General features: G+C 45.5%; 1 protein-coding gene, 3 non-coding genes and 1 pseudogene across 4 annotated transcripts; 3 read left to right on the top strand and 2 right to left on the bottom strand.

Moving 5' to 3' along the window:
* The first annotated feature begins 18356 nt into the window (after window positions 1-18356).
* Trnav-aac lies at window positions 18357-18429 on the top strand. The gene has a single exon. It is a non-coding gene; the product is annotated as a tRNA-Val (tRNA).
* A 6490-nt stretch (window positions 18430-24919) lies between these two features.
* Window positions 24920-25799, bottom strand: LOC121837216 (annotated as a pseudogene).
* Window positions 25800-36790: 10991 nt separating this feature from the next.
* Trnav-aac lies at window positions 36791-36863 on the top strand. The gene has a single exon. It is a non-coding gene; the product is annotated as a tRNA-Val (tRNA).
* Window positions 36864-37503: 640 nt separating this feature from the next.
* Trnav-aac lies at window positions 37504-37576 on the top strand. Its single transcript has one exon. It is a non-coding gene; the product is annotated as a tRNA-Val (tRNA).
* Window positions 37577-61956: 24380 nt separating this feature from the next.
* LOC120850533 (long-chain-fatty-acid--CoA ligase 3) lies at window positions 61957-134644 on the bottom strand. Its single transcript, XM_042292787.1, has 15 exons — window positions 134477-134644; window positions 133554-133731; window positions 130538-130644; window positions 125069-125207; window positions 123700-123777; window positions 122318-122387; window positions 120795-120853; window positions 118503-118567; window positions 113209-113280; window positions 107571-107710; window positions 106209-106381; window positions 98962-99036; window positions 90446-90631; window positions 79391-79687; window positions 61957-62269 (listed from the first exon to the last, which is right to left on the bottom strand). Exons 1-15 carry the CDS (start codon window positions 134642-134644, stop codon window positions 62112-62114), a joined length of 1965 nt encoding a protein of 654 aa, XP_042148721.1. The 3' UTR covers window positions 61957-62111.
* Between the last annotated feature and the right edge of the window lie 9535 nt (window positions 134645-144179).

Genomic DNA, 144179 nt, shown 5'->3' with positions numbered 1-144179 from the left:
CGTGCGTTTAGGTGTGTTTTGGCGGTTCTCGTTGGCCTTTTTTCTACAAAACAAAGTAATAATAATAAAGAAAAAGAAAAACAATTTTAGCATTAAAAAATATTGTGGAAGTTCTTTCCATTATTAGTATTTCGCGCGGGAAACTATGTACTGTATTCGAGGAAATGGCGTGTTTAGTAACCTCGTGAGCTCGTTACGCGCGTCACACCAACCGAAGGAATAATGTTCGTTTCGTCCTCATCCAGTGACCTGCTTTGAATTGCTTGCAGATTCACTGGCACACAGACGTATAGTAACATTAGGACAAAGTAAACCCATTAACAACTATATTTAAAAAGAATCTAGATATTTAATAGCCATCAGAAAGAACTCGTTATGCTCTCTTCGGAAAGCTCGAAGTGTACTGATTAAGTGCTAAATTGGGAAGCGTACTAACTCTCCCGCCAACCAATTTACCCCGATGTCCAGATCCTCACAAAGACGTGCATCACCGGTCCACGAGCCAATAATATGTTCCCCATTTCGGCATTGTCATTGACCCTTTTGTCAAAGAAGGCGGTTACGCAAGGTCGAACGATTGCCACACGCTCGCCGCTCCCGGTTCCTAAAGCGCTTACAAGCGTCTCTGAAACCCATTCTCTCTAATCACCATAGCCCCGTCTTCGTATTGTTCCGAAGCAAAGTTAACCAACCCGAGCATAGCTCACTGTACGTAACAATTAGAGGCATTCTAGGGGCGCTTCCTAAAGATCCTACGGCAATGAAATCTCACGGACACACCGGTTCCGGTTAAGCCGAACTCTGTGTCGCGGCATTAGGAGTCTATTCGTGGTCGTGCAAACACTCCCAATGCCAAATTAGTTCACATGGTTGATTCGTACTCCCACACATGTACACAAAGACGCAGTGGATAAGAATGGTGATGTGGCGTGTTCTGGAGGCTCGACTGTCTCGTCTGACCAAAGACATTGGTCGTACTTGTAAATGAACTGGGGTTTTATAGAAGTCAGCACGCCTAATCGCAGAATTTTGTAACAATTACACTCTTAACTCGAGGAAAGTCCCACTAGCAAGGGGTTCAGTTTGTATTTATTACGCATGTGTACCTCCCAGACGGGGGTATCGTGTTTCGTACGTGCGTGGATAGCTGACTATGAATGGACGTTTCCGTGCTCCATGCGACGCAACTGCTATGTGTCTGTCGGTGTTTACATATGTATAACGATCGTGAAGCATACACATCTAAATTACGCCCTTCATTGTTGTCATACTTCCTGAGTTCAAGTAGTTGCCTCCTCAGATAAAACAAGAGCTGCTAGATGTCAATCATTGTGAAGCACCCAACTGCACACAGAATGAGATGTACTATTGATGGTCTCGTAACATCCGATAGAAAAGCTTGTTTCTTTGTGCGTTTCCCACGGTCTGATTGAAGTTGAAGCTCAAACTTTATCAAGTCGCTTGTGAGTGATCCAGTGGCTAGACTTTAAAAAAAAAAGTCCGCATGATGTAGCCGAAAACTTATTGTATGCAACACATAACAAAAAGAACCATTCCACACGTCCTTGATGCAGTCTAAGTACACACCCTGTGTTTCAAACAACAATTTTTTTTTTTTGTTTCAGTCATCTGACAACAAAGCTAGCTATAGGTAGCATTCCCCGGAAGTCGTACCGCAGTATGGCGGCCGAACTACATTAAGCAGCACGAGCTCTCACCTATTGCATGCTAAGAAGGGCAGCCAACTAAGGGCATGTAATTCTCATTGGAGACGCGTTGCAAAAGCTATGGCGGCCAGTAAATTCCACGTACACGCCGTTCCGCTAGAGTGTTCCTGATAGCTGCAACCGTAGATCACTCTAAAAAAAGCCCGTGCGTCTGCTTTCCAGCACAACACTCGGAGAGCTAATCACCGCAACTCACGGAGGCAGATCAGCAAATGACGATGCCGAAACATATGTTTAGACTAAAAAACGCATTCTGAGTTTTGACATTAAGCAATGCAAGCGTGGCGTTTTGCATTGCTTCATGTCACAACTCAGACTGTGTTTTGTGGTCTAAACATATGTTTCGGCATCGTCATTCGCTGAGCTGCCTACGTAAGCTGCGATGATTGGCTCTCCGTGTGTTGTGCGGGAAAGCAGACGCACGGACAATTTTTAGAGTGTGCATTCTGCGCGCGTACACTCTAAAAAAATGTCTGTGCGTCTACTTCCACGCACAATACTCGGAGAGCCAATCAGCGCAACCCTACGAAGGCAGCTCAGCGAATGACGATGCGGAAACATATGTTTAGACCAAAAAACGCAGTCTGAGTTGTGACATTAAGCAGTGGAAAACGTCACGCTTGCATTGCTTAATGTCACAACTCAGACTGCGCTTTTGGTCTAAACATATGCTTCGGCATCGTCATTCGCTGAGCTGCCTCCGTAAGTTGCGGTGATTGGCTCTCCGAGTGTTGTGCGGGAAAGTGGACGCACAGACGTTTTTTAGAGTGTATCATTCGCTTGTCGCAGTGGCAAGCTGGAATAACTGGACTCCTATCATCGCATGCTGGACTTACATTTTGTAAACAACGGAATGGTCTATATCGGCAAGCACACTGTTCACTAATGGTATAGTCACACAAGCGTGAACTGTATCGTTTTTTTATCGCTGAAAAACAGAATCAGTTTTGTTTGCTACCCGAGCCGTTAAAGAAAAAAAGAGAACAAAAAAGAACGCTTTTTTTTTTTTTTTGTGACAACCTGGTGAATGTGAAGCAGAAAAGTTTAATAATGCGATGTATTTGACGACATGTCCACATTAAGGCTGGTTCACAGATCGGCGTTTGAGTGGGATCGTCTACGTTGCGAGCGCTCACGACAAGATAACACAGTGGCACGCTGGCGCCACCTATCAGATAGCCCTGGAACGTTTCTGATCTGCATGTTACAATACTGAAAGTTTTGCAGTGTTTTCGAGATCGAATCTACGCACCATTCCTAAGAAATGGTGTCTTACAATACTGCCAGAATTATTTCAAGCGCATATATAGTGAAATGAAAGAATTAGACGTAATATATACGCAGATCGGATGTTCCAGGGCTATCTGAAGACATAGCTGGCGCCAGTGTATTCTCTCATCCAGAGCCGTATATTGGGAGAGTCTGGCCAGTAGGTGTGGCGACGAAGGCGCTGGAAAGGAGAAAAGTGAAGGGAAGGGAGGAGAGCGCCGAAGGAGCGAAAGAGGAAGAAGGGAGCAAAGAGGAAACGACCGCCATTTTAACGCAACACGCTGTCGGCGCAGAGCACTGTTGAGGCTACGCGTCGTCTGGTACAGTCTTATTTCTTTTTCGCCTGTATAAAGGTTTTGCGTTCACACATGGAGAAATATCATTTGTTAGCTTTTTAAGCCACCGAGAATAACATTTCATCATTTTCTTGCAAGAGCCTGCCAAATAAAAGGAAAGAACCGAAATTTGGATGTCGATGCCATGCATTCCACCGGGCGAATGAATGAAAATGACGGCCCTCCCCGCTCAGCTGGGAGCAGCCGGGAGTTCACGCGCATGCGCTCACGCCTCTCGCTCTGCTCTGCAACGCGGGCTGATTGGCTCACTCGGGAGAGAGGCGTTACGGCGGCACGATCATAGACTGACCAAACTCTCCCAATATACAACTCTGCTCTTATCGTAACCGGTCAGAAGCGATGCCGACGAAGCCGATCACACTCAAATGTGGGATCCAGACTTTAATACACTGGAACAAGGCCCTGACATGCCTCACGAGAACGGCCACTGGGATTCGCGTAGTAACTAATGTTTGGCCCGTTCAAGTACATATACTGCACGTGTTCAGTGGCTACACTGACGCCATTTGTTATCGATCAGTCTGCTCGTCTTCGAACTATTGCAAGCGGGGCGCTCTGGCAACGTTATTGAACCTACTCAGTTACGAAACTGCCCATAAACGCAGCTTCCAATAGCAGTGCCCCACCACACTTCCCCCATGGTTCGCCTTCCGTTGTTCGACGCGCCATTGTTTTGGGGACGGCTGCTATGGTAACTGCAATGCGTTCTATGGAATACATATGTTCTTGAAGCTCAACGCCTAGAAGGCGCTTGGCCGTACTCTATAGAATGCACAGTTTTGAAACGAAAATCTAGATGGCAGTTCAAACGACGGGAGACTAAGGGGCTACACGGGAGGTGGACTAGAAGTGGCGAGGGGGCGGGGGTAGACCTGTTTCCGCAAGTTCCATAACAGTTTTTTTTTTTTTTTTCTAGTGACGTTGCGCTTTGGCCACCGCCATAATTCTGCTCGTAGAAAATTCTCGTGCAATTACAGCCCCGCCAAAGCTATTTCCGCATGCGTACCGTACGTGCTTGTGTAACTTAACCCAACGCTACTAGACCAATGTCAATCAGAAGCTTCTTAGAACACCTGGCGCCTTTCCGTGCAGCGTTTGATCGGAAACGCTGGCGACGATATCAACCTGCTCTATGGTCAGAAGCGGCGGAACCGGTGGAACGTTGGATGTACATTTTCGCAAGCGTTTTTCGTAATGAAGAAGTGTTTTCGAATGCCGCTGTTCCGATCAGCTTAATAACTGATTGATCTATGAATGTTGAGTTGACCACGGTGGACTTGACTAGCGTCGTTGACACACAGACCGTAGTTTGAATGGCGCGCGTTGTCAAGAAGAAAACTTACATATCTGTTCCAGTATTTAGGTAGATTGTGATACATTCTGGCATTTGCTGACATGGGTAGCCTGAAAAAGTATATGTAGGCCCGAAACACTTACTGGTCTTCCCCTTCCTCTGAGCGCACGTTCTTGTTTTTTTTTTTTTTTCCTTCCACAGATTTTGTAGTTTTCTTTCACCCCGGCATGAGTGAAACGGAAGGCGATCGTAAAGTGTTATTGTTTCTTGTTTTTTTTCATGAACGATTACGGGCAAGGCCTAGCTTAGACTGCTGTCAATTTATTTGCGAATGGCTTATCACCTGGTATTGACGCTTATCGAACATCGGAAGTGAGTGATGAGTCGTAATCGTAGAGTATGCTCCTCCATCTACCTGGTGTTCGAGCATGAGCCTAAAAGTTGGTCGAGCTGCCTTCTAAATCGACTGAGCCCTACAAAATCTAGAAATATTATTTGAAAACTATTTGTCCAAATCCTCAAGGGGAAAAAAAAACTTATACCACTCTTCACACGAAATCTCTTCGGCCGAAGCTTGCGCCACGTAAAATAAAGTATCTCACTTGTGGAATATTTGTGTCGGCATGCAGGGGCAGACATTACGACGTCGTCAGTGTTTTCACATTCACATCGTTTGTTGGAAAGCTGCTAAGAGGTTTTACGTTATTGCGATCTAAACCTTTGCCAAATATTTGATGGCGCCAATGTTGAGCGTGCCCGTAATACCTCCCGCATAATACTCCCCCGTGCTGTTCACTCTACGGCTAAGCTGCAGTGCTGAGCTAAACAGAACTGACCTTTTATGCCATGTAATGCTAATTTCTGTGAATATGATAATTCAAGATATATTTATATTTTTTGCTCTCATTTAAATAATTTAAACATAAATCTGCGTAAAGTGAATATTGTAATTATTACCTCATTTCTATGTTACGAGAGTGCATAAATATGCTTGCGTATTATCAATCGGATATTGAGGAATGGCCACATCAGCCAACCACCCACAACATGTCATGTTTCGACATATCGATGTGCTTCAGAGGGGTTGTGTGTGTACCAAAAAGGTATCGCAGAAAAACTGCTCACCACGCGGAGTTGTTACGTGTCCATCGTATTAAGTTAGCAAGACAAATTACTTCCGGCCCAACTGTTCGAATAAAAATTAAAACAAAGCAAAAAAATACTACAATTCTTGCCAGCTTCTGCTAATCTGTACTTTTGTAGGAACAGGTTGTCCATTGCGAAAGTACGCGCACCAGACACCCTGTCAACTTATACGGATGTCCCGAGACATTTGTTGACGTGCATTTGAGACTTGACCTCCGTACTCAGGGGTGGCTTAAAGACCAGGCGCCCGACATATCCCACTGTCTCTTATCGGCCAATATAAACACTCGAAAATTGACGCCACAGCTCAGAAAATGTTGCGAAAACTCACACCGCAGACCATCAGATTGAGTTCGATTCCGACTTGATCATATTTCACTGTGCACAAGCGTTATGCCGGCTACATCTTCCAAACTCTTGCTTGTATACTGACCCATAGTTCACTTGCATTTATTTGTTTGCCTTTAATGCGTTTACCCAATAAGAAGAGTCCTCCTCGTTGAAACTTGGATGCGCAGTCTCAGTGAAAAAAGGGTGTACACAGCCGTACTTCCACTGAGGGCGCACGACTGCTGGACCATGACATCAGTCTCCCTTTTCATTGGCTGAACTGATTATATGGGAGACTGACGTCCGGTCTCCCGAGTGCATTGTGGTGAAGTAAACACTCGAGAAGTTCTGAGGGTGTATAACACATTACACATATATAGACCCCTGGCCAGAGTCACCCTGCGTGGTGTGGCGTGTGTCCCGAACATCTTATATGATCGCTCCAGTGCGGAGTGCAAGTTCATCTGCTTCTTGCACAGGGGTTGCGATGATGCCAGAACGCCAAACTCTTTTTGGCTGACTGAAAAAAAAAAAAAAAAAATAGTGGGTAGACCGCAAGGCACCTAGCATTGGAGTATATCCACTATCCTTTCAATCAGAGCCGATCAGAGCTCGGCGTTGTATGATGTCACCGCAACTCCTGCGCAAGAAGCAGACGACTTGCTCTCAGCATTGGATCGGGGAAGAAGGAATCAAGAAGAAAGCAGCGCGAAGGTAATAAGGCACACCCTGCAATTCTTAAACTCTCAGTTACCAGAAAGGTCATCCGACGCGATACCTTGTGGCCGAATGACCTGCTTATCTATGCACATGTGTATAACATCCGTTCAATGAGCGAGAGTAAAGAAACCAACCAGGAACCAAGGAACATTAGCGTACGAGCCCCGCCCTGCATTTCTGAAGCTGCGACGATACTGACGCGTGGTGTAACCGAACCGAAGCACCAAACAGCTAAACCAAAAGCAAAGAGACGAACTGAGTAAAAGTGGGTCACGATGATTGTTGCTTGTGATGCCATAGCTGTAATCACTAACACATTAAAAAAAACAATATGGCCAATCACGTAATCAATATTCCCTTCGCGATTGGTTCCTCCTGTACTTACCGAACGATTGTCAAATTTCGGTGTCTCTCCAGCGAAAATTGCTTGGGCGACTTCTGAAATGGCGCTACGGTTGAGAGACATGTCGGGAGACGGTGTTGCAACGTACTGGCCTGCCCTCAACACCCAAGCAAACAACACAAAGAGATTGATAATAAGTTTGTTCGTGTAGAAGCCGTACGTCTGAAGATCGCTAAGGTATTGCAACAAAACTTTTTTTGCCGTGCCAAGAATTGTCGTTGGTTGTTCCTCTGTCTAGTGTGACTGATTATGAGGACGTTTGAGCGGTGTAGTGGCTCTTGGCCGCAAGAAACATAATACGAGGTCTTACCTTGAATTCATCTGCCTCATGGCCGTCGCGCTGTTTCGCACTTTTCCCGTTAATCGCTGTGCAAGAAGGGAAAAACGAAACAAAAACGATCTTGTACCGGTTGGCCAGGTTGAGCATTTGTTTCATCGTTTCTATCATTCTTACTAAAGTCCCTTGATAAAATTTACGCTTACAAGTACCGCCAACCATTGTCGTGGAAACGTGCAAGACACGTGCAGCGAGCCGGTGCTCCGCCGCCATTCGCAGGCCGCTAATTTTAGTGCTGCGCCGCCAGTTGCTTCCAAGGGCAGCTATAATCACTGGCCTATGCACTGGCGCATTTGACACTGCTTGAAACGCAAACAGATCGAGGGGCTTTAGTTCTTACCTACTCAAGACGGTTACCCCGGTAGGTTCGCAATCATACAATATGACTGTTCGTATTACTCGGGACAAACTATGTATGTACACCACTTCTAGTTTATTCTTTTTTGACAAAGCAAAAATTCTATTGAAAGGCTGTGATTTGAAATGTTCGTTTTATTTTTGACAGCCAACTTTGGTACTAAATGAAAAATTAAATTTTTAGTTTTGTTTTTAATAGTGTGTTAAAAAGAAAACGTGTGCCGCAGAGTCCTTGCCTAAGAGGTGACGTTGCTGATGTTCAGACTGTGGGCTGTATTGCTGATCCAACTTGGATACATGTATCATTTCTATGTATATACAACACTCTTGGTCGGTCCATTTCTATTGTGACCCGCTTTTAATGTGCCCCAACAGACCCTACAATGAAATCTCGGAAAGCCATGTGAGCTAGAGCAAACAAAGAAGTGTTTGAAGTGTCGCGAAACCAAAGCCGCGTGTGTTAATTAACGTTGTGAACTAAGACAATAAAGATATAAGTGTGCATAACGGCCTTTCTTGCTTTGCATGCCGAAAGCGGGGCTGATAATCAGTGTCTCATACGCTTGATTTATAAATAAACATGTTTGGCATTTATCTCGCGGCGTCATCGTCACTTATTTTCGCCTGCTTTTTCGTCATTTTCCATGTATCGTTTCTGAAATAAGCGAAGTAACTAAGTAGTGAATAGGTTCCGCCTATGGAGACACTTATTTTCATTTCAATTTATTTACTGACCTCAAAAGCATCTATTGATACATTACATGAGGGGCGAATGACAAGAATGGGGAGATGCCGTGACTTATACATATATAAGAAACATTGAAAAAAAAAAACTTATTGACCATGGCAGCAACAAAAACCCCAAAGTGTAGAAAAGAGGAAAACGTGCAATGAATTGCACACGCATTATGGAACTCGAACAGTACAAGCACTGAAGTTAACAATAATACAAAAACCGTCATGGAATTGCAGGTGAACAAAACAACCCTTCGCAACTCTGGTTAAACAATATTGGGTCAGATAAAACCAGAACATCACTGGGGAGGCTAATCCATTCCTTTATGGCTAAAGGGAAGGGTGAAAACATGAAGAGGGTAGTACGTGATTTAATGGGTTCAGGTTTAAAAGCGTGATCAAATCTAGCAGATATGAACAGTGCCGGTGAGCAGAGAAATGTTTTGAATAATGAACCGTCGAAACATATTTGATGAAAAAGACATAAATGAACAATTTCTCGCGGAATCTCTAAGGGTCCAAGTCTAAGCTTCTCTTTAAGTCCGTGACACTTGTGAAGGTAAAGTGCTCGTCACAAATGAATCGCGCAGCTTTATTCTGCAGAGCTTCTAGTTTTAAAGCTAAGCACCTTTGGCGAGGATTACATATACTACTGGCATATTCAAGTTTAAAAAGGATGATTGATTTATAAGCTAGTAGCTTCGTTATTGGTGGAGCGGAATAAATGTTGCGTTTTAAGAAACCGAGCTTCTTAGATGCATTTGCGATTGTGCTCTTTATGTGCGTTTTCAAGGGCAAGTTGCTGGTAAAATGAACCTCTAATTACTCATACGATAATGCATGATGGTAAAATGGTACTATGAAGTCACGCTTTGTAGTACCGAAGCTTAAGCCATGGATGGATGGATGAATGCTGATGGCTGCATCCTTTATAACGGGTGGTAACTTGCGCCACCTAGCCTATAGGAACCCTCTTTGTGCTTAACATAATTGTTTTCAGTTATCTAAAGCATTATTTGAAATCACAACAAAGGGCTTTCCATTTTCCAGAAATGGCAAAACAGTCCACAAAACGATGTTGCCAAGGCTTCATGACATATTATCTACAGCTAAAGAAGTCGCACTTCCCAATTGTAACTGTCGCCAATTGTGCCCGCTCTCCACGCACCAAAAATGTCGGCCACACAAGAAACTCAGGGGATTGAGTTCCAATATTCTTTGCATTCATCATTTTGTGTCTATAGTGCCATCATTTTGAGTTTCAACCATTCTGGAAGTTTGGACATGCAGGTAAGTAGATGATGCTGAAGAGAGGTCTGGCTGGCGAGAAAAGGTATGCACTGGCCAAAGAAAGTTATGAAATAGATTATAGATGTGCAAACAATAGAGGTAAAAATGTGATTGAAAGTGCCTTTGTCGAATATTATTAGCCTCTTCTCTGGGAAAGGTCAATGCCTAAAGGTTTCTTTAAACTAAACGACTTTTAAGGCGAAAGCCTTACTTGTCCCATTACGCAAAAAGCCGTCGGCGTTCTCCCGAAAGATGGTCATTAAGCTACATCACCAAGAACGCGCCTCAGAAATAAAACACACAGAAAAGCACAGAAACGCGAATGTTTTGTCACGGAAACTGTCGTGAGGCCGACGGGGTTCGCCGCGCCTGCGCAGTGGGGGAGCTTGATGTCACCGCCGTAGTGCTGTGTGCGAAAGGAAGACGTGGCGCGCTGCTTGTAAACATGCGCTGCATGTAGGAATGCTTTCAGATTCCTACACGTATGCAGTCTTAAGTGTCTTCGGCAGGTTTCTAACGTAAATGCCTCAACTAGATGATGATGTAAGGACGTGGCTCGAAAGCAATATTACCGCGTGCGAATAGCTGAGTCAGCAGCGTGCTCGACTCGTACGACGCTAGCTGGGGTTTCATCTTCGCCAGCGCTTGTCCTTCTAGAGCGCAGCTCTTAGGCTCCTTTCCGTGTTTCGCGGCGGCGGCGCCGCCGTCACCGTCGCCGTGAGCGTAACCGCGCGCGTTGAATTATGGGACGTCAAGACCTATACACCAATTCAGTTTTCCCGCTAAATTGATTAAAGAAACTGAATTGGTGTGCAGGTCTGTGTCGTCCCATAATGCAACACTGCGCATTCAGTTTCCCCGCTAAATTTAGCGGGGAAACTGAATTGATGTCGAGGTCACGTGACGTCAATTTTACCGCTAAATCTAGCGGGGAAACTAAGTTTGTTCATAGGTGACGTGACACGAAGTCACGTGACATTATTTTCCCTGCTAAATTCAGCGGGGAAACTGAATTCGTGTTGACGTCACGTGGCGTCAATTGTTCAGCTAAATTTTAGCTGAGAAACTGTGGGAGGAAGGGAGGATACGGAGGAGGAGGATGGGAGGGTGCGCAGAAGGAGAAGAGTAGGATACGGAGGAGGAGGAGTGTAGAAGGTAGGGGAGAGGAAAAGAGGAGGCGGAGGAAAGGAGCACAGGAGGAGGGGCATGCGTTCCCCTCCGTACCCTCCCCTCCTCCTCAGCTGCGCTCTAATTTCGCGTTACAGAGTTTTGTAAACTTCTTTCATTTCTGGAGCGTAGGTCTCGGGTGCCCGTTTCCTGGTTGAGCGGCGTCGGCGTCGGCGTAACCGCGCTAAATTTAGCGGGAAAATTGGCGTCACGTGACCTCAAGAGCAATTCAGTTCCCCGCTCAAAATGACGTCCCATGACTTCGTATCACGTCACCTATGAACAAATTCAGTAGCTCTGCTAGATTAAGCGGGAAAATTGACGTCACGTGACGTCAACACCAATTCAGTTTTCCCGCTAAATTTAGCGGGGAAACTGAAGGCGCTGTGTTGCATTATGGGAAGACACAGACTTGCACACCAATTCAGCTTCTTCCCTAAATTTAACGGGGGATTGAATTGGTGTATAGGTCTTTACGTTCCATAATGCATGGACAAGATAAGCGTAACCAAAACTGCAACACTAACAATGGCGAGGTGAGGCGATCGGCGCTGCGGTAAACTGGGAAAGAAGCTGCAGTTTCTGGCATGGCAGTTGGGCTTCGAGACCTTCTTTATTTGCCGTTTTCAGATCAAGTAGCACACCATGTAAGTACCTATCTGGGAATACCCTTGGAGTATTACAGGGTTAGCACAACATCCTGGGGTGAGGTGACAAGAGATTTAAAAGCAAAGGTAGACTGTTTTGCCAATCGAGATATTTCAATACTTGCACGAGCCAATGTTTGCAATGTCTTTCTGGCAGCGAAACAATATGGTGTCTGTTGCAAGTACTTGCCTGCAGGAGAACCACGATCCAGAAATTTCACAAGGTGTTTGCAACTTTCATCGGAAAACCGGACTGGGAAAGAATGAGAAGAGACATCTCCCGACGTGTGAAAGTCGGGGGCTCGGGCTCACGAGTCTCTTTGTGAAGCAGCTTGTTGCGGGAGTCATGTTTCTACGCGACCAGAATCAACCATGTCTCCGTACCACAGTCCATATGAAATTAGCAAACTCCCTGATCAGTGTTTTGGTCACAAGTAAATGCTCAAAGCCCCGAAGTCTCTTTGTGTTTCTGAAGGAGGTCAAGGACGCCACTTTGTTTTTAAAAGCGCGGTTCTCTATGGAGTGTCCGAGCACTGCCGCCAAAAAGAAGCTAGCCCGCGACCTGGTTCAGCTGCTTTTTCAGGCGCCCATGTATCGTTCACTTTACAATTAGTGTCCTGGACAAGATGTGCTTTGCCGTGTTAAGAAAATGTGTATACCGCCTGTCGCTAAGTCCTTTTTTTTTCAACTACATAGTGGAACATTGACTGTTATGCCTTGGCCCAAAGGAAAAGGCATTTTAGTGGCGTGTTGTATCGACCGCCTGTTGAGGAAAAAAGCGAAAGACGTTGACGATTCTCTGCAATGCCGAATTTGAGCGCAACTCTTGATGTGGAGACGGTACGCAGGGGAGGGTCAGGTGTGATGTCACGAGGGTAAGTTTTTCCGCTAAGTGTAGCAGAAAAATGTTCCGCCAAATTTAGCGGGAAAGTTTTTTGCTAAATTTAGTGAGGAAATTTTCCCGCTAAGTGTAGCGGAAAATTTCCCCGTAAAAGTTTTCGGGAAACATTTCCAGCTAAATTTTGCGGAAAATTCTTCCGCTAGGTTTCCCGCCAAATTTAGCGGGCAAACTTTGCCCTCGTGACGTTACAGGTGACGTCACGAGTAACGTCATTATGGGAAACGTCCCATAACGCAACGCGCGGTTACGCCGACGGCGACGCCACTCAAGCCAGAAACGGGCGCCTAAGGACCCGAAACTCTAAAGACCCGAAACTAATGAGCATGTCTTCAGTGACTGTATGGACGCGCTGTTTTTTTTTTTTTTTTAGGACATTCTCCAAAGGACATTGAAAAAGATTTAGGTACTACAAGGGAAACTATTCGATTACTTCGAGTCGATGCGTGCGAAACTGTCCCTTATGATATTCTCATGGTGTTCGGTTTATTTAGCACCTGAAAAACCCGCATGAAATTCCGGCATGCGGACCCCGATATCAAACCTGTGTATAAGCATTTTATTGATGTTGTCACCCAGGTACAGTCTGTTTACTGTCGTACTGTAGATGCTAAACCTGAATGGGCATATTTGTTTGATGCAATCAAAAATATTAAGGAATTTTAGTGGACCTACTAGTGCCTGGGCGTTACGCGTTTATTTTGACACGGCGGTCTATACTGCACTTGTGCCCAATAAGAAAACAAATTGTTGTCAATGCAATAAATAAATAAAAAGTGATTGTTGTGCAGTACATTCTGTTTCCGGCAGCCGATTGGAGCGGACGCAGAATCGCTGGCTCCCACGGAGCTACGATTACGGCCGATGCCGGCCGCGGTGACTCGGTTTCTTTTGCACCGAAGAAATATCGTATTTCTTTGCCGCCCTTGCCATCCGGTGATGCGATGAAGAAGGCAGGTATTCTGCACTGCGACATTGCCGGAAGACCGTACCGCATAGAGGATTTTCGGCAGCCGCCCGCTAGAAGAACTGGGTGTCATCAGGGAAGTGGCTGGCATTGGGGCATACCAGTGTCCCACGTCTGGCTGCTCAAACTTTATTCCGACGTGGCCAAGCTCAAGTTGGTCGAAGCGGGGCGGCTCGTGGTCAAGGTGGTCAAGGGCTGCACATGCCTCGTCGTAGACCCAACTAGGCAGCAAGTTCGAGTGAAACTTCACTTGGTGTCATTCGACGTTTCAAACGAGAACATTCGAATGGCCTTCTCGGACTACGGCGAGGTAAAGGATGTTTCCCACGACCGGTGGAAGGTGTCAGGCTTCGAGGGGGCCGAGTCCACCACCCGGATTGTACGCATCGTACTCCGGGAGGGAGTCACCCTCGAGCGCATTCCGCACCACTTGCGTTTCGGAAGCGGCACGGTCCTAGTCGTGGTGCCTGGACGAGCTCCGATCTGCCTCCGGTGTCGCGAGACGGTACATATCCGGCGCGACTGTCGGGCCCCTAAGCGTGCCGAATGCCGCGCCTACGGGCACGAACAGCAGGACTGTGTGCGCTCGTACGGACAATCTGAAGTACGTGGGGCGGGCTATGATCAGAATGACCTCCTCATGAACGAGGATGCGGCGAAGAGAGCGGCGGCTCCCACTGCGACTTCGACCGAGCAGCCTCTCCCCGGTTGACAAGGACGCACGGCTGGCCAGACACTGGCCCGAGGGAGGCGAGCATCGTGGAAGCGAGCGTCGTGGAAGCGAAGCAGCTGGAGACTGCAGCCTCTGCTCCCGCTGTTGAAGACTCGTCGACGTCATCTGCGCCAGAAAGTGATGCAAGGGACATTGCCGCGACGGACAGGGAGCCCCCCGTCTCTGGGATGGACCTTGACAAGACTGCCGTGAAGCGTCGCCATGAAGGCAGTGCTGAATTATCTCAGGAACGGCGGCTACGACAGTTCAAACGGAAGTGGAAGGTGGTGGCGGGGTGGAAGGGCGTCGACAGTTCGCCGCGGTCTTCGTTACCGCATTCTTGCGAGAAGCTGTCACAATAGGCCACCATTCGCAATCTGACTCAAATGTAAATAAAAGAATTATGAAAGACACGGCGCGATATCTGCGGCACATCGCTTGAATTGCAGAAGGGTGTTTACCTTATACACAAATGGCGGTGTGAAAGTAATGCAACAGTGGTTTTCTTGCAAAGTGAAGCGCGTTTATCAATGACATTAGCTGGGAAGATGGCCACTTCCTAACAAACAGTTAGCCTTTGTTTCTAAAGAAGCTAGCATTATGGTTTAGGTTTCCTTGCCATCGCCGAGTAAGATACTTTATTTTTGTTTCTTTATTTATTCGGCTTTGACTTCGCAGATTGCCACGCAGAATTTCATCTCGTCGTCCTCAAAAAATAATTAACATAAGATATATATATATATATATATATATATATATATATATATATATATATATATATATATATATATATATATATATATATTATACGTTGTCAAAATATAACGTTAAGGAACAATTTCGGAAGTCAATGCAAACATTATTCTGAGATAAGACCTCGTTGAGATCAAAAGCACACCGAAGATAGTTTTGAAGTTTATATTAAGAACGGACTAAATGTTTATGAAGAACGTATCAATATACATGAGCTAACTTTGTGAGATAATATTTGAGGCAGTACTTTCCTACTGTACTGCCTTCCGCATCACCACCTTTATTAGGCACAAATCAGCTTGCTTATTTTATTTATTTGCCTAAAATACAACAAACTGTGCACAATTAAAAACAATATATTCGAGTATAATGCCGAAAAAATTATTGTTATTTTTTCTGTTCTTATTAATATTGACATTCAATTTTTATTCTATTTGTATATACCAAACTGTATACACTCCATAGATTAAAATGGCGAGTGTAATCAATTAAAGCGTCCCAAGTGCATTTCCTTTCCTCTTGCCCTTCCCTCTATATGACGGTGGAAAATAAATTAATTGATCATTTGAATTTACAATGACGATTTGTCCAATCAATCACTTCCGGCTACTATTTTGGAATCAAGAAATACGTGTGGTAATACGAAAACATAAAAAACCGCCCCCCACACACACGCACAGACACACACAAATGATGTCCCCCCCCCCCCCCCCCCCCAAAAAAAAAAAAAAAAGAAACTTCTCGAACATTATTTTTTAGTTTTGGTTCGAAAAGCAGGATCGTTTTTGGTCTTTTATGTGTGCTGTTATGAACGGCCCCCGGACCATTTTCACAATGTCTACATCTGGCCGTTTGTTTTCGTCGAGCGCCTCCCGCGGGTTCAAGGTCATCTGACTCAGCGAGCCTGGTGCAAGCATCGCTTCGGAAGCACGCCTGCCCCGCGGACGCACCAGACGGGCGCCGTGATATAGCCAGACTTTGCCGTGTACACACGTCTGGATATAGCATCCGAAGAGGGAAAACAACATCTCAGGTTTCACACCAGGGCACGATCCGGGGCGATGAAATCATCAGGACGCCTTCATTCAACGCGTAGACACGAAGAGTCGAATGTCGGCACGTCACGTCTCGGCCCCGGACGGTGTTTTGACCAGCTGCGTGAATTCCAACGAGCCGGTGTTTTGGTGAGACTCTCGGCGCCGTCTAGACCGACGGTGAAGTGTTTACGGCGGCTCAGTGTGCGTAATAGTGGAATGTGGGGCGGTGTTTGAACTAGACACCTTTCTGTGATTGGCCGACTATCCGCGATGCAGGGGTCCCTACCTAGGGACCTAGGGAGAACCAAGTGTTTAAAATGAACGAACTTTGACAAGCAAATATCTTCTCTGGTCTTGAACCAACTGTACATCATGTAAATAAACAGTGTACATTTCGAGAGAGATCGCGGCTCATCGTTGTCCCTGCTGAGCTCAAGCCCGGTGCCTGGCTCGAGTCGCCCCTCCACCACCACGGACCCCGCTCGGTCAAAACAGTGCGTGTTGTGTAGTGTTGTTCTTGTCAAAACAGGCAATAAAGAGAGAAAAAAAAAGTGCTTGTTTTGTAGTGGTTATCATATCCGCCTTAACACGCGGAAGGTGTCAGGTTCGACTCCTGGCAAGCACATATTGCCTATTCTTTTTTTTTTCTTCTGAACCACAGCACGTAACCTGTATTGGTGTTGCTTGAATATATATTACGAATATTGTACGCAATGTGATTTAACTATAAATATATCAATTTCAATATTTAAGGAGACACGTGGTGGAATTTGGTGGTACCACTACCTAGTTTCAATTCTAAAAGGGTGGCATAAAAATAATGCAAATAATTATTATTATTTTTTTTTGCCAAAGTGACAATCACGTTTTGACAATCTCTTCCGGCTTCTTTTCTGAAATCATGGAAACCGTTGGGTATACTTCGTTTCAGCTTAACTTAAGACGCAGCCGACGCTACGAGCTAAGGGATCAATCAAGAAGCGTCAAAAGCACCAGCCACTGGCCCTTTTCTGTTAAAAACTCGTAAAAAATATTGACAAGTTATAAATCTCCAAGAGACGTGCATAATTAGCCTGACGAACGTAGCGGGCGAAACAGTCACTGATACTGAGTGCGCAAATGCTTTCAACTCAGACTTTTTTTCCGAGTTTACCGAAGAAACCGATGCCCTTCCCTCTTTAATACCTACTAACGAAATATCAACTGTGCTAAATCTATCATTTTCTGGAGATGGTACCTCATCATTAATTGAAATATCAAACTCTCATCGTCAGCCGGAGTTAACGGAATCAACTCAAAACTTTAAAAAAATCACATAACGTATATCTGCAGTGTACATGACTTTATTGTTTTCGCAATCACATTCTACAGGCATCTTACCAGACGACTGGAAGGTGAGAAGGGTCGTTCCAGTCTACAGATTGGGTAACAAGGATTTCTTACTAAATTACCGTCCCATCTCCTTAACAAGTGTCCCTTGCAAAGCCATATTCCACATCTACACTCACTACACTATATTCCACATCTACACTCACTACACTATACTCCACATCTACACTCAAATAATTAATTTCCTAGATTCGATCAACTTTTTCCACCCTTCCCTGTTCAGGTTCCGTAAGGGCGTCTCTTGCAAAACTCAACTGGCGCTCTTCGTTCATGACCTACATTCTAATCTTGACCATAACCTTCAAGCTGACACGGTTTTTTTAGATGTTGCCAAAGCTTTGGAAAACGTGCCGCTCCAGCGCCTGCTACTAAAACTTTCCCAATTAAATATAAACACTGATAGTGTTAAATAAGTCAAGGAATTTCTGTCTAATCACTTTCAGTTTGTCTTTGTTACACACAATTCATCTAACCCTCTCCCAGTCATAACAGGCATCCCACAAGGATCTGTCCTCGGCCCCCTCCTGTTCTTATTATATATAAACGACTTACCATCGCATGTGCAATGACACATTCATGTGTTTGCTGATGACTGCGTTATGTATCGTACAATCACTAACACCACTGACCAGATATGACTGTAGAATTACCTTAGCCATGTGCAAGAATGGTGCGACTGTTGGAAAAGGACCCTTAATCCCAGCAGCAAACTTGTATCATTCCCATCGTCACCGTAACCTCTATCTTTTTCCTTATAAGGAAAAAAAAGAAGCTTCCCTTAGAATATGTTAGAAAGCAGAGCCGGTTTCGCACTCCTTGTCCGTGCTTGTTGTGTAGTGGTTATCACATCCGCCTAACACGCGGAAGGTCCCAGGTTCGATCCCTGGCAGGCACATATTTCCTTTCCTTTTTTTTTTTTCTGAACCACAGCACGCAACTTGTATGGATGTTGCCTTGAATGCATATTATGAATATTATACGCAATGTGACTGACCTGTAAATGTGATTTTATATGGTTAGGAGGACATGTGGTAAACATTGGTGGTAATAAAACCTCGTTTGCATTTTGAAACGGTGGCATAAAAGTAATGCATCCAATTGTTTTCTTTTTTCAAAGTGACAATTACTTTTTATGGAAATCGGTACAATCATTTAAATACCTAGGTGTAAGCCTGTAAAACGATCGATCTTGGCGCGCGCATATACTACAGACGCCATATCAGCAGCAAACAAAGTCTTTGGACTTCTTCAACGTAATCTGCGCCATGCCCCGAAGCACGTACGTTTACTACCATACAAGTCACATGTTAGATCGAAACTACAATACACATCTGCCATCTGGAACCCTCACCAAGCGTATATTAGTAATGAACTTGAATCTGTTCAAAATCGATCCACAAGGTTCATTCATTCTACCTACTCACACGATATCAGAATTTCATCCTAAAGGTACAACCCTACCGATCAAGGCAATATGCTTATTTTTGAAAGCCTTAAACTTTTTATGTATGCTTTGCAGAATAAGATCCCTTATACCAAATTAAAGAGCTGCCGTCCATTAACAATTCAATGTCTAGAAAATAGGGTTACCTTTAGCGGACTTTTTTCCATTTATACTTTAGTGGATCTCACGTTCAAAATGTAACATTTATTTTCTTGAGCTACAGTTATCCAATTCATACGAAACGTTGTACGTCTAGCCTATGGAACATTATAATGCCACAAATTATATATTTAACTAAATAAAAAATTCAGGTCTCAAAAAAAAATTAAAAATAGCATTACTTTTTTGCTTTATAAAAACGTCTGTATGTGGACGAAAGCAAATTTTGAGACAAAGTGCGAAGCGTTTCCTGTTATTGCATTGTATGAAAATTACATATCGATAGGCTGCACGCTTACTTCATTATAGGACATCAAACGTTTCTCATTCAGTTACGACAAGCCGCAGTTTCGTGATAACAAACACAGATGGCGCCAGCTGATCAAGAATGGTTTTCAATCATGTTGGTCGACGTGCACCGTTTGGAGCGCTACATGTAAGATCAAATAACCAAGGTCTAGGTAGACCTGTGCGCCGGTCAGAAAGCGCCGGCGGCGGCGCGCCGGTGTTTGTACCTCCGGCGGCGGCGTGTTGACGGCGCGGGGATCAACGGATCGGCGGCGCGGAAGAGGGAGGGGAGGGGGGGGGGTGTAAATTAGAGTGTGAGGGGGAAAGATGAAGGAGTCGTTTGAGTTTAGAAAACAAGATACAAATACCATAAAAACAACCAAGTTTTTTTTTTTGTTTTTTTTTTTTCTTGAGAGTTACGTTGCTTTCGCTGTGAAGAGTGCGTCCGTTAGAAGAATCAGGTACTCCGGCGTCTTGTTTATTCTCTTTTGTAAGAGGATATGCCGCCGGCCGCAGCCGAGGCGCAAGATCCTCCGCAAGACTACACTGTAGCAAGACGAGGAGTGACGACAACAGGTACTTTATCACCGCGTTCGACCTCACCACTCGCTTGTCGCGCGCCCCGTGCCTGACAAGTCGACCGAGCACGTCTTCCGATTTTTAGAACATTCGATCGGTACGCGGCAAGCCGTCATCACCGAAAATGACAGGGTCCTAACCTCACGTTTGGCTTCGCGGTACTTCACTGACAGGCACATTCAGAACATCCTAACAGTACCTTACGCTCCCGAAGTTAACGTCTTTGTCGAACGCGCCAACGGAGAAATCCTTTCATGTCTGCGAAAGAACGTCTACGGCGACATCGACCATTGGAGCGCCTATAACCAGCTTTCAAGTGAACGAGCAGCCGCACGCCGGACTCCAGACGTACCGTTCGACTTTGTCCCACGTCGACCAATGGAATTTTCCCGGCTTCACGACCAGGTCGGCGACGTCCACGCGAACCACGACGCTGCAAACGCGAACCTCGCTTACTGCCTTCACGGCATGAAGCGTCCTACGATGCTAAACATCGACCAGCTCCATACAACGTCAAGGATAGGGTATGGTACACGAACGGCCTTCGCACCTTGAAACTTAGCCCGCCTTTCCCCGGACCGTACGTTATCACCACCAACGTGGACAAGCAAACCTACACCAATTTCCAGGTTTAACCCGCATGGCACACCGGACTGCCGCCAAACTGCCGCGCGACAACTTTTTTTTTTTTTTTTTCTCTCTCATGAGCAACCAGCGATTGACGTCGATTTCAGCGCAACTCGCTTTGCGCCGCGCAGATCCTCCGGTTACACGCGCTTCACGCCGACGGCGCCCTCCACGATGGCTAGACGCATAGCAGAGAATCACAACAACATTAACAAAAATATGCGAGGACGCAAAGATTATGAGCTCGGGAGTGTAAGCTAATTCGCTGGCGGCAAAGACCCGTAAGGAGAGCCTCCCCGCCTCGACCGGATGGGAGCCCGACTGCAGCTCGACTTCGACCCCCGATGCTGCATCCCGGCGTGGGAAAGAGCAAGGAGAACCCTTAGGTGCACAAGATACGGAACGATAAAAATAACGGACAAGACAAGATGTCTCAAACACAGCTTCTATACCCGTTTTCACGTCAAGAACCCTAATAAAAAAAATTAAAAAAAGTCCGACTTCACGCGAACCATTACTATTTTTCACCTTTATGTGAAGAATTAAGATATATGTAGGTGAATTCTACTATATATATTATCCAGACGTACACGTTTCAGCGCCAAAATCATCGCTTTTTTCCTCCGACAACCAAATCTCGTAAGACTTCGCGTCGTGTATACGAACAATGCTCAAAACTTTCTTTTTTTCTTGAAAAAACGGGTATAGTTTATTTGAACAACGAACGCTCTTATATATACGTCAAGATTCTCGCCACAAAAAAAAAAAAAACGAAAAAAAACAGCAAAAAACTTTACTACAACTTTAAAAAAAAAGTGTATCACCTTACACCCTTTTGTCCCATATAATGCACCCCAAAACTTTAGTTCGACGTACAGCGCATTATAGTCGAACAGACGGCCTCAAATTTTACGAGGGGCTTGATAACGGTGTCATATAACTTATGGAATAACTAAAGTACGTATCAAAGACCACACAATAAAAACACTGAGGTTTTGCAGTAAATAAAAAAAAACCGAGGTTTCTTTTTTTTTTGTAGTCAGTAACACGTACATTAGCTATTTTAATAAGTTGTACGCCACGGCTATCGAGCCTCTCGTGAAAGTTAGTACCCAAATCGACGTCAGTGCGCTGTACGTCGAACCGAAGTTTTGGGGTGCATTCTCTGGGACACCTTTTTTTTTTTTTCGAGTGTAGGTCACTGAAAGTCAGACACTCAGACACATACAAATGATTCATGGTCACATCAACCAGCCACCCTGACGACCTCGCTTGATGAGTGACCAGACACATGCGATAACAGGCAACTCCATCACAACCCTTGCTATAATATGAATATGATACACGCGTGACGAGATGTCCCTACAGCGTGTAATTCGCTTAACGAGTGTCGATGAAACGATCGTGTCGACAAAACGTGTTTCCGGGAAACGTCTGCCCATGAAAAGTTGTCCACGATACGTAATTCCACGAAACGAGTTTCGACGAAATGAGAGGGTCCCGTACACCACTCCTGCCTGAAAAGTTACATCTGGGTTCTTATGTTTATTTCTGGCAGCCCTGAGGACCACCAGAAAGGGGGTTAACCTTTCTAATTTGTGATAAGCTTTGAAAAATAAATTTACACCGAACCTCTTTGCCGCTGTTATAAAGTTATGAGAGATTCCATGGTTGTAAGGCACACACACAGCCTTCTTCACAACCGTTTTTTCCACAGGAGACGGATTAAACTTTCAGCACCTTGAGCACGACTCTAACAATTACATCGTGGTGGTGGCCCGCTTCCAAACGACGCATCTTTTGCAACTCAACTGGCTCTCCAACCTAAAGCATACGAGATTTTTTACAGGCGTTATCTTTCGCAGACGCAATTACACCACTCTTAACTATTTTTAAGTGACAGCTGTCAACTTCTAACATAGACGCTGCCAACAGAGGCTTTGCTGATTCCTTGCCCCACCTCCAGCACAGGTCCTTTTCCGTGTGAAACAGAAGGCCTATAAGCACTCAATTTGACTGTTGCAACCGCAGGGTTGTGCGGTCCAGTCTACAAGGACCGCACAACCGTGTCAACGTGAACATCAATCTCGTTTTAAAAAGTCTCGGACAACATTGGAGCAATTCACGACCCGATGCACACTCCCTCTTTGTAAATAAAAAGAGAACCACCAAAGTCTACGGCAGTGGACTCTAAATAAAACTCTATAATGCTCATAAAACTATCTATATCAATCCCAGAGGCAGACTGCAACTTCACTAGATTATCATCACACCACCTCCTGACCCTTATTAACAGCTCCGACTTATCCATAGAGTAATGGCATTGATGTCTACCGGTGTCCCATCACACCTTCTCCCATGATGCGGATTCAATATTTCAATCAATTGCTCAGAGTTTTGAGTGACAATGGACTGTTGGTCCGCTCCTATCAGGCATTTCTGGATAAAAATCGACGACACCTTCTGCCAAGCTCCATTTTGGTTCACAACTATTCTAACAATTACACGAGGATATGTGATTGTTAGAGTTGTGCTCAAGGTGCTAGGAACGTTTAATCCGGCTGTGGAAAAACCGGTTGTAAAGAATGGTGTGTGTGTGCCTTACTATACCTTTGAATCTAGCTCTCTTAACTTTATATCAGTGGCAGGGAGGTTCGGTGTAAATTTAGTTTCCAAAGCTCAGCACAAATTAGAAAGGTTAACCTCCTTTTCGGGTGGTCCTCAGGGGTGCCACAAAAAACACGTTACAACACGCGCCGGAACTATTGATGGCGTCCGCCTAGGTGCCTAGCGAGAACAGTGGAAGAAGCAAATAATGGTTTGCACACGCAGTCATGCGTGGCTTCAATTGACTTGGCATAAAAAGAGACAGTGTATTTACGGCCTACGGCGGGGCCACGGATTGGTTGAGATGTGGTGCGGTGACGCAGTGTGTATCTACACTGAGGCTCTTGGGTTAAATCAGTTAAATCAATCAACAATCAGCAATGGTAGGAGAGTTCTAAGGGAGACCATGCGTATTTCGACCTCTGGTAATTGTATAAGCACGTTGTCCTTGGCATTGGACGGTGATATGAAGCGTATTTTGTGTCTCTAAGGTCTTGACTGTGGGTTTTCCGAAAATTGTAAGGGCTCTGCTGGAGCTGGAGTTGCCTGTTATCGCATGTGGCTGGTCAGCCCGCAAGCGAGGTCATCAGGGTAGCTGGTTGGTGTGAATCATTTGGATCTGTCTGAATCATGAACCATATGGGTTCTGTGAGTGTCCGGTTCTCGGTGACCTAGTTAAGAGGAGGTGTTTCTTTATTGGTGGTGAGGGTCTTGAGGTATATATAAGAGCGTTCGTTGTTTAAATAAACTAGCAACTGTGTTCGAGACTTGTTGTTTTGTCCATTTCTTTTATCGTTCCGTGTAAAGGAGTAAAAATGAACGGGAAAAAACATACAGACACCGGTGTATTTATTCATTTTTTTATGCATAATATAGTAGGTGAGACTGATACAGAAGCAGAAAAAAAGAAACACCAATGCTACGCACCCCTCCACACCCCCCCCCCCCCCCCCCCCCCCACCCCCCGCCCCTAAAAAAAAAAAAAAAAAAAAAAAAATTGGCGGCGGCGGCGGCGTGCTGGCTCTGGGGATTCCGGCGGCGGCGCAGGGCGGCGAGAGCAAAACAGGCGGCGGCGGCGGCGCGGCGCGGCGGCGCGCAGGTCTATGTCTAGGTGTGAGTCGCCTGAAGGCTTGCGATAAGGCGGGCAAAGGCAGATATGCTCTGCCCAACATGGCCCCGTTGCCGGTTAACAATGCTCAGCTCATCACGAAAAACACACAGACACACAAAATTACTAACAATAAACAGTGAATAGTAAAGAAAAAGTACAAAATTTTTATGCAGTAGTTACAACATCGTTGAGGTAGTTGAATATATGGCAAAGAGTAGGGGGCATTTATAAACAATAGGCTTATAACAGGTTTAAAAAAAGTGGTTTAAATTATTATGCATATATGTTTAAATATGCATTTTGTTGCGCATAATAGAAGGAACTTTTTGAATAAATATATAGTTATACCTGTAATCAGACCCAAAGTTTGGATGTCTGGATGTCTGATTAGTATATCAGATATCAAATATTCCGATTGTTGTGTACCGTAATTTGTCCTCGGCAAACGTATTCTATATTCTATGTGTCATGCATATACGCCCGTACGTTCCGCAGTGCATCAGTAGCTTTTCCGTTAGAAAGGGAAGCCGCAACAGGCGTAAAAGCATGTGTTAATTCCAGAATTTCTCATCACGCTGGAGAGAGAGAAAAATTGGTTTATTGGAAAGGAGAAGAGGTTATCCCGCGAAGATTGGCAGGATGGCTACTTCACACTTAGGGGAGGGAAAGAGGGGAGGTATAGATTATAGAGAGAGAGAGAAAAGAAAAAAAAAGAAAAAAAGGTATGTACACCTATATACATACTTATATACATTCATCTATGCACATATATACATGTATATAATATATACATGCATACACACACACACACCCATGTGCATATATATACATATATACACATACACACATATATATACATACCTATGCTTAAGGAAAAGAAAATTCTGTCCGTTATTGTTTGTTCATGTAAAAGTATGTTCTGGATTTAGAGTATTCGGTCCAGTTTTGTTTTCTTAAGAAAGCGGATGAAGGAGGTCGTTGATTTGACTCTTTCCGATGCGGAGTCCCATGGTCCGAGCAGGTGAGTCAGGGAAAGTGGTTCTCCGTTGGGAAGATCATTTCGTTGACTTGTGTATAGGCTACACTGGCACAGGACATGTTCGAGTGTGTCTGTGACGGCGCAATGCTCACAGAGAGGAGAGTCTAGCTGGCCGATGAGGTTGAGATAGAATCCCGTTGAAGCTACGTTGAGTCGTATTCGGTGGAGAGTAGTTTCAGTGCGGCGTTTAAGGCCGCGGGGTGAACGAAAGAGAAGGAAAGGGTCAATGCTGTGCAGGTGTCTGTAATAATAAAGCGGATTTGCCCAGAGGGAACTTATCATAGCTTTAGCAACGCAGTTGATTCTGGCCCTAGCATCTGTTCATGAAAATGGGATTTTTAAACCAGAATTACGTCGGTGAGCATCCTTGGCAGCTAAATCAGCACTTTCATTGCCTTGAATACCACAGTGGCTTGGAATCCATTGTAGTATCAGACTATGCCCATTTTCGATAGCCTCCTGGTGAAGTTTCAAAATCTGATGAACGAGCTGTGCATTGGCGTTCTTGTTTTTAGTGGATTTGAGGCTCTGAAGAGCTGCTCTAGAATCGGTAAAAATTGACCAATCTCGTGAGTCACATGCAGAAATGAAGCGAAGTGCTTCTCGAATTGCTACTAATTCTGCTGCTGTTGATGATGTAGTGTGACCCAATTTTCCATGAAGTCTCTCATTGATTGATGGTATTACGAAGCTGTAACTGGAGCTTTCGTCAGTGCAGGACCCGTCGGTATAGACATGTATTCGCGAACAGTGATGAACACTAATTATTTCCAAAGAATGTTGCCTCAATGCGGTTAACGGAATGTGTTTTTTGGAATATAGCCCTGGAATCTTTGTCTTTATATTAATTATTGGATAGGTCCATGGGGGCGATGAAGAGAACTCTGCTGGTTCAAAATTTTGTGGAGTGTCTAAGCTACCAGAATTAATAACTTGAGCAAATCCAGACGCACTTCTGCTATCTGCTATATATGCAAGATAGTGATCTTTATGTCTGGTGAGATGACGAAGGTGTGTTCGAAGGGTCTCTTGCAGTCTAAGGACACCTATCGGAATAACGCCTGCTTCAGCTACAGTTCCAACATTGGAAATACATTTTGGGAGCCCTAGACAGGCACGTAGGGCTTGAGCCTGTATACTCTCAAGCGCGCTTATATTTATGCGGCACATCCCATGAAGTACGGGCAGACTGTATCGCATAATGCCGACAAAAAGAGCGTTATATAGTTGGATGAGTGAAGCTACAGATGCACCCCATGTAGTTCCACTTATGAATCGTAAGAGCTGGGTAATGCTAATAAGCTTTCTTTTCAGTTGCCTAACGTGTGGTGTCCATGTTAAACCTTTGTCTAGGATAAGACCAAGAAATCTGTGAGTTTGGACATATGATATAGGGTGAGCATCAATAGTGAGCTGATGCCTAAGCGTACTTTTTCGTGTAAAAGCTATAGCTGCAGATTTTGATGGGCATAGCGATAGTCCACGGCATTTTAAGTAATTTGAAGTTATCTCAAGTGCTTTCTGTAAGCGAATCACATTAAATCGCTGCGTGATTGATGAGGTCCATATGCAGATATCATCCGCGTAGAAAGTTATTCTGACGTTTCGAGGAAGTTTGTTCACAAGTCCTATGAGAGTGATATTGAAAAGTGTGGGACTGAGAACACCACCCTGTGGCACGCCACGAGCAACAATATACTCAGCTGTTTTCCCTTCTGTCGTCACCATATGAACTGCTCTGTTTTCAAGATAGTCTAAAATCCACGCATACAGACGTCCTCCTATCCCGGCATAGCAGAGTGCGTTGCAGATAGCTTTGTGGCTTACAGAGTCAAAAGCGCCCTTAATATCGAGGAACACTGCAGTGGTGATTCTTCGAGATTTCTTTTGTTTTTCAATGCTCGTTGTGAGGTCAATGATATTATCAAGAGAGTTGCGTCCGCGTCGGAAACCTGACATAACTTCGGGGTATATGTCATACTGCTCTAGGTACCATTCAAGTCGGGTATGTATCATCCTTTCCATGATTTTTCCGACACAAGAGGACAAAGCAACTGGACGGAACGATGAAAGGTCTAGGGGGGATTTACCTTGCTTAAGGATGGGTATAATGCGCGATGTTTTCCAATCCCGGGGACCTGGCCTGTTTCCCACGATGTGTTATATAGTTTCAAGAGCCTCACTTTGCCTATTGTACCCAGGTGAAATAAGGCCGCGTAAGTTATACCGTCGGGACCGGGAGAGGTTGAGAAACGTAGTCCAGAAAGGGCCTCGTCTAGTTCTCGTATATCGAACGGTGCGTCCATGTATGGACACGCTCGGAAGGGATTGTTGGATTTAACAAGTGGAATGGTCGAATTTCCGACGTTTTCCGTGAGCTTTTTACAGTACACTTCAGCCACAGCTAGTTCCGAAAGATCTATAGTCGGAGGGCTAGTGCACGAAAAGGTTGACGCTGTTGTGGAGTCGTCCTTAGACCACGAGCAAGACTGTATATTCTAGAAAGAGGCTTACGAGCATCTAGTGTTGCGCGATGATCCCTCCAATGACGTTGGGCTAGTTTATCTAGATGGCGTTTTAAGCGTTTTTGTTGGCGTCTTACTTTACGAACATCTTCAGGATCATGTGTTTTTCTTGCCTTTCTTTCGTATCTCCTGCGAAGCGCACGAAGACGTTCGTATTCCGCGTCAACCATAACGAACCTTCGGGGTAGCTTGTATGTCTTTGTGTGTTGTTTCACAAGTTCTCCGATACCATGGCAGAAATCACCGTCGCTGCTAAATGAATCACATGCTTTTTCAAGATTAACTTTGAAAAGGCACCAATCTGTCCGTCTGATTGTTGACGATATGGTATTGGATGTAAACCTCTTAAGAAGAGTGTACGTAGGCATATGGTCACTGCTAAGGCATTCAATATCTGTAAACCATGTAAGAGAATTCGAAAGGCTCGAGCATGCAAATGTCAAATCTAAGCAGCTGCTTGTAGTGGCGCCCCGGAAAAAGGTTGGACTTCCGTCATTCAAAGTAAAAAGACCATGCTGATGCGTGAGTGTCACAAGTGAGGTACCTCGGGCGGTTGTTTTTGTACTTCCCCATAAGGGGTGATGGGCATTAAAGTCCCCCGTTAAGATGTGTGGAGAGGGGGTGTTTTTAATAACAGAGCTAATACGCAGGGAGTCAAACTGCGTATTTGGCGGAATGTATCCTACGATTAGGGTGAACATGTTGCGACCTTGTTTCACAGTTAAAGCGACATACTCGTTGGTGGCATCAGGAGTAAGGCTGTGGGAGATATAGGTAAGGTCTTTACGAATGGCCACTAAAACTCTGCTTGGAGATCTACCTCGTAGCGAGTGAAAAACCTCATAACCAGATAAACGAAAATTGTCGGCAATGTTTGATTCTGATAATGCTATAACCGGAAATTGGTACTTATACACAAATCGGCGAAAGTCGGAAAGACGGCTGCGAAGGCCCCTTGCATTCCACTGGAAAATGGTTGCTTGGTATCGAATCTTATCTATTGATAGCATGTCCAGGTTAGCAACTGGGGCCTAGGCAGAGAGTAGGCTCAATCATAGTTAAAAGTGTGAGCATGATACCTTTGAAAGCTGTGTCTTGCTTGCTGATAAAAAAAAAAGTTTTTTGCAGCTTGAAAGATTACAGGCAAAAGGACGTCAGTCGTTAGGTTGGTTTTTTCATTAAGCTGGATCGGCGATGACTCCGATCGTGGCTCCTTGAAAAGGGCTCTGGTGGTGATCGTAGGCTCGCTTTTCTTCACGGGGATAGTGAATAATCTTGATATGTTGAATAATTTCCAATTGCAGACGCGTTTATGCGGCTTCTTGGTGCTTCCCGCGTTTAAAATTCTCCCATAAGCGGAAGAATCATGTTAAGGAATGATGTGATGTTTCGTGCCCATTGGGCGTCGATAGAAGATAATAGGCTATAGGCCATGAGAGCTGCTTTTTTGAGAAGCGGTATCCAGCTTTCCCATGCATTCCCTTTGATTGGCGGAGCACCAGAGGTGGAAGTAGTCTTCCGCATTGGACCAGGAGTGACAGCCGCTGACGCCGACGGCCTTTCCTTTTCTCCCTTGAGTTCTGAAACTTGACTTTTGCGGTCAGTTGAGGGAGGGGCCCCCTTCATGAGCTTCTGTTGATTCTTCTTTACAGCTGAAGCATAGTCATGGGAGCTTGGGTTCTGCTTGTTAGATGTCTCATTTATTGTGTTCTGTGAGTGTAGAGGTCGTTGTTCAATTTCAGCCGTTTGTTTTGTTTCTGTCTTTTGTGAGACGGCGGATCTTGCAGCGCGAAAGTCAACTGCGTGTTTGCGTGCGTAGCTGCGGGTCTCACTTTCTCTCTGCCATTTTGGGCAGGAAGAGGACGTGGCAGCGTGAGCTTGACTGCAGTTCGCGCATTTTTCTTGTCCAGAACACGTGTCGTTGCTCTCGTGGGCTTCTCCACAGCGACTGCAGATGGGTGCGCGCTTGCAGTTGGCTTCGCGATGTCCATATCCACAACATTTGCGGCACTGAATTGGGCGTTCCTTGAACGGGGTCACCGGATGGCGAACGTGACCGAGATAAACAAAACTCGGCAACGTTGTTTCGCTGAATGCTATCTTTACTATGGAACTTTGTCCAAGCCGTCGACTTCTCGCCACTCGGCCTTCTGGTGATCTCACATTCTGTTCAATTTCGGCATCAGAAAGTGAGCTGTCGACGTCTTTAATTACTCCTACTGCGAAATGCCGCGGAACGGGCTCGTACGCCCGAACTTTCAAGCCGCAGATCTGAGTGCAGGCAAGGAGCGCACGGGTCGTCTGGCCATTTCGAGTGTCCACTGCGATCAGATTTAATCTGCTGTTGGGCCTAATCTCGTGGATGCATTCGGGACACATCTGTTCCAATGCAACAGACAGTTTTAGACTGCTGATCGCTGTGATTCTCTGGTTTTCAACCGCTGGTACAAAAATTACAGTCAGGCCAACTGTCGTGGTAGGCGAGTTCGTTACTGTGTCTCCGCTTTTGCTTGAACTGGAGTTCTTTTTGCGCTTCTTGGATGTCTTGGCATCGTACCATTCACCTTGGTCGGTGTCGGCGATTTCCATGTCGCTAGTTAACATTTCAGCCTTGGGTAGAGATATCTGGGGTCCGTGGTCAGGAGCTCTAACTTCAGCCAGGTTAGTGACGGAGGCTTCATTCTCTACTCCGGCGATAGAGGATCCGCAAGTTGAAGGAGGCATGCTGTAGCGCTCAGTTGGAGTCTTCTGACTTGCCGTTAGCGAAGGGGTTGCGGTAGTCATGGCCAAGTGAAATCAGGGCTTATACCCCGAGCCGATCGAAAGCCACCCCTCCGACAGGCGGAGGAAGCCTTATTAATTGTTCGCTGAAGTTAGAGTTGTCTAAACTGGCGATATTATAAATAGAAATAAGCACAAACAGATGAGCCGAGAAAAACACAGACCTGTTCGAAGCGCTTCGTCTTCCTCTCATCACGCTGGACAACTTCTTTATGGGTGTCGGCTGACGTCGAAACTACGAGAACGCAGCACCTACTCTTCCGCCAGAAACTTTTGAGACTACAGACGTGTAGTTTTCCACCGAATTACTTGTAGAGTTCTTAGTAAGCGAAGAAGCTTTGTCGGTGAGATTATTTGCAAACCTCATCAGGTCTCTTTGTAGCGTGTACGGTAAATCTTCAAATGTGGTTGATGCTTGCTGCTGATGCTGTTGACAGTAGTAAGGGGAACCCAGTTGTCATCTGTTCCAAATAGATATCTTGGTTCATTGCTCAAATTGCTCGTGAGCTCTTGAGTTGTCCGCTTGAGCGCATGGGTAGCAGATATAGCTTTCTTTGCCGCGGCTGTCAATCTTTATGTTTTAACATTTGTCAAATCCTTTGCGTCACTTCCTCCTATGCTCCTAATGCCAAAGTGTAACTCGCTGTAGTTCTTAATGACATGGTTAATGCAATCCACCTTTGTTATCATCCTTCCATATTCGGCGCTGGTTTTGAGGGCCTTTTCGACATTGGAATCGTCATCCCCACAGCTCTTCTGTATTTAGGCCATGCATCTCGCGGCTTTCTCAAAATCTTTCGTCGATGATATCAGACTCCATTGCAGTTGAAGATCCGTCCCACGTTTGAGGCAGGCATGATTGCGTGGAGTCTCGTTCTTGCTCATGTAGAAATTGCAAATACTGCAACACTTGTTACAAACAAAGAGGTATAGGATTTTATTTGTTTGTGAGCCAATGATAACAGAAACACCTGAGCTTGACGTGTATCGGTGGCCCTAACTGCGGGCACTCTCTCACTGCTTACAATTCTGTGCTCTTCTTTTTCAGCCGTGACCATTTCAGAAAGCACAATGTATTCTCACTTCAGCCTTACGCTCTCTTCACCTTTGCTGAATGCTGTCGGCGAAATGCAAGCAATGTTCACTAGGGAGAAAATTTCTTCTATTGAGCTGAACCCATTTCCGGTGCATAACGTGCCCATTGCAGCTGCTTCGTTGATGTTGGTTTACTTCGAGTGCTTAGTTGAAATGACCCGTTCTTCATTGCAGTGCGTGCACACAAACGTAAAGCAAGAGCATAAGGCCTGCCTTAGCTCATGTACAAATCGAAATGTGCCACGCGTATCCTTCGCGCAATCATGACGTTCAAGTTTACGGACTTCGGTGATGAAATACCCAACCGAAACTATTCTTCTACCTTCGACTTGAGTGGAAGAGTGCAAACCTCAACTGTGTATGGTAGCTTATTATTTGAGATACAGGCGAAGTTTTCATAGCTTGGATTTTTGGCGATGATGCTGGGCTGATTGAGTAGACTCGAGGTTGATAAGCATGATGATGGCGTTGGCCCTGGTTCAGAACAGGTTGTTCGATTTGACACGGGGCTGTGAAAGGGAAACGAAACATTAGCAAAATACGTTAATATAAATTTAAGCATCGTCACATCGAGCTAATAAAAAAACGTGTATTCTCTCATTATTTGGACTTGCACGCGATCTCACGTCGTGTTTATCTGTAAAAAAAATCGTGCTATATTGAAAAAATAAAAAGTGAAACCCGTTTAAAATTCCCTGTAACGCCGGATTAGAGCGCAGCTCTTGAGGAGGAGGATGGAAGGCTACTGAGGGATAGGTGACTCCTTGAGGTCACGTGAACTCAGGGGGGGGGGGGGTCGTGTGACGTCAGGGGGGTCACGTGACCTCGAGGGGCTCACATGACATGGGGGGGTCACGTGACCTCGGGGGGGGGGGGGGGGGGGGAGTCACGTGACCTACGTCACCTCGCGGTTACGCCGACGGCGACGCCGACGCCGCTCAAGCCGGAAACGGGCCCCTAAGAGCTGCGCTCTAATACTGCTGATAAAGTTTTTTTGTCTCATCGAAAGCTACATTGTCTTTCCTTTTTTAGATAGACGAGCTTAGAAAACAAACCAAAAGCAAATTAGGCACTACACCACAGCCGTGAGGTCGGGCTCCCCATTTATTGCGACATGGTTAGCGCTGTAGGTGAAATATTTAGCCGGTACACTGTGAAACCTAGCCTGTGGTATCTTACAAGCATCACACAGTAGTGTTACAAGACCATAGGCCGGTACGATGCTTATCGAGATTGAAAGGGGCACGTGCAGAGATCGAGCCGGAGATTCCTGATTTCCACAGTGCGAATATTCTCCTTACCGTCTTTGAGGTATGGTGTGCCAAAAAATACACGGACAGCGCCATTTTTTGCCAATACAGTTTTAAAAATTTGAACACGCTCAATTTCAACAATCTAAAATTATAACCATTCAAAATATAGTGACGAATGTGGGAACTAAAACTCATTCTGATCATCATTTGGATGTCAGTGAACAAAAATACCTTTGTCTGTGTGTTGAAAACCTCTCAATGGTCGGAAACCGTTGCATTCCCAGGTGGCCGTTCTGGTAAACAACTGCTGGAATTAGCAGATTGCGACAAATTCTAAACTAGAGCACTGCACGGGTCGGAATCCCCAGGTCCGGTTGACCCGGCCGGGTGGGTACACGGACCGTGCCCGGCCTGGGCTACAAATGTTCGTAAAAGGTGAGCCCGAGCCCGGCCCGGGCCCGACAGGTTTTTAAAATCTGAATAGGAGCCCGGCCCGTACCACCAGTTTTGCAGACGTGGTCCCGATTAAGTTTTCCTCCCCAACCTGACAGGGGCAATATAAAAGAGGGCCGAGTCGTGTCTTGAATATTTTAAAACGTTTCCGCGTCGACATGGATTGGCTGGCTTGGCTGGCACCGGCTTTGCGGGTCGGCTTGGCCCTAAAAATTTTTGTAACAATCCCGAGCCCGGCCCGGGCTTGAGAGACACAGACGCTTCGCTACCCGGCCCCGGCCCGCAGGTCGATCGGGGTTAGAGCTTTCGGGCAGGCCGGGCCAGTGCAGTGGTCTCCTCTACATTCTCCCACCATAGGTTGTTTCAAATGATTACGTTTCCTTCGTGCGAGGAAGACGCACATACTTTCCAACATTGCAGCACATCTTGCCTTCCCGGATCAATACAGATTGATTTCGCCGCTGAAGCGGCAAGTTTGTGGCAGTGTCTTCTTTTGTGTTGATGGGATTATATAACTATCAGCGTTTTACGCTAGTTGCCGCGGTTCAATAGACATCTGGGGCTAACACCTCCATCGGCCAGCTGATGAGCGAAATCATCGCGCGATTGGTTAAGTGCCGCGCGTGACGTATAACAAACGCTATAAAGACTGTGACGTTCGCCATGGAAAGACGAGGCCGACTGAACGTCGCCATCTGCGGCCCTCGCAAATTGTTTGATGACCTCATCCTCATCGTGGAGTCAAATATTACATTTATAGTTTGTCTACCCCAGCGATGTACAACACGGCTACCAGGCTACGGCCCGTCGGGTCCAACCACGAGCCCGTTAGAAACCATGCTGCGTATTCACGAAACAATATAACACGTGTATATTTAAATTGACTCATGATGGCACCCAACAGGCTGAAGCTTGGGGTTTAGCCCACCGTAGGATACGATCGAGTTTACGTATTCGATAGTTATTCAAAATAATACAGAAGGTATGCCCATGCCCGACACTTATGAGTTCTCTCCTGCTTCATTTGGGCCGTCTGTGTCGCCAAAGCAAGGGGGTGGTGGCGCCTCCCTTTAGGTGTTGTCTGCGGATTTTTAACCTCTTCGCCCTGATTCCTGAGAAGTGAAAATCGAGGGTACATACCACATATTCTGTCAGTACTTTCCACAGCTTTGACTTTGTTCCGTCCATAGCTTTGACTTCGTGTCCTTGAGCTTAGCTGCGCTCAAAGCTAGCGTAAAACGAAGAACTGATGCCGCGCACCTCTACAGCGGCTGCGCGAAATGTGTAAACTAATTTTTCTAACGTCGCCATTCATCTTTATGTGCTGTTTGTTATGTGTGAACCCCTTGTAAGTCCACAAAAATACAAAAAAACAACAACAGCTACACTGCCAAATACACGCTCAATAGTTAACCGCAAAGCACAAATTTCTAATCCAACGTTATTTTTTTATCTTTGACGACCCGCGTACAGGTAATCAAATTACGCCAAATAAAATAGTGCCCTGAGTTATTTTCTTATTGTTTCTTTTTATTTGCTATGTGTATAGTATGTGACAGCTCCTCGAGCCCTTTAATGCATTTACCAAACTGAACATTGCAGAAACAGAAAAAAATAGCACTGAACGTACTTTTTTTCTTGCTAAAAAAAGAGTACTGAGAGCTATTCTGGAGTAGGTTTGGACCACAAAATGGTACTATAAAACCTCCATGTCGATACGTGTTCCTCATCCTCCATGTTTTGTAAAAATAAACAGCTAAGAAGCCTGGGACCAGGCGCCCGACAAAACAATAAAAATAAATGCTTTTGTGCGACTTATTGGCGTATTATAGATCAAAAAGAAAATTGGGAGGCTGTCATTTGAAAGTTTAAACAACTGGTGGTATAATAATAAAACGTAATAGTAGGCATAAACCAGAACCGCAATAACAAAAAAAAAAAAAAAAAGATGTTCTGTAAAATGATTTTCTCTTTACTACCACACCACCAAAGATAGGGCAGTGGAGCGTTTCGCACTTTTTGAAGACTTCCTGACGCTTTTGTTGTAGTTTTCTTTCTATCTCAATCGAGCGGATGCTTCCTCTGCATGAGGGCCGGCGTAGTCTATCGACGTTCGACAAAGCAACGCTCCTCGCTGGGGCACGTAATTTATTTCCAGGCTGATTCGCCGAGGAAAAGAAATGTACTGTAAAATAGTTTGTTGTTGGGCGAGTTGATGACCGTTCGGATACATGGTTTTCCGCAAAAAAGACGGACACAAGAGAGAGAAACAAACATATGCGCTCGTGTTTGTTTCTCTCTCTTGTGTCCCCGTCTTTTATGAGGAAAAGAAAGCGCGACGGCGTCAATGCCAAAAAGAAAACTTTTTTTGTTCTTTTCATAGACGCCCCTAAGATTATGATCGAAGCATTTAAAAGGGCAGTAAATACAGAAAACAAAAAAAGTATGAAAAACAAAAAGCGACGCTCTTGGACGCACGGTGCCGTCGGTTATCAAATCCTCCATCTACATGACACCGCAAACAAACCGGATCGCATTTCGTAAAAACATCAAGTTTGGAGAAACTAAACAGTGACGAGGGATGACAAAATGAAAGAGAAGGCAAAATGCACACTCTATCGAGGCGCCATCACACACGACTTTATCTGCTCATGGCTAGGTCTGGATGTCGATGCGAGCGCCATCTCTTGTTCTTGAATCACACTAATAATCCGGTTTCCCTTCGCCGTTGCACTTCCAGCTTCTCCCTCTTTCACAAGTTTTACTACAGCTTGCTTAATCACGCACTTTACATTGTTCCCGTCACGTATATCTCCACGCATTGGTCATCCACTTCAAGTAACGCTTCCACGTGCCCGCACTACGCCTTTTTTTTAGCCTCCTTTCCTCAAGCAGCAGCAAACTGGAACGGCCTACCCCAACACGTCACCGTCCATGCGTATTCATGGAGGCTGTCGTTAATCACCTTCCGGTACGAATGTTTGGTTTGTTAAAATGTTTTCTTACATGTAACCCCTCCTCTTATGTAATACTTTTAACGAGGTCTTTTAAGGCAACAAAATGAAATGATTGGTTCAGCAAAGATGGATGCGTACATAAACAGGACGAACACCATGATGGTGCACTTTTGACGAGGTCTGAATGGTCCCATCAGCTGGTAGTGTCGCTGAACGAACTATAGTAACGAATCATCAAACTCCTCCCCCCCCCACCCCCCCAAACGAAAAAAAAGCCAATAAAAAAGTTTCCCTTAGATAATGTTCAGAAAGCGGAATCGGCCTCGCCTTCCTTGTCTGTGCTTGTTGTGTAGTGGTTATCACATCCGCCTAACACGCGGAAGGTCCCAGGTTCGATCCCTGGCAGGCACATACCTTTCCTTTTTTTAACCCCAGTACGTAACTTGTATTGATGTTACTGGAATGTATATTACGAATATTATACGGCAATGTGACTTAACTGTAAATGTGTGATCTTAAATCTTTAGGAAGACACGGTGGTGGACTTCGGTGGTACCAATACCTTGTTTGAATTTGGAAGGGTGGCATAAAAGTAATGCATCCAATTGTTTGTTTGCCAAAGTGACAAGCGCGTTTTCTGACAATCACTTCCGGCTTCTTTTCTGGAATCAGTGAAACCGTGTGGTATACTTCGCCTCAGCTTAAGTGCAGACGCTGCCGACGCTACGAGCTAAGAGATTATTCAAGAAGCGTCAAAATCGCAAATCACTGGGCCTCTTCTGTTAAGGATTGGTTCAGCGATGATAGCATACGTACGTAAACATGACGAACACCATGACGGTGCGCTTTTGACGTTGCCTGATTGGTCTATCAGCTCGTAGCGGCGGCTGCGTCTGGACTTAAAACGCAGTAAAATATCAAACTATAAAAAAAGCACCCCTCCCCCCCCCCCCCCCCACACACAAAAAAAAAACAAAAAAACCGACGCTTATAGAAAAAGTTTCCCTTAGGTCATGTTCACAAAGCGGAAGCGGTCTCGCCCTCTTCGCCCGTGCTTGTTGTGTAGTGGTTATCACATCCGCCTAACACGCGGAAGGTCCCAGGTTCGATCCCTGGCAGGCACATATTATTTTTTTTCCCTGAACCACAGCGCGAATCTGACTTAACTGTAACTACGCAATTTGAGAAATTTAGGAGACGCGTGGTAGAATTCGGTGGCACCAATACCTGGTTTGAATTTGGGAAGGATGCCTATACCTTATACTCAAATGGCGGTATAAAAGTACTGCATCAACGTTCTTTCACACATACCTACTTCTCTTCACCTGAAGTCCAGATACAGCCGACGGCACAAGCTATTAGGACCAATCACACAGCTTCAAAAGCGAACCATCATGGTGATTGTCATGTTTATGTACGTGTTCTATCATCGCTGAACCAATCATAAAGAGAGAAGGCCCAGTGACTTGCTCATTTGACGCTGCCTGATTGGTCACAATATTTCCTAGCGTCGGCTGCGTGTGGACTTCAGCTGAAGCGAAGTATAGTCATATCTATTTTAAGGAGGCCAGCATTTTTTATCTAGGTTCTTTTTTTTTTTTTCTATCACTGACTAAGGTCACTAGTTTTCGTTTCTTTACCATTTTGGCTTTGACTTCGCAGATTGTGTCCGACGTTTCAACTCTTCGTCCTCAGAAAAAAAAAGTAGTATTTGTCAGAAGTAATGGCAAGCTGTGACATCATGCGATAATCTCAGTCTTGGGTAAGTTACTTTTAAAAAGTAATTCGTTACAGTTACTTTCAGAAAAAAGTAGCGAAGTTACCGTTACAGTTACCGCACCAAAAGAGTAACTCGTTACAGTTACAGTCACTTTTAAAAAGTAACGGCGTTACTTTTCAGTTACTTTTCTATAACACGAACAAAAATTAGGAAAAACTAGAAAACGCCCCTCACTAAGTTTTATAGCATAAAATTAAAAACTACGCGTTTTACTTCATATTGTAACTTAGCAGAAGTTGCTTTTTGAAATTAGTGTTTGAAAATTTCCACGCCAGAGTTGTGGCGCAAATCAAAATACGAAACATGCGCAGTGCGGAGTACTGGCGCTAATCAAAATACGAAACATGAGCAGTGCCCTCCGCATGTATTGTTGTTTCACGGTTGATTCACCCTATTAAAAAGCGTTTTCACACACACAAATAAGAAAAACCACAACATATATAGTGCTTCAAGACACAAAGATGAAAGTGTTCAGTCACAAAGTACAAGCGCGTGCGTAAAGATAACTAATTTTTTTTTTCATGAAATCTACACGTGGCTATATTCGGGTTGTGACTCGTGAGAAAGAACGTATTCAGAAGTTTGTGCAAGGCCAACTTGACACTCGAAATGTCGGAATGGACAATTTGAAAAGTGCAAGGAATATCTAAATTTTACTCGTTCAGTGATATATTACTCATAAAACACTGGAAAGTAACGACAAAAGTAACGTCGTTACTTTCATTGTTACCTTAGAAAAAAGTAATAGAACTACAGTTACAAGTTACATTTTAAAAAAGTAACTCGCTAAAGTTACAAGCTACCAAAAAAGTAACGAAATTACAGTAACGCGTTACTAGTAACGTGTTACTACTTAAGACTGGATAATCTAGGAAATCAAGGTCACTACTCGAGAGCGCGCGCTCGGAAGCCGGCCGCAAACTCGACAATAGCGAAACGCGGCCGTCCACTCTAGAACAGCGCAGACGAACTAAGGGGAGCGGAACAACGACATTTATGCTTTCGCATTCACAACTCAAAAGAAGTGCTTAGGTGTTCTCGGAATTTTTCAAATATTCCTTTGTATTTCTTAATCTTACAGCATCACCCACTTAATTTTTTGTTTTTATCACGTTTCGTGTACAGATTGTTTCTGAAGTGCTCTTCATTACTTTTAATGAGGCGTCACTTGTGATCATTTCAATATATTTACAAAGAGAAAGTCATTAGCTGCTTTATCCAGAACATCAAACCAAACATGATTATTTTGTACACACAAATCTTTTTTTCTTATTTTTGTTTATTGTTTTATAAAGCATTTTGACAATACATGCTTTAGATTCTGATTAACTACTAAAACGTAATTCCTCTATCCTCAAAGAATATTTGTACTTTATTATTATAAAACCCTAGTCCTTGATTCTTTTATATTTTGGGAAGTCTCTTTGGCTTAAATATTTCAATGAACTCTTGAGTTATTTTTCCCCTTTTTTTCGGTAATACCCGTGCCAGGCACGTAGCCAGGATTTTTTTTTTTTTTTTTGGGGGGGGGGGGGGGGGGGGGGGGGGTTTGTTTATGGCAAAATGCTGTATGAGGGGGAGGGGGGGAGAGGAGGTCCCAGAAAAATGGAAGATATCCGGGGAGGGGGGGGGGGGGCGCGGACCCTAAGGGGCCCCCCCCCCCCTGGCTACGTGCCTGACCCATGAATATTTGTAAAATATATTAATGCAGGTTAAAATATATTAATACCCTTTGTTTTGTCTTGAATAATTAATCTCTTCAACAACATCAGCTTGCCACTGATGATCTATTCCAGGGGTGGCCAAGTTGCGGTTCATGAGCCGCATGCGGCTCTTCGCGTGTTAAAGTGCGGCTCGTGGCTCCCTCCCCTCCCCCCCTCTCCAAAAAAGAAAGTAAGGAAATGGAACGGGTTTTAAATCGAAAGACATGCTGCGGTTTGCTAGTCTTGTGCTACTGCTACCTTACATATAATTGGACTGCTTTTGACTCGGATAGATAGTAAGCAGCTCGAGTTTCGTTTATTGCTCTAAACAAAAGTTTCACCCCCCCCCCCCCCCCCCGGTTCTTGGAAATATAACTAAATGCCTATCCAATTTGTTTCAAACTGGTTTGAATTTTGCCTATGCATCATTTTTTTCAGTGAACTCTTTAATCTATTTTATAGTCTTATTGGACTTTCTTCGACGATCCTTTCATAATGAAAACCCTTTTTCAGGCTCCTGAGAAATATTTTCTTAGTCTCGCCTAAAACAGAGCATTTATTAATACCCCATATTTTACATTTACCTTGATCCATTGGTCTACCATTTTTACTAAATGTTCACTATAATATCTTGCGGAAGGCTTTTGCTTACAGGATAAAGAATACAATAATTTCAAGATTAATTTATAGCCATTCGGTTTTTGCTGTATAATATATTTTTCTCTTGCGAGATATTTAGTTGAATTTAGGAAATCATTTTCGCTTCTTCCATGCTCACTTTTTTGTAATTTCATTAGATCTGCATATGTTAAGAAGTGTTTTATAAAACTTGTAAGATATCAAAGAGGTTTTTATGTACATTGAGACTTTTTTTAAAAATCTAATCCACCAGTAAAATACTTAAACTTAAACCAGTTAGCGAAAGGAATACAAATGAAGTTAATCCACTTACTGAACAGACGCATTTAGTAAAGGTTAAAAACCCAACTAAATTTTAATAATGATATTATCTTTTGAATACGTATACTTTCTCTCACGTTCTTCTATGGTTTGCTATTATTTATATAGTAAGATAAAAATACTATTTAGAAGATTTATTAATCAATCGTCTATCATTATGTTTTGAATCATATTAAAACTTTTGTAGACTATCAAATAGTGATTTACCTTCTAGACGATTTAAAATACAGCGAATACAATAATGACCATATAAAAAGGAGTTTTTTACCTTGACTGTGTAAATTATAAAGTATGTCTTTATTACTTCCTTTGAGGGGATAACCGAAATCTATCAAAGGATTCACTATATTTACTATTTGGATTGTTAAGATAACAAATCCAATAAGCACTAGGGGGTGGAAAATCTGCATTTTTTATCACACCAAATTCAAGGTTACTAATTTCTGGCAACATATTCTTTTTGCAAGGACATCACAAAAATCGTGTTTATGATTTAATGTGTTAATACTATCAGTAGCCATTAGCCGTGTGTTTATTAGATTTTTAACTAATCATTCTAGCACCTTTACCAATATAGGCTTGTCCAATTATTCAACATCTTTTACAGTAACTATCTCTACAACTTTTGTAGCCCCAGCTGTTTCTATTTTTATTAATGCCCCTTTGACAAGTAAAGGTGATGCTCTAGCTAATATGGCTCCAAGAATAGTTAAAAACCACCTTAATAAATAATTAGACTTTTTAAAATTGTGTTTTAGTGAGTTTCATTTCTACTGCTTTTTTCACTTATCAATTGGAGTAGATGTAAGAAATAATTTATAATTTCTAAAACTAACTTTTGGATAAATTTTTATCGTATGTTCTCCTTATTTCTTAATTGAAGTTTTAATTTTTTTTCTGTTGACCGTCTGAAATATGTATCAGATATATTGTATACATTTATATAAAATAACAAATATTTATAATTACCCAAACATCATTTTTTCATCAGATAGATACATTCAACTTTCTATCAGACAAATACATCATACACACTCTATACATTGTAGCTGGTGCAGTTCGAAGTTTAACATGCACTTAAATAAGAGATGCCTGTATGTTTTCAAAAAGATTTGTAGGTGCATTTGTCACATCAAAAGGGAATATTAGACAAAGACTTGCAACTGTGCGTTTTGTAACATGTTTCAGTATTCAGTCTAGATTTTATATCCTCTATTTAAACATGCATCATATACATCGTCAATAAAAAAATTGGAGCAAGTGCGTCAACATTATCGTCGAAGACTTCGACCTGCTGGTGGAAGATGGCGTGAGCCGAGACAAGTGCTCAAAATGCACCAGGCGAACGAATCAAGACGGCGGTGAGCTTACGCCTTCAACGACGCCAAATCACGCCGCACCCGGTAGCGACGAAGTTTGGAACGCTACGGCCCAACCGACAACCAAGAAAGCCATTAAAACAGTGCTCGAAGAACTCGTCGACAGTTTCACTCGGTTAAGAGCTGAAAATGCATCGCTTTGTCAAGAGGTGCGTCGCCTCAACGAGCCCATTTCTTTGTTTGTAAAATAACACGCCCCGCAAACGAGTGATGGAGCTGATACTTCGAACTCGGTTTCGTATTCCTCCATTGCCGCAGCGTTTCCGCCTCTGCATTCCGAACATCAGAGTCTACAAATTCCTTGATAAAAACCACGAGGCAACGCTTCGACGAGTACCACCGTTAATCCCGTACCATTTCCTCCTGTCTCCATAGAGCAGCGGGAAACTGTTCGGCGAAACTACGTGGATGCGGACGGCGTCACCCATCTCACGTACGGCAAGCCCGGTAAACCATCTGTCGGTACTTCGAAAACATCCAGAATAGCTGCAATTCTCCCCGCCCCCCCGGAAAAGTGCACTGTTTGTGTCAAGGCTCTCTCCTGAAACAACAATAAAAAAAACGTTGAGGACTTATTCTCACCTGTTCTACAATGTAAACAATTTTTCTGCAGTAAACTGAAAACGAAACTCCCGTATTCTGCATCCCTTCACATTCTTGTTGATAAAGAAGGATTTGAGGTCGTAAACAGTGTGTCTGTCTGGCAAGGGGGCAGTATTTTCAGGGAGTTCATTGGACCTCTTCCTCAATCACGCCGTTTCGGAAGCGCAGGTAAGGACGCTGTTTCGGCGCTGTCGGGGGGACGGAATGGACTCTAGCCTCACGACAGACTATCTAGAAGCCTTGTTGCCCGAGGAAGTAAAGCCATACGCAACAATAGAAGGCATGACTTCTATCTTGCACCCAAATATACGTTTGGTAAAATGTAAAACTGTCAGTTTTTTTTCCACTTTTAACAAGTCCCGTCTCATGCTTCAAATAATAATGCTATCTTACGTAGCTGCAATCATTTTTTCTTAAACCAGAGTGGGAAACGAGGTGGCGGGGTTTGCACTTATGTCAAAGAAGATATTTTGTGCGAAATACTTGACGCATTTAATGAAACTACAGATAACTATGAAATCGTGAGCCTGAAACAGGGGCGTCAGCTTTTATCTGTAATGTATCACCCTTCAGCTGGCAATTTTAACAATTTCATGTCTTTTCTTGAGAGATATTTAGAATTTGTTAGGGTGAATAACTATTTGCTTGTTCGTGGTGGTGACTTAAATGGAAATGTTGAGAGAATTCGTCTGTTTCGTCAATACTTAATGACACTCTTAGTAGTAGTGGGTTTTTCAGTGTCATTTTGTTTCCCACTAGAATTACTCATTCTACATCAACTGCTATTGACGTTTTCATTACAAATATAAACACTGTTCTTGGCAGTGCAGGTACGATGAGTAGTGACATAGGCGACAATTGTCCTATATTTTCATGTTTGAAAACTCGCCGATTATCCAGCGGTGCTTGTAAATATTTCCTTTTTCAACCTGGGACAGACCGCCAACTGCGTTGTTTTCAAGATGCAGTCATGAAAACTGAATGGAGCACTGTATTTTTTAAACAATGCGTGAACGGCGGATATGACGAGTTTATTAGTACGTTTACATCTATTTACGTTGCGTCCTTTCTGTATAAGACGGTCACGGTTAAAACGCGAATACGGAAACTATGGGTTACCCCAAATATTTTAGCAATGATACGGGGAAAAATCGCTTGCATTGGACCTACCTCTCGTCAAGAGATGACCGTGATATTAGTGCTTTCAAGAAATATCGTAATAAACTAACATCAACACTTAAAAAAAAGCAAAGTCAAATTATCACAAACGTCTTTTTTATGACACGCACAAAAAGCGCTCCGCCATTGTATGGCAGTTAATAAACGAAGTTCTTCAACGCAGCAATCCAAAGAAATCAATAGATACGCTTTCAACATCTGGTGAAAAAGTTTAAGGAATACCGCCCTCTGATTATTTTAACCGCCATTTCACCAACTTACCTTCCAGCGCTCAGAATGAGTGTGTTTTCTTGTTTATCTCGAGTCGAGTAGACAAATCTGTTTTTCTGGCCCCTACGAACAAATCAGAAGTGTTTCGTGTATTTGTGATACTCAGTGGTAGCAGAAGTCACGATATGGTGTACGTCACAGAGAATTCTGGAACGTTCCTCATTTCCGTACAAATTATGCACTGCAGTCGCTTGCCCATAACTTACTTACCCTGCTTAACAACATATGCATGAGCCACATTGATATTCATTTGTACAACTAAAAAAGAAAAAAACAGTGCGCTCTTTTTGGTTTTGTTTAAGTAAACAGAATCTTTTGCGGGAATTTGATAGGAATGTTTACAGTTGTTCTGGTAGGAATTGGTATGAAATATGTTGAGCTGTTGGTATAATTTTTAGAAATGTATAAATCGGATTTTTTTTTCAATCATGCATTTTCTGTAGGTGCAAGGGCACCGGAGCCAGTCAAGCTAACTCTTGGTAGCTTTTTGTCCGGTGTCCTCGGTATAATGTTGCTGAAATAAAGTTTAATTAAATTAAATTTAATTTTAGAGAGCTCTCGGTTGTTTAATACAACACTTAGTTTTGAGATCTAAATTATCAAAAGTTAATGTCCTTTCCAGTTGCAGAATTTATTCTGGCAGTTTTTTTAAACGATATAAATATATATTGGTTTATATAGGACGCCTGGAAAATCTATAGTATGTTCAGCAATCAATTGTTCTACTTATTCCTAAGCTCTCTCATTCACATAACACGGTCTCGTTGCTCGCTTATTGCTGGGTTAAGTATGCTATAGTTGGATTATTCTATACTACCTTTGAAATTCCTTCATGTTAGCTTGTCAAACACCACTTTGTAATTTTTTCCCCTGGAGCAATTAACATGTCCGGATTATTATTCTTAGTAAGAGTTATCTTAGATGGAACTTCTTGAAACACTTTATCAATTCAAGAGAAACTTTTCAAATCTCTAATTTTAACAGAGACTTTTAGAATGTTAGAAAGTTATGTAGTTTTTTATCTGTTAATAAACCCTTTAATTTATTTATTTTGAATACAATACAGCGCCTGTAAGGGCATTATAGGGGGGAGGGACAGAAGGTACATGATCCCTCAGTACATAGGAAGGGCAGGCACTGCCTAGCAGCAGCTAGTGCACATAAAGAACGCAGAAAGTGACATTTCAAATGTTGATTATACACTAAAACATTTGTATAAAAGAAAACTAATATACAATTTGCTAAACACTAAACAAAGAATTAAAAATAAAGTTTTTGTTTGTTTGTTTGTTTTTTTACTAAAGCAAGTTCCTCTGGTAGTTCATTCCATTGCTGAATAGTGCATGAAAAAAAAAAAAAGAATACTTGAAGATGTCAGTTTTAGATGATAGAGGTCTAATCTTTCTTGAGATATCACGTCTACGAGATATGACGTGGGGTGGGAGCAAGTATGTCTCTTTGTTAATGCCGGATATTTCAAGGTAAATGGTATGCAGTAGCTTTAGACGAAAGCATTGACGTGAAAATTTGAGAGGCTGCCACTTAAGCTCATTTTTAGATCGGTCACACTCTGACGCCAACTATAAGAACTCAGGAAGAATCTGGCAAAGCGAAGCCACCAGTCTTGAAACAATAAGCCCTATTGTTTGAAGAGCGGTGGCTTCGCTGCATTTTCATAGGAGTTAAGGGTTTTTCTTTTTTTTACCTTCTCCTCAGGTAAGTTCGCTTTTTGCAAATTTTACAAAAACAAATGCACCACCTGTGGGCAACGCTGCACAAAATCGTAGCGTGAAAGGTTAAGAAACCGAGTTTTGCGGTCGATCTAAAGAACCTGGCCGTTATTTAGAACACCTGGTAGACTATAATGGTAGACTTTCGGGGAAATGATTCTCCCGGCTGCCGCGAGAATAGACGCTGCATAATTCTGTAGATGATCTGGAAGAGTACGCGTAGAAGATTGGTCAATCATTGCCAACAAGCTGGTTACAGTGCACTTAACATAATAATAGCGGTCTTAAAAGATATAATCCTAGATACATGTCGACACGGTCAAAGCAGGACAACCACCCAAACACAAAAACGAGAAGGAAGGGCTCCTTGAAGTTTCAACACGATGCGGCGCACAAGCTGTCATTTGCCGAACCCAACCAAACCGCAAGAATTCCTGACTTTTTTGAAGAATCGCTTTTCGCCGTTATAGGCGTAGGCCTTTTCAAACACTGATAGCTTTGGTGCACATCGCATACGTTGTCGAGAGACATCCTAATAGGGCCGTGGGGTAAGGCGGCAGGTCAAAGCAGGTACGACGAACAAAGTTCGAACTGCAACGGACAATAAGCAGACAAAGAAAAAAGCGACGCCAGCTCGCGTGCTTCCGGATTCTCGGAGGCTATAGCCGGTTTCTGCGCAGAGACGTTCCGTTCATTTGGGACCCCGAGGTCAACGAGTGCTTCAAACAGTTCAAAATTCTCTTGTCGTCCAGTCAAGTGCTGCGGATGTATTTTTTTCTTTTGTTTGTTTTACGGATATTTTTCCGCACGACCCCGCCCTGCCGATCATTGTCGCAACTGATGCGTCCGCATATGGGTTAGGGGCTGTCCTCAAGCAGCGAACAGGAAACAAGTCAATACTGTTGTTTTTGCCTCCTGTACGTTCACTCCAGCAGAACGAACGCATTCCGTCGGAGAAAAAGAAGCCCCGGTATGTCTCTGGGCATGTGAGCGATGGCATAACTATCTATGAGGTCTCCCCTTCACAATACGTGCCGACCACCAGGCTGTGATTGCCCCACTGTCAACACGCAATACAGGACATCGTCCGCTGCCCATCACGCGCTGCTCCTCACGTCTGCTGATGTATTACTTCACGGTTGAGTATCAGCGAGGTTCTGACAACCGTGTGGCGAATACTCTGTCACGCTGGCCAGTAGCTGACACGGAAGGTGAGACATCATTTGAAGAGGTGATCGTCTCTTTCGTCACTAGTTGCGTCACAAAAGAATAGCTACAGCAAGCCACGACAAATGACGTCATTTTAAGTCAGGTAATGATTATGTAGTATCACCTTGGCCATCGCAGAAGTTTTTATCCACCGACATTGTTCGTTTCTCTCATGTTCGTGAAGAACTCTCAGTTGTAGATGACATGCTGATGAGAGGAGAAATTATTGTAATTCCTACGACACTGAGAACTACACTGATTGAGATTGCTCACAAAGGCCATCCAGGAATCGTCAGGACCAAGAGCCGGCTCCGAGACCTCTACTGGTGGCCAGCCAAGGATCGTCAAACCGAAAGTGTGATCACAAGCTGCCGGTCTGCCAAGCGACAGACAAGCATGTCAAACCTTCACCAACACCCTTGCAGCCAGTTCCACTTCCGGAGCGGCCATGGGCCGAAGTCGCCATCGACATTGTTGGTACATTTGAACATGCAGAGCCAGCATGCCGGTATGCCATCAGTTTTGTTGAATATTTTCTAAATGGCCAGAGGTTCAGTTCTGCCACGACGTGACAACCTCTCGAGTGACGACATTTCCGTCATCAATGTTCACTCGAGAGGGTTATCCAGGTTGTCTCGTGTCAGATAACAGGCCATAGATCACGTCATTAAAGTTTAACGACTTCCTAAAAGACCGAGGCATAAACCACGGCTACTCCTCGGTATACTATCTGAAAGCTAACGGGCTCGTCGAAAGATTCAATCGAGTACTGAAAAACTGCATTCAGCTCGCTGCCGCTGAGAAGTGTCGTTTACAAGCAGCAGCAACGACTACCTAGGGGTGTACCGCTGTACCCCACATGCCATAACAGATATGTCGCCAGCGTTCTTCCTTCACGGAAGAAAACCGAAGGTGATTGGCTCGTGTTAGGTTTTTCGTGTTTCTATTTTCTCGCTTCAGAAAACATTGTTTAGAATTATTATTGTAGCCTCCGCATGTTTCGGGACTTCGGACGGCATGCTTCAAGTACTGAATCCTGGAATTCTTGATGGCTTCTTACATTACAAAGACAAAAAAGATACTTACGTGGGATGTAGCGTATACGTGACAAGCACCTCTTTGGTGGTGCCTCATAATCATAAGATACGTCGAGCTCCACAAAAGTTATGTTTTATTTGCCAGAAAAAAAATATTTCTTGTTTGTCACAAAAAAAAAAAAAAATTGTCTCAAACGCTTATCAACATCTTAATTCTTAAATAAAAAAACGGCGCACAAATTCCTTTTTTTTTTATAAATCTGGTTTTCTATATTAGCAATTGAAAATTCATAAAGGAGTACGAGCGGAAACGTTCATCCGAAGTCGCCCCCCCCAAATAATCGGAAGCGCATCAACGTCAATGCGCGTCTCATGCGAAAGCAGTACCTTCTGCTTTTGACAGACCAGAAGTGTGGCGTTGTTTTATTTGGTTTTTCTGTCCTTAACACAACGAAATATAACATACCGACCGCATCCCTTTCACGAAGTTCTCAGAGGAAAACTAAATGCAACAAGAACCGCTCGATGCCTCATATTGTCACGAATGACGATGTGACAAACAAGGAATAACTGAAGAAACTGGAATGGTTAATGGGGCCAACTTGTACCTAAAATAAAAAGGAAACAGAAGATAACAGCAGAGCGTCGCGGGCGTCGAAGTCTGCGTAACAGCAGAGGCGAACGCTGGGACGAGACTCACCCGGCATGCCAGGCGGAGCCCCTTTTGTACACGCGTGGGCTTCTGGAACATACGGCGTAGAAGGTTCGGTGCTTAGAACATTCTAACCTCGAACTAGCCAAGACGGTTCTCGAATTTACCAGAACATCACATTCCAGCGTCAACAAAAATGTGAAGATGTGGCCAGGAATCCAAGCCTGGCCTTCTGCGTGGAAGGCAAGCGCGATAACCGTTAGGCCGCGGGCGCGCTGCCTACTTGGTCAGCTGCGCTCGCGGCATTATTTCCCCCTTTAAAAAAATGCATCGTTCCGATGCAGCACAAAACTAATACAAATCCACAACCAAAAGAACAGCAGAATCGCGAGCCACAATTCACAGTTCACTCGTCGACGAGAGTGCAAAGCTCTATCGTTCGTAACACGTCTTCAGCCGGACGACGTGCATCCCCTCGGGTCTCGGCTGACGTCTTGTCGATGGTCGTGTTCCGTCGGGAAGAACTTCGTTGTTCAGATCTCCGAGGCGTCGAATGACCTTGTAAGGCCCAAAGTAACGCTTCAGCAGTTTTTCGCTGAGACCGCGGCGACGAATCAGCGTCCACACCCACACTCAGTCTCCGGGATGGAAGTGAACGGCGCAGCGACGAAGATTGTACCGGCGAGCGTCGACACGCTGTTGATCGTGGATCCGAAGGCGGGCTAGTTGGCGAGCCTCTTCTGCTCTCTGACTGACCGCATGGGCGTCGTCGCATTCGTCATCCACTGGCTCATGGGGCAGCATCGCGTCCAGTATGGTCGTAACTTTTCTGCCATACACCAGCTCGAATGGTGTAAATCCGGTTGTTTCTTGAGCTGCGGTGTTGTAGGCGAACGTGACGTGCGGTAATACCTCGTCCCATGTCTTGTGCTCTACGTCGACGTACGTGAAGATCATGTCGGCAATAGTCTTGTTGAGCCGCTCCGTTAGCCCGTTGGTCTGCGGATGGTACGCGGTGGTCCGACGATGGCTGGTGTGGCTGAGCCGAAGGATCTCTTACGTGAGCTGAGCCAAGAACGATGACCCTCGGTCGGTTATCAAGACTTCGGGGGCGCCATGTCGAAGGAGATTAAATTCGACGAAAAACTTGGCGACTTCCACCGCTGTTCCCGAGGGTAGGGCGTTCGTCTCTGCGTATCGTGTAAGATAATCGGTTGCGACGATAATCCAACGGTTTCCTTGCGTCGATGATGGGAACGGCCCAAGTAAATCCATTCCGACCGGCTGGAATGGTGTAGTCGGGGCAGATATCGGCTGCAGGAGTCCTGATGGCTTCGTCGGAGGCTTCTTACGTCGTTGGCACTCATGGCACGACCGTGTATACAAATGGACGGTTTTCGGGAGTTTTGGCCAATAGTACTTCTCACGAATCCGGGCGAGCGTCCTGTTGTAGCCAAGGTGTCAAGCCGTCGGGTCTTCGTGGCGTGCTTGAAAGATTTCTTCTCGCAGGCTGGCAGAAACAACCAGCAGCCAGGCAGGGTTGCTGGCTCTGAAGTTCTTCTTGAAGAGCACGCCTCGCCGCAGAACGAAGCTTGACAAGTCTCGGGCCAAGAACCGCGGAGCGGAACTTTCTTGACCTTCGAGGTGGTCGATCACGGCGTGAAGATCGAGGTCGTCTCGTTGAAGTGCTCCCATGTCGGTATCTGTAACTGCTCCGAGCAAACGGGCGTCATCGTCGTCGTCGGTGCTGTCGGGAGGAGATTTGACTGGGGCCCTAGACAAACAATCGGCGTCATTCTGCTTGCGGCCAGACTTATACACAATTCTCACGTTGAATTCTTGCAGTCGAAGGCTCCAGTGAGTCAGGCATTCTGACAGGTCCTTTAGGTTGGCGATCCAACAGAGAGCGTAGCGGTCCGTGACAACCCAGAAGGGGATCCCGTACAGGTACGGGCGGAACTTGGTTAACGCCTAGACGACAGCGAGACATTCCTTGTCGGTTGTTTAGTAATTTTATTCTGCCTTGGACAGCGCCCGGCTTGCGTAAGCGATCACCCTCTCTGCTCCGTCTTGTCTTTGGACGAACACCGCTCCTAGTCCGGCGTTGCTGGCGTCTGTGTGAACTTCCGTTTCCGCTGATGGATCGAAATGTCTGAGGATAGGGGGCGACTGAAGTCTTTCCTTAAGTTCGTTGAACGCTTGTTCTTGCTCCTCCTCACACTGGATGTTCACGTCGTCCTTCGTCAGATGCGTGAGCGGTGCAGAAATCTTGGCGAAATTGTGAACGAAACGTCTGTAGTAAGCGCACACCTAAAAAAATCTTCCGACGGCTTGCTTGTGTGAAGGCTTCGGAAATTCGGCAACAGCGGCTGTCTTTGGTGGATCAGGGCTTACACCCTGCGCACTCACGACACGGCCCAGAAATTTGAGCTCGCCGTAAGCTAACCGACATTTTGACGGCTTTGTCAGTCCAGCGTTCTAAATAGACTGTAGCACGGCTCGCAAACGTCTAAGGTGCACGTCGAAGTTGCTTGCGAATGCTCCGACGTCGTGGAGATACACGAGGCAGCTTTGCCATTTCATGCCGGAAAGAACGGTTTCCATTACGTGCTGGAACGTCGCCGGTGTTGTGCACAGTCCGAACGGCATCAATTTAAATTCGTAAAGCCCGTCCGGCGTGACGACGGCAGTCTTTTCACGATCACGTTCGTCGTCCTCGATCTGCCAGTACCCACTCTTCAGGTCCGTCGACGAAAAGTGTCGGACGTGGCGCAGCCGGTGCAGAGTGTTGTCGATGCGTGGCAGCGGGCAGACGTCCTTTTTTGTAACGGCGTTTAGTCGGCGATAGACCACCCAGAACCGAAGAGTCCCGTCTTTCTTTTTCACCAGGACTACCGGTGAAGCCCACGGACTGCTTGAGGGCTGGACAATGTCGTCATCGAGCATTTCTTGGACCTGCTTCTGGATGACTTCTCTCTCTTTCACAAAGACACGGTACGGTGACCGATGAACAGGAAGCGCGTTGTCTTCAGTAACAACTCGATGTTTCGCAACGGTCGTTTGGCGCACCTTTGACGACGTGGAGAAGCACTCATTGAACTCAGCGAGAAGGTCACTGAGTTGCCGTCGTTGTGAGGTAGGCAGGGTTGGGTCGATGTCAAACGGCGAAGGCGGCGTTGTCTTGGGTGCCACAAAGAGAGGTCTGATATTCCGGCGATTGCGGCTGAGTCCGGGAGTTCTTCGGCGTGACCAACGGCGGTGCCTTTCGTAAGGTGCTGGACCTCCTGTCGGAAGTTTGTTGCGAGTGCGACAGTGTGTCCGTCTTGGACCTCCGCGATGCCTCTTGCGACGCCGATCCCTCTTCATAGAAGCAGCTGGACGCTTCCTTCGAGCAGAACGCCACCGCAGAAAGCCTCATCGACCCCGACGAGTACGGAAACACTCGACCGCGGGAGTAAGTTCACGTGGTTTGCGAGGACTCGTTCCGCGGATGACGTCGCTTTCGGGTCCTCCGATGGTGGAGCAGGTTTTCGTAGCGTCAGCCAGTTTGCTCCGAGGTCGATGACGGCGCCTTACTCGCAGAGAAAGTCCATTCCAAGGTTAACGTCCCTCAAACAGTCTTACATGATGACGAACTTGACAGGGCACGTCTCACCGTGAATTTCGACGCGAGCAGTGCAAATCCCGACTGGTGGGATGAGGTGCCCACCGGCGGTCCGTATCTGCGGGCCATCCCGTGGTGTCGTCACTCTCCGACGGTATTGGGAGAGCCCCCCCCCCCCCCCCCCCCCCCCCCCCCCCCCCACTCAGGACGGCGTAGTCTGCTCCGGGATCCACGAGATCCGACGTGTCATGGCTGTTGATAACGACGTTTAAATTATTCCTTACCGTTGCAGGAGAGCCGTTTCGGTCTCTGGTGGCGTTCGAGTGGGCGCCCTCCGAAGTTTGTGGAGGATCTTAGCGTCGGTCGTCTCCGGCAACTCCACCTCCAGGGGTTGCCGCGCCTAGTTTCCCCGGCGAGGAGCGAGGGGCGACAGGTTGTCTTGACGAGACCGAAGAAGGGCGATGACGAGCGTCGCGGAGACGATGAACGGAATCCTCGGCGGGGAGACGACTCAGGAGATGACGAGCGGCGGAGGTAGTCCTCGATGTCCCGAGGTCGCTCTCCAAGACGTGGTCGAGGGTCGTTGGGCGCGAACCCTAGTAGGCCCAGCTGTCAATAGGGGCATCGACGGTAGATGTGGTCCGCTTCACCGCAGTGGTAGCACAGCGGGCGTCGATCGGGCGCGCCACACATCCGTCTTCCTAGGCGCCGGTTGTTCAGTACGGATGGGCTGGGGCTGCCCTTCCTGACGTCGGAAGGTTTGCGGCTCTGGCTCACGTCGCGGCGGCGTGGAATCCTGCCGGGCAGCTGGCGCCGGCCTCCGAGCTATTGCCGCGTAGGTAAGGGAGGGCTCCTCGGGTGCAACTACGCTGGTAGGAGCCTCCGGTTGAATCGCCCGCTGAGCTACTTTGCGTACCACTTCGGCTGTCGACAGCGAAGCCGGCTGGTTGACAGCAGGCAGCAGCTTCCTGAACTATTTCCGGACGACGTTTCGAATTGCTTCGCAAATGCCTGGGATACTGGAGCCGAGGTTGCAGCTAGACAACGCGAGGGCAGCGAGGCCGGGTGGTCGATGGTATGTGACTGCCTCGGGCTTGCAGGGCACGCTCGATGTTCGTCGCCTCGGTGCACAATCTTCGACTGTTGTCATAGGGCTACGAACAAGGCCGCCGAAGATGTCTCTCACGCCCCGCGTGAGGATTTTAACCTTTTTCTCTTCTGTAGCCTGAGGGTCGGCGTGGGGCGCTCAGGCGGAGAACGTCTTCCAAGAAGCGCGGTGATGCTCTCGTTCGGTCCTTAAGTTCTGGTACGAAGTAAGTCTTCGGCTCTCTCTCGGCGATGGTGGTTGACAAATGTCGCCTTCAGCTGGCTCTTGAAGACATCCCACAATGTCAAAGAAGACTCGTGATTTTTGTACCAGTACCTGGCAGTACCCTCGAGCGAGAAATACACGTTTTGCAGCCGTTGCTCGTTGGTCCAGCCATTGTGGCGGGCGACGCGTTCGTGCTGGTCGATCCAATCTTCGACGTCTTCGTGGAGTTCACCGTGGAACAAACCAGCCGTCCGTATTGCGACGGGCAGGTAGATGACGGCAGAAGCGTCCTGTGTCTGCGACTGGTTGGCCATCGTCGTCTTCTTCGGCTTGGACTTGTCCGGCAGCAAACCCAATTCAGGAGACTGACCTCTAATAGGACGGCTTTTCCGGGCTTCGGTGTCTTCGGCGAAAGGTAGCGTTCCGAGACTGAGCACGTCGCTTGGCCAGGATGTCTTTGGAGGGGTACGCTCCACGGGCATAGACTGTGATACCCCGCACCTCAACCAAAATGTCACGAATGACGATGCGACAAACAAGGAATAACTGAAGAAACTGAAACGTTTAATGGGGCGAACTTGCGACCAAAATAAAAAAGAAACAGATAACAGCAGAGCGTCGCGGACGTCGAAGCCGGCGTAACAGTAGAGTCGAACGCTGGGGCGAGACTGACCCAGCTTGCCAGGCGGAGCCCTTTTTGTACACGCGTGGGCTTCTGTAACATTCGGCGCAGAAGGTTTGGTGAGTAGAACATTCTAGCCTCGAATTAGCAAGACGCCGAGACGGTTCTCGAATTTACCACAACATCACACTACAGCGTCAACAAAAATGTGTAGACGCGACCAGGAATCAAACCCTGGCCTTCTGTCTGGAAGTTAAGCGCGATAACCGTTAGGCCGCAGGCGCGCTGCCTACTTGGTCAGCTCTGCTCGCGGCAATATTTCGCTGCCTCCACTAAGCCCAAAAATGTCCACTGACTTTGACTACGAGGACGCGGACGAGGGAATGGACGGCGAGATTGCAGGGTTGGCCGTTTCGGCAAGGCACGTCTGTGGCGGATCCAGTGTTCGAGGCTCCCTTGTACAGTACATGTCATTGATGTCTTGTATGTAAAACGCCTGGATCTGAACACGACGAATCTTGAGCGCCGCCGTCACTAATTCACTCTCGGGGGTTCATGCCTCTTTGCAGATCTTGTACTTTCGCGGGATCTCGAACTTGTTCAGGTCAGCTAAATACGAGACAAAACAATAAATGCAAAAAGGCGATGTTTAGCAATTGTTCGCAAAGTTACGTGCCCATGAATGCAACTTTGTCGCATCGAATCCAGTTGTCGCATTCAATGCCGTCATGTGAACGGCATAATGCGCTAGGGAAGCGAATCGCATTGAAGTCGCTTAACGGAGGTGGATGTAGACGACGGATGCGCAATCGTTCAGTCCATGTAAACGGAAGTCTCATCGCATTTCGGAATGGGGAGGATCATATGGGAGGGCGCTAGCTGCGGGGAGCGGATGAACAACTGAAAACATGGCGGCGCCGACCCCGTCGGCGGCGGCTGAGAGCGGTCCCGTGTGGTCTCGCACAGTTTTCTCACGAGAAGAAACGCCATATTTTATTGCCATCATGAGTGAGCGTAATATAGGTGAACTGCTCGGGGAGGACGGCCCCCGTCCAAGCCTTGCAAATCAGGACTTCCGCATGCGAGGGAGTCCCTAGAGGCTTCGCCGCAAGCGCGATCGACGCCGAATGCTCTGAGGACTGCATGGTACCGTACAGACTTGTACGTAGTTCAACTACTCCACTCAAGTTACTGTAGTTTAACTACTTTTCTGGGTAGTTTAGTAACTTTCAGTTAAAATTTTATTTCGGTAATTAGTAGTTTACTTTAATTACTTTTTTGAATAACTTCTACTCAAGTTACAAATTACTTTCGAATTTTAGTGTTTGTTTCGCTTATTAACAAACATTCCTGCACAAAGAAGATAAGATGTTCGCAAATCAGCCGATATTTGCAAAGAGGGGGAAGCATGTGGCGTAGAAAAGGGGGGGGGGAGAGTGCTTGTAGAGTCCGAAACTCCCCCAAAAGTTTCACAAGCCCCCCCCCCCCCCCCACACACACACACAAACACTGCAACAACACTGCTACGAGGCGCGGGGAGCGAACAGACACGACGCAAAAGAGGCCGAGTAACTGCGGGATTTGCGCCGAAGACTGGGGTTTCTTTGTGTCCCGAAGCTCAAGGAGACTCGACCCTTTTGATGAAAGGGCTGATCCCCGCTTCTCCCCAACGTAGAAACCAGGACCAACTTGAATAGGGGGGAGACCTGTCTATCGCGCGCCCCTCCTATGGGAGAGCTACTGGAGCTCTAGTTGGCGTTGCGGCTACGAGGCGGCGCGCAAAGCCCCCCCATCGATTTGAACTGGAAAGGCTGCGCGATTCACGGTGCGATACTGAAACCGGTGATTTTGTGCAGCTTATGTGCGCAAATATTTCATTTATTGAATTCACAGAGTAATAATTTAAAAAAAAATATATATATATAGCGTTTTTCACTAATTACAAAACAAATTTTATGCGTGCTTTTTCATAGAAGTCCTACACCTTCAACACAATTCGGGAAGTCGGTTTTTCCTTTTATGACCTACTTTGCCTGGTGCTCCTCCATCATGCTTGATGCAAGGATCGTCAGAAAAGGCCTCGTGAACTTCCTGACGACGACTGCAGCCAGGGCCGGTTCTGTGATGTTGTCAGTCGTTGACTCCACAGGCAAATAGTAGGTTGCTCGCAATTGCCGGCAGAACCCTTTTAGTAAACGTCAGCAGTGGCTTCCTCGGTGCAAATAACCCCGTCTGGGCAGAATTGGCTGCGTTCTCAAACGTAATCAGAAAGTTGACGAAGCGGGGGCTGGGGTTGCGCGGTACCCCACGGTCCAGGTTGTATGCTATCGTAACGTTTGTGCTGTTGTATAGAGGGGGCTTGAGCTGGTGCAAGCACCTGTCGCTGGCAATGCTGTCTTCAGCCGCTCTCACGAGGAAACCTCCGATGTGTGCCTCCGCGCTGGTTTGCAGTCCTGGAGCTGGAAAACCTACCAAAAATTTTGTTTTGCGTTTTTTACTAGTTTTAATTTGTTATAAACAATAAAATGGTTCCTTATCTGGGAACGTCTGAAGTTCCTTTAAGAAGTGTTGCAAAATATTCTTCATATTTCGTGGCGGAGCAGCAGACTGCAGTCCTGGCTTTTGCAGCAGCGCACCGATATCGAACTGTGCCGCTCCTTTGTGGAATGCCCGTAAGAACCTACAAGGATAATAAATGATGATGATAAGATTTTTGTGCAGAAAGGAGAGGGCGCCTTAGGCATCCGTTCAGCTCCACCGCAGAGAAGGGCGACTCTTCTCGGTGTGAAGAGAACTTGGACGTTAAAACGCACTTGACTCCTTGGTCCAACAGATTGCGTGTGCACAATACAGTAGACAACGTTCTGATTGCTAAGGCTTCGCGCGTCTCGGACGTTAGAAATACGCTGAACGACGGTGCCGTTCTCTTCCAGTTGTCCACGCACTCGAAGAATCTGTTTTCAAGCGAAAATATAGAGGGGTCCATCGACTCCACCTCGGCCCTTTTGAGGAAGTATTCCTTTCGTTCACCGGGCTCGCCGTCCGTAGCAAATAAAAATCTTGTGTCGCCATGTATAACTGTTACAATTATCCTAAAAAATAAATTGCACGCAAAAAAAAAAAAAAAATAGCATACTTTTTTTTGTTTTTGCCATGGTGGTGCGGGCGTCGCCGGGTGTTTTCAAGTCTGCTTTGATTGCACTGTTTGTCGATCGGATAAATCTCGAACACGGAACATCGTTGGCACCGCTCTGGGTTTTTTTTTTTTTTTTTTAATTTACATTTTCCTCATTGTCATCTGCTGTAAAATTCTGAGAGCATAGGACAGTGCCCCCGCTATCACTTGGGCGCCATTGGGAGTTCTTTTCACATTTAAAAGAAAAGAACGAAAAAAAAACAACATTGAAACATGTCCTGAATGCCTTTTTTTCTGCTAATACAATATGACGCTATTATTTTTATTTTTCCAAATGACTGAGATGAAGAAAAAAAGTCGACACTTACCTGCTCTTGAGATTCTTTTAATCCATTCTGCGGATACTTGGTGATGGAAATTTGTGAAATAGAAATAATTCGCCCTTTTTGTTGTGCGAGGTACACAGCGGCACGCAACAGTGCACCATTTACCCGCAGTTCGAGTCGACACTTAAATTTTCGTATCGTAGCACACAGATTTTAGCGGCGTAGCCACCTCGCTTCGGTGTTTGCCAAGGCGTCCCGGACTGGATCCGGGAGGGAAGGTAGGGGGGCTCCGAGCGCCACCACAAGCGTTCGTGAGGAATGCGCGTACTACTGAGCCGGCGCTGAGCCTCCGTTCAGTAGACAGGTCTCCCCCTTATTTAAGTTGGTCCTGGTAGAAACTCTCGCCCACTACAGGAGGTGCACACACTGCATCCTCGCTCAAAGGAGGCAACAAAATGCAGCACCTGCTCTGACACTCATCTTGTGCTCCCATAGTTTGTGCTGTACTCGAGGAATCGCAAAGATTACCTTTTTGCGTGGCCTTTCCTCCCAAAACTCAGAGTTTGGAGATCTTCAAAGATTAATAAATCGTTCGAAAAACCTCTAGTAATTCCCTCACCGTTTTTATATAAAAATAATAAACAAGCAGTGTTAGGAAGTACTCTATGTACATCGTACTTAAAGTACTACTGTTTAGAAAAATTGTACTTTACTTGAAGTCAATTTTCTCAGCCTGTACTTCTATTTTTCGAGGAAAGTAAAACTCCCAACTTCAATAAAAATTCCTCGAATATGAAAAAAAAACAAATGGCGGTATCTTTGTGTGAAAACGCGCTATTTCGAGACGTCATCTGGTCATTTCTCTGGGTGAAGTAGTGGCGGCTATAAGACCTATGGAAATAAGTGCCTTTAAGTTGATTGTGTCAAATAGCTCGTCAGCGCGAGTAAAACAACTACTCTGCGGTGACCTGACCTTATACAATATTTGCTGCCATTTCTGTAAAAAAACTGGTGCGCCTCCGATTAGTACTGGAGCAATGCATTTCAGTTTAAAAAACACAGTATAGGGAAGGAAAGAGCATCATGAAAGATTGTGTTAAAAGTGCTTGTACTTTACCGTGAAATATATTGCATTTATATACGTTACGTCAAGTACATATATGCACCCGGTGTACTTACTAATTTACTTGAAGTACATAACCTCTCTTTTACTTTGTACTTTACGTCAAGTCCTTTTTAGATGTACTTTATGCAACACTGTAGATAAGCAAACACTGTCTAAAATATCAAGCTCAGACGGTTCTAAACCTCAATGTACAAATGACACATTCGCAGTACATCATTGACCAAACAAACAAGAAAGTACAAAACAATTAGACACGCAGAAGCAGAACCAGCTATTAAAGCATTTCTGCGAAAAAAAAAAGAAAAAAAACAAGCCGATTCATATTTGGCTAGCACATGTTCGCTAACGAATCAAAGCCTCTCTACTTACTTTTTACCATAAAAAAAAAAACATTTCAAAGTAACTTCAAAAGAAAATTCGCTACTTTTTTACGGTAATTAGTAATTTTCTCAATTACTTTCTATTTGAATAATCTCTACTCTACTCAAATTACTTTTGACGTCAATACTCAGTAACTTAACTTAATTACTTTTTTTGGGTAACTTGTACATGTCTGCCGTAGAACGAGCCGTTTTTTCTACCTCTGTGCAGTTCTTGGCTACGCCGGAGGCTCTCGGCCTCGGGGTCCGGTCGTGGTTGGCGAGGCGAAGCGCGGCGGCATCCTCAGAGCGGTTGGAAACGATATCGCTCGCCAGGGCATGCGCACCCAAGTCGCCCCTGTTCCAGAGTGGCCCGGCGGCCCGCCCCGGGGCCCAAAGCGCTTGGATTTTTATGTTTCTTGAGTCTCGTAACTTCTTGCGCAGCGATGGCACGATCTTTACGCTCGTCGAAAGCATCGAAAGGTCAAAAGGAGCTCCGGGCACGAAGCACCGGAAAACATGGTGCGGCTGGTGCAGCTTGTGCCGGAAACGCAGCTTTAAGATGTGACATGGAGTAGCACCACCTTCGCGTAAGACTTGAGTTGATGCCCATCCATGTAAACGTTGACATGCGCTGATGTCGTATTTTCATGTAAACGCGGTTTTTAGGTGACTTCGGACGGCCGACTTCAAGTCCTGAATTCCGGACTTGTGTCCGTCTTCTTACATTACTTGGACAAAAATATACTTGCGTGCAATGTAGTCTACGTGAGAAGCACTCCTTCGGAAGTGCCTCATAATCAGTGCAGAAAATATATCATTTAAGAGCTATCGCTGCTCATCCATCGAGCTCTTGATGTGTTTTGTTTTATTTGTCAACCGCGGCAAAAATTAGTATTCCTTGTCTGTCACAAAATAAAAATTTGTCTCGGACACTTATTAAAGGGGAGATGAAACGATATTGGGCTGGAATGTTCAGGACTTTTCAGAGGCGCACTGGCCCTAGTCTGGCCCAAGTATACTCGCAAAGACAGCCAACGATTCAGAAGCTTCTTTGTCGCGGTGAAATTCCGATGTTAAATGGGTACTAATTCTTTCAGTCTTGCTCTCTCAAAGGTTGGTGACTTAATGGTGGGATCGAAACCACCCTCCTGAAGACAGTCGAGCGCGGCTCATGGATTGGACACGAGAATTGCGTGAGCACTCTACTTCGGCTCGTAACAATCAATGCCTAGGCGGACGCTCGAGTAGTGGCTCGTGTCCAACCACTGCGTTCATGAGAATAGCCGAATTCTAACAATGCCTGGTGCTCAGCACGCGTTTTCTACTTTGCCAGCCTGAGAGCGTGGCTATGATTACGGGAGCCATTAAATGATTTTGCTACTTTCGTTAAATACTACTTAAAATCACACGCTAATGTTAATAACCGAATAAGTTTGTCAGACTTTGTTTCTAAAAAATGTCAGTCGCAAAAAAAAAAAAAAAAGAAAGGAAATATAAGCACCGTTTATGCCTTCAACACGGAGCCAGAACAAGCGGCCACGTGGCCTGGTCCTGGTGCCTATCCTAAGCTGGCAACGTGGATCATAGCCACGAGCTGGTTTTGGCGAAGTTGAAAACGCGTGCTGAGCTCCAGACATTGTTAGAGTTCAACTATTCTCATCATCAAAGTGGTTAAACACGAGCCACTACCCGAGTGTCCGCCGAGGCATTGATTGTTACGAGTCGAAGTCGAGTGGTCACGCAGTTCTCGTGTCCAATCTACGAGCGGCGCTCGACTGTCGCCTGGCGGGTGGTTTCGATCCCACAATAACGTCATCAAGCTTTATGAAGGCAAGACTGAAAGAAATAGGCCTCTTTTATCCTCACAATCTGACCGCGACAAAGAAGCTTCTGAATCAGAGGCTGTCTGTGCGAGTATACTTGGGCCAGACTAGGACCAGTACTCCTCTGCAAAGTTATGAACATTCCAACCGGATATCGTTTCATGACCCATTTAACGTTGGCGGCACAGGATAGGCACCTGGTCACGTGGCCACTTGTTCTAACTCCGTGTTGAGAGGATGAACGATGCTCACATTTCTTGAATTTTCTGGCGAATTTCATTGCCTAGTAAAAAAATGAAGGCAAGTTTACTCCGTTATTAACGTTAAGAATTGAATCTAAGTAGTATTTAGCGAAAGCAGAAAAATATTTTCATGGTCCTTTTAGACATCACATATACTAAATAAAAAAAAAGTCGCTTCAAGATAATTTGTATAAGAAGATCTAGTTTGTTCATAGTACCAATCGAACACTTATAAAGAAACGAACGCAGAAACGCTCATCAGAAGTCGTCCTCCAGAATAATTGGAAGCGCACCAACGTCAATGCGCGTCTTATGCGAAAGATATGCGCCTTCTCTTTTTGGGAAACCAAAAGTACGGCGGTGTTTATTTGGCTTTTCTGTTCTTAACATGGAGAAATAGGATATACCGACCGCGTCCTCTTCATAAAGTGCCGCAAGAAAATATAAAAACAACAACAACCGCTCGATGCCTCGTCTTTCAAAGCCTCCTCTAAACCCAAAAATGTCCACCGGCTCTGACTACGAGATCGCTGGCGCGATGGTCGACGGCGAGCTTGCAGGCTAGCCGTTTTGGCAAGGCACGTCTGTGGCCGGAACCAGTGTTCTAGTCTCCCTTGTACATGTCCTTGATGTCCTGTACGTAAAACGCCTGGATCTGAATACGACGGATCTTGAGCGCCGCCGTGACCAGTTCACTCTCGGGAGTCCACGCCTCTTTGCAGAGCTTGTACTTTCGCGGGATCTCGAACTTGATCAGGCCAGCTGAGTATGAAACAAAAGAGTGCAAAAAGTGCAAAAGGCAATGTGTAGCAGTTGTTTGTGAAGTCACGTGATCATACAGTTTCACACTAAGTCCGACTGCAGCACAATCTGATAAAATAATTACAACTTCTACAAAAGAAAGAATTAATATATGGGTGATTTCATCTGAACTGATGCACGGATTTAGGGTCAAATTTTTAATTTTGACAAAAAAAAATATATGTTTTGGGGCATTTCCTATAATAAAAGAAGACGCAAACGGCAATTTTGTCGGATTTTTTGTTCTCAGGTTATAAACCGTCGAACCGGCCTTAAAGGAAACTGACGTTTTTCTAGCTTATCAGAGGTGCCATATTTCACTACATCCCTTTTCCCTACTTTTTACGCTGCATCTATACCACTTTTTGGGAACACTCTAGAGATAGGCTTTTTTGTGCTAATTAAGCGTGTAGATCACATTCTTAATGATTTTTTTTTTGTCAAACCACCTCTCTGCGACGATGTTTGACGAAGTTCAGCAATCTTTGTTGTGTGACCTAATCAACATATTTTTATAATCTTTATATCACCGTAAAGATCCAACTAAGCTCTTTTTTTAGTATAATTTCAATATTTCGCGATAAGAATATAATGCGCTACACGTGCCTAAAAAACGAAAATTTCGAAAAACTGGCAAGTTTAGGGTTGATTTTGTAAAAAAAAAAAAACTTTTTATTTCTTTTATTTTTTGTTCAGAGTAAGTAATATAGTAGTCTATCAGAAACTACCAACAGAAATTGTAATATATTGTTTGTATGGTAGCTATTAAGACCCGAATCTCGTGCTATGAGCGTTTTGAACGGGACTTCGCAGAGGCGCTTTGCTGAGCAGAATTTTGGCCTATGCAAGGTTTTCTATTTATCGTTAGCAGTTACCTCAATATCCAACCATAAACATTAATCAAATTTGGAGTAGTGTACTTAAAAAAATTTACTTCGAAGTCCGTATCCACAAGTGCGGGGCAGAGCGCTTACTTCCTCCCAATACTAGGGAATGCAGATCGTCAGAGAATTCCTCTGGGGCCTTTTGCCTTCGGCTTTGAGTTTGAAATACCCAACTTGACATGTAATTGTCATATTTTTTTATGTGAAACACATATGCAGTGCATATACATATGTACGATTTAGTATCTGACGCTTAGGAAGTATGGTTTATGCGCGTGCGGACTCTTTCGTAAAATAACAGGCATTTCGTAGCTTGTAAGGCTTCCAACGTGTTAGCGATGTGTTTAGGTTTCTTTTCTATTTTCAGTGATTCATGCCGGGTTACTTAGACGTTTTCATCGACTTAAGTTTGTCCGGGAGTCTATTGTTAAGTATCTTTTCTGTCAATACTTAGGGCGAAGCTCACACACCTTGCAAATCACGCCAGTGCCAAGTAAATAAATATTGTTAGGATAATTATTATTGCTTCACTGGCTTTTACGCTCAGATATTGAGGTAAGTACTAACATTAAATAGAAAACCTTACGTAGGTAAAAATTCCGCTCAGCTGAGCGTCTATGCGAAGTCCCATTCAAAACTCACAGCACGAGATTCGAGTCGTAATAGCCGCCATGCAAACAAATATATTACAATTTCTGTTGGTAGGTCCTGGCAGACTACTATATTACCTAACTGTAAATAAAAGATGAAAGAAATAAAAGCTGTTTTCTTTTTAAAAAATCGACTTCAAACTTGCAAGTTTTTCTAAAAAAAAAAGAGTTGCAAGTTTGAAGTCGGTTTTCTATAAAAAAAATCCCACCTTTTATTTATTTCATTTTTTATGAAATAAATAAAAGGTAATGCCGAACTAGAGCGCAGCTCTTGAGGAGGAGTAGGGGAGGGTATGCTCCTCCTCCCCCTCCGTACAGTGCCCCCTCCTCTCCTGATCCCCTGCTATTTAGCTGGAGATGTTCGCTCGGGATATTAACCAACATTTTCTCGAGCGGAAAAATATTTCCACTATGTTTCACGTGACGTCACACGTGACGTTACAAGGGTAAAATGTTTCCGCTATATTTAGCGGAAATATTTCCCCACTAAATATAGCGGCAAAATTTTACCCTCGCGACGTCACGCGTGACCGCACACGTCACGCCTATAATGACGTCACCAGGGTAAAATTTTCCTTCTAAATTTGGCAGGAAGCTTTTCCGCTAAATTTAGGGGAACATCTTCTGACCATATTTAGCGGGAAATGTTCAGTTCAGTTCAGTTCAGTTCAGTTTATTTTACCTCAAAGGCATTTCAAATGAAATGCATTACATGAGGGGGGATCAAATGACATATACAGATGGATCACCCACATGGATGGGTCGTCGCGTGTGACCCTCATGGATCACACGCGACGTCACGTGTGACGTCTTTAGGGGAAACGTCCCACAATGCAACGCGCGGTAAGCAGACGGCGACGTCGCTCAACCAGGAAAAGGGCGATGTTTATTTTTAAACGAGTGGCGTAACAATATTTTGTACTTTCATTAAATGTCGCCTAGAATCAATCCCTGACCTTCATGATCTAGAAAACGCTCATTAGTTTGTCTCCCCCACGCAATGACAGTCCCAGAAAAACAAGCAGAAAAAAAAAAAAAGAAACTAGCAGCGTTCGCTTCCTCAATTCGCAACAAGAGAAAGCGACCATGGGGCCGATAAAATGTTGCCTACGTTCATCGTAGCCATGCATGCCCTGGAGCTGGCAAAGCGCCGGACACATGCCGAGTCCCAAGTATTGTTAGAGTTCGGATGTTTCCCTCACAGCAGCGATTTGACACGAGCCACTACCCGAATATTTGACGAGGCACGTATTGTCACGAGCCCCAATTGCCCTTTCCGGAAATATACGGTGCCCCAGCGTCTGCTTTCCGCATCGTAACATTCAGATGTACGGCACGTCAAATTATCCAGGAAGCGAAGACGAAGTTGATGTTGGTATTACACTTAGTGATTTCAGGACGCAGAGAAGACAGAAGAAAAGCAAAGCAGAGTATGTGAGGACCTTCTTTCCTGTTCGCTTTATTATTATTTTTTTGTGTGTGTTTCGAGCTTCTAATGATAAGAAATAATTAATCATGCCGCAACCACAACGTACAAAGCGTTCGAGCCGGCACGAGTGTACGTCCGAACAGCGTCACAATTCGCTTCGTTGCGAGGCTTCCTCGGATCTTCCGGAAAGGCCGCGTTTGAATATCCTCCACCCGGGTACTCGCTGCAAATGCGTCAACGCTGCGGTATAATAGTTACTATCTGGGTTTCCGAAGGAGACATTGAGAAAGATAAGGTCTACTTTTCATCCTCGAAATTCCACCAAGACAAAGAATCTTCTTGGTCGGTGGCGCTGTGCGCGAGTATACTTGGAGTGTCGTATATGTACAGGGTGTTCCGTGTAAGTGTAGCCAAAATTATTTTGGTGCGTTTTAGAAAGACGAAACCAAAAAAAAAAAAAAAAAAGTTTGTTCATTGCTTGGAGCAAGTCAAGCTATTTTTCTTCCTTTTCCCAATTAACGAGTTCAAAAGGATTAATTAATAAAATATAGAAATATTCAATTAAAAGGAGAAGTTCCAAACAGAAAGTTGTAGAGCGTTCTCAAAAAAAAAAAAAAAAATCTGTGGTTTTTATGAAGAAACCTTAATATGGTTCTTTTTTGTGGGCTACAAAAAAAAAAAAAAAATCCAGCGAATCACAACAAAAAAATTTAAAAGACATGTGATTTTACCTTTGCGCGTCTTTGTATTGGCCGTGGTTTGAATAAACTAGGCCCGCGTGCTGAATAGATAGAGCGCTGTTGCCAAGGCGTCGTTGACGAATTATAGCTGTTTTGTGTTATTTTTTTAGCGAGTTTTCTGTTTAAGCTTGGGAAAACGAATTGTGCTAGAGATTTCTTGACAAAAGCCACTGAACTGGATGTTTCTGAGGACGTTCTACAACTTTGCCACCAAAACGTTTGCTCTAAATTTAATACCTGAAAAGTTAATTAATTACGTAATTAATTTGTTAATTGACAACAAAAATATAGCCTGACTTGGTCCAAGAAGTAAACAAACGAATTCCTCTGGTTTCGTCCTTCTAAAGCGCCCCGAAATATTTTTAAACGTCGGCTAAAGTTACGTGGAACACCCTGTATAGACCAACTCATCTCACTGACGCCACGCCACAGCGGTGGCGCTGCTGTCGGTAGTACTGCGCATGCGCAAAACGCTTCCCTCCTCCCGAATTTGGTTTCTGCGCACACGCAGTGCTCACACCCGGTGCGGGCAAAGCGGGCTTGGTTTGTAAACACTGGGTTCGTGTATACTAGGGTGTATACTGTACTCCGTTTCCCTTTGTGTTCGACCGTAGGCAACGCGTTCCGATGGAGGCAATCCTACAGCGCCAAAGTTGTATTCGTCGTGGCCCTCGTAGTCTTTGTTTGTTTGCCGTCGTCTGCTAAGTGAATCACGCAGAGCGAATCCGCCTTGATCGTGCGCATTTCCCTCCACGTAATTGGTTGGGCCAATGACGGCAAACGCACAAAGGCGACGTGCGCCGGGATGGTGCACATGGGTCGCTGCTGGCCTGGCTGCATCCAATTGTATAGCCTTGGCTCTGGTCGGACTTCAAATCATTTGAAACGGAACATAGTGCCTGTATAAGCTCGAGTTCAGTGAGAAACGTTCCAATTAAATATTGTCGCGATGTTCCTTTAAAAGACGCCGCAGAGCGCGAAAAAACGAAGCGAAACATAGTCCGAAGGCGCGAGGGGAAGCTTTCTATTACGTATAGCTGCCGCTGGGACTCCAAAGCCTATACATTGTCGCCAATGTCAGGAAGCGGAGGTAGAGGCGCTACGGCGGCCATCTTGGACTTGTCACAACATAGGCCGTATGGTGTTTATTTATTTTAATATAAACCGAGGTACTTATGAACTTGTCGCGTGGTGGCTACCCCGGTTTTCTTTTTTTTTTTTCGGCATTTGCAAAAGAAAAAAAAATTCTCCAGGGAGACATTATTAAATGGGACAATTGGAATTTACGAAACTAAAACTGGTTCGTTGGTGTTTATTCTTATTAATTAGGTTACTACTAACAACCGAAAAGTGAGTTGCGCTAGTTGGTTTATAAGTGGATAGAAGCGCCGATGGACTGGGACAAAGTGAAGAAGGTGACGACAAGACGGGGGGGGGGGGGGGGGGGGGGGGGGGGGGCAAAGTGCTGCTTCGATTGATCATCGGTATATAGCCCTGTCCGTAGACAGTTGCAATTGTTTTCTCGTCGTGCTCTGCTCAAGATATATATATATATATATATATATATATATATATATATATATATATATATATATATATATAATTTTTTTTTCGGGCTTTGTAGATATGAGCTTCATTTTTACAACATTGTATCAATAGCGGTCGTAACTTCTAATCCAAATTTCACAATTAGTGATGCTATCAAAAATATCTAGACTACGATTGCAATAACTTTTAATGAAAAGTAGCGAACTAATATTACAAATTTCCACAGAAAGTATATATATGAAGAGTAATTAAATGAATGTAACTGCAGTATGGTGCAATTTGACTGAAGCATTTTTTTTCTCAGAGTCTCTAATGATGACGTCACGCGAGTTTCGCTTCACACGTCACAGTGCTCGGTACTTCGACAGGCTGGGAATTCAGGGGAACTCCTCCCGCCTCTCTCCACTTTAGCAGAGCGAACGCTTCAGAGGAGGCGACCTAGGGTGCCTCAATGTCCTTCTGTTTAGGGTGATGCCACCCTCTGTAGTACCCGATGCCGACAGCACGCGCTCATGGGGAAAATACAAAGAAATCGACGAAAACAAAATGTCGCCATAGCACAGTCAGCGCCACAGACGCGTGCAGGGACACGTTCTTTCCCACGATTCTGAACAAAAAAGAACAATAAAGGTGTGGAACAAAATGGCCAGATGTCTCCACCCTAAGCAAAGTGCACATGAAGGCACCCTAAAGGCCCGTTCACACTCTTTCGACCGACTTTGATCTAGAGAGACTAGACCGGTTTTTAAGCCTTTTGCGACTTCTTAGGACCGAATGCGATGCAGCGGAGCTGGTCCTAAGAGGTCGCAAGAGGCCTAAAAACCGGTCTGGTCTCTCCCGGTCTAACTCGCTCTGCTAGAGTGGAAGGGGGTGGGAGGAATTTGTCCCGATCTCTTAACTAGCTGTCACTGACTATAGCCAAGAATCACGGCTAACAATTACGGAGGGATACCGGAAGATAACCAACCTCAAAACACGACTAGACAAAAAAAAAAAAAAAAAAGAGAGAAAAAAAAAAGGGATGTGCGCAAGGAGAGTGATTACGACGTTTTACTCGCTCATCGTTTTTGAACGCGTCGCATTTTGGAGTTTTTTGCTTCGCCGTTTGCCGGGATCCAGACTTGGGAAGTAATCCGTTACAAGTAACGAATTACTTGTGATCCGTTGCTTTTTCAATTAATTTTGTAATTGCCACGTGACTTTATTTCGGAATAAATTTGTAATGTAATTTTGTTCCAAAATTTTGGTAACGGGGTACTTTAATTACTTCTTACTTTGAAAAAAAATATGAGCATAATACAGTAACTGAAGCAATACGAGCAGAACATTCAGCAACATGAAGACAGCAAGTCCAACAAAATAGAAAACACCAGGAAGGGGAGAACGGCCGAAAAGAACACACGATGTTTTGTATGACCGGTCACTAGAACCACTAGAGAGAGGGCAAGGCATGTACAAATATACGAAAGAAAAAGGTCGAATAAGACAACGCCAAGTAGGCTCTCCGTCGCCTTTTCATCGTGTTTTTCTTCTTCTCCCGGGCACGAAAAAGCCCTTCGTGTTTATATGTCTGTCTTTTACACCGTCCCATTCTTTCCAACTTCTTCGACGTCTCCCGCCACCTACACAGATATCAAATGCGGGTCCGTACCCCTTTGATTCGCGGGTTCACAATTCGCGCAACAGTCGATGTAGCTTCGCGCAAGGGGGTCGAATTCTCTTTGTCTTTGGTGTGCGCTACTGTATTCTAGCACGCTTTTGAGGCACGGCTGAAAAGCGCCCGGCGCGAGGCTCGGAAGAAATGTCCCCGGAAAAAAAGGGTCCGGAAGAAAAGGACCCGGAAGAAAAGTGCCCGAAAAAAAAGTGCCCGAAAAAAAAGTGCCCCAAAAAAATGTGCCCCAAAAAAAAGTCCTCGGAAAATATGTCCCCGGAAAAAAAGGCTTCAGGTAAAAACTAGAAAAAAACGTTCCCAAAGGGACATTTTTCCCACTTTCCTGGGTTTTCCCTTATTCTCATGGCCTTCGGGCGGTCCAGTCATTGTCCAGTCAGAAGTCACCCATGTCCACACTCGTCGAAATGCAACGCCGTCTTCACAACTTCTGCGAAAGGTACGCCGCTGGAGCAATCGGAATCGAACATTTCATATGTGTCGTCGGCCGTACGATCCGCTTTTGACTTGTCGTGGTCGAGATAAGATTCATTGAACTGCGCAGGTTTATTCTAGTATAGCAATACACGTAGGTGCGAGTCGTGCTGTGTCCGGTCGCCATCTGGCAGAGAGAGGGTCTGCGCGCGGAAGCGGCGGGCAGAGTCCAGGGTCACCCGGCGGCGGTGACGATGATGATGACGGCGGTGGCGATGATGATGATCTTCCGACACCTCCCCCCACTATGGAAGAACAACACTCACACTTGCCCAAAGAGGTCAGGTGGACGACTCATACGTCCACTCCTTGTGACGGTAGGTGCCACGGCCGGTTGCAGGTGTCCTCTTGTTCGCCGCGTAGTGCCGGTGGTCGTCTGCACCACGTACGAACGCGGTTGTGGCGCTGGTCCTAGAATGTGGCCGTAAGACGCTGCTCCCATCAATTCTGACCGCAGTGCCGTCAATTCTGACCGCAGTTCTCGGTGGAAGGTTGTCGAGCTCACGTGTTCTGCGGCGCTCGTCATTGTGTTGGCGCATCTTCTCCTTGTATGAGGCATTTCTGGAGTGAAAGTCGGTGGTGTCTCAGCTAGGTTGGAGAGATTCTGGTTTTACTGGCATGTCTGTGCGCAGTCTTCGTCCCATAAATAGCTCCGCTAGCGCGCAACCTTCGATTTCCGGGGTCGAACGTTGGGCCAGCAATGCCCTGCGGATGTCTGTCGATTTCTCAAGGAGTTGCTTAGCCATTTGGACTGTCCTCTCAGCCTCCCCGTTGCTCTGTGGCTAGTACAGGCTTGACGTTGATTGGGTCACTCCCCATTCCTTCAGAAACACAGCGAATTCGCGTGAGCCAAATTGCGGTCCGTTGTCTGTTTGGAGAATTTTCGGCGCTCCATATCATGCAAACATTGGGTCGACGACGGCGATAATGTCCCTGGTCGTCGTACGCCCCAGAGGTTCCCGGTCGAAGAACCTTGAATAGCAATCGACAGCAATCAAGTAGTTACTGCCTTCGTGGACGAAAAGGTCCATGCCGACGACTTCTCACGTGCAGTTTGGCAGTGGAGTCACCAAAAACGGAGTTTGACCTGGTTTCCGGTGTTCTTGACAAACAGGGCACTTTCGGACGAAGCTATCGATGTGGAGCCCAATGCTTGGCCACCAGACTGATTCTCGTGCTCTGGCGCGGAATTTGGACACACCCTGGTGACCTGTGTGAAGCTTCTCCAGGACATCGAAGCGTAGGGATTCCGGTATGAAGAGCCGATTGCCCTTGAACAACAGTCCGTCTAGCATGGCTAGTTCGCCGGTGCCTTCGTAGAATTGGCGGACTCCTTGAGAAGGCGCCATTTTACCCGGGCATGTCCGGAGGGTGTACTGGATTACCCTCTTCGTTACCGGGACTGTCTGTAGCTCATTCTTAATGCGCGGTTGACCATTACTTGGGAGGCTGGAGGCTGTTTCAGCGTGAAGAGCTCGTACTCTCAGGTGTTGCGTTCCCTTGTACGAGAGGCTGTGTCGGGTAACGGCTTGCGTGAGAGCACGTCGGCTGTGTACATAGCTTTTTCCGGAACGTGCTTCTATGGTGTACGACACGTGTTCGGAATCGTTGCAGTCGTGGGCTTAACTCGACGAGCCGCTTTGTTGCCATGAGGGGAAACAGCGGTTTGTGGTCTGTCTCAGTGTGAAACTGCAGTCCTAAGATGTCCATGCGGAAGTGATCACATGCCCATGTGATCGCGAGCGCTTCTTTCTCGATCTCAGCGCAGCGTTCCTCCGTCTCAGTGAGACAGCGCGGTGCATAGGCAATGGGCAGCCGCTTGCCGTCGGTCTCTTGTAGCAAGCCCGCACCAATTCCGTAAGATCATGCGTCCGCTGAGACTATGAAAGGCTTCTTCGGATTGTAGTGCGTCAGAACTGGCACTTTAGCTAGAGCTTCTTTGACTGCTTCAAAGCTTCGCTACTGGTCGGGTTTCCAGAGCCATGCAGCGTCGGCGCAGAGGAGATCCCACATTGGCTTCGTTGTGTGTGCCAGGTGTGGCAAAAACTTGGCAAAGTGGTTTGCCCTCCCCAAGAATAATCTCAGTTCTTTCACATCTGATGGTGGTGTAATCTGTGTGATCGCATCGACCTTTTCAGGATCAGGTTTCACACCTTCGCCGGAAACGATGTGGCCTAAGAACTTGACCGTCTGCTGTAGGAAGGCGCACTTGTCGATGTTGAGTGTTACGCCGGCTTTGCTGAGTCGTTCGAAGACTTTAACCAGGTTAGCGTCGTGCTCAGCCCATGTTCTCCCCCAGACCATGATATCGTCTTGCAGACAAGCTTGGCCTTCCACTCCCTCAAGGACTCTCAGCATTTCGCGCTGAAAAAACTCTGGTGCGGTCGAGATTCCGAAGGGAAGGCGAAGAAACTTGAAGCTTCCGAACGGCGTCAAAAATGTCGTGTATTTCTGCGATTCCACTGCCAGAGGTACTTGCCAGTATCCAGCTTGAGCGTCGAGTTTGCTAAAAACTGCGCCACCGGAGAGCTTCGCCAGACATTCGTCTACGGTGGGCATGATTACGCGCTCTCGGACGAGGTACTTGTTGAGCTCGGTGTAGTTTACGCAAATGCGCAGTTCGCTATTTGCTTATCTGCGACGACCATCGGAGCGCACGTCTGTGGCCTCGGTGACGCGTTCTATAACTTGGAGCTTTAGCATCTTGGAAAGCTCATTCGTCACAGGTGCTAGCATCGCCAGTGGCACCCTCCTTGGGAACGTAAGAGCAAAGGGCTTCGCGCCTGGTCGCAGAACGACCTTGTACTCGGATTTCATATTTCCAAGCTCTGAAGTCAGCTGAGAGTACTTGGCAAGTAGTTCGGAGATGTCTTTTGTGCGGCTTGTCTCACCACTGACGTTGAGGAGCTGTGGGAGAATTTCGAGAGATCGGATGGCGGGCCTTCTGAGGAGAGCTTTCTGGAGGCCTTCAGGTACGAAAACATCCTCTTGAACTTGTTCACCGCCCCATTTCATTGAAGCTTGGAAGTCTCCAGTGGTTGAAAGCTTCTGATGACCAGGACCGAGAAGTGCTCTTTCTGGCTTTCGCAGAGGGCCAATCATTTCGCGATTGTAGTCGCTCGGTGCGATGGCAGTGACGTCGGCGCCAGTATTGACCTTGAATGTGATCAAGATGCCGTTCACTGACGGGGTGATCTCCAAGCGTCATGAGCTGAAGTGTCTTCAAGTTCGCCGAGGTGTACCCCTTCCACTTCCGCTGTGCGGCGAGCTGGGTGAGCGGCTGTGGAAGTACCTGGTCTCTTTTGATGTTTCGAAGACAGGCAAATGGAAGCGTAGTGGCGTTTTCCACACGACCTGCATAATTGACCGGATGCCGGACAGGTTGTCTTGGTGTGAACCGAAGCAGTGCCACCATCTGCATGGCTGGCGGACACCTAGTTCATCATTTCATTCCTGATTTTGTAACATTGCACCTCACCTGTTTTTGTTTGTCTTTCATTGTGAAATAAACTTTTACTAGACTTCTAGCCCAAACCAAACTATTGTGTTTGGGGGAGTTTGAGAGAAACATGTGTACCATTTCCAAATAGGTAAAAAGCGCGATACTGTTAGCACGCACAAGCGATCCTAGTTTTTTTTTTCAAATCTTTTCTTATAGAAACGAAAGGTTAATTTTCATCAAAGTTATTATAGGTAGTGAAAGTGTTTTTGGGCGATATAATGTAGATCGTAAAATTTCGCTCCAACTAATACCCTAAGTAAAATGTGAAAATGCGCCGATGTCGTGTTCGCGCTAACAGTGTCGCGATGTGTACCTCGGGGAATCGTATATACTTCCCTATTTTTTGGGGTCGTTTTTTTCTACTTGTCACACAATGCCTTTTTTCCCAGGGACCTATGACCAGACCAGCTGAATGCCATGAGGATGAGGGAAACACAGAGATAGAGAATCCTTTAGGGACATTTGTTCCTACTTTCCACCTGGGGCCTTTTTTCCGGGGATATTTTGTCCGGGGACTTTTTTCTGGGGACATCTTTTCCTACACCCGCCCTCCGCTCCCCTGGCATCCAAAAATGTTGGTATGAAAGTGAGAACCGATGAACAATCGATAACCCGCAAATGCCACTTTTTCTCTGACTGGTCGAGTTTCCGGTCATGGAGTGTCCGTCGTCTCCATGGCCATCTCTTCATGAGATGTACTATCGGGGAAAAATGAAATGCGAACAGAGGAGCGCGTGGCTCGCGGTACAGGCTGCGCCGCCTGGAAGTGAGCCTAGGGGCGAGGGTGCGTGGCCTACTCCGATGTGTTCACGCTCCTCGATTGGCGCTCCTCCAGCTTCGGCAGTGCGCCTCTTAGTGCGCTGAAAGCTATCACCGCTATCTTTGCTGGCTCAGCGCGTGCTGTGCAAAGAAGCTCGCCGCACTCGCCGAGCAGGCGAAGATAGCGGTGACAGCTTTCAGCGCACTGAGAGGCGCACTGCCGAAGCTGGGAGAGCGCCAATCGAGGGGCGTGAACACATCGAAGTAGGCCGCGCACCCTCGCCCCTAGGTTCACTTCCAGGCGGCGCAGCCTGTACCGCGAGCCACGGGCTCCTCTGTTCGCATTTCATTTTTCCCCGATAGTACAAAATTCAGAGCACTGATGAGAATGGAAATCTAGAGTTTCAGTGCATACCTTGTTTGCCGAGAAAACGCAAATTATCATCAGCAAGAACAAGAAACTCAAATCTGCGGAAGCACACCAAGGTAAGCTGGGACGCCTGTATTTTGCATTTGTTATACAATTTAACGTTAGAACCAAGTTTCTCTTTTCTTGAGAATAACAGGGGAAACACCCGAGTCAAAAGGGAGCTTTCGTAGATCGCTTCTTTACCTTCGGATATCGTAGCGGAGGTAGACGCTGCCACTGAGCATGCGCACCGTTAGCTTTGTCTGCACAATTCCAGGGATCATTTCCGGAAGCCGGAGGCTAGTGAGATAACTGATGTGGTTGCAGCTTTCGGTGCCTTGTCAGCTTACGGGTGAACAGAGCGCACCCACACTCTTTCTCTTAAATACAATATTTCATTTTTACAAGGACTACCATAATACGGGCGTATGAGCAATGAAAAGTGGTGTTGGAGTATATTTTTGAAAAATATCAAAATGTTTTTTATTGTTTTTTGGATAAGAACGCGGAAAAAGTAACATGAAAGTAATTTGTAACGTAACGAGTAAAGTAATCTGTTACTTTTCAGCGAAAGTACCGGTAATCCATTACATTTGAGGCTCGGTAGTTCGTCATTGTCATCCATTACATTTTTCAAGTAACGAGCACAAGTCTGACGGGATCGTTCCATAGTTGGTCGTGATTGGCTATTTCCGTGTTCTGTGTAACTCGCAGACTTTCTTCAAGGCCGACGACCAGACTCGAGAATCTGCGAAACAGAAGATTCTCCTCACCATGGGGGAGGAGGAAACTGGCAACTGTGGACAGGGTAGAAGGAGGGAGAGGAGGAAGCGGGGGAAAAGTGGAAAGGGCGAACTGGTCGTCGGTCTAGACGCCAACGCGCTGCTTAAAAACAAGCCAGCGTTTGCCCGTACCAGGTGTGAGCAACGCGCGTGCGCAGAGACCAGATACCCGTGAGGTGAATTGTGTGCGGAAGCCCGTGCGGACAGCTAATGAAGAAACTAGGAATACCGTAAATGCGATGTACGCAGAAACAACGAAGCGTGACGTTTTACTCGCTCAAGCACTCACTCCCGACGCATTTTGCCGTTCTTATTGTATTCAGAGCTACGACATTCCCTGGGAACCTTCGGTTGTTCACGATGACTGACAACCTTTAGTGTTTTTTTGTTTTGTTTTTTGCTGAAAGTGGACGCATTTGCCTTTTTCACACCCTCAATAATGCTCGGGCGTACGCTTTTCCGCGGAGCAATGGGAAAGCCAATCGCGGATGTAAGTACGGAATGGACTAGGCGATCAACCGGGCCCAAGATATGTCTAGACCTAAGAATGAAATGACGCCCGGCATAACATTGACGGGTGAGATCTCACGCTCGGTGTGACATCGCACACTATCTTTAGGTCTAAACACACTTTCGGCATCGTTCTTCGACGAGCTCCATCCCTCCACAGATTGCAGTGATTGGACCTCCGAGTGCTCCGCGGGAAAGTACTCGCAGAGGTAGTTTTTGAAGCGTATATGCCGTTTTATCGTGGGCAGCGCAATTTTGAGAGCGAGAGATAAGAGGGGAAATCGTCACTTTCCCTTTTGCTAAAGTCACTGGATCTGGGAAAGTAGCGCCAGTGCATAGCCACCTGCTAGCCGGACAGAAACAAATACCAGCATACATACGGAAAAACCTCTCAAGGCGATTGGCTCATCGCTGTTGGCTACCATGGTGACCGCCATTTTGGACCCTTTCCAGGCTTCGAAGCTTCGAAAGGGCCTTTAAAACCAGTCACGCCAAGATCGCCATGGAGCATCACCATACTGAAAGCGTTCCACGTCCGATATGAGCGTCCTTGGCAATGCGCATGCAATAAACTTATCACTCATGCTTATTTCCCCATATCTCTTACAAATATGTTGTTCTTGCTTGTTTCAGGACATTGAAATTATCTTTCAATGCCCCCAAGCACCGACGCCGCGTGTGTTGCCCTACACCTTCGTACCGCCATTCACACGCAACGTCAGTGCTTGGAGGCATTGAAAAATAATTTTACTGTCTTGAAACACACAAGAGAAACATAATTGTAAGAGATCGGGGGAAATAAGCATAAGTGATAAGCATAAGTGATATGCACAGTGCCAAAGGCGCTCATGTTGGCCGAGGAACGCTTTCACGACGATGATACTCCATACCGATCTTGGTGAGACTGGTTGTAACGACCCTTTCAAAGCTTTGAAAGAGTCCGAAATGGCGATCACCACGGCAACCGACAGCGATCAGCCAATTACCTTGCGAGGTTTTGTCGTCCGTACGATGGTATTGATTTGTGTCCGGCTAGCAAGTCGGAAGGCAATGGCGCTACTTTCCCAGATCCAGTGTCTGTGCCTTTTTCTGGTGCGTAAGAAAGAGTGAAAGTCCCGGTTGAGAGGCTTCGCCGGTGTTGGGTGTATGCATTCCCCGAAATTCGTTCGTGCTTTTTTCTCTGCTTTATACTCCCGAACTTAATTCGAGCCATGGGCTTGATGGCGACAGCCCCCGGTTAACGGGACACAATTTCTCGGTGATCGGGTACACGAGTAATGACAGAAAGCGTCGAATACTGTCCGAGGACCTAGGTAGCTTCCACGGATTCCGGCAAGCGCGGCTACAATGTCTTGAAGCTCCATCGCTTTCCACATGACCCCGATCTCCGGCGACAGTGGGTTTCGTCCGTAAACCGAAAAGAATTTCCCTTAACGTCATCCCCTCGACTGTGCTCTGAACGTTTCGTGAATGGAGCGCGCACCGAACGCGTTACCACCGAAGTACATGGGGTACGCTCGCAAGGTGCGTGCAAGTTTTCGAGTGATAATTGCTGTTTCAGCTTGTAACGTATTGTAACTGAATTTATCTTAATATTTATATGTTGAAGTGACGACACTGACTCGAATTTGCTATCTGCAACACTTAGTTGAAGGCTCATTTCCCCCGCCAGGTTTGGCTAGAAATTGCCGAGAGGTTAGTTCTATTGGCTCTTCTGAATCGCAATCTCCTGCGCGATACCGGAGAGCCGTTAACCCATGTCGACCCTCACAACGCAAATATATTCTTCTTATTTTCAAAATTAGTACATAATGTAGCTGGAACGAAACCTTCAACTACTATTGCTGAAAGTTGAAACATGCTCATGCATCGATTACAAATCGTTGAACCATTGATCGACTCGCTCCGGCACTAGGACTTTGCTGTTTTCAGTTCTCGACAAAAACCCCACTCGAAGACACGGGATCCTCAAACAAAATGGTTATGGACACGTTCAGGCCGGAGTAAGCTGCCTTCGATTGTTCCCGGCAATATTCTTATTTCGCGTGTCCTTGCTCACAACATATTTCATTGTTGTAAACGACACAAAACAAAACGCAAAAAAAAACAAAAAAAAAAAAAAACATTCTCCGTGTTCTGCATCTAAAACGACAAAAAACCAGAAGGAAAATTTAATCATTGCCAAACGATACAATAATTAGAGTACAAGCCTTTGATTTCTATCGGTGGCGCGTTCAGTGCCGCACTTCTGGCGTCGCCGCACTGACGGATGCCATAATGCGGGGCAACAAACATTCTCAATGAGTTGAAAAACGCCATCTGCGGTACACAAGAACACGAGACGCGCCCTAAGTCAGATACCCAGCACTTTCGGCACCCAACGCGGGAGCGGTACAAGAGCAGTTTTGCCAACGTTTCTAACCACTGAGCATGACCGCGGAACCTGACGCTCGCTAGATGGCCCTACAGTATTCAAAATGGCGCTACCCACGATATAACAGTACACCCGTTTCATCCTAGAACGATCAAAGGCAGCTCATTCCGACTTGAAGGTGTTTATAAATGTTTTATTTTAGGATCCCGTGTCGACGAGTATGTCTTTTGTAGAGAACTGAAAACAGCAAAGTCGAGATGGGCCTATTCCCAGAGCGAGTCGATCAATGATTCAACAATTTGAAATCGATGCATGAGCATGTTTCAACTTTCGGCAACAGAAATTGAAGGTTTCCTTCCAGCTACTATATGTAACTAATTTTAAAAATAAGAATAATCTTGTAGCGTTGTGAAGGTCAACATAGGTTCATGGCTCTCTGGTATCGCGCAGGAGATCGCGATTTAGGAAAACCGAAAGAACTAACTTTTCAACAATTTCTAGCCACAACCGGTGGTGAAAATGAGTCTTCAACTAAGGGTTGTAGAAAATAAAATTGAGTCAGTGTCATCATTTCAAAATATCAATATTAAGATAAATTGAGTTACAAAAAGTTACAAGCTGAAACAACAATTATCACAAGAAAACTTGCACGCACCTTGAGATGGTACCCCATGCTCATCGACGGTACAGCGTTAAGTTCGGTGCGCGCTCCATTCACAAAATGTTCCGAGCACAGTCGAGACAATGGCGTTGGGGAAGAGTAGTTTCGGTTTATGGACGCAACCCACTGCCGCTGGAAATCGGGGTTAGGTGGAGAGCGATGGAGCATAAAGACATTACAGCCGCACTCTCCTTGCCGGGTTCCGCGCAAGCTACATAGATCCTTGGACAGTATTCGACGCTTTCTGTCATTATTCGTGTACCCTATAATCCAGCATTGCTGCCCCGATAAACGGGCAACTGTCGCCATGTAAGCCCGTGGCTTTAATTAAGTTTGGAAGTTCAAATTAGAGAAGAAAGTGCGAACGAAGTTCGGGCAATGCATACACCCCATCACCGGCAAAGCCTCTCATCCGGAACTTTCACTCCTCCTAACGCACCAGCAAGGAGGAAAGCGCCGGTACCCCTTTCCCATTTTTTCTCTCTCGCCCTTTTTCAATAAAACGGTCTATATAGAGCAGCCACTGACAGAAACTGAGGGTGTGGTTTCTCGTGCTTCTGACTTCGTGGTTCGGCGTTCTTAACTACTCATGGCGCTCTCTCGGTGGCTGAGGACCGATCACAAGATAGTCGGGATTTGCTTTGCCCCGCGTTTCTTAAGTACGAATCGCATCCCAGCAACGGTCACTTACCCTTCATGCAGTGCGCAATGAGGTCGTTGGCGGCCAACTCCGTGACGCGCTTGTCGTCGCAGAGGTTGGCCAGAGGCAGGGCGGCGGGGGTCAGGCCGGCGGTGGTCAGGCCGGCGGTCTCGGCGAGCTTCCTGAGCGCCGGCTCGCTGGGCTGGATCAGCGCCACGATGAAGGTGCTCAGGGAGCTGCCGATCACGCACACGTTGTCCACCAGTGGGTGTGTCTTGAGCACGGTCTCCACCTTGCCCAGGGACACGTACTCGCCGTACTGCAGCTTCACCAGGTCCTTCTTCCTGTCTGCGTTACACGATCGGGGCGGCACACTCGAAAATGATGCTCCAGCATGCTGACAAGGACCGGGGTGCGAAGAACGTGCTGCGCGTGAGCTGGGCACGTGCTATACGTGTTTGTGGCGCCTCATGAAGTCACGTGACTGTGATGTCACCTGACGTCACGGTGCTACATAATATTATGAAGTCACTCTCGACGTCGCAGCTAAAGCCACGCCGCCTCATAACGTTGCGCGACGTCATCGTGTGACGTGACGTCGTTCTATCATGACGTCACGCGACGCCATGACGTCCTATTGTCGTTACTTCATAGTGACGTCACACACTCGTTACGTCACATTGCCGTGACTTTACTCTGTCAGGCGACGTCACGGTCTCACACAATGTCACAGTGTCACGCGACGTCACGGCGTCACGTGACATCACGGTGTCACGTGATGTCACGATGTCACGTGATGTCGCAGTTCTCCGTGACGGTTGATCGTGAGGATTTTCTCGAAGAATTCGGCAGATAAGACATGTTCTGGGCTGAAATATTTGTGAATTCGCTTTCCCACGGAGCACCGAGACAGCCAAGTACGGCGAGGGAGATCGGTGGTGGCCGATTGTGGTAGCGTACCGCAGTACGAAGCACGTGGAGCGAAAGCCCATGTCGCAGAACCCAGGTATCCCGGGTTTAATACCCCAGCCTCTGCTCGCTCCGATCTGGATGAGCATCGTGCCAGCGAGAGGTCGTGTATCAACTGCGTGACGCACGTCAAGACTCCATGGCTATATCAGCTGTACTGCACTGGCTGAATTTCTGATCCACAGCAGAGATACCAGACGCCTGCTGGGGCTGACCAACTTCCCGCTGTCCAACCAAACACAGCCAGCGATAGCTCACGGGATACGCAGGGTCTGGCCAGTCCCGAGCATCGTATATTGCATCACGATGCAAGAAGCCTGATTACGATAACCCTGCCTTTATTGAATTGTCACTGACTATACAGAAATACCTCTTTTTTTTAACGTGAAACGTTCTCTGGATAGGTGTTCGGCCTTTCATGAAGTTCAGATAAAAGCATGGCCGCGAGGTTCGACGGGGGTTGGTTAAAGAGTAGGAGAGGAGGAATGGAGCTTCTCGACGCTGATTGGTTAACGGGGAGATTATACGACCTCAGCAGTAGGCGAGAAAAAGTGTAGTAGGCGAGGAAGAGCTCGACCACCTGTGCGCACTGAGGGAGAGGAGCTCGCGGGAATGGAGGGCTCTGGAAGGTCGCCAGGTTTGTTATCCCGATCAGCGGTAGTATCGCTTCATTCTGCAGGAACAACTATGAAGTGGACACATCGTACCCGTTAAACTATGTGATGAAGAGCGCCGAGAAAGTCGGCGTGTGGCGTCTGGATACTCAGAGTATTGCTAAACGTTCGTGATATGCTAAAGCATCTCACGTACGCAACACCATTGCCTAGCGATTTGCCACAAATGTTTAGCCACGGCGAAAAATACCAAATTCGAAATACGATTACATCTGAACAAATGTGCAGGGACGAGAACGAGTGAAATCGTCAGGCTCATCGCGCCTGCTCAAGCGCATCGAATGTTCCACTCCCATCGTATTCCGAGCTTCGTCGTTCGCTGGTATCCCGGTATTGTGTTTGGCGTCATTACTTGTCTCGTATTTTGCAGGTGAGTGAGCTTACGGACCTTTCTGTAGCGACCTTTTTCTTCACTCTCGTGGTCGCCGACAGCTGAAGAAATACAGACCTGCCCAGTCCCTATAGCATCTTACCATCGCTTCGTTGCCAAAAACAAGATGGCTGCATCTCTCGGTGAAAAACACACACACACACAAAAAAGAATCATGAACAAAAAACGCGAGCACTATAAGTGGGCACGCCCCGAGTTTCTGAATTGAGCAGTTAATCCTGAGAGGCAACTTCGGCTACAAAGCGAGCGAGACACGAAACAAACGAGAAGGGCATCGGCGAAGAGACGGCGATATGAGCCATGGAATGCGGAAACGGCGACCTTGCATTTTTCAAAATAAATAGCGCGAAGTACAAACAGACGGACGGCAGAGACCATGAGGTCTATAGGCAGTGAGTGGAAGGAAAGAATGCTAGTGGAAGTGTTCGACACGGGAAAACATTGTATTTATTATTTACGATAACTAAATATAAATTACACAGTTTATAGTGCTTAACCTCCTCTTTGTGAATCTGGTGTTATATTTGATACAGTTTGTTTTTTTATGTTTTCGATGCAATGCACATGTCGAAAAAACCTTGCTATTGCGCACGCGTTGTGCATGGCAGCATACTTATAGGAGCCACGTAAGATAAACTAATTCGCTCCTTTTGAACCACCGAATGCAATGAACAACAAGAATCATGTGACGTTTACAGCCGTTGGTGGAAACGTCTCCAGTTTTCTGCAATGTTCCCAGCAAACTGGAGCAGCTCTGGTGCTTTCAGCCCCTCCGTGGCCAAGGCTGCCGCAGAAGCTTTTACGTCCTGGTCATAAGCTCTTCCCTTCTGAGGTAAGGATGCAACAAGATCAGCGTGCAGGAACAAAATTCGTCTTATGCCAAGACTCGTTATATATAGAAGCCGGAGGAGGGCGCTACTTCCATTCCGGGTTGCCAGCACCCTACTGTTACATGCCAGACTCTTTTTATTTCGAAATAACTAAAAATTTGCAAAAACGCTTGTTCCAAGGGGATAACAAAAGTTTCTTGCATTTTTCATAAATGTAAATATATGCATTCTTGCCAAACTTGGATAGTTGCGTTCTACACATTCTAAATACATACATGCCGAGTTTGGTTGTGATATGGCATTATTAAGATAAAAAAATCATTGTGCCCATAATGTAAAAATGGCCAAAAATTGCATTAAAAAAAACGGATTCGAATGTATAGCGATACTCGCTCGCGGCGGAAAAAATAATATTTTCTTAATATCAGGAAAAAATTGAAGCAACAGAAGACTGCGATGGAGAGGAGATGGCTAGGTCTTTGCCAAGGTGAATGTGATTCCTAGCGACTTCACGATTTGAAAAACCACGCACAAAAAAAATAGCTCAAATTTATGCCTTTCTAGGTGGCCCGGAGATGTCGAAAATTAGTGTTTAACTGATTTCGCGATCAGAACCGGCGCTTTTATTTTTATTGTAAACTATGAAGATTCGAAAATAAGAAAAAAAAGTCATGAAATCCGAAATCAAATTTTTTGATTTCGGTATTCATGATTTGAAATCCGAAATTTTGATTTCGGAATCACGGCCGGAGCGCCGTCTATCGCCGTCCCAATCAGACAAGAGCACGTCGCGTTGAAGCGAGCAAACGAGCAAGCCAGCAGATGAAAAATTGCTGTAGAAACCGCCATTGTTGGTTGTCGATGAATTGCGATAGCATTCGTCTGGGACAACCTCAAAAACGACGTCTAAGAGGACGTCCTAGAGGAAAACATCAAAGACAACGTCTAGGACGAAGTCTAGAACGACCCCTAGGGAGATCCTAATTATGAACACTAAAACGACCTCAAGGACGACGTCGAGAATGACGCCCTAAAAGAAGACGTCTAAGACGACCTCTAGGACGACGTCTAGTGCGACGTTGAAGACGACGTGGGGTACGGGGTCCTAGAGGACGACGTCTAGGACAAGCTCAAGAGCGAACTCAAGGATCTCTTGGATGACGTCAAAGACGACGTCTAGGACGACGTCAAGGTCTTCATGTCCTTCGAAGTGGGTGTGAATGGGAAGAGAGAATGTGGCCTGATATGGCCTACTGCGCGTACCTGCTGCGCATTAGGAGGGCAGAAAGTTCAAGAAATCAGGGGGGGGGGGGGGTATAGCTAAAAAAAAAAAAGCTATCACACTAATAAAAGGACGCGCGTGCACACTGCGCGGTTCACGGTAGCACGCAGGGCGCGCCGTCAGGTAGCGAAGCGATGCAAATCGGTCGGCGCTCCTGTGTTATCTGTGTGTTTTCCCTTCCCTAATCAAGTTTTCGTGACATCGATCTTCCAACTTTGCACCTTCTTCCAAGCCCGGTGAAAGAAGCAGCTCTACGCCAAAAAAGGGTATATTACTTACCTCCTTAGGGAGGTAACCGACTTGCCACACGGCAGCGGCAGCGGCAAACAATACAGTGTGTTTGATCACTTGCCTGTGACTTCCTGCAGATCTGACGCCGCAAATTGCCCCAACCACCGGCGAACGCTATCTACACCAAGTGGAAGTCCGAATCTGGAACCGTCATCCTTACGTGTCACCACGTGCCGGCGTCGGAGCGACACCTATCTCGACGACTCGACTACAAAAACCGCCAGCAAGATCTGCTTTCTTCACTCGGCAGCGGCAGCGGCAAACAATACAGTGTGTTTGATCAGTTGCCTGTGACTTCCTGCAGGTTAGTGCCCTTGTTATTGAAAGCCTTTCTAATAACTCCCGTGCTGCTGCTGCCGCTGCTGCCTTCGCCCTTTTCCTGTATTGTGCTCGCGTCCCGATGAGTGATGAAGATGACGATGTTTGTCCAAAGTGCCATGAAGTGTTATCAGATGACAAACCTAATATAACGTGTCCAGAATGTCAATTCACATATCACTTATGAACTTGCTGTGGCATCGCGGAATCAACCTTTAAAGCGAGAAATGTGAAGTCTCAGAAAGCCTGGCGGTGCGAGACCTGTAGTGTCGCGAAAAGAAGTCAAACCGGGAAGGCTAAGAAAGATGCCGAAATCGATGTGAACAGCTTGCTTACAAGCATGAACCTGAAACTGAACAGTTTGTTGAGTATGAAGGAAACCGTATCCGCCATTGAAACTTCTGTTCAAAACATGTCAGACCAGTATGATGAACTACTGAAGAGTGTTGGCCACCATGACAAAGACATAAAAAGTTTAACAAGACGTGTGGAAAAAATCGAGAACGCCGGGACGGAAGGACAACTTACAGAGTTGAAACGGGAGGTGAATTGACTGGAATGGCACAATAGAAAACAAAACCTGGAAATCCACGGGGTCCCACAAACCGCAAATGAAAACTTGCTGTCCCTGGTCAATGAGGTAGCTGCTAAGTTAGAGGTTCCGACTCTCGTCCCATGCGAAATTGTTTCAATGCACAGGCTCCCTTATAAAACAGAAAAGATCCCTGGTATAATTCTGCACTTCACGCAACAACAGACTCGCGATCGCTGGGTGGACAAAATACGCAACCTTAAACGCCCCAATGATAACGAGTTTATTCTGGAAAATATGACTCGTCAAGATAAAGCGCTCTTGTGGTCTACGAAACAATGGGCAAGAGAACACAATTTTCAGTATGTTTGGCACTGAAATGGTAACATCTTTGTCAGGAGGAAAACCGGTGACCCTGCCAAGACAGTAAAGAGTGAACACGATTTGCCAAACATGAGCTAAGCAACTGGTGTGTGCACCCTTTCTCTGCATTTTTTTTTTTCCTGTTTATACTTTCCTTTGAAATGGCAGTCTCAGAATATGTATTGCCTTCTGAGTTTGAAGCTTTTATCGGAGAAGAGTTTTCCTTATCAACTCACTGTTTACATATTAATATTCGATCAGCGAAAAATAAAAGTGTTGATCTTGAGTGTTTTTTTTTTTGTTTTTTTTTGCTGAGCTTTCCGATTTTGAGATTATTATGCTGACCATACCGATGTTTTCAGATTGCGTTTGTATCAATGTTTTTTTATCAATCGCAGCGAAACCCGAGGGGGGGGGGGGGTTCAATTTTGATTAAAGAAAGCGTTGATTGCGAGTTACTGCCTTCGTTTACCGTTATCACTAAAGATTACGAAGCTTTATCATTGCGAACAAAAAACGACTTTGTTTCGGTCATTTACCGCCCCCCTGGAGGCGCTTTGTCCCCTTTCTTGAATTTTCTGAGCGCCCTTTTTGATTTCGCAAAAGGAAACAAGCTGAAGATTATATGCGGCGGCGATTCAATGTGAATATGTTAAGTAATACTGTTTCAAAAAGGGAGTAGGAAAATTTAATACTTATAAATGGTTGTCGTACTGTAATTAACTCTCCGACCAGAGTTAATGTTACCTCAAAAACCTTGATTTATTTATTTATAACAAATTACGAGGAAAGTCGTATAAGATCTGGCATAATTAATTATGACCTCAGTGATCATCTTCCTATTTTTTGTGCGTCAAAATGAATAACGCAAAAAAAGAAAGATCCGACATCTTCTGCGCAAGTCCAGTGTGTTACGCCGGATGGTTTGGAGAGGTTCGCGGAATATGTGGCAAATACAAATTGGGATGATATCTTTTCAAAGAGCGATCCTGATGAGGCGTACAATTTTTTTCTTGAGCGGTTTAAAAGCCTTTATCAGAGCAATTTTCCTTACAAACTAATTAAAGTGAAGAAACGCATTCGGAAACCATAGATAACTGTAGATCTACTTGAAAACATATAGGGTAAAAATGCGCTATATAGAAAGTTCCCAAAAACTAGAGATCCCAATGACCTTCGGACTTTTAAATCGTACCGTAATCAACTGACAAACGCCCTGAGAAAAGGAAGGGAGCGCTATTACCATGATTCCTTTAGACACTCTGTAGGCCGTTCTGACCTTATGTGGAAAAACTTAAATTCAGTTATAGAAGGCAAAACGTTTCATTGCGTAGAATGCATTATTTCTGCAGGGAAGAAATTAACTGGCGTGTCGTTGGCAAACACATTTAATGACAGGTTTGTTGATTTGCCCCAAATTAACTGTAGGGATGCTGCATGTGATAATATAACCTTTAAAACTAGGGATTCTATTTTTATATTGCCAGTTACTGATACAGAGGTGTCTACTGTCTTTATGGAATTAAAAAATAGCCATAGCTGTGATGCCGATGGTATGCAGATTCGACCGGTAAAATATGTTTTACCACTGATCACTCCCTTCCTTACTTACATTTTTAATTTATGTTTTTCAACTGGGGTGTTTCCGCAGCTTATGCAAAAAGCTAGAGTGTCTGTGCTTTATAAAAAGGGAGACAAGAACGACATAAATAATTATAGACCTATCTCTATCTTACCGTTTTTTTCTAAGGGCTTAGAAAAACGTATTTACATTCGTCTGTCAAATTTTTTTAATAAGTATCGCGTAATTACTAATGATCAATTTGGGTTCATGAAGCATCGTTCGACAGATCTAGCATTACTAGAACAAAAATAATTTATTTTAAAGAGTTTTGAGGCAAACCAGATAGCTTTAGCCGTATTTATTGATTTTACGAAAGCGTTTGATTATCTAAACCATACTTTATTGCTAAAAAAACTTTATCTTTATGGAATTCGGGGCCAAGCACTTACGTTGCTTCAGTCATATTTGAGTAATCGTAAGCAGTTTGTATATTTAAATGGTTTTTCATCTAATGCAAAGTCTGTTTTCTCTGGTGTACCACAGGGGAGTATCTCGGGACCTTTGCTTTTTAACATTTATATTAATGATATTGTTAACATAGATTCTCTTGCTAAATTTGTTATATATGCAGACGATACAACCCTTTTATTTTCGGCTAAGACTAGTGATGAACTTAACTGCGCAAATGATACTTTAACGGGGTTGCAAAATTGGGCATCCGACAACGGGCTTGAAATTAGTAGTAGTAAAACCAAAGCAATTTTTTTTTCGAACCAAAAATAGAAGCGTTTTTATAACGAAAAGTCTCGTAATAAATTCAAATGTTATAGAGATAGTGGAAAATTTCAAAAGTCTTAGCGTTATTTTTAACCAGTATTTGTCTTCGGACGACCATGTAAGCTATATGCTTCCTCGGTTGTACAGGGTCATCGGATTAGTCTCTCGAAACCATTTTATTTTACCAAACAACGTTAAACTACTTATTTATCAAACTCTATTTGCATCCCACTTAAACTACTGCCACCTGGTATGAGGTACAACCACCAGTTCAAATATACAAAAAAAAAATTTTGTTCGCCTCATTGTTAATGTTTCTTATATCTCAAGCTCCAAGGGTTTGTTTGAAAAATATAATTTGTTGCGTGTTTTCGACATGTATACATATAAACTTATGGTCCGTTTTAAGGTAGAAAAAAAAACATGGATATTTTGGCCAAACTTTCTAAACTAAGGGAACATGTTACCTCCTATCCAACTCGTTCGGCGGCACGTTGGGCTGTGCCTCTTTGCCATAACTATTCCATGCAGCCTCTAAAATATATGCTACCTACTTTACTAAATTTCCTCTTAAACAAAAACGTTGCTATAATGTCTGTCACAATGCAAGATTTATTTTCTTATTTGAATTGAATATATTACTTTTCTGCAATAGGTTATAATCTATTTTTGTATACAATGTTGATATTTTTGCTATTGCTTTGTATTTCTAATCTTTGTTTGTTTGTTTGTTTATTTTATTTTTGACACAACTGTCAGGGAGGTTGGGACAAAAGGCGAAAACGAATCACCTGACTAGGTCCCCAACCCCCGTTACAGCACTCAGCAGCAGGGCACAGGAAATGAATCAAAAACAGCATAAATAAAAAAATAAAACAATATCTGAGAAGATAAAAATATGACACTCAAAAAATGTACAATCTATTTTGATGTGAACTATACTAGGAATACACACTAGGCACATTGAAGTATACCGTAAGGTATTTTTTGAAAAGAAACACGGACGCTATTGTCTGGGCTAATTCGAATACACAATAATTTCTGTTAAGAAGATCGGGTATCTGGTAGGATATTTTTTGTGTACCGTAATTAGTTCTTATTTTAGGTTTTGAAAACTGCTGGTGTCTCAAATTGTAATTTGTTTGCTTAAATAAATATGTTTCGTAAAATATTGCGGGATTCGTGTTTATTTGAGTATGAACTGAAATTGCGACCTTTAGGCAAAAAAATTGTCTAACGTTAATATTCCATGTTTAATAAAGCTAGGGGAAGTCGATTCAGTCCAAGGTAAATTATCAATTGACCTAACTGCGCGTTTTTGCAATGTAAATAATTGCTTAATATTACTTGCTGTAGTCGTCCCCCAGACCAATAAACAGTAATGCAGCCTCGAGTGAATCAGAGATATATACAGTTGTTTTTTTAACCAGGCTGGAAGAAGGTATTTTAGCTTACAAATTAAACCAATTGATCTAGAAATATCCCTTCGGAGTTCGTTCACTTGACAAGTCCAGTATAGATTTTCGTGACAACGAACACCAAGAAATTTAAAGGATTCCACGCGTTCAATATTCGAGTTTTGAAAAGATATACTAATTTCGCTAGTTATGGGCTTATTTTTTGCTCTAAAAATAATGTACTTAGTCTTTGCCGTATTCAGCTCTAACTGGTTTGAGCCTAACCATAAATGAAGTTGCTCCAGCCAATTATTTGTTTCTCTTTCTCTGCTATCCAAACAGCTACCAGTAAAGAATACATTCGCATCATCTGCATATAAAATTATGTTAGGTGTTTGTGGGTTGTTTACTATATCATTGATGTAAAGAAGGAAAAGTAATGGCCCGAGAATCGACCCCTGCGGCACACCGTATCGAATTTTTGCTAAAGGAGAGCGCATATCATTGAGGACGGTATATTGAAAACGTGAGGTCATGTAACTGCTTATCAAGTTTAGCGCACTGCCTCTTATTCCATACAGCGGTAACTTTCGGAGTAGGATGTCGTGTTTTATAGAATCGAAGGCCTTCCTGAAATCTAAAAAAACACCCAGAGTATAGCACTGATTTTCAATATTGTCTATGATTTTGTTTTTGATATTTAGCAGTGCCATTTCAGTTGATTTACCTTTTTGGAAACCATACTGGTTGTTTGTAATAATATTATGTTTATTACAGAAATCACTTAAACCATAACAGAAATCATATCTGTCATGTGGAACTGTAAGGGAGCAGGGGGCTCAGTCAAGCTGTTAAACAGCTTTTTCCCTCTGTTTCCTCCATTCTTGTATCGAATGGGAAATAAACTTTATTATTATTATTATTATTATTATTATTATTATACTCCCCGCGCGCAATACCTCCCCAATCCCGACGCAAGCGCGTAGCCGTGCGACAGCGTAATTTGTACTGCCGTCGTTTACGCAATCTAGCTCGTCGCTAGCCACTGTACGTGTTGACGAACAACTATACTTTGATAAGCCTCAATGACTCGTTCGGAGTGGCGCGCAGAGTGTGTAGCTACCCGCTTGGTTCTATAATACGACGTGAGCACTGTGAAGAAGCGCTTCGCGGGACAACTTTGAGCGGGCTTTGTTTGACGGGTCGGTAGATGAGTTAGTGGCGTGCGCATCGTGCAAGACGAGCACAAGCTCCGCAGGTTAGCATAGAGGGCTTCAGTTAAAACGCAACATCTACAGCATTTCGAATGGAATCCTCTGTAGCACCCTCAAAATTAGCCACCGAAGAAGCACCCTCGTATAAAGCGATCAAAATCGTAACAGAAGAAGCAACGGTAATTGAAGACTAAACTTAAAGTATTTCTAAAATTTCCACAGCAGTTCCTATGCCAGCTTAATAACAATTAAAAAAAAAACGTTAACACAGTAGAAGACGGTGCAAAGTAATGTCGCAATTGAGCTGCATCATGAACAACAATTTTGGGCAACAGTTTTTTTGCATATTATTAATTTGGAGGATGAGAGCGCCCAACTTAGAAATGCAGCAGACTGATAAGTTCCAAGGGGCTCGTTTAACCCTGGACAAAAAATGCCGGTTTCATACCTCCCTAAACACAACCCTTCACAATGACTGACCCCATCCTCTTGTACGGTACTCACCGATGATCCGCAGGAGACCTTGAGGAATGAATTCTCCAATGTCTCCCGTGTAGAACCACGGAATGGGGCCGCTCTCGAAGCACTCTAACGTGAGTTCGGGTCGCTTGAAGTAGCCCGCTGCCACTGTGGGGCCACCGACGACAATTTCACCACGAGGGTAGGGCTTGTCTGTTGACCGGTAGCCACCTGACGAGAAATAATGAGGCCCAAATTGGTGCCAAAAGTTCTGATAGAGCATGCCCAAAGTCATAATCCCTTAGTTTCAGCATATAATTCCGCTGAAACTTTTGGGGAAAAAAATACAGGAAGACCCTTCGCTGGGTTCTTTGGGAATGCGTCAGCATGACCTTTGGATACTGCTACAGACGTCCCCCTTCGAGAAACGCTAACCTCTTCACTTTTTTTCTTTTGGCTTTCTCTTTTGCTTTCTCTAGTTTTTGCTGCCTCTTTTTGGCCTCGTTACGAGGTCAGTGTTTGCGTTTCCCAAGGGGGTGCGTGTGTGGCGTTTTCCTCGAGTCATGCTAACAAATTGCCCAGGAATCCACCAATGGATCCCCCTGTAATTGTTTTCACCCCCTTTTTTGTACTTCGCCTGTCAGAGTACGTCGCCACCCTTGGACACAGTCATCCATATCACTCGTGCAAAGGACAACATCCATACCACTCGTAGAAAGAACCGCATCCATATCAGTCATGGAGAGAACCGTATTCATAGTTCTGACTACACACACACACATCACAGCACACGCACCGCTACTACGGAAACCCAGAGCGAAAAACAACCGGCAACAGCAGAGCGGCAACTGAGCACGCCCGCATTCCGCGGCGCCGCGGCGCAACACCTGCTAAATAAGAAAGCCGAAGTGCTGAATGAAATGGCGTCATCAGAGAAGGCCAACGCTGGGCACAGCATGGACACGACGATTGCGTCAACGTTCGGCTCATACTTGACTCGAGGCCCAGAGCTGACGCAGCACTCGTTTCCACTCTGTATCCAGCGTTGGCCTAGCTTCTCTGATGACGCCATATCATTCAGCACTTTGGCTATGTTATCTAGGTGGTGTTGCGCGTGACTGCCGTCAAATGCGCGTGAAAACCCGGCAGTGTATGTCAGTCTGTCAGCGCCGGGGAGAGAGAGAGAGGTTGACGCGTGCTCTCGTCAGCGCATCGGATCAATGGGGGCGTCGCACGCGACAACTGACAAACGGGAGACACCACCGGGTTTTCGTCAAAACAAACGTTCTAACGCTAATGCATTAAAAAAATATTTCGTGTGGCCTTCGAGTGCGATTGGTGAGAACCCGAGTTCCAGCCGAACATTGACATAACATTCGCGTCCAATATATGTCCCGCGCTGGCCCTCAGTAAGTAAGGTAGAAAATTTAGCCCTACGGCCTTGTCATCTAGGTGGTGTTACTTTAGGGTGCATAATCTTAGTCACCCAACGCGTTTTCCCCGAGACGCCGGAGAAAAAAAAATTATGTTTCCGCTGTCGTAGCTCGGTTTGGACCGAGATACGGTATCCGGCAGGAACAACACGAGCGGATTGACCCAAGTCGGCGCGCCCAACTAGGTGCGCCCCCTCTCAGGGTTTAATTGCAGCTCATAAACGTAAATATTACCACATCTATCTTTCCCACAAAGGAGGTGAAACTAGTCCCCGAACCTTGAGGGACGGACGATTCGTCCTCCTGCTCACGTGCGTATGCAAGGCTCCTCTTCCTCTGTGCTGGAGTCAGCGTTAGTTTCCTTTATCATAAGAGCTGTCGATGGGTCTTCGTCTGGACCCCATGCTGGTTCGTTGGTTGATTGGTTCTTCGTCCTGGAAGGATGGGGTCTGCACACAGTCTTGAGGTTTCTGTTCGGACCAAGTGGTATGTGTTCCTGACGAGTTATCTGGATGGTGTCTCTACCACAAACGATCTTGGGTTAGTTGTTTTGCTCGCTACTTGTCCCGTCCTGCCAGAGTCTCTGACCTACACCGAACTTCCTATGGGTAGCTCCTTGCGATAGCTTACCCCGTACCGTTGGTTGTACCCTTGAGCTTGCTTTCGTTTCTCTTCTTTATCCTTTTTCCGAAAAACCATGTGGTTGGGCATTTTCGGCAACTGCTGGGATGATAAGGTAGGCAGTGTTGTAAGTAGCCGCCATCCCATAAGCAGTTCTGCTGACTGAATCCACAGGGGCCTGGAGTGGTTCTGTTAATTAAAAGTGCAAGGTCAGGCTCTTTGGCCTTCTTTAAGATGTCCTTAGCAACTTCTAATATTCGTCTGCCTCTCCATTGGTTTGGGGAAAATCTGGGCTGTGTTTATGTGGCAAATCTGGTACTTTGTAAATTCTTCAAAAGTTAGGGACGTAAACTGCGGTCCATTGTCCGACCTGAACACCTCGGGTATCCCATGGCGGGATGACGCAAACTTGAGGTGGGCCACAACCACCTCTGATGTTTGGCGTAGCAGGCATACTTCAATAAACCGGGAGTAGTAGTAAACCACTACAATATAGTTCCTGCCCTTCAGTTCAAATAGATCTGCTGTTACTCGTTGCCATGTATATTCCGGAAGCTCTGAGGCTATCGTAGGTTCGACTCTTAGCGTGCGCTCTTGGATGCACTTGTGCAGTTTGAAACCACGTCTTGCAACTCGGTGTTCAATCCTGGCCACCACACTAACCTTCTTGCTCGTTCTCGGCACTTGGGCACTCCTTGGTGTCCTGCATGCAACTTGCACAGCACATTCTTCCACAATGACTTCGGGATTACCAGTCTGTTACCCTCACCAGGAGGTTGCTTTGTATGGTGAGGCTGTCCTTCCTGAAGTAAGGCGCAATCTCGGGAGGGATGTCGGTCTTGTTCGGCCATCCCGTTGTGCAGAACTCTGTTTGCAGCGCACCGGATCTTCGTTCTGTGCTGCCCGCACCTCCTCTAGGTAGCGGCCCATAGCTGGCAGGGAGCTTTTCACCTGCTGAACATATGCCTCTGGCTCCTCTTCCGTTTTCTCTGGAGGCTCCACAGGAGACCTGGAGACAGCATCGGTCGTCCATAACTCTTTCTCGGGCACATGCTCTAAGGAGCAGTCGAAGCGTATAAGCCTCAGCGTGAACCTTTGGATACGCGCAGGAATGGCATTCAACTCACGGTCTCCCATAGTACGACAAGGGGTCGATGGACCGTTTGCACATGGAACTTTGTTCCTATCAGGAACTTCTCGAACTGTTCCCATGTCCACGTGACTGCAATAAGCCTCTTTTTCTATTTCGCATACCTCCCTTCTGTCTCACACAGATCTTTGGATGCAAAAGCAACCGGACGCATTAGCCCTTGTCCATCTTTTTGCAACAGTACTGCACCTGGTCCGTAGGACGAGGTATCTGCTGACACTATCAGCTGCTGTCCGGGATCGTAGAGCTTTAGAGCTGTAGCTTCGTTGATGGCCTCCTTCACTTGGTCAATTGCTCCTTGCTGCTAGATGTCCCAGTTCCATTCGGTGTCTTTCCTGAGGAGATCTCTGATGGGTTTCAACTTTTCCGACAGGTTTGGCAAAAATTGTCCAACTTGATTGGTGATGCCAATAAACTGGCGGACCTCCGTAACACAGACCGGTGCACGGAAGTCCACGATTGCTCTCCCTCTTTCCGGGTCTGGCTGAATCCCCTTCTCACTCGGGACGTGTCCCAAGAACTTCACCGACGTCTTTGAAACAGGGTTGGGCAGAAATACTCAAAAATGCATTTGGAAATACAAATACTGGGATACACTAAAATAGTAGCTAAAATACTGATACTAAGATATATCTGTAAAAATATATCGCGATACGTATCGGCAATACACTTTAAAAAGAGGCAAAAAGTATTTGGGAATACAAATATAGGAATACATTTTAGGGAGGGCAGAAATACAAATACAGAAATACTGATAGTGCAATACATTTTCCAAATGTTTTTGAGACGCCAAATGAGATGAAGCTTGAAGTTTGAAGTGGATGCTTTCGATCACGAAATTACTTTCCTGTAGGCTTGGCACTTTGCCTTGAAGGTAGTGGTTTCGGACGACAAGGAGTCTTCAATGGGCCCAAAAAAACGTTCCATCAAGGGCTGACCACGGTTCCTTCCATGACATCCTGTCTGTCTGACGAGGGAATCCTGTCAGCATTGATCACATGATGTCACGGTGGAATGAACTAGTATTCTTTATCTTTAGAAGTGGCCTTAAACGCGAAACTTTACCACGCTGCTGTATGAAAGGAAAATACGTACTTTCGTCGTAGGTTACCTAGTTGAAGATTTTGCATGCAGTGTCATTTAGAATTTTTGAGAATAGTGGACCACCTGAAGCATCTTGGAATACATGTCTTATCTTCTGTTGCGGTTGAAAAAACGATACGGTAGCATCCCTGTTTTGAAGGTGCTTACTACCAACCCTCCGCCACCGACGCACGGATTGCAGTCCTCAAGTTTTGCCTAGCATTATCCAAACAGAGACCTCGTGGATTGCGAGCTGATATTGCCGGCACAGGTGCGAGCTGTCCGAAAAACAGCGGTCTCGAGACGAGTCGCGGGAGCACGTAGTCTGGGATGGCACAGCGAGGCCACTTCTGGCCTCTTTCTGGGTTTCGGATCACCATATAGCAGCGGGACACGTGCACGTCGGCTGATGACGTACCCTTGAGCCGTGCAATGTTACGGGCGCAGCCGCAGATGCATTCGAGTATGTGTTGAACTTCACAGCGTGAGTTTTCCTACTATTTCAAGTCAACCACCGCCAGGCTCGTGCTGCAACGGAATGTGACTCAGCTTTGCCGGCTGGGTGTATTCTGTACGCTAAGGCGAGAGAGACGGTTAGCAGCGGGCATTGGATGCCAGCAAACAATGACTCAAGAAATCCCTGCAGCAGAAGATGCTCTGATTCCACTCCTGGCACGGCACCTGGTTCGAGTCCCCAACTACGCGACACTTCTCAGAAGAGAGAAGAGGACGAATTGAAAAATAGTTTGCAGAATCAAAAGGAACCTTGGCCAGCATAGTAACAATGCCCCAGCATCTCCTTGACTCTGGTGCCCTCAGAAGTAAAAAAAAAAAAAAAAAGATGCGTTCGGACTTGTTTTTTTTTTTTTTTCGGGGGGGGGGGGGGGGGAGTGTTTTTCAAGAAATGTAACGAAATACATTTCATCCTGATTGTATCGCGATACAAAGAAACATTCCAAATGTATTTCGATACAGGAATACAAATACTGGTGAAAAAAATGTATCGCGATACAGAAGTACAGATACGAAATGTATTTCTGAAATACTATCGCGATACATTTGTATCGCGATACTGCCCAACCCTGCTTTGAAAACGCACACTTGTCATTAAGAGTGATTCCTGTCGCATTCAGTCTCTTCAGGAGCTCTTCCAGCCTCTTGTCATGCTCCGAGACATCTGCTCGCGTGAACAAAATGTCGTCCATGTGACACGACGCTCCAGGTATCCCCTCGAGCACTTGGTTCATGCGTCTCTGGAAATGCTCCGGCGCTGAAGAGATACCAAAGGAAAGCCTTTGGAAACAAAACCTGCCCGAGGGGGTTATAAATGTGAGAAGCTGGGACTCTTGTGCCAGTTTTACTTGCCAAAATCAAACTTTTGCATCTAGCTTGGAAAATATCTTTGTGCCAGAGAGGCGCCCAGAGTTTCTTCTACTGATGGAAGAACAAGTTTCTCAATTTCTATACTCTTGTTGAAGTTTGTCAAGTCCACACAAATCTTGGCCTCCTCGTTTGGTCTAGGAATCACCACCACGGCTGAGCACCAGGGTGCCAGATCTGCCACTTTTCGGACTCGGGCCAAGGGGACTCTACGGGACGTGTTCACTGACACTGGGCTTGCGTCAGCCTTGATCTTGATGTTGTAGTCACCTTGCATTACACCCAGTCCATTAAACAGTTCTGGAAACCTCTCCTTGTATTTGGTACTTAGGGCCTCTGTCACTTCCTGCAGGAGCTGTACTCGCTTTAATTCTGTGCTTGCACGACGTCCCAGCAGGGGTTCTTCTAGTCCGTCGACGACATGCATCTCCTCCCTAATGCTGTTTTTCCCACAACTTAGCGTGGCTTTGAGCATTCCCAGCACCTTGAGAGGCTGCCCCCCGGCCCGTACAGTCTCAGAAGGGTTTGGATTTGGGCTAGTTGGTTGAACATGTTTAGGGGTTAAAAGCGCTAAAAACGACGGACGAGTAGGAGAGACACACACCACAGAGCGCTTTATGGTGTGTGTCTCTCCTACTCGTCCGTCGTTTTTAGCGCTTTTAACCCCTAAACACGCACAGTCTTACCGTTTTGCGCCTTACTGCAGTTGCATCTGGTACCTCACCTAGTGGCACAGCATTGACATCTGCTCCGGTGTCTATCTTGAAACAAACCGGGTTCCAATTAACGTTTAGTGTCTTTATCTGTGCTGCTGTGTTTTTTCCCACCTTTAGTGCACTCAGTGTCCCATCTCTCTGGTGAGGCCTCTTTCTCTTCTTTGATGACCTCCCGCCAAGATTTCTTGTTGCACATCTTTTGCCAGTGGCCTCTCTGGCCACAGGAGTGGCACTTGGATGTGGATGCTGGGCAGCTGCTTCTTTCGTGAAACCATTGGCCGCCGCATCTCCCGCAACTGAGGGCCAACCCGTGCGGCGACTTTTTCCGTCCCGCGGTATTGTTTGCTGCGTCCCCGGCACTGAAACGGCCTTTGCTGGCAGCTTTCCGCAGAGCGTCGACAGATGACGGCTCCTTCTGTTTGTTTTTCCTGACGCACGACAGCCTGTTGTCTTAGAACGGCTTCTTTCTCTCTCGCCTTCCGTACTGCCATCTCTAAGGTGAGATCTGGATCCCTTTGCAAGGTCTCGGACAGCTTCGCGTCTTGCAGGCCAACCACCAGGCGGTCCCGCACCAATTCGTCCTTAAGTGCTCCGTAACTGCACTGAGCCACCAGTTTGTGCAGGGCAGTCACAATCGCCTCAACTGTTTCGCCTGGCTCTTGCTTCCGCTGGTGAAATCTTGCTCGCTCATGGATGACGTCTCTTTTCCCTACACAGTGGCCTTCTAACACCTTGATCACCTTCTCAAAGTCCACCTTCTCTTCCTCCGACAGCGTCGTTGCTATGCCAGTATATCCTCTGCGTCCCCGCCGAGGCAGTAGATCAAGGCGTCCACTTGAGCTGGCCCGTCTTCCTCGATGAGCCGCGATACTCTCCTGTACCTCGTGAAGAGGCGGGACCATGCTGTCCACTCTTCTGGGCGCTTGAAGTTGAATTGCGTTGGTGGCGCGAAACTGAACTTAGGCTTGTCTGGCCGTTGTTCCCGTTGCTCTTTTGTCGCCATCTTGTATTCTTCGACGCCCCTGACGATTTCAGCGTAGCCTCGGCTCTCTTCGGCCGTACTTCTTTTTGTCTCTTTTCCCGCGGCCGTCCCAGGTCTTCGACATTTGTGGCTGCCCGCACCCCACTTCCAACACCATGTCGTAATTCGGTTTGAACCAAGATACGGTAGCCGGCAGGAACAACACGAGCGGGTTGACACAAGTCGGCGCGCCCAACTGGGTGCGCCGCCTCTCGGGGTTTTATTGAAGCTCATAAACGTAAATATTTCCACACCCGCTATCACGTGTCCAGCAGGGGAGAGCTTTGGAAACAGCATATAAGAAGAAAAAAAAAGCATCCGCTTGATTGAAAAGGAGAAAAAAAAAACTTTCATTAAGACATTTCCACCTTCTCACTGTGGGGCACATTGTTGCTCCTCAGTTGTTTTCACTGCCACGCTTTTAACACAATACCTCAATTAACTGGGAATTTCCAGTTGTTCAAGATACCGACAACGTCTGGAGCTCCTTTTGGACGAATAGGACCGACTTTTTGGCAATTTCTGTGAACTTTGGAGCACCGAATGCAGTCTCAAATAAGTACAGTATTAACCATTAACCACAAGTATACAAAGTACAAATCGGAGAGTTCTGCCAGTCTAACAAAGGGCGAACTTCGGTCACCGGTAAGACCCAAAACGCGTTGACACACAAGGCATCGATCGTGACCGTTGACGTAAACAACGTCCCAGTGCCAATCGCATTCTTCGGTTAAAACATTTATTGGCCCTCAACATTCGCTAGACCCGCTCCATCGATTGCAATCATCAATTGACTGCTGCTGGAGAGTGGACGTGATGTTTTAAAGTATGGTGCGTTCTCCTCAACGCAACTCCTTAATCCCATACATTTGTCATTCCGTCTGTTCGTCCGTCCGTCCATTCGTTCGTCCCACAATGCATTTCCCCGATAAATTTAGCGGGGAAATTGACGTCACACAACGTCAAGGTATCACATGACATGACGTCTCAGTGCCACTTCCTTGTGCCACGTTATACCACATTGATCCGCTAAATTTAGCGTAAAATTTAAAACAAACAAAAAACAATATGTTCCTCACTGCTCGAAGCGGTTGTTCGTTCCGAGCATTCTAGGACACTAAGTATAAAAGTCGGTGGTATTAAGGCCTCTTACTCACCTTCATCCCAGTTGACTAGTTTGATGTGGACTCCGTTCAGAGGCGGCCCAGCGACCCCAACCTTAATGTCATCGTCTGCTGTGAGAAAATGTGCAACGAAAACGTGCACATAAAGCACCTGAGATTTGTACGACGGTAGAGTTGCCAGACTTCACTGCTCGTTTCCTTTTGATCGCAGGATGCTCGTGAAACTTCCGACGTTACCGACAAATTTATCATCCACCACCTTTCGTTTGTAGCAAAGAAATGAAAGAAGGCCAGGCTTGAAGCACGGTCACGCAGACAAGCTCAAGCAGATCAGGTTAGAAAGCAAGGTTAGGCAAGACAAACAAGAGTAGGCAAGACAAACTCAAGTTAAAGCAGTGTTTGCCTGCAGCCTTTTCTGGTGAAAAAAATATGTACTGTTAGATTGGGGCGACGCTCTCAAGAAAATGCGCTAATGTGACATGTGCACGTGAAATGTTATGCACTGGAAGCCACGATAAATTTAGTTTCCTTATTTATTTCCTATGTGTCTATTTTGTAACCGTAAAAAAACACGCTAATGAAAAAAAAAAACGCGAACTTTCTTAATGATTTGTAAAATATCTAACCTACTTTCTCTTCATTTAAAAAACGACAACATACCTAATGTCAGCAAGTTTCCCCGCTTCCAATGAATTTCTGCCCTGATATTTGCATGAGAAACGAAGTTCCATTCACTATAACGTCACTCATACTTGCTCGCTGTCCGTTCGGGATCAAGACCAAAGCGTGCAGAACCAAGCCAGGCTATACGACGCAAACCAACGTCTATCTCCTGCCTAGTTGAAGTTAAAACGTGGGCACTCGCTAATAACTCGAGCGATGTCGGCGAGTTGCGGCCTCCTCTGGAGGAAGCTCCAACTCGCCGTGGCGGCGAGAACGGCTCGAAGCAAAGCGTCTCGTGCACTTGAGTACCGTACCGACAGTTTCAGCGCTACTTTTGCGAGCAGAATTCGACTGATACAGTAGTAATTTTCGTGTCTTGACAGGGCAGCAGGCCGGGAAGAGCGGAGAACCGCCATTAGCACGAGCTCAGCAGTCGCGCAAACAGCTATGGCCGCCAATGAATACTTCCCGTAAGGAGTATTTACTCGCGACCATAGCTGAGTGCCCGACTGCCGAGTGCGCGCTGACGGCCAGCTTCCACAGACCTTTCGAAACGTGCATCCCATACCATCGAGATCAGCGGTCTCAGTAGCCTATTAATGTGAGCTCGTTCTGAGCATGCGCTCTGAACAGCGCCCACCAATATGGCGTCCAGTGAATACCTCCTATACAACAGTAACCTTTCGTGTGCACTACAGAGAAAGCTTTTGTGCGGTAAAGACCGACGCTCAGAGGAAAAAACGGCAACACTGAGCCTGGAAACATAAAAAAAAAAGTGGACAGTGATGTGCATCAATCTTTGCGGCATTATGCTACTTGCCTGAGGAAAGTGTATGGTGAGGAAGTAGGCGGATTGAAAAGAGGAGTACGGCAACAAATTATTCCACTAAAAAACTGGTAAAGAGAAGTTGAAGCAATATGCGTACACACTAAAGAAAGACTGCAAAAAGTAAAAAAAAAAAGGCTTATGGGCCATGGAAAGATTGAGAGACCCACTGCTGAAGGTTGAAAAGAACATAGTTGTAAACCCGAGACTGTGGATACGGACAAGGGACAACCACAGAACCACACAGACGAAGTCTAAAGCCACGCTCGAAAAATGTTAGGAGGATGTTACTAAATATCGCCAATAGAATAATGTATTACCAGCAACAATGTAGACAAAAAGCGGAGGACAGAAAGCGCATAGAAAGAAAAAGGTTGGATGTCAAGAAAGATGCAAGGTAGATAAAAAAAAAAAAAAAAAAAAAAAAAAAAACTAGATTATATTCCAGTGAGCAGAGCAAGATGTCTGGTAACTCTACGACTAGAAACATTTCGTTTTCTAAAGGTTCGAGCAATGAACCTTCTTTTGTCAACCCATGCACGGACGAGCCCTTCCCTCCCAGTAGATACCTATCACAATTTCTTCATTCAGCATTGGACCTATAAATCTGAAAGAAGACAAAATCCACTGGCATGAGTAGACATGGGGTATTGAGGTTCGTGAAAACATACGAGAAGGGTCATCTATGCAAAAACGGAAGAATGAGGGAGCATAGAAATGCAAGATATGAGACGGAAAGTACCTAGTTGATAAGAAACAACCGGATGGGAGAAACAAGGATATAGATAAGTAACCATCTGTAATCGAACCTTAAAATAAAAACGCCGACGAAAAAGCAACGCATCGTTGCTAGGGTTGCATTCTTTCCTTAGTTTGCAGTGCCCGATTCAACTTGCCAGGCGTTGTATTCTCAGTTTTGACACTATCGCCAATAAAAGAAATCGTGAAGGAAATCACCCGCTTGCTGAGCAGTTTTTTATATGAATTTTGTGCCGGTCTTTATGTTGAATCTTGTTCTCCGTTCTGTTAGATCGATTTTATTACATATGATTATCAAGACCAAAGAGAATATCCGGAGCACTCAGGATCCAAATACTCGCAAATATGCTCTCAATCGACAGAGTAAATGACGTAAACACAGGCTTTTGCTTCTTCGACGTTTTAACGAGCCGCGAAGCAGCAATTAATTATGCTGTCACGTCAAGCGAATGCGAGGCATCCAAGATTTTGATATAAAACGCTGATGAGGCTATGAAAGATATTTAATTGGTGTGGAAGTCATTTCTCCAGCATTGGCTATAGCTCACGTGTGATCAGCGTCTTCGTAGAACTTAATATTATTGTGAAAAGTAGCACAGTTTTACGCTTTCTCACAGTATGGTAAAACCCCGAGGGCAATACCTTCCTTTGTTAGGACGCCAAACTTCAGAAATAAGCCTGCAGTCAAGCTATTCCCCATTCGAAGCTAACCATATATGCATAGATAGCGATAAATGGTGTACTTCGCGTTTACGCGGGCTCTTACCAGTCCTTTGCTTTCTTGTTCCAACCGATTCAAGATTACAGTCCTGATATCATTTCTCCTCCACACCTTCAGCGTCCATACATAGCATGTTCATTGTCTTCGGTATTTAAACTTGTCATGCCGCGTTAGTCAATACATTCGACTGTACCGACTAATAGTCGGTGCACTCAAAATAGTCGCTACATTCGAAAATAAATTACAACAAGTAAATGTAAACACGACGACGCGTACAGTTTGTAGTGCGTCATTATTTCCCCTTCTGAAAGTATTTTATTTAAAAAAAATGCGAATACTTCTTCGAGTCGACTAGCGCTGTGGCCGTCCCTAGCTTCAATACTGTAAAAAATGGGGGGCATGGTGCGGTTTACCCTTGCCCTGTGTGGGCTACGAATGACGCGGAGCTATTTAATTCGAAACACTATACATGGCTTGCACCTGACGTCATCTCAACATGCTGGTGGTAATTTTAACATTTTTTTCTTGCCGAGAAAAACAAATTCTATTGTTCCTAAATGTATGCTGCAGAAGGTACACTGTGCGATACTGTTAGCGTGAACAAGCGATCGCATGTTTTGTCTGATTTTTTCTTAAAGTCAAGGGGCTGCCATCAGAGTTACTAGAATGACAGAAAGCGTTTATTTGACATACTAACCTAAACATATACATATATATATATACACATATATATATATTTAACGATACTCCTTTGAGAACCAAAGCTAATATATATATATATTCACTTGTGCCGCCTTTTTCAAGCGTCCCTTGATTTACCTGAATTACCTCCCGGTTGGAAATTTGCAAGAGTCATTCTCGTGTATAAATCAGGAAACCGCAGTGATCCATCTAGTGGGTAATTTCCAAAAACCCATCAGGCAACATCGTCGGTTGCCATTTCTTGGGCACGAAGCGCGTGATTGGGTCCGAGTCCTCGCCGAATGCTGACGTAGCTTTCGTGTTCAATACACGCTCAGGGTACGTGCCCAAGGAATGGCGGACAGGCGAGGGTCTATTACGGGCCCTACTGTCTTGCAAGCATCCCCCATGTATAATATTCGAGCACGTCATGTACTCGCGAGTCATGTTCCACCTGAATAACTTCAATTATGTTCACCTTCAATCGTGTTCTTAAGAGGTACGTTCAAATCATCGTCCAAGAGCAAGAAAACATTCCTACTTGCATTTACCGGGTTCCTAGGTGCATACAGAAGTACACCACATTTAGCGAGAAAGCTCTGCCCCGCGGAACTAATTTACGAACGCAGAATTAGAACACGTCTAGACATCGCGGGTTTCCCGCGTCTAGACAAGCCCGTTCATAACGAGATGCAAAACCTTCGGCAGTGCAATGCTGATTACCATAAAGGCAGCAAGAAATACACAGACGATCGGGCGGAGGGTGAAGTTGTTATTAGTAATAGTCGGTGACTACGTCTGAGTCGAAACTTTCTACAAACCATGCAAAGAGAACGTCATTTTTGGCCTCCCTGTGCATGTACAAAAAGCAGTCGGACCACGTGCATTCGACACATCAGAAGGAAGGTTCTGGAACTAGTCGAGATTGTCTCGAGCCTATCGAGCATGACAACAGTCACAGAAGGGCAACGCAGATAGTAGAAAAACGGTAACAGCAAGCCATCACCCATTTTCACCCCTGCCAAGGTCCACCAGAAACAAGAAACCTCGGGACAGGTTTTCCCCCTTAGTAATTTTCCTACGAGGGGAAGAGGGGGGGGGGGGGGGTTATGTTGTTTTTTTAACGAGCGGTTCTTCACCGTTGAAAACAAGACAACGAAAGAGATAGAAGGATGGATGGATCGCACAGTTCCTTTTTTTTCGCTGAGCTTAGGATGGGCTTCAGAAGTAAAACACGACACATTTGTGACAGTCGTGCGTTATACCATTAGTGCTCTTGTACTATGGATGAACTTTTTATTGATTTGACAAAAGCATTTTATATTGTCCTTTATCAATGTTTACTCCTGAATCTTTCTCAACTAAGTACTTCATGTTATCAGTTAGACTTAGCAGTCTATTTTCGTAGATCGTCCCCCATTACGGAGAAATCCAGAGTTCCCCAGGGCATCGTCCTGGTACCACTTTTGATTACAAACTACACAAATGACCTACCTTCAATAATCTTGTCATCCGTGAGGTGTTTCGTCGACGATTGTATTTTGTATCGGCGAATTTTTCATCCTAGCCACTTAGAAAGTTTTTCTTTGACATTTTTGTATTGACCAATACTTCAACTTCAACTTTATTGTTTCTCTCCAGGGGAGAAGGGGGAGGAAGAAAAAAAACAGTCTGTTGTCGCTTGACAGAGTTTCTCCTCCCCACCAGCAACGAGAGAAACTATTTTACATACTAGTGACCCGTAGAACAAGGTTTACATAAAATCAAAACCCACAACATTAAAAAAAAAAAAAATGACGTACATCACGAATCTTTTTTGCAGGTTGGAGGTCCCATCAAGAATAGGCACAAATAACAAGAGAGAAACAATGAACGAATATCCGTTTTGCTCAAACTCATCAAATCCGTGCCCAGTCTATGTGTTTTATTTATAACATTAGGCAACGAGTACTCCAATATCCGGAGGCCGTGGCCTGTTCTCCACCGAGGCGTTGACCATGTCTCAACATCTCGCTGTAGTGTTGAACACAACGGCCTGCATATGCAGGCCGTTGTGTTTGAAGACCAAAGGAAAAATGTATCATCCCAATTGTGTCGCCTTTTTCAAGCATCGGCATAGTTAGGTACAGGCATATTATTCATTCTTTTTTTTTCGGCTTGGGTCAAAGCGCAGCTGCGGCGTCAGAAGGATCACCCCGGGCGGCGGGGGAGACGGCGGCTTGGCCAGGAATGGGGGACTGTCGCGGGAGTGTCGCTTTCAAGGGTGCGTCGAGCGGGCGCCTGCCTAATTGGGGAGCCGGGACAATGGGACGCATTCCCACGGGTGGCTGCCGGATGGGGCTTCTCGTGTAGTAAACGGTGCCGAACATGTCGGCTTTGCTGTCATTGTATGAGCGGGCCGGTTTCGTGGGTGCGCCCATCTTCACGGCGCCTCCTTGTAATGACCGCCGAAGAAAACGTGGGGGTCTTTGTGTGTTTATTTTGGTTATCCGTTTGAGACGACAACAGCATGTTGTTGATCTGCTTGTGTGCTTTTGGGACCAACCGTCGACCAGAAAGAAATCGCGTGGGAAACAGCCTTTGGTTCGGACGATTGGGAGAGGGAACCTGACTCTCTAAAACGGAGGGGCCAGGGATGAGACGGGGCTTTTTTGAGGCGGATCGAGCTGGGTTGTGGTCGCGTTCCTTGTCGGGATTTTGGAGGACGGAATGTGCCGGGCGGCGACGTCCTGTCGCGCCCACCAACGTACTATGTTAAATAAATATATCCAAGTTAAAGTCTAATACCACCTGACTGAACTTCACTTCGCAACGTGTTCGCCATCAGCCCTCTTGTTACAAGTGGCCGATCATCATCATCATCAACCACCTCTTCTTCGTAACTGGCATATTTTGTATTTTAGATTTATACACGATGATCCCTTTTGCAAATTTTCAATCCTGAGGTAATTCAGATGAATGGAATGATGCTTGAATAAACAGAAGGAAATATATTTTATCTTTGGTCTTCGAAATGGTATTGGTAGATAAAAAATATCAAAGAAAAAATCTCCAAGTCGCTAGGATGGGAAATTCGTCGATACAGTAATCGACAGAGAAGGCATTTACGTAGCACAATATTTGTACGTAGCACCCTCGTTTGGTCTAAACTAGACTATTTCAGTCCGTCCCCTCATCAGCAATACATTATCAATGAATAAGTAAGTAAAAGCTGCCCGCTTCATTCATCGTAAGAATTTAACAAAAACCAGCATTTAGGAGCTTGAGGGTATTTGTAACCTAGCTCGCCTTGGTTTTCGCCGGAAATCTTCTCGTCTTTCTATTTTTCGCAAGTTTTATTACTACGTGCCATTGTTCATGCTCACCTATTGCAAGCCCGCCTCGTACACCTCTTTGCGTCACCCTCACTTTTTTTTTAATTGCATTTCTATTCGACCGCTTTCAAAGATACAAATATTCTCCTCTTGTTCTGTATTTTAAAAACTTAAACTGCACCCCCCCCCCCCCTCCTCGCTTTTCATAAAATGTATTCGAATGTCGTATTTGCGCTGTCAATATCGCACAGTGTACTAGCAAAGTCCCACCACAATGGCCGCTCTTTGGACCGAGGTGGTCACAAAGGATGCTTACGGTCTTGGAGCGTGGCTCCCGCCGTCGTCTCGGTGAGTCCGTAACCCTGAACGATCGGACAGCACAGGCAGTTGGTGAGAAACTCCTGCGTGTAGCGGGACAGGGGCGCGGAGCCACTAACGATGACCCTTAGGCGCCCGCCCAGAATGTTCCTCGTCTTCTTGAACACGATCCTGGAGAAACAGGCAAGTAAAAGCGCTCGAGTTTTCAGTGTCACTGACAAAATCGACGTCAGCGCGCTGTACGTCGAACTGAAGTTTTGCGGAGTCTTACGTGGTACAAGGGTCTAAGAATACGTTCTTTTTTCTTCCAGTGTGCGGGTATCTCTCTCGGCGGTTAAAATCTCCGCAAGAGGGGCTTTTTGGCCAGATGGCCGGCTCAGAGGGCAGGAAGTACCTTGCAATTCAACCGATTCCGCTCAGCATAAGTAAGCCTGACCTGTTGTTTTCTTTAATTGCCGCTTAGCAGGGTCTTTCCCAAAAATATCTTTACATGCCGCTCCTAAAATACACAAGTGCTATCCGGCTTTTTTTTTTTTTTTACTTACATTTCAAACCTGTTCACCCTTTTCCTGCGCGCAGGAGCGGACTCGAATAATCAAAGCGAGGACGGACTTACGGCGGCCGTTTGACTTTCTTGGCGTGAAGAATTTTGTGCTGCGTAGTCGAGGCTGACGCAGCTTCCACAGTGCTCTAACGCTGTCAAAGCCACTTGCGCGAGCGCGTCGCTTTGTCTGGCGTCTCCTTCGCATAAGGGCTCGTTCGAATAAGACAAAACGAAGCCACGTTCTCTCGCAGCAGTGCTGAGCTGCAGCACTGCGGAAGCGATGCTAGCCTTGACAACGTTGCAAATAATACTCAGTTACCCCGACTCTCGAGCCAACTGACGTCGCCTAGTCTCACGGAGCAAACAATCAGACAAGAATGCTCGCCAACTTTACGAAAGCAACACGTTGAGACCCCTATCAAACTTCAGCGGGACCGTACGCTCAAGGACTTGTTCTTTTCTCGTCAGATGACGTCTGCGTATTTTACCCTGTTTGTGAACAGTAGTTGCCGTTTGTTCGCATCCGTGGAGCAGGTCATTATGTCAGCAGGGCACAAGAAATAGCGAACAAAGATTGACCCGCATAGTGACCCCTGATCTCAGTGTCCTTGGCAAACCGAAGACCGCCCCCAATATGGTGGTCGTGCTGCCCGACAACTTTCTTTTTAATTTAATGTTAATCTTAATCAATATATACACGTGTTAACCGTTTAACTTCTTGGTTTTCATAAGAAAAGACAACAGAACCTTATGTCTTTTTTCTTTTTTATTTGGTCTTAGCACCGTTGAATCTATGGTTGGGTTAAAATAGCTTACCGATTGAGCAACGGTGTAGTGTACCCTTTGCTTCTCCAGTAGCTTTTGTAAGGGAGTGCAAATGCGAAGAGGTTTTGTTTGAAGGCTCCCGTTGAGGCGAGATTCTGCTCCACGGCTTTCTGAATGCGGTTTAACAGGAGCTGGAGTTACAAAAAGAAACAGAAGGAATATGTAAGTTCCACAACAACACTATTCGTTTTTCCCGCAGAGGCTGCGCAATAAAGTGAACCGAAAATGGCTATCACTCAATTTTTTTTCGTTCGTTCTTTTTCACACAAGTGAGAAGTCGCACTAAATTATCAGTATGGTGGATTGCGCTCGTTGTATGGCACCAGCGTGGATGGCAATGTTGGGTGCATGGCGCTCAGTTGTAGGATCAAAATAAGACCAAGGTTCAAGGTTATGTTCCGACAAATTATCTCGCGCAAAGTATATGTTTACAATGTTAGAGGAGAATTACATGAATGACGAGGAAAGGACAGCACTTAAAGGGGCCTTGCACCAATATTCGCTTGGAATGTTTTTCCCTTTACACGAGCTTACTGGCACTAGTGGGACCCAAGTGTACTCGCACGCAACGCCAATGACCAAGGAACTCCTTTGTTGCGGTGTAATATAAACAAAAGCGAGCGTTTTCTTTCAATCTCTCCTTCGCAAAGCTTGATGACGTAGTTGGGAGATTGCAGCATCCCCCCGTGATATTTGAATGCGGCTCGTAGGTTGGACTCAGCATTACGTGAGCACTCAATTTGGGATCGTGGTAATCAATAGCTTGACAAGCATTGGGGTGGTGGCCCGTGTCCAATCGCTGCAATGAGGACAATAGCCGAACCATAACAATGGCTGGGACTCCGCATTGTTATGGTTCCGCATGTCCTGTGCTTTGCCAATTCCAACGCGTGGCTGATCAACATTGGCGGCATAAAATCGGCTCCATATAACGCGGCCGCTTGGTGTGGCTCCGGGTTGAGGGGGCGAACGCTGCTCGTCTCAGTGGCGTCACAAGGAGAGGGGAGGGGGGGGGGGGGGGGGGCGGACCTCCCCGAACGCAGCGCTCCGGGGGTGTCACAGCGGGCGACGAGTGGAGGGGGGAGGGGGGGGGGGGGGGTCGCAGTGGGCGACGAGCGGGGGGGGGGAGTGTCGCGGAGGGCCACGAGAACGGGTGGGGGGGTGGGGGGGGGGGGGGAGAGGTGGGGGGGGGCGTCGCCAAAATGCCACTGACCCCAGTGACGCCACTGGTTCGTCTTCCTTTGATTTATTTCTGCGACTTCTATTGGGTGTGGTGAAAAACGAACGCGTGTTTCATAGGTCATCAAAGTCAGGGATTCGTTCTCTGTGGTATTTGCGCAAAGTATAAAAATCGCTGCATCGCCTCTTTAAGTGTGTCATCCTATCCCCGTCATTTGTGTAATTCTCTAACACCGTAACTTCACCAGCACGCTCCATTTCCACGAGTATATAACTACGTCGCGCTTGATGGCCTTGATTATTTTGCATATTTCATTTGTTTTAGCACTAATGCCCAAGTCCCACTAAAGCGACAGACAGAAACAAACGACAACGACAAGCCTCAAACCAGAGTCTTTCGCGATTTCACAGGCTTCGTAGAATAAAGGAGGCTATGCTCAAACACGAGCATCATGCACGCGAGGGTATCTTTAGCAAGCTTGCAATCACTCGTGCTTACTTCACGAGCACCGAACGACTATACGCCAGTCAAAGGTATCATCGCGAGCACGCTGCAGTGTCTGAGGCTTGTCGCTGTTTGTTTCTGTTGGTCGCTCTCCTAGGACTCTGGCATCAAGGTGTTTTCAGTTCCCAGAGCCGTATATGTAGAGAGTTTGGCCATTCGTTGGGAAGTATAGGAGACAAATGAGGAGGCGCCATTGGCCGAAAGCGGGCTGGGCGTGTTCCAGGGCGTCTTTAGAAATTCGAATCTGACCAACCAGAAGCCGGAAATAATACCCTGGCGGTGGTCGCGAGAAACAAACCTGATAACTGCATTGGACTAACTCTCGATGGCTGAAAATATGGTACACGTGATATTTCAATGACGCTCATCCAAAATGATGGTGGAAGAGTACGACTAGCGGAACGATCGACATAATCCGTACGCCAAACGCCGAGGGCCGGGAATCTGCCGTCCGAGCGGTCACACTCTGTCCGCGCAAAACAAAGTTGAGCGGTGCATTCGTTTCTTACATCTTTCTGCACGGTCATGATCAAAACAGCACGTGAACCCTATTTTCAACCAAAAAGAGTTACTACACTTCACTCTTACGCACTTATTAAAACCATATACGAACATAGACTTTCGATCAGAACTGTTTCTCGCTACCACCGCTAGGGGATTCTTTTCGGCTTCTGGTTGGTTAAGAGAGCATGCCAAGCCCTCTTTCCGAGTGTGCTGCACGCCCTGGCTCTGCCCGCGCCTCCCATTGACCAAACTCTCTACATATACGGCTCTGTCAGTTCCGAACTGCATCTATTCGAGAATATAATTTTGGCAACCCAAATGGACGCGAGGTGTTGTTTAACACCAACGCCCCTATTTTTCACTTTTAATGTGTGTTTATATTAGTCTCTAGTCCCTGACAGGGCGAGAACGTCCTGACGAGGTGAGAATGTCTTTTGTTGAGGCCCTGCCTCCAGCAAGTGCTTTGACTGCGTGTGCACCCTCGAACCTCACAAGATTCCGAACTGGGATCGAACGTAGAAAGCTCGCGCTGGAGGAGCGACAACGGAAAAGGTCCGTATCGTCCCAATCCTAAAAGGAGTATTCACTGGACGCCATATTTGTGGGTGCTGTTTAGAGCGCATACTCAGAACGAGCTCACATCACTAGGCTGCTAAGACCGGTACTCTTGATGGTGTGGAATGCACGTTGCAAAAGAACTGTGAAAGCTTGCCATCAGCACGCGCTCAGCATTCGCGCATACAGCTATGGCCACCAGTGAATACTCCCTATAGGCTTCCAAACAGACCATGGTACGCGCGGTCACCCTTTGCTTCGCCCCGGGAAATGGATAATTATCTCCAGCTCTGGCTTGCGGCAATCCTCGTAAAAATCACCAAAGGTCCGGCAAACTAGGCCACCATTTGGATTCCGGCGGCCGAGGCGACTTCTTGGAAGGACACGTTCGACGAAACGTCGTAAGATGTGTCCATGAAACGAACGCGGACGCCTTTCGATGAAACGAACTATGAATAAAACGTCGTAGTGTCGACGAAACAAAGATGACTTGTGGTTTGATACTTTCTGGGCAATTTTTTCTGATCACAAAGGAGTAACGCATTTATTTACCAGGCATTTGTTCGTGCAGCGTTGCCGGGCGCACCCGGAGCCATATCTTGGCCACGGTAGAATGTGTTAACGCTCCGCTAAAACTACCTATTTTGGCCCCAGTGTACGAGTGACGGGATTTATTTACTTTATGTCAGGAACATGTATCTCACCAACATTATTCTCATCCAACTCGGGCTCAACTTGCGTCGAGATCCAGAAGTTTTGAGTGAGCCAACGAGGACAGATATCCATAGTGGCTGCTCTTATTGCTGAACAATTCTGTCTCATAAAACTTTATTTAATGACTACGCACCCAAAGCCTAAAAACAAGCAATAACAGCGACGTTTGTGAGGTCGCATTTTTAGCATTGTGTTTTTCTGTTCGTCTCACATCTTTATTTTCTTGCTTTGCGTTCGTCGCCAGTTGCTGTAACTTGAAAAGAAACGACAACGATAACCACTTCCTCGTAAGAGAAAGTAATGAGCCAAATTTTTTTCGAACCCCTTTTTTTAGTAGTCAGTATACATGATGTATCGGGATGCCTATGACGTAACCAACAAGTGCCATTTTTCAACGCTGTCAATGAACGCCCATATCGGCCACCGATCGACGCTTTGCATCCTTAAACTAAGAATAAAGTTTTGTTATACCTTTTTCAATCCCTAGGGCGAAAAGTACTCCCACCAGGTTGAGAAAAGGCACCACATTCGCAAGTATGATACTAGCTTTAACATGCGGTGAAAAAGTTATCTTTATTATTACCGCCATCTCTTGCCCTATGGTTATCCCGGTCGATCAGAGGAAGAGGGTTTAAAAGAACATTTTAATGCCAGCAAATCGGTGGAGAATGTTTAATGAATGCTCGTGCTTAGTAGCGATATGGGATATTTTATTACGCTACATCAATTCTAAACTTCGTAGTATGCTGTTTTTTTTTTTTTTAATGAACGTTAATTGTTAAAATTAAAGCTTTGGCTAGGTGGTGTAAGCCGCCTCCCGAATAAAAGGGTTCAGCCCCATCAATACATTCAGACTGGCCCACTTTTTTTTTTTCTTCTTTATGCAAGGCCACTTTGCAGTGACAGTGATACCATTGGTGGAACCAAAATAACTCGAATGACGAAAGCAGTTTACCAGACTGTATTAAAATTAATTAAGAGTCTACCAGACTTCTGGCGCTGCCGTAAATTACCAGAGCCGTATTTGAGAAAGTCTGACCATTCATTGGGAAGTATAGCAGGCAAATGAGGAGGCGCCATTGGCCAAGAGTAAGCTGGGCATGTTCCAGGGTGTCTTTCCAGATCCGAATATGGCCAGCCAGAAGCCGCGAATAATTCCCTGGCGGCGGTCGCGAAACAAAATTATTAAGTGCGTCAGAGTAACTCTCGGCGACTGAAAATATGTAACACGTTATTTTTGTGATCGCGGTCATGTAAAATCAAATTCAAGGAGAATTATCAACATGATCCGTACGCCAGGCGCCGAGGGCCAGGAAAACGCCGTCCGAGCGGGCAGACCCCGACAGAGCAAAGGAGAGTTCGAGCGGTACATTCGATTCTTACATCTTTTTGCATGATACCATTGGTGTAACCAATGGTATCATGATCATGATCGAAATATCACGCGCACTATATTTTCAACCATGAAGAGTTACTCCATTTAACTCTTACGCACTTACTAAAAAATATTTGCACTACCACCGCCAAGTAATTATTTTCGGCTTCTGGTTAGCCAGGAGAGCATAGCACGTCACGCCTTCTATCTGCGTCGCGGGCACGCTCTGGCTCTGCCCGCTCCTTCCATTGACCAAACTCTCTCTATATATGCGACTCTGGAAGGCACGATGAACTCCACAACGTTCTTAGACCTATCAGCTGACAAGCTCCACGAAAGAGAGGCGATCGAAATCGGTTCTTCTATGTTGTCTGACCGCCAGCAGGTGCGGTCGGATATCGTTCCTAGCGACACCGGCGTCAATGCCTCCATGGACAACCAAAAAGTACCATTTTAGAACGATGCTCTTTTGCGCTGACTTTGACTCAAACGTTTTGTTTACGATAAAAAAACACAATATAATAGCTTTCCACTGCAGGTAATCTGCATACAACGTTCTACCGATTCAGCAGTTTCTGTCCATTGGGCGGGCTGACGGTGTAGCGAGCGCCAGAGTCGTATCGAGCGCCACCGATCGCATGCGCCACGAAAAGGCAGACGTTCTAGGAAGCTTGTCAACTGACTATGATCTAGTAACGTTGGTATACTCCAGGTTGCTATAGCAACCCGGGGCATTTTCCCAAACGACCGAACATCATCACCTTCTTTAAAAGCGTGACTGTCGTTTTTTAACTCACGGGAACGGCAATCATGAGGGTCGGCCTGAGTACCGAGGCGTCGCCCTGGGTGTTGGGCATCAGGGCCGTGCCCTAGAAGAAGAAAAAGGGAAGGCGTAGGCACATCGAGCTCCACCGCTCGAACGGAAGTGCATATCACGTGACGCTGAATAATGCCAGTTGACTGTTGTGTTTCGAACAATGAAAAGGTAGCTGACGGTCGGAAACAATGGCGATTTCTCCACCTCCTCGCGAGATTACCCGTTGGTACGCCCCGACGAAGCAGCATCTGTCGCAATGGCTCACTGGACACTGTGAGAACTCTGGAGCGCTTACTTTCCCGCAGAGCACTTGGGAGAACCAATTGCTCCAATCTACGGGGGGAAGCTCGGAGATTGACGTGACTGAAAATATTTTCAGATCTAAAAATGCATGAAAAATTGCTAGACAGTTGTGACAAATACGTGAAAGGTTCTAGCATTACAAGCGCTTAGCGATACCCTGAGTTTCCAGACGCCAGACGCTTACGTTCATGGCATTTTTCGTCAGATAGTTTAACGTGTACCTTTGGTTCACTTGATTGTTGTGCCCACACTCTAAAAAAAGCCCATGCGCCTACTTTCCCGCACAACACTCGGAGAGCCAATCACCGCAACTTAGGGAGGCAGCTCAGCGAATTACGATGCGGAAACATATGTTTACACCAAAAAACGCAGTCTGAGTTGTTACATCAAGTAGTGGAAGTGTGACGTTTTGCGTTGCTTACTGTCACATACCTGCACTATGTTACTGATCCTGGCGCTTCACTTTGCTCAGTTCCTCAGCGCAGACTGTTTGATTAGGTGTGCGCTGTGACGCTCAAGATTTCTTAGACTGGATCACGTGTCACGCCAAAACTTGGCGAGTCGTTGTTTTATATATGCGTGAAAATTGTTAGCTGCTTCACTTCTTGGCTAGGTGTTTCTCGAGCTCGGCGGACCATAGCTGAGGGATTGTGAATAATCAACATAATTGGCAGATTAACCTAAATATGTAAATTAACTTTTTAATATTGGTTTTACGAGTCAAGAAGTCAATTGAAAGAGTTTAGTTAAATAGTCAACTTACCATGATGATCATTAACTCAGGTAATGTCCGGCAAACTCGAGAAACACAAGACGGCATTCAGCTAGCAGTTTGTAATTTGTTTTTTAAATTCGCTATGCATTATAACTAGGGTTCGGCGTTTTCGGTTTAAACCGATAAAAACCGATAAAAGTACGCCGAATCCATTTTCGGAAATTCGGTTTTAACCGAAAAAGGTCAGTTTTTAGGCTCGGCATTTTCGATTGAAACCGATAAAAATACGTCGCATTCATTTTCTAAAATTCAGTTTTAACCGGAAAAGCTCACTTTGACCTTCCAGTCGTACCGCAGAGCTGTGGCAAAAAAAAAAAAAAAAAATGGAACGACAGTGTCTATCGAAATGTGCCCGAATGTATGGGATACACGGATGCCATCACGACGTTTTGGTTTGAATGTGCCGCATCATCGATCCGAACGTGAAGTCTGAAATGCCCCCTGACTCCCCATATACAAGCGTGTTTTTCAACTCGTTGTAAAGAAGACTGACTTGATTCAAGCTCTGCATGTTATGTTGTGCTTCAATACGTCGCACCGTGTCTCTTTTGGTGGTCACAATCGGTTGATGGGCCGAATTTGGCTGAGGCAGCTCTTCATATCCTCAGCCTGCCAGTGTCCAGTGTTAGCGTTGTGAGGGCATTCTCGAAGCTCAGGGTTATATTAACAGGGAAGAAAGAGTGCGGATCAACGAGGAGAACTTGGGAATGTACATGTGTGTGTACTATAATAAGATCACGTAATCCTGACGTACAGACGGTAAAGTTCCATTTTTTTTTTTGGAAATAGGCTTTATATCTGACTTGTCTGTACTTCTGTTTTTTTCTTGTTTCTTTTACAGTTGCACACATTAGCCAAATAAAGTGTCCATTTCATTTTTCAATGTATCTGTGCCTTTATTCTTTGAATGATCAAAAATATCAGAGCTACAAGAATCATCTGATCCGGTGACCGTTGGTGTTTATTGTATATACACTGAAAAACGCCGATAAAATTTTGTGGGCATAAATATACGCCGAAAAAAACCGAAAATTGAATTTTAAAATAAACACCGAAAGAAGTACGCCGAATTTTGAAAAAATAGAAACCGAAAACGCGGAACCCTAATTATAACATGTCACCTATTATAAATTTAAGATATACGGCAATATAGTAATTTGCATGTTGTTTCTTCTCTCTCGCTGTCGGTGTTCCGCCAAAGGTGTCTATTCCGCCGCGCCACGGGGGCTCTCGGATGGTGTCGGCTATCCCCGGCGCCCGGCAGAGATGCTTCAGGTCAGGAGTCGGACTTGCGTCCGGTGTCGAGAAAACAACCAAGCCACGATAAAAGCAGTCCAACTCCGTGGTGTATTGTGATATTCTACAAAATTTACTTATTAAACTGATTAACTACATCACGAGTTAGCTGCGGACGAATTTCGCGTCCGGCCCGGCCGCTGTTATATTTATGATGTAATGAATCAGTTTAATAAATACTTTTTGTATAACTGTTTTAACACACCACGAAGTCGACTGCTTATATCGTCCTCAGCTAATAACACGCACCTACGGTGGCATTAATAAATTACTCTATCATCAAAAGACCCGAGTAAAAAAAAAATGTAAGCGCGTTTACATTCTTACACAGCAGGCAGATATCCAGCCGTCAGATCTACAGAGCACGTCAAGCCAATGACGAAGCTTAAAAAGTTGTCCCGCTGAAAAGATGCAATCTGCGAATTGACAATGATTAGCTGAAACGTGATACTGATGATATCGTGTGCACCGTTTGCGTTTTCAATTCTAACTGGTATTTTTTGTGGCTGTCCTTCGTTGGGCATGGTTCTCAGATCGTAATGTTTGGTCAACAGCAGGCTGCGAGGTAGACGCAGAAAGTATCCCAGGTTGTTAAAAAAAAGAAGAAACAACACGTCTCGACCTATTTTACAATCGCTGCCCCAGCTGCTCAACATAAATAACGGTCTAATGCTCTATTGTATCTTTTAGGAGGACTTCTTTCCTCGACCAATAAACCAATACGTGTCGCAGTTTGGGGACCTTGTACTTATTTCTTTATGTCCTATACTTTTGGGTCACACGAAACACCGCAACTATCACTGCTGCCTTCAGTTTAATATATATTTTGCCAACTTAATTGTTACAACATGCTAGGTAATTTTAATTGGGGAATACACAATTATTCTAAGAGTAATTTGAAGAAAAGTTCCGCTGACAAATATTAAAAGTGCGAAACATGCAACCAAAAAAAAAAAAAAAACACTTTCGCAAACAGAAAAATATATTTCTACATTCATTTGCCCAAGCATATTTCTCTGCATTTTAGTCGGTTTCCACACGGCTGTTCTATACTTTAGTTCTGTTAAAACAAAAGAAATTTTCTGAACACCTGAATTATTAAAAAAAAATAAGGTGTTTTATCAACAATTATATAGATGCAACATCCTAAAACAGAAACGCCTTTATATATTGCAGTGAACCACCGTATGGATTAAACTATTGCTTGATATTTTCGTTGAGAACCAAGTAGGTAATTTATTGATTGATTAGCAACTAAACATTTCATTTTTATTTGCATTCGACAATGGCCTCCGAGATTCTCGGCACTCAAGGCTCACCTCCGGCCGCTCCATTCGGCAGCAGAGACTGACGAATAGGCAAAAATGACTCGCGGCTGTTTCCGCCGCGCCGTGGCGCTAGGTACAGGGCCGGAAATGGGCATCGTCGGTCCTGCTTGGCTAGCTGCCCGGGTAGTAAAAATGCGCTACCACAACATACATTACTGTTTCAAGGAAGAGGTTGGTTAAAATTTGAGTGTCAATTGCTCTTTTTAAGATTGGGAAAGGTGTAGAGTAAATGCGCGACTTTTTCAGACGAACTATCCAATCATTTTGGTCGAAAAATTGTGACTACCGTAAAATCCCAAGAGAGAACCCACCCAACATAAACGGCAAATCAGGTGAAAATATGGAGTGACCTAACTTTCGGTGTACAATGAAGAAAATTTTAAAACCTTACTATTTTTAGGTCATGTTCCTTTCAAGCTTGTTATGGTGGCGAGGGGCAACGAAGCAAAAATGACTGTGCTTCCCAGCTAGCAACGTTCGCTTATATTCCGCCATAGCTAACTAGCCACATTTACGCCGAATTCCTCATTGACTCCAATACTAATATTACTAAAAGTCGGGTATCTTTCGGTGTTTAAAAAAAAATAGCAAATCAAACCAAATATAGTGGTGGGCTATCTTTCGGGGGTAGAGCATCTCTCGGAATATTACGGGATAAAGAGTCCAAATAAAGTTACTGACCTAAACTTATTATTTCCTTTGTAAGACTGAGCGGGCGAAACGTCATGCTCATTCTTCCCTCGCAAATCGCGTTACTGAATAGCAGAGGAGCTCTTTGGGGGGTCTTGTCCATTGCTTGGGACTTCAAAGTACATCGTTGCTTTCGTAACATTTTTGTTTAATTTTACTCATGGTTTCTGATTGGTCCTCGGACGCCGTCTCCTCGGCACTTTGTTTTCGGCAAAGCACTGACGGCTTGAGCCCTTTCGCCGCAGTAGAATTTTCTGTGACAGTCTCTGCCCTGTTTACTTATGATCAAGGCCAGCTTTGCTAGAATAGGCCTATTGCTAAATTACCCAAGCATTAACGAGAATGCTCGGAAAGTAGGTCTGCGCGCGCCGCACGCGCTCGCCTTCTCGCGCGTGCAAGATGCCATTTTATTTTAGTTATTTACTTCAAATCTTTTATGTGAGGAGGGCGAGCGCGTGCGGCGCGTAAACCTACATTCCCAGTATCCTCCTTGATGCTTGGGTAATTTAACAATAGGCCTATTCGCGTCTTAGCGAAGGCAGAGGAAAAGAAACCACTGCCAGAGCCAGCGCACGAGCTGAGCACCACTTGGGTCACGTCTCGAAGCCCTCGCGCGTCTCATCCTTGGCGGTGTTAACGAAAATACGAGCTCTATACCACGTGCACGCATTTAGCGTTTCAGATACTGATGCCGACTCTGTATCAGCGCCATCTAGAGAAGCCGTGCTATACGTTCCTTCTGCTGGGCAAACCAGTGTTTGGAAAGGAGAGCTTCGCGTGCCAAAAATCTCGGAGGTCATGTTTCGACTGTTTGTGCTAACGAAGCAATAAAGTAGATTCTAAGACACGTTGCGGACTACTCCTAGAAGAAATGCAACTTACTTGATCAGTAAGTGTAAAGGGACTTGAATAGCCGATCCTCAAACCAAGTGCCATAAAACAACATTCTGAAAAGAGTGAAACAAATGAAGAAAAAAAATACCGAAAAATGTTAGGTGTTGCGTGGCTGTTATTCTTAGGCTTTTTTTGATTTTACAGATTTTAGCCAAGTGATAGAGGAGAAGGGAGAAGAAAAAAAAGAGGCGAAGACGTGTGGTAGTGATTTTCGCAGCGCATGCTCGGAACTAGATAGGTCTCATTTATCTTCCGCGAAGAGCTAATTTCTTGAGTGGGAGAAACGCCCAATGTTGCACGTTCAATCTGCACTCCAGCTAATTAAGATCGTTGTTCTTGTCACAGAGAATAAACCAGAGCTTTAGCCAGTGGAAACTTAAGAAAGGGAGGGCGGGATTGATCTTTAGCACCTTATTTGTTTTCCACAGCCAAGAAGACTTCGGCACTAACCAATAAGAGCACCGAAGATTAAATCACGACGCAAGAAATGTGAAGATAAGTCACAGCCTACGCTTCTTAACATTTCAGTGTCTATAATAAATTTACGAGTAAACGGGAAAAAAACAATTCTATGTTTTTATACGGAAAATAATTTCTTTTGCAGTAAAAGGTACCTAAGATAATCAAGCTTGTCATATATGTTTGTTTGGACGGAGACGCTCTGAACCGCCCTACGGCAAATTCGCGGTAATCATTTTATTATATTCGGGTGGCTCTCGACACCAAGGGTGGAAAGAAGGATCGAAGAAAAGCCACTACGTGAAGCCGTGCACAATAGACGATACACGACGCGTGAACGCATCATGAACATAAGGCACGATGTACGAACAAAATCTACTCAGTTACGTTTGAGACGCGTGTGTTCGTCCTCCTGAAGTCCCTTCGTCACCGGTTTCAAGTCGTGTGGAGAAGACATATAGGCCTGAATCGGCGCTTAATATCGATACCTGACGAGTTACAAAAAAGAAAATCTAACATCAAACAGCCAAGAGAAACAGCGTAAAGACCAGTCTTGGGTAAGTTACTTTTAAAAAGTAATTTGTTACAGTTACAGTTACTTTCAGAAAAAAGTAGTGAAGTTACCGTTACAGTTACCGCAACAAAAGAGTAACTCGTTACAGTTACAGTTACTTTTAAGAAGTAACGACGTTACTTTTCAGTTACTTTTGTATAACAAAAAAAAATTTAGGAAAAACTAGAAAACGCTTTTCACCAAGTTCTATTGCATAAAATTAAAAAGTATGCTTCTTACTTTATATTGTAACTTAGCAGCAGTTGCTTCTCGAAATTAGTGTCTAAGTTTCCCTTGTTTGATAAGGAACACGTCCCTGCCCTTGTTGAACAGTCACTCATCTGGCGCGCTGGATGGGACTGCTGTGTTGTGTCGCAGGAACAGGCTTTAGATTGCCGGGCAGACGTTGAGGCAATAGAATGTCGTTTCCTGCTGTGAAGTTGTTAGTAACCGCCTACGCCACAGCAAAATACTCTCTGTACGGCGGCCACGGTAGTCCTTCTTTGTTGTCATCAACATTCATATCCTTGGCAGCACAGGCATATTGCTGGCTCGTTGATGGTTCCGCTGGGTTCATGGAGTCCCTGGACATATTTCAGTTCGTACCCGGCGAGCCAGAAACAAACCCCGCGGAAACAATAGTAACTTTTGCCTCGACTGCTGACACTACGCTGGAGTAGTTCCGCAAATCAAAATACAAAAAATTCGCAGTGTCCTCCGCGTGTATTGTTGTTTCACGGTTAATTCACACGATTAAAAGCGTTTGCGCAGAAAAAAAAAAAACGCAACAGAGATAGGGCTTCAAGATACTATGATGCAATTGTTCAGTCACAAAGTACAAGAGCGTGCGTAAAGATAACTGGATATTTTTTTCATAAAATCTACACGTGGCTATATTCGGGTCGTGACTCGCGAGAAAGAACGTATTCACAAGTTTGTGCAAAAATAACTTGACACTCGAAATGTCGGAAGAGACAATTTGGAAAGCGCAAATAATTTTAAATTGTACTCGTTCAGTGGTATATTATTTATAAAAAAACTGGAAAGTAACGAGAAAAGTAACGTCGTTACTTTCATCGTTACCTCAGAAACAGTAATAGAACTACAGTTACAAGTTACATTTTTAAAAAGTAACTCGTTACAGTTACAAGTTACCAAAAAAGTAACGAAGTTACAGTAACGCGTTACTAGTAACGCGTTACTACCCAAGACTGGTAAAGACTGCCTCCGACCGCCATGTCTTCGAACGTTCCTTGGCACGCGCTTACCGGCTGCTATCTCCATGACGTGAGCGAGAGGGAGGAATCCAAGGTACACATCTTGTGCCCTAAAATAAAAAAAAAAAATAAACAACAAAAAATAGCTCTTTTTTTTTTTTTTTTAATATACGACGGGATGAGGGCGATGAGTGTTGAAACGTCTCGGGCCGGGCAGGTCCTTCTTCAGTCAGTCGCAAGACTGATCAACTTGCGATTGACAAGGTGATCTTGCGATTGACAAGGTGACAACTTGCGATAAATAGTGATCAGTTTTGCGGTTGACTGAAGAAGGACCTGCCCGGCCCGAAACGTTTCAACTTGCATCGCCTCATCCCGTCGTTTCTGGCGCAGCTTTTAAGGGCAATCCCAATTGTTGATATAATATGATATATTATGATATAATATGATATAATGTGATATAATGTGATATAATGTGATATAATGTGATATAATGTTATATAATGTGATATAATGTTATATAATATGATATATATATATTGTAAAAAGGAGGTAAATGATTTAAATCGTATTTATTATATGTATATATATATCGCCGAAACTGGGACTCGTCATCTTTCATGGAAAGCAAAAAAAAAATATGTAAATCCTTACAGCGCTTCGCTTTTTCCGAGACTGGTCCTGCAAACGGGGTGCTCATGTAAAAACGGCCATCACCATATAGAAGGACACATAAAAAAGCCTTCGTCATTAAAATGTCGCCGCCGCCACCGGACACGCCCGAGTGAAGAACGACAACGGGTCCTAAACATGGAAACGGGCATGTTTGCGCATTTTTCCTTCGTATATAGCGTTCTCCATCCAGAGTACCGAAACGCCGTCAGAAGCGAGCGGACATGTATCACCAAAGGGCTCCGTTCGTAAGACTGGCATGTCCTCCGCACACGAGTCAGATGCATCATCATGCAACAATTGGAAAACAACAGGTTAATGTTTCTGAGCGCGGTCACCAACTCCTCTACATGTTCAGACATTTAAATTATTAGACAAGCTTGCCAGGAAAAGAGCTCGATTATGGGAATAATTGTTACGGAACCAATCCGTCTCACGTGCGAAAGTGTTCACTTGAATGTATTCAAAATATCATTCCTTCATGTTTGTTTTTTTTCGCAAAGCTCCAAAATATTGAAGTTAATACTTTTCTTTTTTAGGCAGTACCTGTTATTGCCGATGTTTCGCAGCAGATCCCCTGGTGTGCTAGGTGTAGGGTCTCGGCGCTCCGCTAAAATTAGTTGGCAAGATGTCCCGCTATATCTATCGGGTAAAACTTTCTCGCCTAAATTTAGAGGGAAAACTAATCTCAGCGGCGAAATTCACAAACCCGTTTCCTGTCCTTCTAAACGTTCGACAGAAGATTCGCTCATCGTCAGGCAGAGAGTTGCGAAACAGCTAGCTCGTGAAACGGTGAACTTATAACCGTGTGCCCTGTCAGCACCCCAACAAAGCTCGTCTTTGTCCAGTTGTTTATTTAGAGCGCAGTCGATCTATAACCTCGGAAGCAGTCGAATACTCACGTGAAATTGTGCAGCACACTGGCTATCCCGAGAACGAACGCCACTACGTTGCCATTGGTGAGGATCACACCTGCGTAATCACGAAACATGCGAAAAGAAATCGCCGCCATTAGAGTTGCCGACAGCATAAGAAACCCAGGGCGTGGTGGCAAGTCCAAGGAATATCATTATCGATCGGTAGTCTACCAGATTGAGGTATCAATTGATAAGGACACCAAGGAACCAATCACGAAGCCAGAAGTGTGAACAAATTACAAAACACGACACAGATAGCTTACGAACATGTGTCCGCTAGTTTTACCTTTTTTTTTTTTTTACAGTTAAAAAGTTGGTATAAAAGCTGAGGACAGAGTTTCACTGACCAAGTTGAGACATCAGTTTAGACAATGAAATTAAGTGTTCGATACTAACCCTTTCCAATTAAAAGAAAATGCCGCGTTTTTACTCACTCGGTCGAGCGGTGTACCGTAAGTACCTCGGCTATATTCAGCACATCGATATTGAATATACCTATAGCCTGAAAAAATGCCTGCGCGTCTGTCTACTTACCCGCAAAACACTCAATGAGGCAATCTCTGCGATCTAGGAAATAAGCTCAGCACATGATGAGGCGGAACATCCGTTTAGAACTACAAATGAAGCCTGCACTGTGGGATTACGCAATGCAAAGCGTCAGGCTTGCATTGCGTAATGCCACAGCGCACCTTAATCTTGAGGTCTAAACAGATGTTTAGCCTCATCATTCGCTGAGCTGGCTTTGTATAGATCGCGGAGATTGGCTCTTGGAGTGTTTTGCGGGTAAGTAGACGCGCAGGCATTTTTAAGAAAGTACTCTCTTCGGGCATTTCGGTAAAAGTAGTATGCGCACGTTTTAATGCAGAATTTCATTCTTACTGGAGCCAAATTTGATTTAGCCATGAAAAGCGCAGAGTGTGTCACGGCGGGCATGCTGGAAGAGAGTTGGCCGGCTGTCAAACACTTGCGCCGCGATCTCCGCCAGCTACACCCCCCGCGCAATTAGAAAAAAAACAAATAACACCAAAGGAAAAAAAAAAAAGAAAACCGAAGAGACAGGAGAAAGTGCTTTTAGATGTTTAGAGAAGACTTCGCCTGCTTCAAAGGATTCGAAAATAATTAAAAAAATAAACGGTACAAAAGGGAGACGTAGTGACGCTAAACACTTCGTCACTTACTGGGAAGGCGGATGAAGTTGAACATTCGCTGCGTTTTCCAGAAAACACAATTTTGCACATGAAAGTTTAATCGACAAATTGAAATACACCTGCTTTATTTTCCCACGTGGTTTCATTTTTCTACAGAAACGAGCGTTAAAGAAAAGAAAATAAATAGACAGGAAAACTGTGGTAGTTTTTCTGACTTGCCTTTTGGTGTACCCGTTGAACCACTTGTGTACATGATGATGACAACATCAGTAGCCACTGGAACCACTGGTGGTGATTCTGCCCGCAGAAACACGTGAGATATTTTAGCTTTATCGCGCAGTACCTCGCACCCGGTACCATATAAAGATTTATGTTGTTTATGAATGCTAATGTCTATGCCTATTTAAATAAATGCCCTCGAGGCCACGAGGTATTTAGACATTATATCTGTAGTTTATCGGGAGCAATATTAGTAACTTCAGAAATTAAACTATGCGGTACGGGATTGCAGTTGTATTTCAGCGGCGCCAGGTCGTTCAGTCCTGCGATAATGTTTGTAAATCTGCACATTGATGAGAAACTCTCCCCGTTTAATATTTTTCCCTGGCTGCACGCCTAGTTTTTACATAAAACCTCCTAATACCTCGAAAATCCAATTCGGCTTGAGAAATAATATTTCTGTGACAAAAATGAAAAAAAAAAAAAAATGAAGGATAAGAAATTGGTTTTCCTGTTCATATTAAAAACAACGCAAAAGAGACGGGACAAAAAGACGAAGAAGCACACAAAACAAGTGCTAACTGGCATAAATGGCATTTTATGGCATTAAATTTCCTGCCATAAAAGGTGTCAAAGGGAACTAAAATAGCCAAGTTTGCAAACCTTTATTTTATTTCTCGTGCTACAGTGCGACCACCAAAGTTATTACTAAGACCAAATTCGTGTGTGGCAGGAACTAAACAAAGTTCTGCTCCTGATGCCAAATTGCATGAAAAAAGCAAAAAAAAAAGCCGTTTACAACTAACTCCCTGTAACGCCGAATTAGAGCGCAGCTCATGAGGAGGAGGAGGAGCGGAAGGTACGGAAAGGAGGCTATGCCCCTCCTCCCCTCCTGCTCGCCTTCCATTTAGGGAAATTTAGGGGGGAAATTTTGCCGCTAAATTTAACGGGAAACTTTTCCACTAGATTTAGCGGGGAAATGTTTCCGCTAGAATTAGCGGGCAAATTTTCCCGCTAGATTTAGTGGGGAAAATTTCCCGCTGAATTTAGCGGGTAAATTTACCTATAATGCACCGCGCGGTCACGCCGACGGCGACGCCGCTCAAGCCGGAAACGGACGCCTAAGAGCTGCGCTCTAAGACGCCAATCCCTTGTTGGGGTTAAGTACAGTATTCTGCCAACAAAGTGCGATTAATTTGTCCCGAATGCTGTATCAATGGCCACAGTTGTAGCGCTCCAAGGATCCACAAATATGTTTCTCCTGTGTACGCAGTCGCGTGTGCGTCTTTGCTGAAAATTACGTCGGTGTTCTAGAAAGAAATCGAGGTCCAAACGGATGGAAGTGCCCTTGAAAAACCATCTCACTAACCTCCTGCGACTGTTGCGCTTGCAAGTAGGTCCGCGAAAGGCATGACGATCGCTGGGGCCATGTCTGGAATGCTTCTCGATTCTCCCCTTGCCGGCATGTAGATGATGCGCTTCACATGACGCAATCGGCGCATCAGTTTCTGAGTGGAAACACAGACCAAATCGTTAAAGCATTTGTGCATTTTAGTGCACCACTTTCGCGGCACTATCGGCGACGTGCCCGATCAAAAGCGTCACTGTGGTCGGCCTTCCAAAATTGAACAAGCGCCTACTTTCGTCGATAACAGTGCCAAGAACAGGAAAGGAAGGCTGGGAAGGAGGAAGCAAGGGGAATGCTGGAAAGAGGGGGTGGTTTCCTCCTCTCCTCTCAAGCATTCCATCTGCTTTCTCTTCCCCAGCCTTTTCTCTGGCCCTTGGTTCTTCACCTGTCACCTGACGTCTTGAGTATGATAAACCCTTTTTTCTTTATTGGAAATAAGAAGGATGTCAGACAGTCACCTTGAGCGGAAAGGCGACAAGCAGCCAGAAAGAAGAAGCCTCTCCTAATTCCTCTTTCCATTCAAGAAAGGGGAAGACCCTCCTCCTCTCTACGGGGGAGTAGCTAGCTCAGAGACCCTCTCCGTGGGGAAATTAGGCGAGAAGAGTGCGAGGAAGAAATGGACAGAAGGAAATTGGGAACCGGTTTTCTGCCCTGCAGAAGACGATTGTGGTTGGCCTGATCATGACGTCGCAAATGTATGAACCGTAAGGGCCCACTCACACCTGCGACTGCTTAGGACACCGTGTGCCTTAAAACCTCTTAAAATTTCTTACGGCGAGAGAGCACTATAGAGAACACACTGGTACGCTCGCGGTGACCATGGAACTGAATTTCACTAGAGGGAAGGTTGTGCGGTATTTGCGAGATCAAATATACGTACAATATACTATAAGATATGGTCGTTTATAACAAACACAAACCTTTTCAAAGCCAAAAAGTAAAGAATGACGCGTGAAAAAGGAAAGAAGTATGGCAGATTGCTATACCATTAACAGGTAAAACGTTCTAGCATCACAAAGGTTTAGCGATACTCCGAGTTTCCCGTATATTACGGGCTGATAAACCTGGCGATCTTCCAGAGCCTTCCACTCTCTCGAGATCCCTTCCCTCAGTGCGCACAGGTGGTGGAGCTCCTTTCCTTCCCATCTGGTCACGCGACAGCCCCGTTTATCAACCAGCATCGAGCTTCGCGGCCATGTTTATCAGGCTTCTCAAAACACCTAGCACCTTGCCAAAGAACGCTTCACGTTAAAAAGGAAATCTACGGGATTGCCCAGCCTTCCCCGGCTCCCCGACAGCGACGCCAGCGTGTTAATTCTCTCGTCGTAAAAGAATTTTAAGAGGTTTCAAGACGCACGGTCCTAAGCAGTCGCGAGTGTGCGAACCTGCAGCCTGTCCACTAACCGAAGCATCTCGTCGCCAGTGGTCGCTGACAGGACGGGAGCAGCAGAGAGAAAGTTTCAATCGTCCAGCGCGAGCTTCCTATTCGCGTCTCCAGCTCGACGCTCGCCCTCCCGCGGCGAAAACGGGAAGCGCTCTAGTGAGGGTCCCCCGATTCTCCTATTCAGCGGGCACAGCGGAACTGCGCGCGATCAGGGATCGCGAGATCTCATTTCCGAACGCAAACAACAGTCTTCCCTGTCTTAATGTAGTGCTGCTGCCGGTATAAGATTAAGCCTTACTGGAGAGTTTTAGTGTTGCGTATAAAAGCAAACGCAAGCCCAGTGCGTTTGCGTTCGAGTTACGTGCCCCACGTTGTGAACGGGCGTAATCGCCATGCTCAAATCCAAGATCGCAATTTTGGGCTCCGCGCACGCGCAGTGTGGAACACGCAAAGCTAACGCAAACACACAGCGCTTGCTTTCGCTCGTATACGCAGTACTAAAACTCGCAACTGTTTCCCCGGCTTCCAACGCCAACGCAACGTGCTGCAGTGAGCAGAGGTGCAAGCAAGTAGGCGTTCCTTCGATCTAAAAAAGCTGCGATTGGCAAAACGACGGCGCGTAAAAATGAAAGTAATTAAATGTTTGTAAAGATTGGTAATATGTTATTTTATTTATTTTATTTTTTTTTTGGGGGGGGGGGGGGGGAGGGGGAGGCCTTTGGAAGGATATTGGCGGCGACTTTGTAACTTGTGCTGAGGATCAAAAGTCGCGACTTTGATATCAAAATATGCTTTACCCACAATTAGTGCAATTTTACATGACTTTCTCGCATTAGCGAGAATGTTTTGATTGATTTTAGGTTATTTTTATTTTATAACTTGGTAATTAAAAAAGCTGCAATTGGCACCAGTGATGATATATAATTAGCGCATTCTTGATCATCATACTTGTTCGCGTGTCTAAAATTAGATCATAAAAAACAAATTATATTAGAGCTTGAAAAATTGCGTATTAAAATATCTGAATTTTAATATTATTATTAATTCAAATCACGGCAATGTATGCCCGCAATTAACGCTGCAATCAGAAAAATACGCCATTTAACCATATTAGTCCTTCCAGAAAAGTATCATTTTTGTTTTTTCTTTTTAGCATATGAAAAACTCTGCCATCGTAATAAAGATAAACAGTCAAAAACTGGATGCAATATAAAGGCCTATACGTTACGCGTTGCTTTACAAAACCACACACACTTCAGCTGTCTGACTCGGGTTTCGTCCTTGGGTAGCTGTAGTGAGAACAGCGTTTATTAATTTATACGTTTTGTGGACATATTGTAAAAATTGTATTTATTTTGTTATTCTTGTGCTTAAAAAATAAACACCAATAGTCATCTAACTACCCCAAAACCCATTAAAAGGCCTGCAGTTTATTATTTCACATGACAATTTGTTGATCGAGAAAAGGCAGCGAGAACGCACAAATATCAGCACTGATTTTTTCAACAACTACAATATTCTATGTTACCTCTAAGGTGTATGCAAGACTCTGTCTTTAAAGGGACACTGAAATCTCCGAAATATTTTGAAGTGCCTGAATCGAACATGTATGTCATAAAATGAAGTTTCAGGGAACAACTTATTTAACTAAATAATTACGATGTGAGACACATCTTGAGCTATGAAAGAATTCGAAATTAACACCTATATCGAGAAATTGAATCAGAAATAAACATTAGTTTCGGTTTCGCTCTAGAATTAAAACCTGCCTCCTGGAGTAAGAATTACGCTAAACACCGTTTTTGCTTTCAGAATAAAGAGGTGACCTGCGCACATAACACCCTAGCTCCCTCATATTACCAGACATAATTTGTGTCGCTCAGTGAAGCCAGCACACTAGACAGGCTCAGCAGCGGCACGCATCTCCGACCCTCACTGTAACCGCCATATTGGAAAATAAGTGGCACCTCCTATAGCGAGCCTCGAGCGTGCAGCCAGAGAACGGTGGAGGGAAACGAGCGCGAGGCCAGGCATCCGAAAGACACGCGCAGCCGTTCTCACTCTGTCAGTGACCATAAGGCCACAGCCTCCTATAAACTGACAAAGCCTGGCAGATAGCCACGAGAAGCGGTGGCCGAAGGAAAAAGTAGAGCGGCTGAAAACGGATGAGAGGAGAGCCACGTGGCTGGCGTCCCACTGCGGCGAGACGCCGAAACACACTTCTCCCGGGCGAACAAGTATAAGTTCGGGTCCTCGCCACTGCAAAAGCTGTGGGCTGACGTCCATGTTCCCCGAGAAATGACTCTTTGCTCTGTGCTACCAGATCCTCGCGCTCCAAATCGGCGACCGGCGACTCTATGGCTCCGTCGTCGGACTTCCAGGCTTTGTGAGTATAGAGGAGGCTAAGATATGGCTCATCGTTTATCGTGCTAAGAGTCGAAACCACGCTGCCCCCCCCCCCCCCCCCCCTTCCCCCCGACGTTCGAGAATCGTCCCGAGTTCATCCGAAAACGAGGCGGTCTTATTATCGAGTCCGTGCAGCGATCTAACACCTCCCCAAAATAGCGAGTCAATTGTTTGACGTCGCCTAAAGAAGGCCTACGCGGGGCGTCGCGATTGCACACGAGTACTGCTGCGTCAGCGTCCTTTCCAATCGATGCCCTGAGTTGGCCTTTTTTAGGTGACGTCGAACATTCGGCCCTGTGACGTGAAGAGAGGGGACTCACAGACCGACGATCAGTTCGCGCTTTTCACTTTTCCTCGCTTCCTCCTCTCTCTCCTTGTAACCTGTCCACCGCTGCCTCTTTCCTCCTCCCCCATGGTGAGGAGGATCTTCTGCCTTGCAGAATATCGAGTCTATAGTCGTCGGTCTTTAAGACAGGCGGGGCGAGGCGACAGTCCTGAGCATTTTATTTTAACTCCGTTGTCAATGAGACCGCGGCATTACTCGATAAGAACGCCGGAGAACCAGTCGCGAAGCGTAACGCCCTGCGTTTCTCAAGCTGTCCGTGACAAAGAGACGTAAACATATCTAGCCGAAGACATTACCTTTATAAAGATGAAACTCCTGGTGCAACTTGGTGTGAGCAAAGTTAACCATCGTGCTCATGCAAATCTAAGTTGTTGTTGTTTTTCACGTCATTTGCCCGACTCACTTCGTAAATCGCAGTGATTGGTTGTCCCAGTACTGGGTGGAAAGGATTTTCTTTTTTTTATTTTATGACATTTATATTTACAACAGACATACAGTCCCAATCAAAGTTAACTGGAGCGCGCGTTCGTGCATTTTTTTTTCCTCCGCGGAGTGTATAGCCTGGCTGAACGCTTTGATTTGGTTGATTTATTGTCTCGAAACGAGCTCCGTAATGGGAAGTGCAGCGTAAAAACGCCCAACAATATAATAAGAGAGGGTTTTTGTTTTCTGCCCGCATGATATTTAGGAGCTATACCGATGTCCCAAAAATTTTCCGCCCAATGCCATGGACCCATTTATCTCCCAGTGACCCATTGCTTGCACCTACTTTTACCAGTTGCCGCCAAACTGACGTCTAGCGAAAAAAACAAAAAAAACACGTGCCCGACGTGTTCCGGTTAAGTTTAATTGCAACTGTATGTGCGCTCATTACGACAGATATTGGAGGAATCCCTGCATGTGGATTTTGGTTTGTCGGCTGCGAGTCGATGTCGGTTTGTCGGCTGCGATACGAAGCTTGCGAATGCAGTTCGGATAGGCTAGGAGGCAGATCGTACGAAAATACAGAGACCCCTATCCACGTATAGGCCACACATAGAGGCCAGACTGTTCATTGACGTGTTATTTGGAATTAGTTTTATTTTTACTCTATTTTGTTTTCGTAGTGCTCCACTCGGGACGCTGTATTTGCGAACGAGATTTCTAGATAAAATATCTGGCAAATAAAACCGTCGCAGTAAACGGTGCATTATTATTTATTTTTTGACAAATCAACAACGAACATCCCGTCTCGGTGTAGACAGAGCTGCGATCATGACACGACGCGAAGGCGGGAACGGAACCGTGCACAAACCTGCAGCCTCGGTAAGAGCTCCTCGGAGGTGATCATCACACGGCCTTCCGTCTCGTTGACGCTGAAGACGATCCCTTCATCACCCAGGGTGGCGTAGATGGTGCACACTGTAGGCGCATGAAAAATGTCACATCGACTGGGACGCGGCTTTCTAGCTTGGTGGAACCACGCCCGCCTTTCTGCGCTAATCCCCGAAAACTCCCGGACACTGGCTTACATTATAGGGAAAATCCGTAAGGCCCGAGCTGGAGCTGCGAATATCACTTTTGCATGTCATGTTCGGAAATTGAACGAGGATTCATAGAGCCCTCCCGGCCAAACCCACCCAAATCTCAGAAGCCAGTTGAATGACAAAATCCTTTAGTCCTAAAATATATATATGGACTCGGATTTCGGGATTCCTTATTTGAGGCGTCATGCTCAATACATGTCCAGCACACAGATCATGATATCGGATTGAAAGTTTACAAGAACCTGGTGATTTGTTAGGTTGTCTAGGTCGAGATCAGTGATAGTCTGCAAGCACCAGAAAAAAATATAGACGCGCAAGCTTTTTTGTTGTTGTTGTTTTGCATCGTGTAGGTTTAGGGGAGGTGGGAATGAGAAACGAGAGGCAAACTTTCTATAAAAAAGATTTTCGAATTATTATTAAAAACAGCCATAACAATAAAATAGTCACTTTTTACATAATATATGCAAAAAGAAGCACGAGTTCATGCTCGTGTAAAGCGCATCTAAGCTGCGCGCGTTCCTCCGACCACAGAAAGTGCGTGGCATTAAAAAGGATGACCTTTTTTTCCCGCAGCGAGTCAACAAGATTACGGAATGGCGCACTTTGAAAGCAGCGCACGTGGAGTGCATCCGAGAATCTTGGATTTCTTAAATTTATTTTACGTCGTGCATTCCGTTACATTAACACATCTAAAAGGGGACATTCCGTTTTGTTTGTGCGATCGTTACCCCGTAAACTAGGCTTCGTTTCCTCTCATGATGAACCGCGCAGGACGCGACGAGCCATCGAAGCCAATTCAATGGCACGTAACCGTCACGTGAACCTTTGGAGGGACGCAGCGACGCGTGGAGTGCGTCATCACGTGACACACTCACGGAGCTGGATTCGATGGCGTGGCTCGTGACCTCCACAGTAGCCCGTCGAAAGTTACAATGGAGCATGGGCCTATCAGGAACAGTCAAGATTCCGGCCGCTCCTAAATGCCATTATTCTGATTCGGCGCATTTTCTTTTTTTGTAAAGTAAGGAAAAAAAAAAGCAACGCTTAAAGACTAATAGGATAATGCCCCTTCGCCGTTCTCCGTTTTCTTTTCTTTTTTTTTTTTTTTTTTGCTACTGTTATAAGTTTGCAAATTTTTAAAACTATGCGCGCAAATGTCGTTGTCTTCCTGGAGACGCGGGCTCGTTTACGGAGCTGCGCGAACTAGAGTTTATGCATCAGATAGTCGTAGTACTGCTATTACTTATCGAGTGCGTGACTTGTTGCAATGTGTTTGTAACCAATCTCGCCAACTTGACTTTTGCGAGTAAACAACATAAAAAAAGATGCACGTTTCTGATGTCACCTAATGCGTAAATGAGAGAATTTATAGTATGTAACAAAAGTTTGACATAAAATGCGAAGGTGTTGTTTTCCATAAACGGCATCATCTCATTTAATCGTGGCGACCATAAGCCGTATTTTTTTTTTTCCTCACCGAGTTTGCTGAAATTTTCTGCCCAAGAGCACCCATCGAATGAAACAATATGAGAGGCACACTCGAAGCGTGATTCAAGGAGTTCAATTAACGTGAGTCTATCGTAATGTTAAGAACTGCATAATTGTTCAGAAAAATAGACGTGTTAAATGTTCGGTTTGGTCCGGTTAATACATAATTAATTGAAATATCTCGAAAATGCGAACCATACCCACACGGAGGAAGACACACATACAGCACGCATAGCCGCTATGAAACTGTTGAACTGCGTGTAGCTTTCTTCGACAGGGTATAGTTCGTACTTTCTAAATATTTTAAATAACTACAGCCAAACACCAGAAATGGTTTGTCATTTTTTGTGACTCAGCCCATTCCAGTTATATCGTTGATGACACCGTCGGCATTGAGTGTTTTCACTACTTTATCTTATAAATTGAAAAATTGTTTCGGTTTTGTGACAGTCCTCTGTTTAGATGAGAGCTGTAATAACGAGAATGTAGTTTTTTTTGTTTTTTTTTCATCTCCACTCACAGGCCCACTTCGAAAGCTCCTGTCAAGGAAGTTCTTAATTATTTGCCTTGCTGTACACTACCATATGTAGGTAGACGTCAGAGCTGTTGCTATATTTTCTTTTATGTGTTCTATGCCAGTTGCAGCATCATCTCTCCCTTTTCGCGGCAGAAACTGTTGGTATCTTACTAAACACCTCTCGATTCTCGAAATGAAAGCTGCGGCTTTGTGGTCACCAGTTTCGAGAGATCGGCAGCCCGAAGCACCGTTCAAAGCGTCGATGCGGGCTAGTGTTGGTGTGGTTGGAGCCATTATAGCTAAGCAACGCTTCCGAGTAACAACATGCACTTCAGTAACCTTGATGCTTCAAATCGTTATCACCAGCCACCTTAATCCGTATCTGAAATGGCAGGAAACAGGCCTAGTGAAAGTAAACCCTTATTCCCTGAGTATTCTGTAGCCGTATCTGAAGCTAAGGAAGTCGGATTTTTTGAATCGAAACGATCATCCGTCGTTCCCGCTCTACACTAAGACCCAAAATGGCGGCGCCGAGAAGAGATCCTTGGAATAGAGTGTCGGTGCTTAAAGCTTAGCCTCTTTAGTGATTAAAAATTAAAACAGCGCAAGGACACGGACAAGAACAAGAAGGTAGACGGACAGCGCCTTGCCCATCTACCTTCTTGTTCTTGTCCGTGTCCTTGCGCTGTTTTAATTTTTAATCATGAAATACCAACTAGCCCAAACTTCTACGCTAGTCAACCTCTTTAGTGGTTGTAGGTGTGGTGTGCCGTCCTTACCAATGACGCGTCTTCGGAAGCAGGCTAACGCTGCGAGTATCCACTCCTCGCGGGTCTCGGCGAAGATGATCACGCGTGTCTCGGGAACGATGCCGAGTCCCGCCAGACCCCGCCCGATCTGGTTCACTTGGCTCTCCACGTCCGCGTACGTCTTCCACTTGTACTCGCCCAGGTCGTACTGCACGGTGTCCCGAAGTAAAGCATTAACGAGCCTTCCATAGTCGGAGTATTGGTCCCGGAGCGCGTCTTCGACTGGTGCGAAACTTATACCGCGTTTTCAAGAGTGCTAGCCCATTCGGAGCGCATGTTCATTTGCCTCTTTTGCAGGAGTTGTGGCGACATAACAATACCGAGCCCTGATTGGCTCTGGTTGAAGGATAGTGGGTAGACCTCAAAGCTTGCTGCCTTGGGGTATACCCACCATCCTTCAACCAGAGCCAATCAGAGCTCGGTGCTCTGACGTTGACGTCCTACAAGCTATGCCCCAATTCAGTTTTTCCGTTAAATTTGGAAGTGTGCAACGAGAAATCTATCGCATTCATAGATAACTAACCCTGTGGTTTCTACAAATCTGCCTCAATCATCAAATTGCTGCCCTGTGTCTTTTTTTCTTTTCTGCAACACTTAAATTATAGCTATTTTTATTGTGCTTGTTGTTACTATTGTTTTATTCCGTTTTTTTTTTTTTTCCTTTTTTTATTGGGACAAGTGTGTTCCTGGCTTGTCTTCTTGCGGTTTATGTTATGCAGGAAAGTAAAGAGCGCATTCATACATGTCTCCATCATACCTCTTCTAGTTTTTTATTTGTTTTACTAATAAGCAATGTACAAGTGTAATGGGGACCTCGATAGGTAACATCTCTTCGCCTTTCGCTCTCCTACCCGCGACTTGAGGAGTCCCAATAAAAACAGTATCTGTATCACCTTGACGATGCTCTTTCCGTCGATTATCTCTTGCGTCTGGCTCTTGACGAGTCGCGTTCCGAGGCAGGGGCGGTCCGAGTGCAGGCTCACGGCGTGCCGGAACAGCGCGTCCACGGTCTCGCAGCCCTTGAAGCGCGTCCGTGCCGTGTCAGGGGTGAGCCGCACCATCGGAGCGCCGGGCGCGTCCGTCAACGGAGCCGCCTGCGTCCCAGTGGCCGCACTGAGTTCGGTTATGGTGCCCGGAACCAATGTTGTACGCAACGGCGTTCCAAGGAACGGCGTTCCTGGAACGCGTTTCTTTTCGGCGGAACGAAGGAACGCCGCCGTTCCATTTTGCATCAGTGGAACTGGAACGGGAACGCGTTACGCTTTTACTGGAACGGAAGAAGGAACGGCGTTCCTTTTTTTTTTTTCGTCCAGTGGGGTAATTTGTAATTTATTTCTAAAGGGGAAATTCTAATATGCATAAAAACAATATCATTACGAAGAGCAGGTTCTCGTTAACTTTTTTTGTTACTTATCTTAAGGCACACTTGTGCAACCGCGTACGACCGTGAGAGACAAGACCTGTTTTTAAGCAACTTATGGCGGCGAACGACCTGCTCCGAAGCAGCGCGTCTGGTCCTACGCCGTCGTAAGAGGCTTAAAAACCGGTATTGTCTCGCTGAGTCGTACTCGGTTGCAAGTATGTGAATGGCAGTTTAAGGCCCGTTTACACACTTGCACCCGAGTCTGACCGACCAAGACAAGACCGGTTTTTTAAGCTTGTTGCGACGACTTAGGACTGGATGCGGTGCTGTGGAGCTGGTCCTAAGACGTCGCAAGAAGTTTAAAAACCGCTCTTGTCTCTCTCTGTCGTACGTGGCTGCAAGTGCGTGAATGGCGCTTTCGGGTTTCTTTTGTGAGGTTTTCTCTTGGTAGCAGTTAGGTGCAGGAAAGCTAATGGACATCGATACATTCTTTTCAGTGGCCGAGGCTGCAGTACAAAAAACCAAAACTTTTAGTCGAAAGAAAAGACACAGAAAGAGGGACGTCTCAAACTCAGCTACTTTCTTTGATTCCACGAATCGTCATACACCAGAAATTTAACGCCGACTACAGCCGTCACTGAACTTTCATAAAGAGATTTACAGTGACAACAGAACAACAGGTGACCAGACATGAAACGCAACCTTGTATCCCGAACATTGGTCACTTAAAGTATATACAAAAATTAACCTTTACTCATTCTCCCGTTGTCCCACACCTTAAAACAAAACAACGAATTCTAACCTTCACGAAGGACTGGCAGCTTTCAAGACTGCCCTTCCAAAAACCCTACCCTTTTCTCCACTTGCCCGTCTTGCGGATAGAAACATCGAGTGCCAAGTGTTCTTAAGTTCGAACACGGAACTTTGTTAGATTCAAACGTGTAAGATTGTTGTAAAACACGTGTGCAACAGTTCATTTGGCTCGTCTGAATTGCCCACCACAAAGATTAATATGGCCCAAAGCTGAGATTTTTAAACGTGAATATATCAACAAATGAAACCTTGCTTCCGCTTTCCTTCTCCTGTCCTTCCATCACGGCATTCAAATTCGTATGTTGTCGTTCGATGGGCTAGATTAAAAAACATAAAAAAACTCTGTTTGATCCAATTAAATACGGTAATTAGCAAAATACAAATGTAACGTACACGTAACGGTACGTTCCATTTTTTAAACTGGAACGGGAACGAGTTCCTTTTTCGCAAATGGAACTTGTAACGGGAACGCGTTCCAAAAATCAGAAAGAACGAGGAACGAGCTTTCGTTCCTTTTTTTGAGGAACGTGTACAACACTGCCCGGAACGCGTGTCTAGCTGGTATGTTTCACCGTCTCCTAAAAAAATGGTCCCTCCATTTTCTCCTGATGACGTCACAAAAGTGTCACGCTAGCGCCTGCCGCGATCCTAGCGGCGTCGCAGCAGCGCTGACGAATCTGGCCCACGCCTGTTCTGCTGCAGGTCGCTCTCCGGCTTGGCAGACCACGGGAGCTTCGGCAGCCAGAAGATGAGACGTCGTGACGACCATAGAGTTATTATAATGTACGCTAGAGGTTCAACTGACGCTAGTGTCTATGCGACTTTCGGGACGCAAATTGAAGCAGACAGCAACCAGTCCACTTTTGCGGTGCTCCTATGCATTCCTATGGGAAAACGCGCGTGAAATTTGTCTCTTCGCAGGAAAATAACATGAATAACTTTTATTATTTTGGTTGTAACGGATAGTATGCACATTTATTAATATTGTAAAAGTGTAATGGCTTTAATTACAGCATTTTTCTTTACCACTTAACGATGTTAAGCTTCGCTATATACTTATCAGGCCCAAACCTATGTTCCATGGCAGGTATGTGAAAACGAGCGACGATTCTAAGCAAACTAACGATCGAAAAGAATGTAGAGTATGTTCAAGGTTCGCTAGCATTGCGGTGGCACTTATATATGCCCGTCCTGTTAATCTATGAAAATGACTCCGTCGTGCATTTTTATGACGGTTAGAAAACGTTCGAATGTAAGAAACAAAGTACGTAAACTACGAAACGTGTGCCTTTTTATTATTTCCTATGTCGGGTAGTTTTTATCGGGCACCTTTTTTCTGACTTTTCCCTATTTGCAAAAATTTGGAGAGTACGGTTGATGATTTGAGCCCAGAACATGCATATGTGCGCATATTCAAGAGCAGAAAAAATAAAGCAGTACTTATTTATTGCAAATCGGACTATATTACGTGGCTTTCAATTTCTTTTGATCGTCTGCATGCACAAGGGGTTACTTATCCAGTGTTACTGCGTAGTTTTTGCCGTCTCTCTTGGTTTCCCACATGTTCTTCGTTCGTTTGACACGTATATCCCCCATGGTGGAAAGCGCCGATGCCGTGTTCGCGCTAACAGTGTCCGACGGTGCAGATAAATACATGTATAAAGCGGTTTTAGCACCATTTTTCCTGCCACGAATTTCAAATAAAAACGCCGCAACTTACCAATTATTTCGTTTGCGTGACTGAGAAATGTTCCAATGTGCCAGTACGTACGAAATATTCGCGATATTTGCTCTTACAATTTAGTGCAGCGAGAAAATGCACTCGCTTTTTCCCATAGAAATGCATTACCGGAAGTCAATTTCCGACTGGTTGCTGTCTGCTTCAATTAGCAGCAGCACACTAGCGCCACTTGAACCCCTATAGCGTACATTATAATGACTCTATGGTGACGACAGCGGCACTCGCGTTTTCTCGTATAACTTTTTCCGAGGCTTCAAGATCAATCGCCATGCGGAGCGCAAATTCGTCTGCTTCTTGCACAGAGGTTGCGATGATGTCAGAACGCCATGCTCTTATTGGCTGATTAAAAAAAAATAGTAGGTAGAAATAGTAAGTGCTAAGGCATTTAGCATCAAGCTCATCTGCTATCCTTCCAATCAAAGCCAATCAGAACTCGGCGTCCTTCTGACGTCATCGCAACCCCTGCGCAAAAAGCAGACGACTTGCTCTCCGCATAGGACCGCAACATCCGACACACGCCGGTGTCTGGGGCGTTATTTGTTGCCGCGTCGGAGCCACTTTTGATGTGTGGGTGGGTTAGGACGCCAAACACACCGGTCCGAGACGCGTTGCAGGGCGCCGTAATTTGATAGACGCGTATACGTAAACGTGTGTTTGTTGAAACAGGGCTCTATCCACGGTTAAGCCAGTCTACGCTTTTACCGATGCCCCATGGCTGCACGCGCGCGTCTTCTCTGTATGAAATATTTTAAGCAAATAACTAAAATTGGGCGCTGACAAACGCACCTTTAAAAGTGTCATTTGATGTTTGCTTTAGAGCAGTAATTGCTGCTACAAACGTCCCCCCCCCCCCCCCCCCCCCCCAAGCACGTGAGGCCCGTTTAACTACATTCAAAGAATGTTCCCTAATACTTAACTAATTTAGCACAAAAAAAAAAAAAAATCTACGGGCGACTCCAGCGAAATCCACGGTACCTAGCGTCTGGCGGACGAAAGACGAAGAGGGTGAAAGTAGGTTCAAAAACACGCGGTGAAAATCGCCAATATGGCGAGAAACCAAGAGAGAGGAGATGGGAGGGGTCGGTCAGTGCACCCCGAGCTCTGATTGCAGGGATTAGTGGGTCGATGCAAAGCCCAGCAGTCTTTGTCTAGTTTTTGTTCCTACTCACAGTTCAAACGCGTTAGAACTGCGGAGCGGAGGAGAGGGGGTATACGCAGTGCGCTAACACTTTTATCTCCCTCCTTCCTCCGCTGCACAGTAGGGTAGGAACTGCGTATTAGTGCTACCGCACCTTCGTCGCATTTGATGAACAAATCTACGTGCTCCGTCTCATGAGCTGCATGGAGCAGAGGCAAACGCACAGGCTCGTGGGCGTGGCTTTCAGATTGGCTTTTCTTAATTGAGAACTCGCGACAGGAAAGTAAATCTGAAGGCCTTGTGTCCTTGCTTATGCCTTCGCTGCATGTACGCAACTCCTGAGATAGAGTATGAGTAGGATTTCGTATTTTCGAAGTTCATTTCTTGTCAAATTCGGAGAGTGTTTTTCAGAGTTCGTTCTTTGCCGAATATTAGGAGTTTATAGGATTTTTTTTGTGCTTAATTCCCAATTCTTCGAAATTCAGAATTTAATTTTGCAGTGTTTTCTATATTAAATTATAATATCTAAGTGTAAACGCGAGCTAGAGAAAAAAAATAAGGCGCGCTTGTATCAAATATTATTTCTTCACCTGGATTTGGTGGTAGTGTCATTGCCATCAGCAATACTAATTTGTCTCACAACAAAAGTTTGGAAGATCGTATTTATCCCATCCTATTCCATCAACCTACCCAGCGGCCGCGCGAGGTGGAGAAGCTTCGACTGCACTCCCCCCCCCCCCCTTTTTTTTCCCCCTTTCATGCAATCTTTATGCATTCACTGTTACAAAAACACAACCTCTCCTTTCTCTATGAAGCACAGGTTGTATGGCCCCAACGAGGTAGAAGGGCTTAGAGCGATAAACTGGTATCTCATGCACCAGCATAGCCTCCTCTATACGGAGAAAGCCTGGCACGTCGCGAAAAAAAGTGGCCGCCGAAAGTAGGAGAGGGGGGCGGGGAATCGGGAGCGGAGGGAAGCTTGTCTGCTAGCGCCACACAAGAGCGAGCGGCCAAACGTAGAAACAGTCTTTTTTTTTTTTTTCTCTTTTCTTTTTGGGATAGCGGGGAAGAGAAACTCGACGTCAATCCTTTCCCTTCGCCGTCCCAGCGTCCGCATGTCCGCATCTCCGCAACGGTCCCGGCCGTCGCTTTCGTTTGCGCTGGAGGTTGTGCGACGAACTGCCCGGAAAGGTCGGTATCTGGTGCTTGGGGTGTTCGGCAATTCATGGGCCATATACTTCGTTTCACCTTAAAGGCCCGTTCACACTCTTGCGACCGAGTACGACTGAGAGAGACGAGATCTCTTACAACTTCTTAAATGTTTCTAGAATGAGGGAACACACTGACATTGCGGCGCCATCTATGCGGAGACCCTAGAAGTGCATTTCACAAAAGCGAAGGTTTTGCGGGATTTCCGAGGTCAAATGTGCGTAATACCCATAAAAAGGCTCGTTTATAACATTGACAAAAGCTTTTCGAGCCAAAAAAAAAAAAGGATATTGCGCGAGGAATAAAAAAAAAATATGCCGGACCGCCAAGTTTACACTGCTTCTCAATAGATGGCGCCAGTGTGTTCTCTGGTTTAAGAAGTTTTAAGGAACCCAGGTTTAAGAGGTCGCAAGCAGTAGCAAGAGTGTGAACGGGCCTTAAGGTCCGTTCACACTCTTGCGACCGAGTACGACTGAGAGAGACGAGATCTCTTACAACTTCTTAAATGTTTCTAGAATGAGGGAACACACTGACATTGTGGCGCCATCTATGCGGTGACCCTAGAACTGCATTTCACAAAAGCGAAGGTTTTGCGGGATTTCCGAGGTCAAATGTGCGTAATACCCATAGAAAGGCTCGTTTATAACATTGACAAAAGCTTTTCGAGCCAAAAAAGAAAGGATATTGCGCGAGAAATAAAAACAAAATATGCCGGACCGCCGAGTTTACACTGCTTCCCAATAGATGGCGCCAGTGTGTTCTCTGGTTTAAGAAGTTTTAAGGAACTCAGGTTTAACAGGTCGCAAGCAGTCGCAAAAGTGTGAACGGGCCTTTAGGTTTGACCGAAGTCAAAGGTATACTTAGTTTGATCTTATGTGCGAGCGAAGGCAGTGCAAGGCGTGCAGTACGTAAACATCGTAGTCGCAGAACGAGTCCCGCACCTCATGCACAATCGCTTCTCAACCTCGCACGACGCAGCCACAACGGCCCATGCCACCCACTGCCGATCTGCGATGGTGCTCAAAGAAGCTCTTCTGATGTCTCCAGGTAGTGTAAATTCGTGGCCCTTTTCTACCGATCACATATTTCTCCGACGTACGTACACTGCCCGTCTCGCCTGAAAGCGTTCGTCTTCGCGACGCGTGCACGCACCTTCGTTTCCCGTCGCAGTTGGCCGCAGTGCTCTCTGGAACACGCCGAACTTTCATCCTCTAGCGCTGTTACTTTTATCCTCGGCACCTGGGCGTCGAAACTACTGAGGCAAAACTGTTTGGTTTTTCCGGGGCACGACACGATGGTCCGACGACGGCGCACTCCGCTGGCAGACCGACGACTCCGCCGACGCCACCGGCATGGTGCATTGTTGCCAGCTTCCTTTCTAATCGCCGCAGCCGTTTCTCCCGGAGTACGAAAACGACGGTGACGAAAACACGAAAACAAACGTGGTTCGGGGAGCGGCCGCTCAGGACCCATGCGCTCGCAGACTATCTCTGCCCTTTCTGCTCTGCGCTACCATATTGGTCACCGCTCCGCGCGCTTCTCCTCTCCCTTTTCCTGCGGCCGCGCGCTCTATGGCTCCGTCGTCGATGTGCCAGCACCAGGGAAAAGTGACCCCCCCTCGGCTGCCGCCATGTTGCGCAATTTGGACCACAAGACTCGTGACCGTACCAAATCTTTGGGCTTTTGAGCAAAATTGAGCCGAGATTTGTACTGCGATCGCTGTAAAAAACATGATGAACTATTTTTTTTTTTTTCTTTTTCAATACTGTTAGCTCCAGAGAGCAGTGTCTAGCTCCGATGAAAACCCAAAAATACAGCACCGCGGCTGACGGCATTGAGCGAAGCCAATGCGAAGCTGCCAGAGTTTTTGTCGCAAAAGCATAATTTGGACTTAACTTATCTCGTCGCTACTGTTATTAAAGATCAATAATTATTTGTGCGCAATAGGTCTTTAAAATCTAGACGTAAAACTGTAAGGTCACGTGTCTAATGGTCAAAAATGTGCAACCTGGCGGTATCCACTTGGGGGTCACTTTCAGGTGCCAGTTAATCGCTCTAAAGCCCTTTACCTCGTTTTATAGCCCAAACTGGAAACCAAAACAGTGGCTTTTGTCGTGAACCGAAAGTACAACGACCTGTTCACCTGAATGAACCTTGACGAGATAGGGCGTAAGATCCCTGATGCCAATGGTCCGAGATTTTAAAGATAACTGTAGTGGCAATTTCACAGGACCATTGTGACTCGGCGTTAATCAAACTTTATTGTAAAATACCGTCCTTTTCCTTTCTTTTTTCGGGGGATAAATACGAATTTGCCAAAACTTCACCGGCGGAAGCTTTTTTTATTTTTTTTTTCGGATTGATCAGAATACACAAAACCTTAGGTATAACTCAGCCAATTTTTTTCGTCTCCGTCTCACCCAAGTGGATTGTTGTCTTCGCCGACGGTTCCACGGCCGCTGCACGATGATGTACACTGGAAGGGTCACCAAGTCGTACACCGTGGTGACCACTCGAAACAGCAATGTCACGAAACCCATGGCCACACCTGGCCTTAAGTCCGATTCTGGAGGCGAAAAAGAAAAAAAAGGAAGAACATTAAAGGCTTTCGTTTACACACTCAGTAATGTCACACCTTGCAGAACAGTATAAGCTGTGAGCGTGGATTTAAGAATACGAAAGACAGGCCCATGAATATCAATACTCCGTTCATCCATAAGCTGAGACTAAAAGCTCTGCCTTCAGCGCGAGCTTTCTGCCCTTGCTAACAGAAGTCTGAACGGGCAAACATGCGCGACCAAAGCACTGCGGAAGCCAGCGAGCTGAAGGCAGAGCTTCTATAGTCTCAGCTTAAGGATGAACGGAGTATAGGAGTCAACTTGTTCTTGCAACTTTCCCAAGGCTATAGCGTAGTTTCTGCGGCCAAGGCTACTTGCGCGAGCGCGTGACTTCATTTGACGTCTCTTCGCACGAAAGCACGTGCAAATGAAACGCATGGCGAAGCCACGCACTGTTTATTTATTTATTTAAACATATTTTTTTGGCATTCCTGCGGCCTTGTCCTGACTGTACTCGAATGTGATTAGCCTTATTTCTTCTTTGATGACATCAGCTGTTTGAGAACTCTACTCAGATCCGTGAGCAACATTTTTCTCAATATCGATCCCTTTTTTACCTTTTATGAGCCTTTTGTTGAACCTCCCGCGTCAAGCCTACTAGCCCAGCACGGCGAGGAATAAGGCACGGTGACGGTAGCGCCGCCGGCCCACCGCATCTGCGACGCAGTTTTACATCTCGGACATGACAACGCCTCTAACTGCGCTGCCGCGGCTGCAGTTGCTGCAGGATACTCAAGATCATGCCTCTGTCACTTTGTACGAACTCTTTCCCCCTCCCTCGCAAGAGATGGACCAGGACGCGGAGGGCTTCGGCCCGTCCAATATTGCAAAACGTTTTCGTTCTTCCGACGATAACCTTAAAGACGGAGATAGGAGACTCCAAATTTCATGGGCTTCGCGCAAGCCCGATGCAACTGACTTAGAGGGACTTTGGGAAAAGGCTACAACGAGAACCCAGCGCCCAGCGCAACTCGAGGCATCGGGCCAATCCCTATCCACCACAAGCCGCAAGGAACGTGTAACTCTCGGCACCCATGTAATCAATATACAGCCCACAGAACGATGCGACGTGTTGGGCCTAGACCCAGAAAAGCTGAAGACCGTTATCAGCTCCTTCGCTGGTGACTTCAAGTTACTCAAACATCAGATATTGCGGGTGAGCAAACTCTCTAATACCATCGTCGTTACGACGTGTGACTCCACACAAGCAACGCAGCTCCTCTGTATGTGCGTGTTGCTTTTTACGACCGAGACCGCCACTCCCAGTGCGCACGCACCAGGTTTCCACGGACGGTATCTCTGGGGAAGTAATCCACGGCTGCAAACCCACCGAACCCACGGCTAAGCTTCTGGAGGCGTTGTACGCCGACGCAGTGCATGTCTTGACGGCCCGGCCTATGAGCTCCAAAAGTACAGTCCTCATCCACTTTGCATCCCCGCATCCGCCACGCGAAGTTATGTCTTGGAGCTCCCCGAGAATGGTGAAATGCTATACGAACAGCGATCTCTCGTGTGCCTGTCAACGCCCGGGACATAAAACCGCCAGCTGCCTGACTAAGCAATCGGTCTGCAAAAGCTGCAGAAAACAACACGAGCAACGCCCAGAAGCCTGTTCGGTTGGAGAGACCAAGTATTCTGGTCATTGTAAGCAGAATGAACACATGGCTACGACCACTCTCGTCCCGCTCGAGTTCAATTCGCTCAGCGCGCGAAA

This window comes from Ixodes scapularis, unplaced genomic scaffold (assembly GCF_016920785.2).
Source record: "Ixodes scapularis isolate PalLabHiFi unplaced genomic scaffold, ASM1692078v2 PGA_scaffold3__209_contigs__length_174095766, whole genome shotgun sequence".
NCBI classification, from domain to species: domain Eukaryota; kingdom Metazoa; phylum Arthropoda; class Arachnida; order Ixodida; family Ixodidae; genus Ixodes; species Ixodes scapularis.
This window is presented reverse-complemented; position numbering and strand designations above follow the sequence as displayed.

What these genes read in the sequence shown, in the direction of transcription:
- LOC120850533 (XM_042292787.1), bottom strand. Translation starts at nt 134,644, where the DNA reads ATGGTGCGGCTCACCCCTGACACGGCACGGACGCGCTTCAAGGGCTGC. An exon ending in TTCAACGGGTACACCAAAAG is followed by an intron (nt 122,388 to 123,699) that starts GCAAGTCAGAAA and finishes GTGATTACGCAG; the next exon opens with GTGTGATCCTCACCAATGGC. An exon ending in GGGAGCCACGCTCCAAGACC is followed by an intron (nt 99,037 to 106,208) that starts GTAAGCATCCTT and finishes TTCTCACAGCAG; the next exon opens with ACGATGACATTAAGGTTGGG.